At 43.2% G+C, this 144,179-nt stretch overlaps 1 protein-coding gene across 16 annotated transcripts; it reads left to right on the top strand.

Annotated features, from left to right (window-relative positions):
• Window positions 1-50,542: 50,542 nt before the first annotated feature.
• On the top strand, window positions 50,543-134,650 carry chrm2a (cholinergic receptor, muscarinic 2a). Of its 16 annotated transcripts, XM_041215385.1 has the most exons (7): window positions 50,543-52,041; window positions 53,051-53,232; window positions 54,463-54,604; window positions 56,900-56,979; window positions 65,627-65,719; window positions 67,775-67,909; window positions 132,797-134,650. In XM_041215385.1, exon 7 carries the CDS (start codon window positions 132,830-132,832, stop codon window positions 134,249-134,251), a length of 1,422 nt encoding a protein of 473 aa, XP_041071319.1. In that variant the 5' UTR covers window positions 50,543-52,041; window positions 53,051-53,232; window positions 54,463-54,604; window positions 56,900-56,979; window positions 65,627-65,719; window positions 67,775-67,909; window positions 132,797-132,829; the 3' UTR covers window positions 134,252-134,650. The 16 variants fall into 16 exon arrangements, 14 of the variants coding, with proteins under 14 accessions (XP_041071319.1, XP_041071317.1, XP_041071316.1 ...); XM_041215383.1 differs by lacking the exon at window positions 56,900-56,979 and having other exon boundaries at window positions 50,543-52,024; XM_041215382.1 differs by lacking the exon at window positions 56,900-56,979.
• Window positions 134,651-144,179: the final 9,529 nt, after the last annotated feature.

Below are 144,179 nucleotides of genomic sequence, written 5' to 3'. Positions count from 1 at the left end.
TTAAAGTTTTCACTTCCATGCAGGCAGAAGAGGGAACCTCCATGTTTTGGCACCCTCCCGCTCACCTTCTTGCAAGCCTAAGCAGCACCCACCTCTCCTGACAGGGTGCTGCACTAGCCTCACTGCAGGCTCTCTGGTTGGGTCTCCTGCATGGGAGTCTGCCCCATCTCCTATTAAAATGGCAAGAGCACAGGCAGCCAATTAGAAGGCCACCTCCTGGAAGGTTGTGTTGGTGGGTATGCTGAGGGCATGGACCAGCTTGGAAACCCACATATGGAATTGACACTAGGGTCCTAATACCCAAAGGAAAATCCAGCCCCAGGAATGGCACTCCTGGTATTCCAGCTGACCTATCAGGAGTGAAATTAGGCAACAATTCTAGACACGAGGGTGGTAGAAGTTTGTAGAAGTATAAGAGGTTCACATTCCGGTTTCCTTCTTATGGATGGTTCTTGACTTAAGGAATTTATAAAGGACAAAATTACTCAGAGGGCTTAGCTCAACCACAAACTTGTTGCTTATTAAAAACACCTAATGCCCTAATACAAAGAGCTCTAAACTAGTGTAATTGACGCTGCACAACCTTTAATTGGTTAGTCCAATTTAAATTCCTCCTGATTTAACATACGAACATACAAATTAAGAACAGGACTAGGCCACTTGGCCCCTAGATCCTGCTCTGCCATTCAATAAGATCATAGTTGGTCTGAATGTAACCTCAACCCCATATTCCTGCCTACCCCCAATAACCTTTCACCCCCTTGTTAATCAAGAATCTATCTAGCTCAGCCTTAAAAATATCCAAAGACTCTGTTTCCACTGCCTTTTGAGGAAGAGAGTTCCAAAGACTCACAACCCTCAGAGAAAAAATTTCCCCTCATCTGTCTTAAATGAGCGACCCCATATTTTAAATAGTGACCCCGAGTTCTAGATTCTCCCACAAGAGGAAACATCCTCTCCACATCCACCCTGTCAAAACCCCTCAGGATCTTAAAGGTTTCAATTTAGTCACCTCTCACTCTTCTAAATTCAGTGAATATAAGTCTAACCTGCCCAACCTTTCCTCATAAGACAACCCACCAATTCCTGGTATTAGTCTAGTAAACCTTCTCTGAATTGCTTCTAATGTATTTACATATTTCTTTAAATAAGGAGGCCCGTACTGTACACAATACTCCAGATGTGGTCTCACCAATGCTCTATACAGCTGAAGCTTAACATTCCTACTTTTGTAATCAATGCCTCTCACAATAAATGATAACATTTTATTAGCTTTCCTAATTACTTGCCGTACCTGCATACTAACCTTTTGAGATTCATGTACTAGGATACCCATAACCCTCTGAATCGCAGAGCTCTGCAATCTCTTACCATTTAGATAATAAGCTTCTTTTTATTGTTCCTGCCAAAATGAATGACTTCACATTTGTCCACATCTCTCCATTTGCCAGATCTTTGCCCACTCACTTAACCTATTTATGTCACCTTGTAGTCTCCTTACGTCCTCTTCATAATTTACTTTCCTGCCTATCTTTGTGTCATCAGCAAATTTAACAAACCATTCCTTCGGTCCCTTCATCCAGGTCATTTATATAAATCTTAAAAACTGAGGCCCCAGCACTGATCCCTGTGGCACACCGCTCATCACATCCTACCAACCAGAAAAAGACCTATTTATGTCTCTCTCTGCTTCCTGTTAGCTAGCCAATCTTCTACTCATGCCAATATGTTAACCCCCCTCTCCGCCCCCCACACACCATAAGCTTTTATTTTCGGCAATAACCTTTGATGTGGCACTTTATCAAATGCCTTCTGGAAATCTAAGTACAGTACATCCATCAGTTCCCCTTTATCTGCAGCATATGTGACCCTTCAAAGAACCCCAATAAATTGGTTAAACATGATTTTCTTTTAACAAAACCATGTTCACTCTGCCTGATTGTGTTGAATTTTTCTAAGTGCCATGCTATAACATTATTAATAATCACTTCTAACATTTTCCCTATGACAGTTGTTAGGCTAACTGGCCTATAGTTTCTTGCTTTCTGTCTCCCTGCCTTTTTGAGTAAAGGAGTTACATGTGCTATTTTCCAATCAAAATGGAACCTTCCCCAAATCTAGGGAATTTAAAAAAATTAAAACCAGTGTGTCAACTATTTCACTAGCCACTTCTTTCAAGATTTTAGGGTGAAGTCCATCCAGACCTGGGGTTTTGTCAGCCTGCAGTCCCAACAATTTGCTCAATACCACTTCCCTGCTGATTGTAATTTTCCCAAATTCTTCCCTCTCTTCCATTTCCTGATTTACAGCTATTTCCGGGATTTTACTTATGTTCTCTGTAGTGAAGACTCAAGCAAAATACCTATTTAATTCATCTGCTACCTCCCTACTTTCCATTATCAATTCCCCAGACACAGTCTCCACCAGACCAATGCTCACCTTGTTAACTCTTTCCTTATTTAAAAATCTATACAAACTTTTACTATCCATCTTTATGTTACTAGCTAGTTTTCTCTCATACCCTAATTTTTCCTTCCTTATTAATCTTTTTGTCATTCTTTGCTGTTCTTTATATTCTTTCCAGTCTTGTGACCTTTGTGTAATTATATGTTTTTTCTTTAAGTTTGATACCATCTTTAACTTTTTTAGCTAGCCATGATGGTGGGACCTCCCCTTGGAATTTTTCTTTCTCATTGGAATGTATCTATTCTTTGTATTCTGAAATACCCCTTTAAATGCCTGCCACTGAACTTCTATTGACAGATCCCTTAACTTCATTTGCCAGTTCACTTGAGCTAGCTCTGCTTTCATGCCCTCATAATTGCCCTTATTTAAGTTTAAAATACTAGGCTTGGATGCACTCATTTCTTCCTCAAAATGAATATAAAATTTAATCATATTATGATCACTGCTACCTAGGGGTGCCTTCACTAGGTCATCATTACACAATATCAGGTCCAGTATAGCCTGCTCTCTGGTTGGCTCCAGAACATGCTGTTCTAAGAAACTATCCCAAAAACATTTAATGAATTCCTCATCTACACTACCTTTGCCCATCTGATATTTCCAGTCTATGTAGATTAAAATCCCCCATGATTATTGCTATACCTTTCTGGCAAGCTCCCATTATCTCTTCTTATACACTCTGTGCTACTATGTAGTTACAATTAGGGGGCCTGTACATCATTCCCACAAGTCACTTCTTGCCTTTATCATTCCTCAGCTCAACCCAAACTGTTTCTACATCCTGGTTTCCTGCACTTAGGTCATCCTGCTCCAATGTGCTAATACCATCATTAATTAACAGAGCCACCCCTTCACCTTTTCCTAACTTGCCAACTTTCCTAAATGTCACATACTCTTCAATATTCAGGTCCCAATCTATGTCATCCTGTAGCCATGTCTCTGTAATCTTTATAAGATCGTACTTATTTATTTCTATTTGCACTATCAGTTAATCTGTTTTGGCTATAATATGCCAAAATTCCCTGGATTCTGGAAACGTTCCAGTGGATTGCAAAAATGCTAATATAATATAATATATTATTCAAAAAGTGGGGGAGGCAGAAAGTAGGAAACTGTAGACTAGTTAGTTTAACGTCTGTCATTGGGAAATTTTTGGAGTCCATTATTAAGGAAGTAGTAATGGGGCATTTGAAAAGTCAAAATGCAATCCATCAGAGTCAGCATGGTTTTATGAAGAGTAAATCATGTTTGACTAATTTGCTAGAGTTCTTTGAAGATGTAACAAGCAAAGTGGATAATGGGGATCCTGTAGATGTAGTATATCTGGATTTCCAGAAGGCCTTTGATGAGGTGCCTCACAAAAGATTAATACACAAGATAAGATCACATGGAGTTAGGGGTAATATATTAGCTTAGATAGAAGATTGGCTAACCAACAGAAAGCAGAGAGTCAGGATAAATGGGTCTTTTTCTGGATGGCAAGCTGTAACTATTGGGGTGCCACAGGGTTCGGTCCTTGGGCCCCAAATATTTACAATCTATATTAATGACTTGGATTCAGGGATAGAAGGTATTATAGCTAAATTTTCAGATGACACCAAAATAGGTGGGAAAGTAGGTTGCAATGAAGAAATAAGAAATTTACAAATGGATATGGTTAGGTTAGGTGAATGGGCCAAAATTAACGTGGATAAGTGTGAGGTAATCCATTTTGGTGGGAAGAATAAAAACGTGACTTTATTATTTAAATGGAGAGAAACTTCAGAATGCTTCAGTGCAGAGGGATTTGGGTGTCCTTGTGCATGAATCGCTGAAAGCTAGCATGCAGGTACAGCAGGTAATAAGGAAGGTAAATGGAATTTGGGCATTTATTGCTAAAGGAATAGAGTATAAAAATAGGGAAGTGTTGTTGCAACTGTACAAGGCATTGGTAAGACCGCACCTGGAGCACTGTGCACAGTTTTGGTCCCCTTACTTGAGGAAGGATGTAGTTGCATTGGAGGTGGTTCAGAGGGGGTTCACTAGATTGATTCCAGAGATGCGGGTCTTGTCTTATGTGGAGAGATTGAGCAGTTTAGGCCTATACTTGCTAGAGTATAAAAGGATCAGAGGAGATCTAATTGAGGTATATAAGATGCTAAAAAGGATAGACAAAGTAGACGTGGAACAGATGTTTCCTCTTGTGGGGCATTCTAGAATGAGAGGCCATAGTTTTAGGCGAAGGGGTGGTAGATTTAAATCAGAGATGAGGAAGAATTACTTTTCTCAAAGGGTCGTGAATCTGTGGAATTAACTACCTCAGAGTGCAGTGGATGCCGGGACGCTGAATAAATTTAAGGTGGAGATAGACAGATTTTTAATTAGTAATGGGTTGAAAGGTTATGGGGAGAGGGAGGGAAATTGGAGTTGAGGCCAAAATGAGATCAGCCATGATCGTATTGAATGGCGGGGCAGGCTCAAGGGGCTGAATTGCCGCCTCCTGCTCCTTGTTCTTATGTTCTTATGTTTTATTTCGAATGCTACATGCATTTAGAGGCAGAGCCTTTAGTTTTGTCCTTTTATTATTTTTGTAGCATCTAACCATATCTGATAATTTACTCTTAGATTTGTACTCTTTGCCTTTGTGTCACAGTCTGTTATCATTTCCCATATTAATACCAGTCTCTCTTGCCTTGTCTCTACTCTTTGGTTTACCACATCTTCCCAAGTTTGATCCCTTGCCCCCACTATTCAGTTTAAAACCCTCTCTACTTCCCTAGTTAGGCAGCTCACAAGGACACCAGCCCAAGCATGGTTCAGGTGAATACTGTCCCTATGGTACAGATCCCACTTTCCCCAATACTGGTACCAGTACCCTACAAACCGGAACCCACTTCTCACACCAGTCTATGAGCCATGCATTCATTTCTCTAATTTTAATGGTCCTATGCTAATTTGCACATGGCTCAGGTAATAATCCAGGAATTATTACCTTTGAGGTTCTGCTTCTTAATTTAGTGCCTAGCTCGTCATACTGACTATGCAGAACCTCCTTCCTCACCCTGCCTATGTCGTTGGTGCCTACATAGACCCCAACCACTGGATCCTCCCCCTCTCACTGCAAGTTCCTTTCCAGTCCTGAGCAGATGTCCAAAACCCTAGCACTGGGCAGGCAATAAAGCCACCTGGATTCTCACTCTTTGCTACTTCTCTGAACTGCTTCTAATGTATTTATATCCCTCTTTAATTAAGGAGACCAATACTGTGTACAATACTCCAGATGTGGTCTCACCAGTGACCTGTACAACTGAAGCATAACTTCCCTACTTTTATATTCAATGGCCTTCACAATAAATTATAACATTCGATTAGCTTTCCTAATTATTTGCTGTACCTGCATATTAGCTTTTTGTGATTCATGCACTAGGACACCCAAATCCCTCAGAATCTCAGAGCTCTGCAATCTCTCACAATTTAGATAATATGCTTCTTTTTAATTCATCCTTCCAAAATGGACAATTTCACATTTTCCCACGTTATACTCCATTTGCCAGATCTTTTGTCACCCAACCTATCTATATCCCTTTGTTGACTCTTTATGTCCCCATCACGATTCACTTTCCTACCTATCTTTGCGTCATCAGCAAACTTAGCAACCATACCATCTGTCCCCTCATCCAAGTCATTTGCATAAATTGTAAATAGTTGAGGCACCAACACTGATCCCTGTGGCACACCATTCGTTACATCCTACCAACCAGAAAAAGACCCATTTATGTATACTCTCCGTTTCCTGTTAGCTAGCCAATCTTCTATCCATGCCAATATGTTGGCCCTTACACCATGAGATTTTACTTTGTGCAATAACCTTTGATATTGGCACTTCATCAAATGCCTTCTGGAAATCTAAGTATAGTATATCCACTGATTCCCCTTTATCCACAGCATGTGACTCCATCAAAGAACTCCAATAAATTGGTTAAATATGATTCCCCTTTAACAAAACCATGTTCACTTTGCCCGATTGCCTTGAATTTTTCTAAGTGCCCTGCCATAACATCTTTAATAATAGCTTCTAACATTTTCTCTACTGGCCTGTAGTTTCCTACTTTCTGCATAAAGGAGTTACATTCGCTATTATGTAATCTAATGGATCCTTCCCCAGCTAGGGAATTTTGGAAATTTAAAACCAACGCATCAACTCACTAGTCACTTATTTTAAGACCCTAGGATGAAGTCCTTCAGGACCCAAGGATTTGTCAGCCTACAACTCCAACAATTTGCTCAGTACCACTTAGCTTGTGATTGTAATTTTCCTGAGTTCCTCTCTGCCTTCCATTTCTTGATTTACAACTATTTGTAGGTTGTTACTTGTATCCTCTAAAGTGAAGACTGATGCAAATACCTGTTCACTTCATCTTTCACCTCCATATTTTTCATTACTAATTCCCCAGACTCACTTTCTATAGGACCAACACTCACTTTGTTAACTCTTTTCTTATTTAAATATCTATAGAAACTCTTACTATCTGTCTTTACATTTCTAGCTAGCTTTCTGTCATGCTCTAATTTTTGCCCCCTTATTAATCCTTTTGTCATTCTTTGCTGTTTTTTTTATATTCTGTCCAATCTTCTGACCTGCCATCCGTCTTTGCACAATTACATGCTTTTTCTTTAAGTTTGATACTGTCTTTAACTTTTTTAGTTGACCATGGATGGTGGGTCCTCCTCTTGGAATTTTTCTTTCTGATGAGAATGTATCTATTCTGTGTATTCTGAAACATGTCTTTATGTTTGTCACTGTACCTTTATTGACCTATCCCTTAACCACATTTGCCAGTTCACTTTAGCTAGCTCTGCTTTCATGCTCTCATATTTGGCTTTATTTAAGTTGAAATACTAGTCTTGAACCCACTTTTCTCTCCCTTGAACTGAATGTAAAATTCAATTAAATTATGATTGCTGCTACCTAGGGGTGCCTTCACTATGAGGTTATCAATTAACCTTATGTTTTTGCACAATACCAGGTCTAGTTCAGCCTGCTATCTGGTTGGCTCCAGAACATGCTTTTGTAAGAAACTCCTGAAAACATTCTATGAATTCCTCATATATGCTATCTTTGCCTATCTGATTTTTTCAATCTATATGTAGATTAAAATCCCCCATGATTACTAACAATATCTAAGCTGAAGGAGTTAATCATAAAACTGGTCAAATAATTGGTTCCACTTTGTGGACATTTGACTATAAATTCAACATAGGCAATCATAATGAGGCCATACATGGAATGTTGGAACTCTTTGTTTGCAAAGGGACACTCATGTACTAGAGGCTGGTGAATGGCTAGGATGATATTTGGTCTTGATGTTAATTCTATGAAAATGGGTGGACTTGAGTGAGTTAAAATCTCCTCTATAGGCCTAGAGAGACCAAGGTTGGTTTTACCTTAACAGACCCTATGGAGAGGGAAGTTTGGGAGTAGATCAGAAACCTTTTTGATTCAATAGTGAGCTTTGCTAAGACTCTTTATCTCAGTTATTGCATTAGCATCCTGCTTCTGCCTGTTTCCGGGTTTCTTGACCATTCAGTGGCAGGGGGATGATGCACCAAATGGCTGACATGTACATTGGATTTCTGAGGCTTCAACAACCACAGGAATGGAAAGAAATCTGGGAAGACTGTGTTTGGGATCTCTATGTCCCTCAACTCTGCTCTGTGGAATGGCAAGTGGCTGAGGAGAGGGCAGCTGGTGCTGCTCCTGGTACTGTTAGTGTTGCTGCTTCTCTTGTTCCTCATCAGAGGTGTAAGGTAGAGCTGCATAGGCTGTCCCCATGCTGCAGTGAAGGCCTACAGCAGGCAAGATGGGGTAAAAGTGAGTGAAGTCTAAGAAGTTGGAAATTTCCTATTAAGCTGTGAAAACACACACTCAGAAATGCTATGAGCACCAGCCTGTCACCGGTGATGGCTGCAGTATTCAGTTTCACTGTTTGAAGGCTTCCCAGCCTGTCATTTTCAGGGAAGAATCACTCCCCAATCACTATGCACTCACTTGATTGACTCTGGGGACTTCCCCACAGCTGGGAAAATCTGTGAACTGGCTATTAAAGTCAGAATTCTTGATTAAATTAAATTTGGGGGAGGCAGTGGCATGGTGATAATGTCACCAAACCAGTAATCCAGAAGCCCAGGCTAAAAGCAAAATACTGCGGATGCTGGAAATCTGAAACAAAAACAAAAAAGCTGGAAAAACTCAGCAGGTCCGACAGCATCTGCGGAGAGGAATACAGTTAACTTTTTGAGTCCGTATGACTCTTCATCAGAACGTTTTGATGAAGAGTCGTATGGACTCGAAACGTTAACTGCATTCCTCTCTGCAGAAGCTGTCAGACCTGCTAAATTTTTCCAGAAGCCCAGGCTATTGTTCTGGGGAAATGGGTTTGAATCCCAGCATAGCAGCTGGTGGAATTTAAATTCAGCTAACAAATTTGGAATTAAAAAGCTAGTCTCGGTAATAGTGACCATGAAACCATTCTTGATTGTCGTAAAGACCCATCTAGTTCACTAATGCCCTTTGGTGAAGCAAATCTGCTGCCCTTACCTGGTCTGGCCTACATGTCACTCCAGACACACAGCAATGTGGTTGACTGTTTAATATCCTCTGAAATGGCCTAGCAAGCCACCTTGTTGTATCAAACTGCTACAAAGCCAATAAAAAGGAATGAAACCAGACAGATCACCTGGCATCGACTTAGACACCAGAAATGAAAACAGCAAACCCAGACCGATCGACCCTGCAAAGTCCTCCTTACTAACATCTGGGGGCTTGTGTGAAAATTGGGAGAGCTGTTCCATGGATTAGTCTAACAACAGCCTGACATAGTCATACTCATGGAATCATACCTTACAGAAAATATCCCAGATACCACCATCACCATCCCTGGTTATGTTCTGTCCCATTGACAGGACAGACCCAGCAAAGGTGGTGGCACAGTGGTATACAATAGGGAGGCAGTTGCCCTGGGAGTTCTTAGCATCAACTCTGGACCCCATGAAGTCACATAGCATCAGGTCAAACATGGGCAAGGACAACTCCTGCTGATTGCACCCCACTCCCTCCCTCAGCTGATGAATCAGCACTCCTCTATGTTGAACACCACTTGGAGGAAGCACTGAGAGTGGCAAGGGCACAGAATGTACTCTGGGTGGGAGACTTCAATGTCTATCACCAAGAGTGGCTCGGTAGCATCACTACTGCCGAACTGGCTGAGACCTAAATGACATAGCTGCTAGACAGGGTCTGTGGCAGGTGGTGAAGGAACCAACAAGAGGGAAAAAGATATTTGACCTCATCCTCATCAACCTACCTGCCGCAGGTGCATCTGTCCATGGCAGTAGTGGTAGGAGTGACCACCACATAGTCCTTGTTGAAATTAAGTCCTGTCTTCACATTGAGGATCCATCGTGTTGTGTGACATTAACACTATGCAAAATGGGGTAGATTGCAAATGGATCTAGCAACTCAAAACTGGGCATCATGCTGAGGACCATCAGCAGCAGCAGAATTGTATGCAACCACAATATGTAAACCTCATAGCCTAGCATACACCCCACTCTACTAATACCATCAAGCCCCGGGGGATCAACCCTGGTTCAATGAAGAGTGCAGGAGGGCATGCCAGGAGCAGTACCAGGCATACCTAAAAATGAGGTGTCAACCTGGTAAAGCTACAACAAAGGACTACTTGCGTGCCAAACAGCATAAGCAGCATGCGATAGACAGAGCTAAGTGATCCCACAACTGACAGATCAGATTTAAGCTCTGCATTCCTGCCACATCCACTTGTGAATTGACAATTAGACTAACAGGACCAACAAATATCCCCTTCCACAACAATGGAGGAGCCCAGCACAGCAGTGGAAAAGATAAGGCTGATCCATTTGCAACGATCTTCAGCCAGAAGTGCCAAGTGTGTGATCTATCTCGGCCTCTTCCGGAGGTCCCCAACATCACAGATGCCAGTGCTCAGCCAATCTGATTCACTCCACATAATATCAAGAAACAGCTGAAGGCACTGGATACTGCAAATGCTATGGGCCCTGACTATATTCCAGCAATAGTACTGAAGACTCCAGAACTACCTGCCCCCTTAGCCAAGCTGTTCCAGTACAGCTACAATACTGGCATTTACACAGCAATGTGGAAAACTGCCCAGATATGTCCTGTACACAAAATGCAGGACAAATCCAACCATGTCAATTACCACCCCATCAGTCTACTCTTGATGATCAGTAAAGTGATGGAAGGGGTCATCAACAGTGCTATCGAGTGGCACTTACTTAGCAATAACCTGCTCACTGATGTTCAGTTTGGGTTCCGTCAGGGTCACTCAGCTTCTGACCTCATTACAGCCTTGGTTCAAACATGGACAGAACAGCTGAACTCAAGTGGTGAGCTGAGAGTGACTGCCCTTGACATCAAGGCTGCATTTGACAGACTGTGTCTTTAAGCAGCCCTAGCAAAACTGGAGTCAAGGGAATCGGGGGAAAACTCTCTGCTGGTTGGAGTCATACCTAGCACAAGGGGAGATGGTTGTGGTTGTTGGAGGTCAATCATCTCAGTCCTAGGACATCGCTACAGGAGTTCCTCAGGGTAGTGTCCCCGGCCAACCATCTTCAGCAGCTTCATCAATGATCTTCCCTCCATCACAAGGTCAGAAGTGGGGATGTTTGCTGATGATTGCACAATGTTCAGCACCATTCACGACTCTTCATATACTGAAGCAGTCCATGCCCATATGCAGCAAGACTTGGACAATATTTAGGCTTGGGCTGACAAGTGGCAAGTAACATTCACGCCACACAAGTGTCAGGCAATGACCATTTCCAACAAGAATGAACCTAACCAACACTCCTTGACATTCAGTGGCATTACCATTGCTAAATCCCCCACTATCAACAACCTGGGGGTTACAATTGACCAGAAACTGTACTGAACTAGCCATATAAACACTGTGGCTACAAAAGCAGGTCAGAGGCTAGGAATTCTATGGCAAGTAACTCACCTCCTGACTCCCCAAAGCCTGTCCACCATCTACAAGGCACAAGTCAGGAGTGTGATGGAATACTCCCCACTTGCCTGGATGTGTGCATCTCCAACAACACTCAAGAAGCTTGACACCATGCAGCACAAAGCAGTCCACTTGATTGGCACTACATCCACCATCTTATACATTCACTCCCTCTGCCATCGGCGCATAGTAGCAGCAGTGTGTACCATCTATAAGATGCACTGCAGTAACTCAACAAGGCTCCTTAAACAGCCCCATCCAAACCACTACTATCTAGAAGGACAAGGGCAGCAGATAGATGGGAACACCACCACTTAGAAGTTCCCCTCCAAGTCACTCACCATCCTGACTTGGAAATATATCACCGTTCCTTCACTGTCGCTGGGTCAAAATCCTGGAACTCCTTTCCTAACAGCACCGTGGGTATACCTACACCACATAGACTGCAGCAGTTCAAGAAGGCAGCTCACCACCACCTTCTCAAGGGTAATTAGGGATGGAGAATAAATGCTGGCCCAGCCAGTGAAGCCCCTGAATGAATAAAAAAAGTCCTGAGTTAATTGAGTATTTAAATATTGAAAAACTACTTGCCCAACAGCTCCAAGGGGGGAGGGGATGGGGGTTACCCTCAGCTCCAAACAGTCGGGTCAAACCCAGAAATAGGCACATACAGTGTTCCCTTACCCGCCGCCATGTTCGGGGCTTTAAACCCTCACCTCCTCCCACCCCCATCTCCCGCCCTGCCCCCAAACCCTCTCTCAACTGAACCCGACTTCCCTTTGCCCAAAGATTCCAGAATTAAACATTCCCTCACTGGTGTAGGAAAGATGATCCAAGCGTGTGAACAGGAAATAGGAAGACACTAAATCATTTAAAAGCATCAAGTAACGCGACAGTTTAGAGGAAATAACGATGGAACTGCAGATTTATGCATATAGATAATACACTCACAACAAAACATGAGCTGTTGAAACCAAGGTGGGCAACATGAGAATAGAAATGATATTTTTGTGCTGTGATATATCATGTGGGGTTTTACCCTGAATGTCTCCTTGGACTCATGCCCCATGTTTAATGGAGACGATGTTGAGATGTATCTGGAGATGCAGCCTCTCAAGGACTGAGCTTGCTGCTAACAGAAGTGTTCAATTAAATGTTTACAGGGAGCAGAATATTGCAATGACATCATCACATTTTCTAAATGATGTCTGGAATCTACTTTGTTCCCATTCATTGCCTTCCCTTCCCTATTTGAGCTTTCCCGCAGTGTTTGTGTGCTGTGTCTCATTCTGCCCTTAATTCATGGATTCACTTATTTCCTTTCTTCATATTGTCAATGTTCTCCTTCTCCTTCTGCTGAACGCAAAGATGGATGCCCTGGGTCACAGCTGGCGAGTTACGATTGTTGTTACAGTTACTCGGAGGTTCCTGTCAACAATCTGCGGAGAACAGCCCGGGTCTTCCTCACTGGGAAATCACAATATAATATTCATTACTTTCAGCGGGCTTTGGGCGAGAGATTGGAGGGCAAATGCGAGTAGTCTGCTTCTCAGTGCGATAGAAGCACAAACATAAATCTCATTAAATATATTGTTCAGCTGTTGGAGCCCTCTCTGGAACAGAACGTGTCGGAGCATGTCTGACCGGGCTTCTCTGCCTTTAACAAGACCCTGTGCAGTCCATCACTGAGAGAGTGCTGCAGTTGAACAAACAAGACAGGAGCCAAATGAAGTCAAGGGAAGGATGAGACATTGGCAAGCAAATAGATTTTTCCAAACTCCCAGTACTTTTATTTCCTTATCTCAGTTAACATTTCAACTGGAAAGAATGCCAGCAGGCCTTGAGCACGATTCGGGAAATATTGGTATGAACTGCTTTTACAAGTTGTCTCACGCAGCAAGTAATCTAGGTAACATGATGAAAATTGCAAACAGCTGGTATAGGAATACCGTCCTCACCTCACTGTGTATGGGAATATCCTTCTCACCTCACTGTGTATTGTGTATATGAATAGCCTCCTCACCTCACTGTGTATAGGAAAACCCACCTCACCTCACTGTGTATAGGAATATCCCCCTCACCTGACCGTGTATAGGAATACCCTCCTCACCTCACTGTGTATAGGAATACCCTCCTCACCTCACTATGTATAGGAATACCCTCCTCACCTCACTGTGTATAGGAATACCTTCCTCACCTCAAAGTGAATTGTGTTTAGGAAAACCCTCCGCACATCAATGTGTATTGACTATAGGAATACCCTCCTCACCTCACTGTGTATTGTATTTAGGAATTCCCATCTTCACCTCACAATGTATTGTGTACAGGAATATCCTCCTCACCTCACTGTGCATTGTGTATAACAATACCCTCCTCAGGTCATTGTTTATAGGAATAATCTCATCACTTCACTGTGCATTGTGTACAGGACTACTCTCCTCACCTCACTGTGTATTGTGTATAAAAATACCCTCCTCACCTCACAGTGTATTGTGTATAGGAATACCCTCCTTACCTCACTGTGTATAGGAATACCCTCCTCACCTCACTGTGTATAGGAATACCCTCCTCACCTCACTGTGTATAGGAATACCCTCCTCTCCTCACTGTGTATAGGAATACCCTCCTCTCCTCACTGTGTATAGGAATACCCTCCTCACCTCACTGTGTATAGGAATACAGTCCTCAACTCAATGTGTACAGGAATACCCTCCTCACCTCACTGTGTATTGGTGTTTAGGAATACCATCTTCACCTCACAATGTATTGTGTATAGAAATACCCTCCTCTCTCAAAGTGTATTGTGTATAGAATACCATCCTCATCTCATTGTGTATAGGAATAACCTCATCACATCACAGTGTATTGTGTATAGGAATACCCTCCTCACCTCACTGTGCATTGTGTATAGCAATTCCCCACCCCCCCACCTCACTATGCATCGTGTACAGGAATACTCTCCTCACCTCACTGTATTGTGTTTAGGAATACCCTCCTCACCTCACTGTGTATTGTGTATAGGAATACCCTCCTCACCTCAATGTGTATAGGAATATGGTCCTCAACTCAATGTGTACAGGAACACACTCCTCACCTTACTGTGTATTGTGTTCGGGAATACCCTCCTCACCGCACTGTGTATTGACTATAGGAATACCCTCCTCACCTCCCTGTGTATAGGAATACCCTCCTCCCCTCACTGTGAATTGTGTATCGGAATACCGTCCTCACCACACTGTGTATAGGAATACCTTCCACACCTCACTGTGTATAGCTATACACCCTTCACCTCACTGTGCATTGTGCATAGGAATAGCCTCCTCACCTCACGGTGTATAGGAATAGCCTCCTCACCTCATGGTTTATAGGAATAGCCTCCTCACCTCACTGTGTATAGGAATACCCTCCTCACCTCACTCTGTATTGTGTTTAGCAATACCCTCCTCACCTTGCTCTGTATAGGAATACCAAACTCATCTCACTGTTATAGGAATAACCTCCTCGCTTCACTGTATATAGAAATGACCTCCTCATCTCACTGTGTATATGAATACGCTCCTGACCTCACTGAGTATTGTGTATAGGAATGCACTCCTCACCTCACTGTGTATTGTGTATAGGAATAAACAACTCACCTCACTGTATATAAGAATGGTCTCTTCACCTCACTGTGTATTGTGAATAGGAATACCCTAGTCACAATGTGTATTGTGTATAGGGATACCCTCCTCACCTCACGGTGTATTCTGTATAGGAATATCATCCTCAACTCACTGTGTATAGGAATACACTCCTCAACACACTGTGTATTGTGTATAGGAATACTCTCTCCACCTCACTGTGTATTGTGTATAGGAATACCGTCCTCACCTCACTGTGTAAAGGAATACCCTTCACACCTCACTGTGTATTGTGTTTAGGAATACCCTCCTCACCCCACTCAACATTGTGTATAGGAATAGTGTCCTCACCTCACTGTGTATAGGAATATACTCCACACATCACTGTGTATTGTGTATAGGAATGCCCTCTTCACCTTACTGTTTATTATGTATAGGACTACCCTCCTCACTTCACTCCACTTTGTGTATAGGAATACCATCCTCACCTCACTGCGTATAGCAATACTCTCCACACCTCACTGTGTACAGAAATACCCTCCTCACCTTGCTGTATAGAGGAATACCCTCCTCACCTGACTGTGTATAGGAATACACTCCACACCTCACTGTGTATTGTGTATAGCAATACTCTCCATACCTCAAAGTGTACAGGAATACCTGCCTCGCCTCACTGTGTACAGAAATACCCTCCTCACCTTGCTGTATAGAGGAATACCCTCCTCACCTGACTGTGTATAGGAATACACTCCACACCTCACTGTGTATTGTGTATAGCAATGCTCTCCATACCTCAAAGTGTACAGGAATACAGTCCTCACCTCAATGTGTACAGGAATACGCTCTTCACCTCACTGTGTATTGTGTTTAGGAATATCCACCTCACCACACTGTGTAAAGGAAAACCCTCCGCACCTCACTGTGTATTGACTATAGGAATACCCTCCTCATCTCACTGTATATTGTGTTTTGGAATTCCCATCTTCACCTCACAATGTATTGTTTACAGGAATATCCTCCTCACCTCACTGTGCATTGTGTATAAATATACCCTCCTCAGCACATTGTGTATCGGAATAACCTCATCACATCACTTTGTATTGTGTAAAGGAATACCATCCACACCCCACTGTGCATTGGAATACACACCTCACATCTCTGTTTATTGTTTATAAGAATACCGTCCTCACCTCAATGTGCATTGTGTACGGGAATACTCTCCTCACCTCACTGTGTATTGTGTTTAGGAATACCCTCATCACATCACTGTGTATTGTGTATAGGAATATCCTCATCACATCACTGTGTCTTGTGTTTAGGAATACCCTCATCACATCACTGTGTATTGTGTATAGGAATATCCTCATCACATCACTGTGTATTGTGTATAGGAATACCCTCATCACATCACTGTGCATAGGAATACACACCTCACATCACTTTGTATTGTGTATAGGAATACGCTCCTCACCTCACTGTATTGTGTTTAGGAATACCTTCCTCACCTTACCGTGTATTGTGATAGAAATACCCTCCGCACCTCACTGTGTATTGGATATAGGAATACCCTCCTCACCTCACTGTTTACAGGAATACCCTCCTCGCCTCAATGTGTATAGGAATACGGTCCTCAACACAATTTGTACAGGAACACCCTCCTCACCTCACTGTGTATTGTGTTCAGGAATACCCACCTCACCACACTGTGTAAGGAATACCCTGCTCACCTCACTGTGTATCGACTATAGGAATACTCTCCTCACCTCACTGTGTATAGGAATACCGTCCTCACCTCACTCTGTATAGCAATACATGGTGTATAGGAGTACCCTCCTCACCTCACTGTGTAATGGAATACCGTCCTTTCCTCACTGAATATAGGAATATCCTCCTCACCACACTGTGTATTGGAATACCCTCCTCACCTCACTCTGTATAGGAATAACCTCCTCACCTCGCTGTGTATAGGAATACCCTCCTCACCTCGCTGTGTATAGGAATACAGTCCTCAATTCAATATGTACAGGAATACCCTCCTCACCTCACTGTTTGTGTTTAGGAATATCCACCTCATCACACTGTGTAAAGGAATATCCTCCTCACCTCACAATGTATTGTGTACAGGAATACACTCCTCACCTCACAATGTATTGTGTATAGAAATACCCTCCTCCCTCAAAGTGTATTGTGTATAGGAATACCTTCCTCACCTCATTGTGTATAGGAATAACCTCATCACATCACTGTGTATAGGAATACCCTCCTCACCTCACTGTCTATTGTGTATAGGAATACCCTCCTCACCACACTGTGCATTGTGTACAGGAATACCCTCCTCACCTCACTGTGTATGGGAATAGCCACCTCACCTCACTGTGTATAGGAATAACTTCCACACCTCACTCTGTATTGTGTATAGGAATACCCAGCTCACCACTCTGTGTATAGGAATACCCTCCTCACCTCACTGTGTATTGTGTATAGGAATACCCTCCTCACCTCACTGTGTATACGAATATCTTCCTCAACTCACTGTGCATTGTCTATAGGAATACCCTCCTCACCTCACTGTGTATTGAATATACTAATATCCTCCTCACCTCACTGTGTTTGGGAATACGCTCCTCACCTCACTGTGTATAGGAATACCCTCCTCACCTCACTTTCTATAGGAATACCCTCCTCACCACACTGTGCATAGGAATACCCTTCTCACCTCACTACATATTCTGTACAGGAATACCCTACTCACCTCACTGTGTATATGAATACCCTCCTCACCTCCCTGTGTATATGAATACCCTCCTCACTGTGCGTTGTGTATAGGAATACCCTCCACACCCCATGGTGTATAGGAATACACTCCTCGCCATACAATGTATAGGAATACACTTCTCACCTCACTGTGCATTGTGTATAGGAATACCCTCCTCATCTCACTGTGTATAGGAATACACCCATTACCTCACGGTTCATAGGAATACTCTCCACACCTCACTTCGTGTTGTGTATAGGAATACCCTCCACACCTCAGTGTGTATACAAATATCCTCCTCACCTCACTTTGCATTGTCTATAGAAATACCCTCCTCACCTCACTGTGTATTGAATATACTAATATCCTCCTCACCTCACTGTGTATAGGAATACCCTCCTCACCTCACTGTGTATAGGAATACCCTCCTCACCTCACTATGTATAGGAATACACGCCTCACCTCACTATGTATAGGAATACACTCCTCACCTCACTATGTATAGGAATACTCTCCTAACCTCACTGTGCATTGTGTATAGGTATACAGTCCTCACCTCATTGTGTATAGGAATACTCTCCTGACCTCACTGTGTACAGGAAAAACCCCTTACCTCACTGTGTATTGTGTTTAGGAATAGCCTCCTCATCTCACTGTGTATAGTAATACCCTCCAAACCTCAGTGTATAGGAAAAACCCCTCACCTCACTGTGTATTGTGTGTAGGAATACCCTACTCACCTCATTGCGTATTGAATATACTAATACCATCCTCACCTCACTGTGTATAGGAATACCCTCCTCACCTCACTGTGTATAGGAATACCCTCCTCACCTCACTGTGTATTGGAATACCCTCCTCACCTCACAGTGTATAGGAATACCTTCCTCACCTCACTGTGCATTGTGTATAAGAATACACTCCTCACCTCACGGTGCATAGGAATAGCCACCTCACCTCACGGTGTATTTTGTTTAGGAATACCCTCCTCACCTCGATGTATATAGGAATACCAACCTCAACTCACTGTGTATAGGAATACATTGCTCACCTCACTCTGTATTGTGTATAGGAATACCCTCCTCACCTCACTGTGTAATGGAATACACTCCTCACCTCACTGTCTATTTTTTACAAGAATACCCTCCGCACCTCACTGTATATTGTGTTCAAGAATACCCACCCCAGCACACTATATTTATGAATAACCTCTTCACCTCACTGTGTATAGCAATACCCTCCTCACTTCACTGTGTATAGGAATATATTTGTCACCTCACTGTGAATTGTGTTTAGGAATACTCTCCGATCCTCACTGTGTATTGACTAAAGGAATACCCTCCTCACCTCACTCTGTATTGTGTACAGGAGTAAACTGCTCACCTCACTGTGTATAGGTTTACCCTCCTCACCTCACAATGTATTATGTATAGAAATACCATCCTCATCTCACAGTGTATAAGAACACCCTTCTCACTTCCCTGTGTATAGGAATACCCTCCTCACCTTACTGAGTATTGTGTATAGGAATACCCTCCTCACCTCACTGAGTATTGTGTATAGCAATACTCCCCTGACATCACTGTGCATTGTGTATAGGAATAACCTCCACAGTTCACAGTGCATAAGAATACCCTCCTCACCTCGCCGTGTATAGGTATATCCTCCTCACCTCACAGTGTATAGAAATACCTTCCTCACCTCACTGTGTATTGTGTATAGGAATACCCTCCACACCCTACTGTGTATAGGAATACCCTCATCACCTCACTGTGTATTGAATATACTAATACCGTCCTCACCTCACTGTGTATAGGAATACCCTCCTCACCTCACTGTGTATCGGAATACCTTCCTCACCTCACTGTGCATTGTGTATAAGAATACACTCCTCACCTCACGGTGCATAGGAATAGCCACCTCACCTCACGGTGTATTTTGTTTAGGAATACCCTCCTCACCTCGATGTATATAGGAATACCAACCTCAACTCACTGTGTATAGGAATACATTGCTCACCTCACTCTGTATTGTGTATAGGAATACCCCCCTCACCTCACTGTGTAATGGAATACACTCCTCACCTCACTGTCTATTTTTTACAAGAATACCCTCCGCACCTCACTGTATATTGTGTTCAAGAATACCCACCCCAGCACACTATATTTATGAATAACCTCTTCACCTCACTGTGTATAGCAATACCCTCCTCACTTCACTGTGTATAGGAATATATTTGTCACCTCACTGTGAATTGTGTTTAGGAATACTCTCCGATCCTCACTGTGTATTGACTAAAGGAATACCCTCCTTACCTCACTCTGTATTGTGTACAGGAGTAAACTGCTCACCTCACTGTGTATAGGTTTACCCTCCTCACCTCACAATGTATTATGTATAGAAATACCATCCTCACCTCACAGTGTATAAGAACACCCTTCTCACTTCCCTGTGTATAGGAATACCCTCCTCACCTTACTGAGTATTGTGTATAGGAATACCCTCCTCACCTCACTGAGTATTGTGTATAGCAATACTCCCCTGACATCACTGTGCGTTGTGTATAGGAATAACCTCCACAGTTCACAGTGCATAAGAATACCCTCCTCACCTCGCCGTGTATAGGTATATCCTCCTCACCTCACAGTGTATAGAAATACCTTCCTCACCTCACTGTGTATTGTGTATAGGAATACCCTCCACACCTTACTGTGTATAGGAATACCCTCATCACCTCACTGTGTATTGAATATACTAATACCATCCTCACCTCACTGTGTATAGGAATACCCTCCTCACCTCACTGTGTATAGGAATACCCTCCGCACCTCACTGTGTATTGTGTATAGGAAAACCCTCCTCACCTCACTGTGTATAGGAATACACACCTCACCTCACTGTGCATTGTGTATAAGAATACACTCCTCACCTCACGGTGCATAGGAATAGCCACCTCACCTCACGGTGTATTGTGTTTAGGAATACCCTCCTCACCTCGATGTGTATAGGAATACCAACCTCAACTCACTGTGTATAGGAATACATTGCTCACCTCACTCTGTATTGTATATAGGAATACCCTCCTCACCTCACTGTGTATTGTGTTCAAGAATACCTACCTCAGCACACTATATTTATGAATAACCTCTTCACCTCACTGTGTATAGCAATACCCTCCTCACTTCACTGTGTATAGGAATATATTTGTCACCTCACCTTACTGAGTATTGTGTTTAGGAATACTCTCCGCACCTCACTGTGTATTGACTAAAGGAATACCCTCCTCACCTCATTCTGTATTGTGTACAGGAGTAAACTGCTCACCTCACTGTGTATAAGAACACCCTTCTCACTTCCCTGTGTATAGGAATACCCTCCTCCCATCACTGTGTGTGGGAATACCCTCCTCACCTTACTGAGTATTGTGTATAGGAATACCCTCCTCACCTCACTGAGTATTGTGTATAGGAATACCATCCTCACCTCACTGTGTATTGTGTATAGGAATACACTCCACACCTCACTGAGTATTGTGTATAGGAATACCCTCCTCACCTCACTGAGTATTGTGTATAGGAATACCATCCTCACCTCAGTGTGTATAAGAATACGCTTCTCACCTCCCTGTGTATAGCAATACTCCCCTGACATCACTGTGCATTGTGTATAGGAATAACCTCCACAGATCACAGTGCATAAGAATACCCTCCTCACCTCGCTGTGTATAGGTATACCCTCCTCACCTCACTGTGTATCGGAATACCCTCCTCACCTCACAGTGTATGGAAATACCTTCCTCACCTCACTGTGTATTGTGTATAGGAATACCCTCCACACCTTACTGTGTATTGAATATACTAATACCGTCCTCACCTCACTGTGTATAGGAATACTCTCCTCACCTCACTGTGTATAGGAATACCCTCCACACCTTACTGTGTATAGGAATACCCTCCTCACCTCACTGTGTATTGAATATACTAATACCGTCCTCACCTCACTGTGTATAGGAATACCCTCCTCACCTCACTGTGTATAGGAATACCCTCCGCGCCTCACTGTGTATTGTGTATAGGACTAACCTCCTCCCCTCACACTGTATTGTGTATAATAATACCTTTCTCACCTCACTGTATATTGTATATAGGAATACCATCCTCACCTCACCGTGTATAGGAATACCCTTCACATCTAACTGTGTACTGTGTATAGCAATGCTCTCCACACCTCCAAAGTGCACAGGAATACCCTCATCACCTCACTTTGTATAGGAAAACCCTCCTCACCTCACTGTGTATAGGATTATAGTCCTCACCTCAATGTATACAGGAATATCGTCCTCACCTCACTGTGTATTGTGTTGAGGAAAACCCTCTGCACCTCACTATGTATTGACTGTAGGAATACCCTCCTTACCTCACTGTTTATAAGAATACCTTCCTCACCTCCCTCTGTATTGTGCTTAGGATTCCCATCTTCACCTCACAATGTATTGTGTAGAGGAATAACATCCTCCCCTCACAATGTATTGAGTATAGAAATACCCTCCTCCATCGAAGGGTATTGTGTTTGGGAATACCCTCCTCACCTCACTGTGTATTCTGTATAGGAATAAGCTCCTCACCTCACTGTGTAATGTGTTTAGGAAAGCCCTCCATACCTCACTGTGTATAGGAATACCATCCTCACCTCACTGTGTATATGAATACCCTCCTCACCCCACTGTGTATAGGAATACCCTCCTCACCTCACTGTGTACAGCAATTCACCCCTCACCTCACTGTGCATTGTGTATACGAATACCGTCCTCACCTCACTGTGTATAGGAATACCCTCCTCACCACACTGTGTATAGGAATACACTCCTCACCTCACTGTGTACAGCAATTCACCCCTCACCTCACTGTGCATTGTGTATAAGAATACACTCCTCACTTCACAGTGCATAGGAATAGCCACCTCACCTCACGGTGTATTTTGTTTAGGAATACCCTCCTCACCTCGATGTGTATAGGAATACCAACCTCAACTCACTGTGTATAGGAATACATTGCTCACCACACTCTGTATTGTGTATAGGAAAACCCTCCTCACCTCACTGTGTAATGGAATACACTCCTCACCTCACTGTGTATTGTTTACAAGAATACCCTCCGCACCTCACTGTGTATTGTGTTCAGGATACCCACCTCAGCACACTATATTTATGAATAACCTCTTCACCTCACTGTGTATAGCAATACCCTCCTCACTTCACTGTGTATAGGAATATATTTGTCACCTCACTGTGAATTGTGTTTAGGAATACTCTCCACACCTCACTGTGTATTGACTAAAGGAATACCCTCCTCACCTCACTCTGTATTGTGTACAGGAGTAAACTGCTCACCTCACTGTGTATAGGTTTACCCTCCTCACCTCACAATGTATTGTGTATAGAAATACCATCCTCACCTCACTGTGTATAAGAACACCCTTCTCACTTCCCTGTGTATAGGAATACGCTCCTCCCATCACTGTGTGTGGGAATACCCTCCTCACCTTACTGAGTATTGTGTATAGGAATACCCTCCTCATCTCACTGAGTATTGTGTATAGGAATACCCTCCTCACCTCACTGAGTATTGTGCATAGGAATACCATCCTCACCTCATTGTGTATAGCAATACTCCCCTCACATCACTGTGCATTGTGTATAGCAATACTCCCCTGACATCACTGTGCATTGTGTATAGGAATAACCTCCACAGTTCACAGTGCATAAGAATACCCTCCTCACCTCGCTGTGTATAGGTATACCCTCCTCACCTCACTGTGTATCGGAATATCCTCCTCAACTCACAATGTATAGAAATACCTTCCTCACCTCACTGTGTATTGTGTATAGGAATACCCTCCACACCTTACTGTGTATAGGAATACCCTCATCACCTCACTGTGTATTGAATATACTAATACCGTCCTCACCTCACTGTGTATAGGAATACCCTCCTCACCTCACATGTGTATTGAATATACTAATACCGTCGTCACCTCACTGTGTATAGGAATACCCTCCTCATCTCACATGTGTATTGAATATACTAATACCGTCGTCACCTCACTGTGTATAGGAATACCCTCCTCATCTCACTGTGTATAGGAATACCCTCCTCACCTCACTGTGTATAGGAATACCCTCCTCACCTCACTGTGTATTGAATATACTAATACCGTCCTCACCTCACTGTGTATAGGAATACCCTCCTCACCTCAGTGTGTATTGTGTATAGGTATAATCTCCCCACCTCACTGTGTATTGCGTTTGGATTACAGTACTCAGCTCACTGTGTATAGGAATACCCTTTACACCTCACTGTGTATTGTGTTTAGTAATACCCTCCTCACCTCACTGTGTATTGTGTATAGGACTAACCTCCTCACCTCACACTGTATTGTGTATAGGAATACCCTTCTCACCTCACTTTGTATTGTGTATAGGAATACCATCCTCACCTCACTGTTCATAGGAATAACATCCTCACCTTACTGTGTATAGGATTACCCTTCACACCCAACTGTGTATTGTGTATAGCAATGCTCTCCACACCTCCAAAGTGTACAGGATACCCTCATCACCTCACTGTGTATAGGAAAACCCTCACCTCACTGTGTATTGTGTTTAGGAAAACCCTCCGTACCTCACTATGTATTGACTGTAGGAATACCCTCCTCACCTCACTGTTTATAAGCATACCTTCCTCACCTCCCTCTGTATTATGTTTAGGAATTCCCACCTTCACCTCACAATGTATTGCGTAGAGGAATAACATCCTCCCCTCACAACGTATTGTGTATAGAAATACCCTCCTCCCTCAAAGTGTATTCTGTTTGGGATTCCCTCCTCACCTCATTGTGTATAGGAATAACCTCATCATATCACTGTGTATTGGGTAAAGGAATACCCTTCTCACCTCACTTTACAGATGAATGCACACCTCACCTCACTGTGTATTGTGTATGGGAATACCCTCCGCACCTCACTGTGTATTGTATCTAGGAATACCCTCCTCACCTCATTGTATATAGGAATACCCTCCTCACCTCACTGTGTATAGGAATACCCTCCTCACCTCACTGTGTATAGCAATACACCCCTCAACTCACTGTACATTGTGCATAAGAATACCCTCCTCACCTCACGGTGCATAGGAATAGCCTCCTCACCTCACGGTATTTAGGAATAGCCTCCTTACCTCACTGTGTATAGGAAAACCCTCCTTACCTCACTGTACATTCTGCATAAGAATACCCTCCTCACCTCACGGTGCATAGGAATAGCCTCCTCACCTCACGGTGTTTAGGAATAGCCTCCTTACCTCACTGTGTATAGGAAAACCCTCCTTACCTCACTGTGTATTGTGTTTAGGATTACCCTCCTCACCTCGATGTGTATAGGAATACCAACCTCACCTCACTGTGTATAGGAATACCTTCCTCATCTCACTGTGTATAGCAATACTGTCCTCACCTCACTGTGTATAGGAATACCCTCCTCACCTCACTGTGTATAGGAATACCCTCCTCACCTCACTGTGTATAGCAATACACCCCTCAACTCACTGTACATTGTGCATAAGAATACCCTCCTCACCTCACGGTGCATAGGAATAGCCTCCTCACCTCACGGTGTTTAGGAATAGCCTCCTTACCTCACTGTGTATAGGAAAACCCTCCTTACCTCACTGTGTATTGTGTTTAGGATTACCCTCCTCACCTCGATGTGTATAGGAATACCAACCTCACCTCACTGTGTATAGGAATACCTTCCTCATCTCACTGTGTATAGCAATACTGTCCTCACCTCACTGTGTAAAGGAATACACCCCTCACCTCACTGTGCATTGTGTATAAGAATACACTCCTCACCTCACGGTGCTTAGGAATAGGCACCTCACCTCACGGTGTATTGTGTTTAGGAATACCCTCCTCACCTCGATGTGTATAGGAGTACCAACCTCAACTCACTGTGTATAGGAATACATTCCTCACCTCACTCTGTATTTTGTATAGGAATACCCTCCTCACCTCACTGTGTAATGGAATACACTCCTCACCTCACTGTCTATTGTTTACAAGAATACCCTCCACATCTCACTGTGTATTGTGTTCAGGAATACCCACCTCAGCACACTATGTTTATGAATAACCTCTTCACCTCACTGTGTATAGCAATACCCTCCTCACTTCACTGTGTATAGGAATATGTTTGTCACCTCACTGTGAATTGTGTTTAGGAATACTCTCCGCACCTCACTGTGTATTGACTAAAGGAATACCCTCTTCACATCTCTCTGTATTGTGTACAGGAGTACCCTGCTCACCTCACTGTGTATAGGTTTACCCTCCACACCTCACAATGTATTGTGTATAGAAATACCATCCTCACCTCACTGTATATGAGAACACCCTTCTCACTTCCCTGTGTATAGGAATACCCTCCTCCCATCACTGTGTGTGGGAATACCCTCCACACCTTACTGAGTATTGTGTATAGGAATACCCTCCTCACCTCAATGTGTATTCCATATAGGAATTCCCTCCTCTCCTCACTGTGTATAGGAATACCATCCTCACCTCACTGTGTATAAGAATACGTTTCTCACCTCCCTGTGTATAGCAATACTCCCCTCACATCACTGTGAATTGTGTATAGGAACAACCTCCACAGTTCACAGTGCATAAGAATACCCTCCTCACCTCGCTGTGTATAGGTATACACTCCTCACCTCACTGTGTATCGGAATACCCTCCTCACCTCACAGTGTATAGGAATACCTTCCTCACCTCACTGTGTATCGGATTACGCTCCTCACCCTATAGTGCATTGGAATACACTCCTCACCTCACTGTGTATTGGAATATACTCCTCACCTCACTGTGTATAGGAATACCCTCCTCACCTCACTGTGCATAGGAATACCCTCCTCACCTCACTGTGTATAGGAATACCCTCCTCTCCTCACTGTGCATACCAATACCCTCCTCACCTCACTGTGTATAGGAATACCCTCCTCACCTCACTGTGTATAGGAATACCCTCCTCTCCTCACTGTGCATACCAATACCCTCCTCACCTCACTGTGTATAGGAATATCCTCCACACCTCACTGTGCATACCAATACCCTCCTCACCTCACTGTGCATACGAATACGCTCCACACCTCACTGTGTGTTGTGGATAGAAAGAGACTACTCACATCACTGTATAGGAATACATTCCTCACATCTCACCTCACTGTGTATAGGTAAACTGTCCTCACCTCACAGTGAAGAGGAATAACTCCACCCCTCACCGTGTATAGGAATACCCCCCTCACCTCACTGTGTCTTATGTATAGGAATAGCCTCCACACCTCAGTGTATAGGTATACACTCCTCTTCCCTCACCTCACTGTGTATAGAAAAACCCTCCTGACCTCACAGAGTATAGGAATATCCTCCTCACATCACTGTGTATTGTGTTTAGGAAGACACTACTCACCTCACGGTGCATAACAATACACTCTTCACTTGACTGTGCATTGTGTATAGGAATACCGTCCTCACCTCACTGTGTATAGGAACACACACCTCACTGTATATTGTGTATATGAATAACCTCCTCAACTCACTGTGTATAGGAATACCCTCCTCACTTCATTGTGTCTTATGTACAGGAATATCCTCCTCACCAAACTCTGTATAGGAATATCCTATTCACCCCACTGTGTATAGGAATACACTCCTCACCTCACTGTGTATAGGAATACATTCCTCACCTCACTGTGTATTGTGTAAAGGAATACACTCCTCCCCTCACTGTGTCTTGTCTTTTGGATATCCTCCTCACCTCACTGTGTATAGGAATACCGTCCTCATCCAGTAGGTTATAGGAACGCTTTCCACACCTCACAGTGTATTGTATGTATTAATACCCTCCTCATTTCACTGTGCATTGTGAATAGCAATACCCTCCTCACCCTATAGTGTATAGGAATACATTCCTCACCTCACTGTTCATTGTGTATAGGAATACCCTCCCCAACTCTCACCTCACTGTGTATAGGAATACCTTCCTCACCTCAATGTGTATACGAATACCCTCCTCACATCACTGTGTATAGGAATATCCTCCTCACCTCACTGTGTATAGAAATACCCTCCTCACCTCATTGTGTATTGTGCATAGGAATAGCCTCCGGAACTCAATGTATAGAATTACACCTCTCACCTTTCACCTAACTTTTGTATAGGAAAACCCTCTTCACCTCACTGTGCATAGGAATACACTCCTCACCGCACTGTGTATTGTGTTTAGGAAGACCCTCCTCACCTCACGGTGCATAGGGATACACTCCTCACTTGAGTGTGTATTGTGTCTCTCAATACTCTCCAGAAGTCACTGTGCATTGTGTATAGGAAGACACTCCTCACTTCACTGTGTAAAGGAATTCCTTCTCACCTCACTATAGGCATAAGCCGCCTCACCTCACTGTGTATTGTGTAAGGGAATACCCTCCACACCTCACTGTGTATAGAAATACCCTCCTCACCTCACTGTGTATTGTGTATACGAATACCCTCCTCAAGTCACTGTGTACAGGAACACACTCCTCACTTCACTGTGTCTTGTGTACAGGAATACCCTCCTCACCCACTCTGTATAGGAATACCCTACTCACCACGCTGTGTGTAGGAATACCCTACTCACACCGCTGTGTATAGGAATACCCTACTCACCCCACTGTGTATAGGAATACACTCCTCACCTCATTGTGTATAGGAACACCCTCCCCAACTCTAAACTCACTTTGTATTTGAATACCTTCCTCACATCACTGTGTGTAGGAACAACCTCCTCAACTCACTTTGTATAGCAATACCCTACTCACCTTACTGTGTATTGTGTATAGGAATACATTCCTCAACTCACTGTGTATAGGAATACCCTCCTCACCTCACTGTGCATACGAATACGCTCCTCACCTCACTGTGTGTCGTATTTAGGAATATGCTCCTCGCCTTACTGTGTATTGTGAATAGAAATAGACTCCTCACACCACTGTGTAGGAATAGATTCCTCACATCTCACCTCACTGTGTATAGGTAAACTGTCCTCACCTCACAGTGAAGAGGAATAACCACCCCTCACTGTGTATAGGAATACCCGCCTCACCTCACTGTGTCTTATGTATAGGAATAGCCTCCACACCTCAGTGTATAGGTATACACTCCTCTTCCCTCACCTCACTGTGTATAGAAAAACCCTTCTGACCTCACAGAGTATAGGAATATCCTCCTCACATCACTGTGTATTGTGTTTAGGAAGACGCTACTCACCTCACGGTGCATAACAATACACTCTTCACTTGACTGTGTATTGTGTATAGGAATACCCTCCTCACTTGACTGTGCATTGTGTATAGGAATACCGTCCTCACCTCACTGTGTATAGGAACACACACCTCACTGTATATTGTGTATATGAATAACCTCCTCAACTCACTGTGTATAGGACTACTCTCCTCACTTCATTGTGTCTTATGTACAGGAATATCCTCCTCACCAAACTCTGTATAGGAATACCCTCCTCACCACACTGTGTATAGGAATACACTCCTCACCTCACTGTGGATTGTGTATAGGAATACACTCCTCCCCTCACTGTGTCTTGTCTTTTGGATACCCTCCTCACCTCACTGTGTATAGGAATACCGTCCTCACCCAATAGGTTATAGGAACGCTTTCCACACCTCACTGTGTATTGTATGTATTAATACGCTCCTCATTTCACTGTGCCTTGTAAATAGGAATACCCTCCTCACCCTATAGTGTATAGGAATACACTCCTCAACTCACTGTTCATTGTGTATAGGAATACCCTCCCCAACTATCACCTCACTGTGTATAGGAATACCTTCCTCACCTCAATGTGTATACGAATACCCTCCTCACATCACTGTGTATAGGAATATCCTCCTCACCTCACTGTGTATAGAAATACCCTCCTCACTTCACCGTGTATTGTGAATAGGAATAGCCTCAGGAACTCAATGTATAGAATTACACCTCTCACCTTTCACCGCACTTTTGTATAGGAAAACCCTCTTCACCTCAATGTGTATAGGAATACACTCCTCACCGCACTGTGTATTGTGTTTAGGAAGACCCTCCTCACCTCACGGTGCATAGGGATACACTCCTCACTTGATTGTGTATTGTGTCTCGCATTACTCTCCAGAAGTCACTGTGCATTGTGTATAGGAAGACACTCCTCACTTCACTGTGTAAAGGAATTCCTTCTCACCTCACTGTGTATAGGCATAAGCCACCTCACCTCACTGTGTATTGTGTAAGGGAATACCCTCCACACCTCACTGTGTATAGAAATACCCTCCTCACCTCACTGTGTATGTTGTATACGAATATCCTCCTCAAGTCACTGTGTACAGGAACACACTCCTCACTTCACTGTGTCTTGTGTACAGGAATACCCTCCTCACTCCGCTCTGTATAGGAATACCCTACTCACCCCGCTGTGTGTAGGAATACCCTACTCACACCGCTGTGTATAGGAATACCCTACTCACCCCACTGTGTATAGGAATACATTCCTCACCTCACTGTGTATTGTGTATAGGAATACACTCCTCACCTCACTGTTCATTGTGTACAGGAATACCCTCCTCACCTCATTGTGTATAGGAACACCATCCCCAACTCTCACCTCACTTTGTAGTTGAATACCTTCCTCACATCACTGTGTGTAGGAATAACCTCCTCAACTCACTTTGTATAGCAATACCCTACTCACCTTACTGTGTATTGTGTATAGGAATACATTCCTCAACTCACTGCGTATAGGAATACACTCCTCAACTCTCACCTCACTGTGTTGACAAATACTCTCCTCACCTCACTGTGTATTGGAAAACCATCCTACCTCACTTTGTATAGGCATACCCTCCTCACCTTACTGTGTATTATGGACAGGAATATCCTCTTCACCTCACTGTGTATAGGGACACACTCCTCAACTCTCACCACACTGTATATTGGAATACCGTCCTCACCTCACTGTGTGTAGGAATACTTTCCTCACCTCACTGTGTATAGGAATACCCACCTCACCTCACTGTGCATAGGATTACCCTCCTCACCTCACTGTGTATAGGAATATCCACCTCACTGTGCATAGGAATACCCTCCTCACCTCACTGTGTATAGGAATACCCACCTCACCTCACTGTGCATAGGATTACCCTCCTCACCTCACTGTGCATAGGATTACCCTCCTCACCTCACTGTGTATACGAATACCCTCCTCACCTCACTGTGCATAGGATTACCCTCCTCACCTCACTGTGTATAGGAATACCGTCCTCACCTCACTGTGTGTAGGAATACCCTCCTCACCTCGCTGTGTATAGGAATACCCTCCTCACCTCACTGTGTATAGGAATACCCTCCTCACCCTATAGTGCATTGGAATACCCTCCTCAACTCACTGTGTATAGGAATACCGTCCTCACCTCACTGTGTATAGGAATACCCTCCTCACCCTATAGTGCATTGGAATACACTCCTCACCTCACTGTGTATAGGAATACCCTCCACACCTCACTGTGTATAGGAATACCCTCCTCTCCTCACTGTGCATACGAATACGCTCCTCACCTCACTGTGTATAAGAATACCCTCCTCACCCTATAGTGCATTGGAATACACTCCTCACCTCACTGTGTATAGGAATACCCTCCACACCTCACTGTGTATAGGAATACCCTCCTCACCTCACTGTGCATACCAATACGCTCCTCACCTCACTGTGTGTCGTGTTTAGGAATACGGTCTTCGCCTTACTGTGTATTGTGGATAGAAAGAGACTCCTCACACCACTGTGTAGGAATAGATTCCTCACATCTCACCTCACTGTGTATAGGTAAACGGTCCTCACCTCACAGTGAAGAGGAATAACTCCACCCCTCACTGTGTATGGGAATACCCGACTCACCTCATGGTGTCTTATGTATAGGAATAGCCTCCACACCTCAGTGTATAGGTATACACTCCTCTTCCCTCACCTCACTGTGTATAGAAAAACCCTCCTGACCTCACAGAGTACAGGAATAGCCACCTCACATCACTGTGTATTGTGTTTAGGAAGACACTACTCACCTCACGGTGCATAACAATACACTCTTCACTTGACTGTGCATTGTGTATAGGAATACCCTCCTCACCTCACTGTGTATAGGAACACACACCTCACTGTATATTGTGTATATGAATAACCTCCTCAACTCACTGTGTATAGAAATACCCTCCTCACTTCATTGTGTCTTATGTACAGGAATACCCTCCTCACCCCACTGTGTATAGGAATACACTCCTTGCCTCACTGTGTATTGTGTATAGGAATACGCTCCTCACCTCACTGTGTCTTGTCTTTAGGGATACCCTCCTCACCTCACTGTGTATAGGAATACCCTCCTCACCCAATAGGTTATAGGAATGCTTTCCACACCTCACTGTGTATTGTATGTATTAATACCCTCCTCATTTCACTGGGCTTTGTGAATAGGAATACCCTCCTCACCCTATAGTGTATAGGAATACACTCCTCACCTCACTGTTCATTGTGTATAGGAATACCATTCCCAACTCTCACCTCACTGTGTATAGGAATACCTTCCTCACCTCAATGTGTATACGAATACCCTCCTCACATCACTGTGTATAGGAATATCCTCCTCACCTCACTGTGTATAGAAATACCCTCCTCACCTCATTGTGTATTGTGCATAGGAATAGCCTCCGGAACTCAATGTATAGAATTACACCTCTCACCTTTCACCTAACTTTTGTATAGGAAAACCCTCTTCACCTCACTGTGCATAGGAATACACTCCTCACCGCACTGTGTAAAGGAATACCTTCTCACCTCACTGTGTATAGGTATACTCTTCTCACCTCTCTGTGTATTGTGTAAGGGAATACCCACCACACTGCACTGTGTATAGAAATACCCTCCTCACTTCACTGTGTATAGGAACACACACCTCACTGTATATTGTGTATATGAATAACCTCCTCAACTCACTGTGTATAGGAATACCCTCCTCTTCATTGTGTCTTATGTACAGGAATACCCTCCTCACCAAACTCTGTATAGGAATACCCTCCCCACCCCACTTTGTATAGGAATACACTCCTCATCTCACTGTGTCTTGTCTTTAGGGATACCCTCCTCACCTCACTGTGTATAGGAATACCCTCCTCATCCAATAGGTTATAGGAACACTTTCCACACCTCACTGTGTATTGTATGTATTAATACCCTCCTCATTTCACTGTGCATTGTGTATAGGAATACCCTCCTCACCCTATAGTGTATAGGAATACACTCCTCACCTCACTGTTCGTTGTGTATAGGAATACCCTCCTCACCCAATAGGTTATAGGAACACTTTCCACACCTCACTGTGTATTGTATGTATTAATACCCTCCTCATTTCACTCTGCATTGTGAATAGGAATACCCTCCTCACCCTATAGTGTATAGGAATACACTCCTCACCTCACTGTTCATTGTGTATAGGAATACCCTCCCCAACTCTCACCTCACTGTGTATAGGAATACACTCCTCACCTCAATGTGTATACGAATACGCTCCTCACCTCACTGCTCATTGTGTATAGGAATACCCTCCCCAACTCTCACCTCACTGTGCATACGAATACATTCCTCACCTCACTGTCCGTTGTCTTTAGGAATACACTCCTTGCCTTACTGTATATTGTGGATAGAAAGAGCCTCTTCACATCACTGTACAGGAATACATTCCTCACATCTCACCTCACTGTATAGGAAAACCCTCCTCACCTCACAGTGAAAAGGAATAACTCCTCCCCTCACTGTGTCTAGGAATATCCTCCTCACCTCACAGAGTATAGGATTACCCTCCTCACATCAATGTGTATTGTGTATAGGAATAGACTATTCACCTCACTGTTCATTGTGTATACTAATACCCTCCTCACCTCACTGTTTTTAGGAAAACACTCCTCACCTCACAGTGAAGAGGAATAACTTCTCCCCTCACTGTGTAGAGGTATACCCTCCTCACCTCACAGAGTATAGGAATACCATCCTCACATCACTGTGTATTGTGTACAGGAATACCCTTCTCACCTCACTGTGTATAGCAATACCTCCTCACCTCACTGTGTTTCGGAATACCCTCCTCACCTCTCTGTGTATAGGAATAGCCTCCTCACCCTATAGTGTATAGGAATACACTCCTCACCTCACTGTGTATAGGAATACCCTCCTCAACTCACTGTGTGTAGGAATACCCTCTTCACATGACTGTATTATGTATAGGAATACCCTCCACAACTCACTGTGTATTGGAATACACTTCTCAACTTTCACCTCACTGTGTTTACAAATACTCTCCTCATCTCACTGTGTATTGCAAACCCACCTCACCTCACTGTGAATAGGAATACCCTTCTAACCTCACTGTGTAATGTGTTTAGGAATACAGTCCTCACATCACTGTGCATTGTGTATAGGAATACACTCCTCGCCTTACTGTGTTTTGTGAATAGAAATAGACTCCTCACCTCACTGTGTATACGAATACCCTCCTCACCACACTGTTCATTGTGTATAGGAACACCCTGCTCACCTCACTGTGTATAGGAATACCCACCTCACCTCACTGTGTATTGCGTATAGGAACACGCTCCTCATCTCACTGTGTAAGGGAATACTCTGCTCACGTCACTGTGTATAGGAATACACTCACCTCACTGTGTGTAGGAGTACACTCCTCACCTCATTGTGTATAGGAATACCTTCCTCACCTCACTGTGTATAAAAATACCCTCCTCACCTCACTGTGTATAGGAACACCCTCCTCAACTCTTACCTCACTGTTTATGGGAATGCCTTCCTCACCTCACTGTGTATAGGAACACCCTCCTCACCTCACTGTGTATACGATTAGCCTCCTCACATCACTGTATATAGGAATACACTCCTCACCTCACTGTGTATAGGAATACACTCCTCACCTCACTGTGTATAGGAATACCTTCCACACCTCACTGTGTATAGGAATACCTTCCACACCTCACTATGTATAGGAACATCCTCCTCAACTCTCACCTCGCTTTGTATAGGAATACCCTCCTCACCTCACTGTGTGTAGGAATACCCTCTTCACTTAACTGTGTATTGTGTATAGGAATGCCCTCCTCAACTCACTGTGTATAGGAATACCCTCCTCACCTCACTGTGTGTAGGAATACCCTCTTCACCTGACTGTGTACTGTGTATAGGAATACCCTCCTCAACTCACTGTGTGTAGGAATACACTCCTCACCTCACTGTGTGTAGGAATACCCTCTTCACCTGACTGTGTACTGTGTATAGGAATACCCTCCTCACCTCACTGTGTATAGGCATACTCTTCTCACCTCACTGTGTATTGTGTAAGGGAATACCCACCACACTGCACTGTGTATAGAAATACCCTCCTCACTTCACTGTGTATAGGAACACACACCTCACTGTATATTGTGTATATGAATAACCTCCTCAACTCACTGTGTATAGGAACACACACCTCACTGTGTCTTGTCTTTAGGGATACCCTCCTCACCTCACTGTGTATAGGAATACCCTCCTCACCCAGTAGGTTATAGGAACACTTTCCACACCTCACTGTGTATTGTATGTATTAATACCCTCCTCATTTCACTGTGCATTGTGAATAGGAATACCCTCCTTACCCTATAGTGTACAGGAATACACTCCTCACCTCAATGTGTATATGAATACCCTCCTCACATCACTTTATATTGTGTATAGGAATACCCTGCTCACCCCACTATGTAAAGGAATACCCTCCTCACCTCACTGTGTATAGGAATACCCTCCTCACCTCACTTGTATAAGACAACACTCCTCGCCACACTGTGTATATGAATAACCTCCTCACCTCACCGTGCATTGTGCACGGGAATACCCTCCTTACCACAATCTGTATAGGAATTCCCTCCTCAACTCAATGTGTATAGGAATACCTTCCTCAACTCACTGTGTATAGGAAAACCCTCCTCACCTCACTCTGCATTGTGTATATGAATAACCTCCTCACCTCACTGTGTATAGGAATACCCTCCTCACTTCACAGTATATAGGAATACTTTCCTTACCTCACGGTGCATCCGAATACATTCCTCACCTCGCTGTGCATTGTGTTTAGGAATACACTCCTTGCCTTACTGTGTATTGTGGATAGAAATAGCCTCCTCACCTCACTGTTTAGGAATACATTCCTCACATCTAACCTCATTGTGTATAGGAAAACCCTCCTCACCTCACAGTGAAGAGGAATAACTCCTCCCCTCACTGTGTATAGGTATACCCACCTCACCTCACTGTGCATTGTGTATAGGAATAGCCTCCTCACCTCACTGTGTATTGTGTATAGGAATAGCCTCCTCACCTCACTGTGTATTGTGTATAGGAATAGCCTCCTCACCTCACTGTATAGGTATACACTCCTCTCCTCTCACCTCACTGTGTATAGGAAAACCCACCTGATCTCTCAGAGTATAGGAATACCCTCCTCACATCTCTGTGTATTGTGTATAGGAATACCCTCCTCACCTCACTGTGTATAGGAATACCTTCTCACCTCACTGTGTCTCAGCTTACACTCCTCACCTCACTGTGTATTGTGCAGGGGAATACCCTCAATACCACACTGTGTATAGGAATACCCGCCTCACCTCACTGTGTATTGTGTACACGAATACCTTCCTCAACTCACTGTGTATAGGAAAACCCTCCTCACCTCACTGTGCATTGTGTATATGAATAACCACCTCACCTCACTGTGTATAGGAATACCCTCCTCACTTCACAGTCGAGAGGAATACTTTCCTTACCTCACTGTGTATATGAATACCCTCCTCACATCACTGTGTATTGTGTAGAGAAATACTCTCCTCACCTCACACTGTTTTGTGTATAGGAAAACCCGCCTCATCTCAATGTGTACAGGAATATCCTCCTCACCTCACTGTGTATTGTGTATAGGAAAACCCTCTTTACCTCATTGTGTATAGGAACACCACCCTCGCCTCACTGCGCATTGTGTATAGGATTTTCCTCCTCACCTCAGAGTGTATAGGAATTGCCTCCTCAACTCAATGTGTATAGGAATACCCTCCTCAAGTCACTGTGTATAGGAATATCCTCCTCACCTCACTGCCTATAGGAATACCCTACTCACCTCACTATGTATAGGAATAAGCCCTGACCTCACTGGGCAAGGTGTATAGGAATACCCTCCTCACCTGACCGCGCATAGGATACCCTCCTCAACTCACTGTATATAGGAATACCCTCCTTACCTCGCTGTGTATTTTCTTTTGAAATACAATCCTCAGCTCACTGTGTATTGTGTATAGGTATACCCTCCACACCTTACTATATAGTGTGCGTAGGATACCCTCCTCACCTCACGGTGTATTGTGCATAGGCATACCCTCCTCACTTCACTGTGTATAGGAATACATTCCTCGCCTCACTGTGTATTGTGTATATGAATACCCCCTCACCTCACTGTGCATTGTGCACGGGAATACTCTCCTCACCACAACCTGTATAGAAATTCCCTTCTCAACTCACTGTGTATTAGAATGCACTCCTCAACTCTCACCTCACAGTGTTCAGAAATACTCTCCTCACCTCACTGTGTATAGGAATAACCTCTTCACCTCACTGTTCATTGTGTATAAGAATACCCTCCTCACCTCACTGTGTATAGGAATACACTCCTTGACTCACTGTGTATTGGAAAACCCTCCTCACCTCACTGTGATTGTGTATATGAATAACCTCCTCACCTCACTGTGTATAGGATTACCCTCCTCACTTCACAGTATATAGGAATACTTTCTTTACCCCACTGTGTATAAGAATACCCTCCTCATCTCACTGTGTATAGGAATACCCTCCTCACTTCACAGTATATAGGAATACTTTCTTTACCCCACTGTGTATAAGAATACCCTCCTCACATCACTGTGTATAGGAATTGCCTCCTCAACTCAATATGTATAGGAATACCCTCCTCACCTCACTGTGTATAAGAATACCCTCATCACCTCACTGTGTAAAGGAATACCTTCCTCACCTCACTGTGCATTGTGTATACCTATTCGCTCCTCACCTCAGTGTGTATAGGAATTGCCTCCTCAACTCAATGTGTATAGGAATAGCCTCCTCACCTCACTGCCTATAGGAATACCCTCCTCACCTCACTGCCTATAGGAATACCCTACTCACCTCACTTTGTATAGGAATACGCTACTCATCTCACTATGTATAGGAATACCCCCCGACCTCACTGGACAAATTGTATAGGAATACCCTCCTCACCTTCTGCACATTGGATATCCTCCTCACCTCACTGTGCATAGGAATAGCTTCCTAACCTCAATGTGCATTGTGTATAGGAATACCCTCCTCACCTCACTGTGTATAGGAATACCCTCCTCACCTCACTGTGTACATTAATACCCTCCTCAACTCACTGTGTTTAGGAATACCCTCCTCACCTCACTGTGTCTTGTAGTAGGAATACCCTCCTCACCCCACTGTGTATAGGAATACCCTCCTCCTCCCACTGTATATTGGAATACCCACCTCAACTCACTGCGTATTGTGTATTGGAGTCCACTCCTCACGTCACTATGTATGGTTATAATTTCCTCACCTCACTGTCCTTTGTGTATAGGTATACCCTCCTCACCTAACAGTGTATAGGAATACCCTCCTCACCTCACTGTGTATAGGAATACCTTCCTCACGTCACTATGTATTGTCTATAGTAATACCTTTCAACCCTCACTGTGTATAGAATTAACCTCCTCACCTCACTGTATTGTGTATAGTAATACCTTTCTCACCTCTCTGTGTATAGGATTACCTTCCTCACCTCACTGTGTATTGTATTTGGGAATACCCTCCTCACCTCACTGTGTATAGGAATACACTCCTTGACTCACTGTGTATTGGAAAACCCTCCTCACCTCACTGTGCATTGTGTATATGAATAACCTCCTCACCTCACTGTGTATAGGATTACCCTCCTCACTTCACAGTATATAGGAATACTTTCTTTACCCCACTGTGTATAAGAATACCCTCCTCATCTCACTGTATATAGGAAGACCCTCCTCACCTCACTGTGTATAGGAATACCCTCCTCACGTCACTGCGTATAGCAATACCCTCCTCAGCTCACTGAGTATATGAATACTCTCCTCACCTCACTGTGTATTCTGTATAGACATACCCTCCTCACCTCACTCTGTATAGGGGTACCCCCCTCATCTAACTGTGTATAGGCATAGCCTCCTCACCTCACTGTGTATAGGGGTACCCCCCTCACCTCACTGGGTATTTTGTTTAGGAATACCCTCCTCACATGACTTTATATTGAGTTTAGGAATACGCTCCTCACCTCACTCAGTATTGTGTATAGGAACACCCTCCTCAGCTCGCTGTGCATAGGAATACCCTGCTCATCTCACTGTATATGGGAAGACCCTCCTCACCTCACTGCCTATAGGAATACCCTACTCACCTCACTTTGTATAGGAATACACTACTCATCTCACTATGTATAGGAATACACCCCTGACCTCACTGGACAAATTGTATAGGAATACTCTCCTCACCTGACTTCACATTGGATATCCTCCTCACCTCACTGTGCATAGGAATAGCTTCCTAACCTCAATGTGCATTGTGTATAGGAATACCCTCCTCACCTCACTGTGTATAGTAGTACCCTCCTCAATTCACCGTGTTTAGGAATACCCTCCTCACCTCACTGTGTCTTGTAGTAGGAATACCCTCCTCACCCCACTGTGTATAGGAATACCCTTCTCATCCCACTGTGTATCGGAACACCCACCTCAACTCACTGTGTATTGTGCATTGGAATCCGCTCCTCACGTCACTATGTATAGTTATAATTTCCTCACCTCACTGTGTATTGTGTATATGTATACCCTCCTCACCTCACTGTTTATTGGAATACCTTCCTCACGTCACTATGTATTGTCTATAGTAATACCTTTCTCACCTCACTGTGTATGGAATTAACCTCCTCACATCACTGTGTATTGTGTATAGTAATACACTCCTCACCTCTCTGTTTATAGGATTACCTTCCTCACCTCACTGTGTATTGTATTTGGGAATACCCTCCTCACTCCTTATATCACTGTGTATAGGAATAATCTCCTCAGCTCACTGTGTATTGTGTATAGTAATACACTCCTCACCTCTCTGTGTATAGGATTACCTTCCTCACCTCACTGTGTATTGTATTTGGGAATACCCTCCTCACCTCACTGTGTATAGGAATAACCTCCTCATCTCACTGTGCATAGGAATACCCTCCTCACCTCACTGTGTATAGGAATAACCTCCTCATCTCACTGTGCATAGGAATACCCTCCTCATCTCATTGTCTATAGGAATACCTTCCTCACGTCACTATGTATTGTCTATAGTAATACCTTTCTCACATCGCTGTGTAGAGGATTAACCTCCTCACCTCACTGTGTATTGTTTATAAGTAATACACTCCTCACCTCACTGTGTATAGGAATTATTTCCTCACGTCACGGTGCATTGTCTATAGTAATACCTTTCTGACCTCACTGTGTATAGGATTAACCTCCTCACCTCACTGTGTATTGTCTTTGGGAATACCTTCCTCACCTCACTGTGTATAGGAATACCTTCCTCACCTCACTGTGTGTTGTGTATAGGAATGTCCTCCTCACCTCACTGTGTATTGTTTATAAGTAATACACTCCTCACCTCACTGTGCATAGGAATTATTTCCTCACGTCACGGTGCATTGTCTATAGTAATACCTTTGACCTCACTGTGTATAGGATTAACCTCCTCACCTCACTGTGTATTGTCTTTGGGAATACCTTCCTCACCTCACTGTGTATAGGAATACCTTCCTCACCTCACTGTGTGTTGTGTATAGGAATGTCCTCCTCACCTCACTGTGTATAGGAATACCCTCTTCACCTCACTGTGTATAGGAATGCCCTCCTCACCTCACTGTGTATAGGAATACCCTCCTCAACTCATTGTGTATAGCAATAACCTCCTAACATCACTGTGTATTGTGTTTAGGAATACCCTCCTCACTCCTTATATCACTGTGTATAGGAATAATCTCCTCAGCTCACTGTGTATTGTGTATAAGAATACCCTCCTCCACTCACTGTGTATTGTGTATAGGAATACCCTCTGCACCTCACTGTGTATAGGAAGACTCTCCTCATCTCACTGTGTATCATAATACCCTCCTCACCTTACTATGTATTGAAATACCCCCCTCACCTCACTGTGCGTCGTGTATAGGAATACCCTCCTACCTCACTGTGTAAAGGAATACCCTCCTCACTTCACTGTGTGTTGGAATACCCTCCTCACCTCACTGTGTATAGGATTACTTTCCTCGCCTCATTGTGTATTGAATGTAGGAATACCCTCCTCACCTCCCTGTGTATAGGAATACACTCATCATCCCATTGTTTATAGGAATACCTTACTCACCTCACTGTGTATTGTGTACAGGAATACGCTCCTCACCTCACTGTGTATAGGAATAACCTCAGCACCTCACTGTGTATAGGAATACCCTCCTCACCTCAATGTGTATTTTGCTTAGGATCACGCTCCTTATATGACTGTGTATAGGAATACCCTCCACACCTCACTTTGTATTGGAATATCCTCATCACCTCACTGTGTCTAGTGTATAGTTATACCCTCCTCAACTCACTGTGTATTGTGGATTGGAATATCCTCCTCACCTCACTGTGTATAGGAAGACCCTCCTCACCTCACTGTGTATTGAAATACACCCCTCACATCACTGTGCATCATGTATAGGAGTACCCTCCTCACCTCACTGTGTATTGGAATTCCCTCCCCACCTCACTATGTATAGGAATACCTTCCTCACCTCACTGTGCATTGTGTATATGAATAGGCTCCTCACCTCACTCTGTATAAGTATACCCTCCTCACGTCACTGTGTATTGTGCATAAGATTACCCTCCTCACCTCACTGTGCATAGGAATACCCTTCTGACCTCAATGTGTATTTTGTTTAGGAATACCCGCCTCACTTCACTGTGTATAGGAATACCCTCCTCATCTCACTGTGTATAGGAATACCCTCCTCACCTCAATCTGTATTTTGTATAGGAATACCCTCCTCACCTCACTGTGCACAGGAATACTTTCCTCACTTCAATGTGCATTGTGTATAGGAATACCCTCCTCACCTCACTGTGTGTAGTAATACCCTCCACAGCTCACTGAGTATATGAATACTCTCCTCACCTCACTGTGTATTGTGTATAGACATACCCTCCTCACCTCACTGTGTATAGGGGTACCACTCTCACCTCACTGGGTATTTTGTTTAGGAATACCCTCCTCACATGACTTTATATTGAGTTTAGGAATACGCTCCTTACCTCAGTCAGTATTGTGTACAGAAATACCCTCCTCACCTCACTGTGCATAGGAATACCCTCCTCATCTCACTATATATGGGAAGACCCTCCTCACCTCACTGTGTATTCGAATACACCCCTCACCTCACTATGCCTTGTGTATAGGAATACCCTCCTCACCTCACTGTGTATAGGAATAGGTTGTTCACCTCACTGTGTATAGGAGTACCCCCCTCAACCCGCTGTGTTTTGTGTATAGGAATACCCTCCTCACCTCACCGTGTATTGTGTTTAGGTATACCCTTCTCACCTCACTGTGTATTGTGTTTAGGAATACCCTCCTCACCTCACTGTGTATTGGAATAGCCTCCTCAGCTCACTGTGTATTTTGTTTAGGAATACCCAGCTCACCTCACTGTGTATAGAAATACCCTCCTCACCTCACTGTGTATAGGAATATAGGAATACCCTCCTCACCTCACTGTGTATAGGAATACCCTTCTGACCTCAATGTGTATTGCATTTAGAAATACCCTCCTCACCTCACTGTGTATAGGGATACCTTCCTAACTTGACTGTGTATAGGAATACTCTCCTCACCTCACTGTTTGTCGGAATACCCTCGTCAACTCATTGTGTATAGGAATACCCTGCTCTCCTTACTGTGTATTGCATATAGGAATACCCTCCTCACCTAACTGTGTATAGGAATACCCTCCTCACCTCACTATCTATAGGAACACCTTCCTCACCTCACTGTCTATTGTGTATAGGAATACCCTCCTCACTTCCCTTTTTGTAGGAATATCCTACTCACCTCACTCTGTATTGTGTTTAGGAATACCTTGCTCGACTCACTGTGTTTAGGAATACCCTCCTCACTTCACTGTAAATAGGAATATGCTCCTCACCTCACTGTGCAATGGAATACCTTCCTCACCTCAATGTGCATTGTGTATAGGAATACCCTCCTCACCTCACTGTGTATAAGAATTTGTTCCTCGCCTCGCTCTGTATAGGAGTACCCGCCCACCTCACCTCACTGTGTTTAGGAATACCCTCCTCACCTGACTGTATATTGAGTCGAGGAAATCCCTCCTCACCTCACTTTGTATTGTGTATAGGAATATGCTCCTCAGCTCACTGTGTATTGCATTTAGGAATACCCTCCTCACTTCACTGAGCATAGGAATACCCTCCTCACCTTGTTGTGTATAGGAATACCCTCCTCAACTCACTTTGTATTGTATATAGGAATACCCGCCTCACCTTGTGTATAGGAATACCCTCCTCACCCCACTGATGTATAGGAATATCCTCAACTCACTTTGTATTGTGTATAGGAATACCCGCCTCACCTCACTGTGTATTGTGTATAGGAATAGCCTCCTCACCTCACTGTGTATTGTGTATAGGAATGCCTCCCTCACCTCACTGTGTATAGGAATATCTTCCTCAACTCACTGTGTATTGTGCATAGGAATGCCCCCCTCACCTCACTGTGTATAGGAATATCCTCCACATCTCATTGAATAAAGGACGACCCTCCGCACCTCACTGTGTATTGAAATACCTCTCTCACCTAACTATGCATTGCATATAGGAATACCCTCCTCACCCCTCTGTGTATTGGAATACCCTCCTCACCTCACTGTGTGTAGGGATATCCTCCTCACCTCACTGTGCATTGTGAATAGGAATACCCGCCTCAACTCACTGTGTATAGGAATACCCTCCTCACCTCACTGTGTGTAGTAATACCCTCCTCAGCTCACTGAGTATATGAATACTCTCCTCACCTCACTGTGTTTATCTATAACTTCCTCACCTCACTGCGTATTGTGTATAGGAATACCCTCCTCACCTCAATATGTATAGGAATACCCTCCTCACCTCACTGTGTATAGGAATACCCTCCTCACCTCAATATGTATAGGAATACCCTCCTCACCTCATTGTGTATAGGAATACCCTCCTCACCTCAATATGTATAGGAATACCCTCCTCACCTCAATATGTATAGGAATACCCTCCTCACCTCAATATGTATAGGAATACCCTCCTCACCTCAATATGTATAGGAATACCCTCCTCACCTCATTGTGTATAGGAATACCCTCCTCACCTCAATATGTATAGGAATACCCTCCTCACCTCAATATGTATAGGAATACCCTCCTCACCTCACTGTGTATAGGAATACCCTCCTCACCTCATTGTGCATAGGAATACCCTCCTCACCTCACTTTGTATTGGAATACCCTCCTCACCTCATTGTGGTATAGGAATACCCTCCTCACCTCAATATGTATAGGAATACCCTCCTCACCTCATTGTGTATAGGAATACCCTCCTCACCTCATTGTTTATAGGAATACCCTCCTCACCTCAATATGTATAGGAATACCCTCCTCACCTCACTGTGTATAGGAATACCCTACTCACCTCATTGTGTATAGGAATACCCTCCTCACCTCATTGTGTATAGGAATACCCTCCTCACCTCATTGTGTATAGGAATACCCTCCTCACCTCACTGTGTATTGGAATACCCTCCTCACCTCATTGTGGTATAGGAATACCCTCCTCACCTCAATATGTATAGGAATACCCTCCTCACCTCATTGTGTATAGGAATACCCTCCTCACCTCATTGTGTATAGGAATACCCTCCTCACCTCAATATGTATAGGCATACCCTCCTCACCTCATTGTGTATAGGAATACCCTCCTCACCTCATTGTGTATAGGAATACCCTCCTCACCTCACTGTGTATTGGAATACCCTCCTCACCTCACTGTGTATAGGAATACCCTCCTCACCTCATTGTGTATTGGAATACCCTCTTCACCTCACTGTGTATTGGAATACCCTCTTCACCTCACTGTGTATAGGGATACCCTCCTCACCTCACTGAGTATTCTGTTTAGTAGCACCCTCCTCACCTCACTGTGTATAAGAATATCCTCCACATCTCACTGTATAAAGGACGACCCTCCTCACTTCACTGTGTATTGTGTATAGGAATACCCTCCTCACCTCACTGTGTATAGGCGTACCCACCTCACCTCACTGTGTATAGGAATACCCTCCTCACCTCACTGTGTATAGGCGTACCCACCTCACCTCACTGGGTATTTTGTTTAGGAAGACCCTCCTCACCTGACTTTTTATTGAGTTTAGGAATATGCTCCTCCCCTCACTCAGTATTGTGTATAGGAATCCCTCCTCAGCTCACTGTGTATAAGAAGACCCTCCTCACCTCACTATGTATAGGAATACCCTCCTCCCCTCCCTGTGTATTCGAATACCCCCCTCATCTCACTATGCCTTGTGTATAGGAATACTTTCCTCACCTCAATGTGCATTGTGTATAGGAATACCCTCCTCACCTCACTGTGTATAGGAATACACTCCTCACCTCACTGTGTGTAGTAATACCCTCCTCAGCTCACTGAGTATATGAATACTCTCCTCACTTCACAGTGTATTGTGTATAGTCATACCCTCCTCACCTCACTGTGTACAGGCATACCCCCCTCACCTCACTGGGTATTTTGTTTAGAAATACCCTCCTCACCTGACTTTATATTGAGTTTAGGAATACGCTCCTCACCTCACTCAGTATTGTGTATAGGATACCCTCCTCACCTCAATGTGTATAGGAACCCTCCTCACCTCACTGTGTATTGGAATACCCTCCTCAGCTCACTGTGTATTGTGTTGAGGAATACCCTCCTAACCTCACAGTGTATAGGGATCCCCTCCTCACCTCACTGTGTATAGGAATACCCTCCTCACCTCACTGTTTGTCGGAATAGCCTCTTCACCTCACTGTATCTCGGAATACACTTCTGACCTCAATGTGTATGGTGTTTAGGAATACCCTCCTTACCTCATGGTGTATAGAATACCCTCCTCACTTCACTGTGCATAGGAATACCCTCCTCACTTCACTGTGTGTCGCAATAGCCTCCTCACCTCAATGTGTATAGGAATACCCTCCTCACCTCAGGGTCTATAGGAATAACTTCCTCACCTCACTGTCTATTGTGTATAGGAATACCCTCCTCTCCTCCCTTTGTCTTGGAATAGCCTCCTCACCTCACTGTGTATTGTGTTTAGGAACACCCTCCTCTACTCACTGTGTTTAGGAATACCCTCCTCAATTCACTGTGTATAGGAATACCCTCCTCACCTCACTGTGTGTCGGAATAGCCTCGTCACCTCACTGTGTATACGAATACCCTCCTCGCCTCACTGTGTATTGCGTATAGGAATACCTTCCTCACCTCATTGTGTATAGGAATACCCTCCTCACCTAACTGTGTATATCAAAACCCTCCTCACCTCACTGTCTATAGGAATACCTTCCTCACCTCACTGTCTATTGTGTATAGGAATACCCTCCACACCACCCTGTGTATAGGAATACCCTCCTCACCTCACTGTGTATTGTGTTTAGGAATACCCTCCTCGACTCAGTATGTTTTGGAATACGCTCCTCACCTCAATGTGCATTGTATATAGGAATACCCTCCTCACCCACTGTGTATAAGAATTTGTTCCCCTCCTCACTCTGTATAGGAGTACCCCATCCCCCCTCACCTCACTGTGTATTGTGTATAGGAATACCTTCCTCACCTCACTGTGCAATGGAATACCTTCCTCACTTCACTGTGTATAGGAATACCTTCCTCATCTCAATGTGCATTGTGTATAGGAATACCCTCCACACCTTACTGTGTATAAGAATTTGTTCCTCTCCTCACTCTGCATAGTATTTCCACCCCCCCCCCACCAACCCCCCTCACCTCACTGTGTATTGTGTTTAGGAATACCCTCCTCACCTCACTGTGTATAGGGATACCCTCCTAACCTCACTGTGTATAGGAATACCCTACTCACCTCATTGTGTATAGGAATACCCTCCTCACCTCACTGTGTATAGGAATACCCTCCTCATCTCACTGTGTATAGGAATACCCTCCTCACCTCACTGTGTATAGAAATACCCTCCTCACCTCACTCTGTATAGGAATACCCTACTCACCTCACTGTGTATAGGAATACCCTCCTCACCTCACTGTGTATAGGAATACCCTCCTCACCTCACTGTGTATAGGAATACCCTTCTCACCTCACTGTGTATAGGAATACCCTCCTCACCTCACTGTGTATAGGGATACCCTCTCACCTCACTGTGTATAGGAATACCCTTCTCACCTCACTCTGTATAGGAATACCCTCCTCACCTCACTGTGTATTGTGTATAGGAATACCCTCCTCACCTAACTGTGTATCGGAATACCCTCCTCACCTCACTGTGTATAGGAATGCCTTCCTCACCTCATTGTGTATTGTGTCTCGCAAACCCTCCTCACCTCACTGTCTATAGTAATACCTTACTCACCTCACTGTCTATTGTGTATAGGAATACCCTCCACACCACCCTGTGTATAGGAATACACTCCTCACCTCACTGTGTATTGTGTTTAGGAATACCTTCCTCGACTCACTACGTTTAGGAATACCCTCCTCACTTCACTGTATATAGGAATATGCTCCTCACCTCACTGTACAATGGAATACCTTCCTCACCTCAATGTGCATTGTGTATAGGAATACCCTCCTCACCTCACTGTATATAAGAATTTGTTCCCCTCCTCACTCTGTATAGGAGTACACCATCCCCCCTCACCTCACTGTGTATTGTGTTTAGGAATACCCTCCTCACCTGACTGTATATTGAGTCGAGGAAATCCTTCCTCACCTCACTTTGTATTGTGTATAGGAATACGCTCCTCAGCTCACTGCGTATTGTGTTTAGGAATACCCTCCTCACCTCACTGTGTTTTATACATAGGAACACCCTCCTCACTTCACTGATGTATAGGAATATCCTCCTTAGCTCACTTTGTATTGTGTATAGGAATACCCTCCTCACCTCACTGTGTATAGCAACACCCTCCTGACCTCACTGTGTATTGTGTATAGGAAAACCCTCCTGACCTCACTGTGTAATGTGTATAGGAATGCCCGCCTCACCTCACTGTGTATAGGAATACCCTCCTCACCTCACTGTGTATAGGAACACCCTTCTGACCTCACTGTGTATTGTGTTTAGGATTACTCTCCTCACCTCACTGTGTATTGTGTTTAGGAATATCCTTCTCGCCTCCATGTTTATAGGAATACCCTCCTCGCCTCACTGTCTTTTGTGCATAGGTATACCCTCCTCACCTCACTGTGTAGTGTGTATAGGAATACCGTCCTCACCTCACTGTGTATACGAATACCCTCCTCACCTCACTGTGTATTCTGTCAGAGCTGACTGCCCTTCTCATTTTTCTTAGTCGGATCAGTGTCAGCTCGCGGAGTTCACAGAATCATTTAGTTTTCTCATTGCAATCAAATGCCGGTATAGATAGCTTTTATGTTTGAATTTCTCTTCTGAGTCGTTCTCGTTATGAATAAGTTAGCTGTAGGTGTGCATAATAAATTGAAGGGCACGTGATGCTCTTTAAATGCCCGCCTGCTTATCTCCAGAACGTTCAAGCTCTCACCAACACACTGGTATCTTTGACAAGCAGTTGGTCCCAAATACTGTACTAATTTCCAATCAGTAGCTCTGCATGCTCTCCGCCCACACCACGCTAAAAAAAGAGGCCGAGCGAGACTAGTGCCAATAGGATTGTTCTTTTTAACCTGACAAAAGAAATTAATTTTCTCAATTCGATACGGCCAGTGTGGCCATACAGGTGCCCCCGGGTTATTGGGATTTGCACACACAATTATATATGCACAAACACAACAATTACAAAAAATCTTGTATCAAACTTGTTTATTTATAAGATTAATAAAATTATTTTATTAATCCTCCTGCTTCCAGAGTTTTCAGGCCAGTGTGTGTGTGTGTGTGTGTAGAAAAGTGTGGCCGAACTGGGAATTTGCAGTGAAGATTCGGGCAGTGAGTGCTGAGTGGACATTTGGACTTCGACTGCGAAAACTCCCCTTACATCGCTTATTAGTTGATAACATTTCCACCTCGGTCGCAGAAAAGAGGTTAAACACTTCTGATGCATTTGTAGTAATTAGCTAACATGAGTACTATCTTAGTTTACTACTTTTAATCATTTTCGCATTGTAAATTATTCAGGGGTTGACCTGTAATGGGGCGTCAGGAATGTAAACAATGGGGGAGATCGGGATTTAAATCGGGATTAGGTCTGGTTGATTTATTGCAATTTTTACAGGCCATTATAAGATTTATTTGCTCTTGCCCTCGAACGCTGCATTGTATTGAGAATATAGCTGAGACTATTCTCAGGTGTCGTCAGATAAGCACAGTGACACTGCCCTTTCACAAGACCTGAGCAGAAGAATGTTTATTTCTCACTGGGAAGTCAGGTGCAGTTTACCCAACTGGTCGATGAAACGGACATTTCATACACATGTAAACAAGCAGTGTTATCTGCAGTTCACATGTAAACAAGCAGTGTTATCTGCAGTTCACATGTAAACAAGCAGTATTGTCTGCAGTTCACGTGTAAACAAGCAGTGTTGTCTGTAGTTCACATGTAAACAAGCAGTGTTGTCTGCAGTTCACATGTAAACAAGCAGTGTTGTCTGCAGTTCACATGTAAATTGAGTATCGTCTTTATCTCCCAGCCCAGCTGTAAAGCGGCTAGGTCCCAGCTTACAAAGAATAACAACCCAAGACGTGGCTTCTGGCTACATTTTGCACTTACCCAGAATAAATGAGCAGCAATGAAAATTTCCTCAGAGCCCACCAAAAAGAAAACCCAGAGACAATCCGTTTGTACCGCACCCTTTACAGGAATAACTCAATGTTACTCCCACTTACTGTGTCAGATCAAATGGGTCTGATGAAATCCGTTAGACGGGTTAAAACATAGTCAATTCTGAAAAGCAAATTCAACCTGTAACCCAGCCCCCAAGGATTCGGATTGTTTCTGGAGCTTTGCAGGGCTAGGTTAAATAAAATGAACAAGCGTATCAATGAGTGAAACTGTTTATTCTTCATTGAGTGAGCAGTCACAAGATATTTTGACGCGAATGAAAATGGTTCTTGTCACAGGAATCGTTCATAGGAGCATAGGGACATAAGTGCTGATTTTTTTAACTAAACACTTCTAATGTTTAGGTTGACAGTTTCGCCGCTCCATAGAAATATCCCGGTCGTTATGATTGCAACCAGTCAGCACTCGCTGATGTGGATCCTGCGCCACCCTCCGCCCGTAATTTGCTTTTCTGTGTTAAAGTCCCGAAGATTTTAATTCCTCCGGTTAACACTGAGTTATCATTTAAGCACAACGAACAAGTCATACCTGATTTTTGTAACAACCTGTGATCGCTACCTCTCGCTACTTAAATAAGATTTGCCTTCAACTCTATTGGAATTAGATCAGTGTGAAAGATTCATCAGTGCAGGTATACATTTTAAACCTCATTTCTAACAATCACAAAGTAATTGATTTTTTTCAAGGAATCTCTCACAGAAACCTCTCAATTCTTTTATAGTCATTTTCAACTATCGATTAGCAGTGGAACCAGGTACCGCTGAAACGCTTGCTGCATAATTTCTATTCATTGTTATTCGCGCCTAAGATGAAGGCCTTTCTTTCATTTAGACCACTTGAGAGGGTGTTAATAAAACACATAAATATCGCTTAATGTGTCTATAAAAAGCTAGGACGGTGTGATGCCTGTGCTGTGCATTGCTTTATGAATTTGTGCCCTGTTGAATCTGAATGTGCATCAGTGATTACAATGCTGCAGTTTGCTTTGTGGAACTGAAATACCAAAAGATTTTAAAGACATCAATGTATCTTTGGCCATGTTCTCGGGGTTGCTCCTTTTTCTCTGAATTTAGTAATCTGCACTCTCTAAGGGCTGCAGCGACATCCTGGTGCTGCCTACAATACTGACCAAGCCCAAAGTGCCTTCGAATGAACCAGCAGTCGCCTGTGGTGTGCTGTGTGTTTTCCACAGGTGTAAAGTTAATGATGTGCCCAGTGAATAGAACAGCATCCTGTGTATTCAGCATTGATCTCCGACAGCAGGATTGGAAACCAGGCAACAATAGTAGCCTTGATGTTTGGGCAGGAGAGGAGCAAACTAGCGATCGTGGCCATCTCCGCAAGTGGAGGCCGCTGACGCTGAGAAATTTCAATTCAAAACTCCGAGACTTCGAAAGACTTTCAGAGAAAAGGGAAGCTTCAATTATTAAAACATGATTGGCGTTCGTCTGGACACGACCCCCTCCCCCCAAAAAACTTGGTCAAGAAACAAATAATTGTTTAATTCCAACACGTGCCGAGGCGAAGAAGTCCATCCCACTAATATTCCCCCCGCCCCCCCATAGTGCTGACCAACATCTGGGAAGTGTGGCACCGCCTTAGGAAGGACTTGGATGATATTGGGATCATAACTGTGGTCTCGAAAGACCGAGCATCATGGGCGAGAATGGCTAACACTGTTTGGCAGCTGCGACACGGTAACAAGTAGTCCAAGGTAGACCGATTGATGCTGGTACAGTGCTGGGGCTGTCCGGACTGACTGGCCAGTCGGTTTGAAATTAGGAAGGCGAAGCAATGGAGGGTGTGGAGGTCAGGGCGCTGGCAAACTGTGGCACAGAAAACTGGGCAAAACCGCTTTGTTTACACAAGAAACAAGCGCGTAACTGGGGGCGAGGCGGAGGGGGGGGGGGGGGAGGTGGGTGTTGAAAATGTTTTAAAGAAATACTGACATCAAGCCCCAGACAACTCTGCGCTACATTATGTTGCCTGGGCATTGACCAGCAGCATTTGAAGGATTTCCACTATACTTTCGCCGCACCTCCGGCGAAGTTATGGCGGAGCTGCCGAGGAAATTTCCGGGCGATGGCCATGTTGAATCTGGCAGTAAAATGGGCGAGTAAAGAGAGTTGGAGCTCTAAGCTGTCCCTGGTGTGGATAAAGTATCGGCGGAGACATGGCGTTATGGTTCTACCCTTCAGGCCTGAAGCGTGAGGGCGTCCAGCTTCTCTTAATCCATCAGGTTTGAGTGGGAAACCGCTGGTGGACTTGCTACGCGCAATAAAACGTCTGCCAGTGGCCATTACCGATGTGCCGGACTTGTTATTGTGGATTGAAGTCACAGTAGTTCGGGTGTTGTTGCTTCGAACAGGTGGAATTTACTACGGGTCGCTCCTGCCTTCTTTAAAAAGCAGCCTCACTTACAAAGCCAAATTTACTTTAAATGTAGAAGGTTAACGACCATCTGCTGTTGTTCCAATTAGGAATTTGAAAATCTCCAGAGCAAAACCCTAGCTGAAATATTGGGGGGAGGGGGAGGGGGTTGGCGGGGGGGGGGGGAGGGGGGTGGGGGGGGAGGGGGTTGGGGAGTACCTTGGCACAGTCACTTCCCTCTGGAGACAGTGCTGGAGAGTGTGTGAACACTGTCACAGACAGGGAGACCAGCACTGGAGCAGAGTCTACGCGGGCGAGGATTGACATGAGGTAACCAAGCTTTTGATTTGCAGAATCTATGATTGGGGATTTTATTCGCTGCCTGCTGCAATCAACATCTGACGGTGCACACGATTTTTGAACAAAAGAGCAAACTGTGGCAAATCAGATGTGAAACATTTCTGCCAAACAGTGCAAAGCACCTCACCAGGGCGAGAGGCACTTTGTCATTAACTCTGAGCTTGCTCTTTGAAAGGTATGGATTTTATGTTAAGTCTATAGGATAGCGCAGCTCCAGGGTTGTACATTCCATTCAATTCACCTCCATCCTTCATGTCCAGCATTGGTGTGGGCGGTGATAAATGTTCGATATTACATTTTATGTTGTATCGATCCCATCCGCGAGGGTTAGGTCTCTTTCTTGCAGCGCATGTCCAGCTCTCCAAAGAGTTGTCAGCGATCCCTAACATGCTATCTGTAGAAAGCGAATGGTCGCGATTTTAATAATTGCCTGAACCTAAGCAGTTGGCAACCGTTTGACTAGAAATAGATCCAAATGCTCAGGATAATAGAAGCTTCCGCGGAAGCCCGACTGTTCGCGGTGCTCTCATTATCTGAATTCTAACTAGCAGCGTGTCCCTTGGAGCCGATCAGATAGCTGTTCAATGGAGTAGCTTGTTGGATTTCGGGTGATTAACTGCCTATTATTGCAACATAAGTTGTTGCGAGTTCCGCTCTGAACATAATAAACTCGTGCTGAGTTAAGGTACTTGGATAAACTCGGGTACCCAAATGCCTTTTGTTACCCTTGGCCGCTTATGATCTTAGCAAAGGAATCTTATTGATGTCAAGCTTCAAAAAGTAATTGGAAAAGCAGTTGGACTTGAAGTCTGCAGTAATGTGAAAATTGCTGATAAGAGGTCGGTCCAGGAGATGTTGCAATGTTGCACCAAATCAGATGCAACTGTTTATTTTATTGGCGGCCTCGAACGCACGTCACAGTCACAGTTGCTCCGCCATATAAAGAGGTTGTATTGCTTTTTCGAGAAGCTGTCAAAACAGTTCATTCGGTGCAGTTCTGCACAATCAAAGCTCTTCCTCAAGCTAGGGCCCGGGCTATTAACTATGATGGATATCTTGAAGCTCTGAGTCCTTTACAATGCCGTGCCTAGAAATGTTCCAATAATTGTACCATGTTAGCCGTCTGGATTTTTCAGGGAATCGGTTTTTTGGCGCAGTGCTCTTTTCTATCTCCCTTGTTTTCTTCCATCGGGGGGAGAGAGAAGGTCCAAGCTACATTCTTGCTTTGTGCTGCTCGTTGACTTCCTATCCATTGCCCCGAGGCACCTCCAGTTGGCTGGACACCTTCTGTTGAGACTTTCATTGTTCCCAAAGCGCTTGCAGCTATGTGACAAGCAGCTGGCAGCAGCTGCCTACTTTCAGCTTATCTGACGTTTCGAAATTGTCTGTCAATTGCCTCGACCAGAGAGCCTGCTGGAAGGAATAAGAAGGAAGGACACTGGCACTTTCCGTTGACTCCGGGCCAGTCTAAGTGTCAGTGTCAAAGGCGGCCTGAGTCCTGGACGTGCAGACATCACGGTTTGAATGTTGAGGCGGTCGGATTTCAGGTAAAGAGCTAAGTAAACCCAATTCGCCAATATTTGGCTTCTATCTAAATGTGTTCGTAGGTTTTAATTCTCAAGTACGTTTATGAACATTATGAACGTTTCCAAATGATGAGTTACAGGGCTATAGGCTCGTTTCCTGCCTGTGTCTCGCCCTATACTGCTGAGTACACACGGCAAGATTACAAAGCAACATCCTGTTTAGTCTTTCTGTAACAACAGTCGGGATTAATAAAGTGGTTTATTAAGGATTTAAGATTCTATTGTTCAACTCCCAGTGAATCACTGTTGCTAATGGGAATGCGCAGTGGTACCGACAGCATCTATAATGATAGAAGTGATAAAAATTATGTATTAATGATTATGTGAGAGGACATTAGTCGGTTGAATTAAACTGGTTTAATTGGATTATTGCTCGGACACTGAGACTCAATAATTACAACTGTTCGAATTACATCGATTGGAAAGTAAGTTCGAGATGACCTCGAACTGATGGTAAAAGAGTTTGAAGGGCGGCTTTCCACATCTTGGCCAAGTCCAAGCGTATTGGCAAACTGGCGTACCTCAGCTTTACAGTTCACCGCAGCTGCCGATAGGCATTGCCTAATCACTAACAAGAAATCACCGACAGTATCCAGGCTTCAGAAACAGCTGGGCCGAGGGTTTGCAGTTGGACATTGCAATGTCCTTAAATGACATACAGGTCACGCGGTGTCAAACATTAGGTGGGTGGGAGGGCGGACTTGTGTATGGCGCTTTCGTTCAATTACGGTATCTCTCCGCGCAATCACCAACTCTTGACTGAGTTAACAGTTCCTTTGGAGCTGATTGAGGGCAGAACATGATTTATCTGGTGCGGAAGGTCGTTAAAACTACAGCGACAAGCTTCTCAAACACTTGCTAGCAAATACTGTACCCACTTAGGTTGAACTGGTGCTAACGTTCTCCCTCTGTCACATCACTTCTGGCTAATCCTAAGCGATTGCGCCTGTCTTTGTTCCTTACGAAAGCTACACAGTTGAACTGGACTGGAATCAGCGATTGTGGAAGGCCAGTCCCGCTCTAACACAAGGGAACGCGTGCACCGTAATGACAACACTATTCCCATGTATTTTCTACACAGCGATATTTTATTTGCAAACACGGATTCCTGGGCAGCCTCTAAGACTACAATGGGTCAAAGTATTACGTGGCTACTACGCTGCTAAACACTGGATACCATATCACCCTGAACCAAATAACCCGCTGTGAAACTTTAGTGCGAAACTTTGAATGTTAGAGAAGGATGCATATTGCGATTTTTAATCTTGTATCTGCTACCCAATTCCATAAATGTTAAACAGTCAATTTCTATATTGACACCAGCTCCCTTGGCTGGGTAGGGTAGGGCAGGGTAGGTAGTGATCGAGGGGGGAAAGTGTAAGGACGCGGAGGTTTCGGACATTTTGCTTTCTGCCCGGGGAGGCGGCCCAGGGTTGGGATATTGTCCTGAGTTATCCGGGCTTCCTGCCGCTCACGCTTGACTTACCCTTTATGTGCGATACAGAGCGGTACATCAATGATGCATAAATCCTGAGTGAGAAACCCCCGAGGCGCAGCACCGGGAAACCACACCTGTGATGACAGATATTGTGACGTCGATTTGCTCTTGTCCCCTTTCCTGGGTTTCCCCAACCCTGATGGAATCAGTTGTGGAGGAGGAAGCAGAGTAACAGCATCCACGTTACACGTTCCGCCCTGGTTAGTCCGGTCCGACTCCCCCCTGTCTCACCCGGTCCTACAGTACAAAGTGGGGGTGGGGGGTGGGTCAGCCTTTCTCTCAAGGCGCTGCAACAAAGCACCGTGTTAAACCCCACAATCTCACAGATTTATAAGGACCAAGATTTGGAGGGTGAAAAAGCTGATAGCAAAAGAGTCCGGGTGATTTTAATGAAGACTGGAATCCATAGGACCATAGGAAAGTTGCAGCACAGAAAGAGGCCATTCAGACCATCGTGTCTGCGCCGGCTGGAAAAAATTCCGGCCTCGGTTTGTCGTGTAGGCAATGGTTAATGTTTCTTATACATGCCCAAGCTCACAAATGTGGTGAGAAAAGATGCTTAAATTGGATTTTTTTTTAATGGAAGGGTGCTGAGATGGTGCTTTTGTCAGCAGATTGTGGCGGGCCCCTTGTTCCTTAAGCATCTTCCTCCACGTGGTGTTTAAAGAACTGGCTGTGTGAATATTTATGTTTCCTGATGTGTTGAGTTATTCCGTGAAAAGTACAGTGGAAAGCAGGTTTCCCGGTTCCACTTGCAGATGGAGAATCCCAGCCGCTGGGGTAGACAGCGTGTCAAACTGAACTTTTAATGCGGCTCAGTCCCGAATGACGCCTTCAGGTCTATATATTTGCTCTCTAACGATTATAAAATGCTTTTATTACAATTTTACTGCACATGGGATCCATTAGGGAAAGCTTGGGCTGGTGACGTGCCTTGTTTTCTAATGTCTATCGACTGTTTTCCGCTCCCACACACTAGTGCTTGTGACAAATCTCCTTTATTATCGGAAAAACCAATTCGAACAAAACATAACTTCCCTCTCATTTTAAAGCACCCGTCATTTCGTCCAAGTGAACCTTTCACTCTTTCTGGTCACGCTTTATCCCCAAGGGTCTAATACACCCCCTTCCCTTCTGGTAATTAGGCGGCTCACCTTGGTTACTGACCTTGAGATTGAAAGATGTTTCGAATTATAAAGAGAGAAGGAGCGGGCGTTTTGATTAGCGGGCATTATGAAACGCCTGTATGATCCTGTGGTACCGTCCTGTCTGTGCAGAGGGCCCCGTTGGCACTTCAGACGGATGTGCAGGACATTAACCTGTAGAGGGAGATAAGGAGCATCCGCCTCCAATCCGCGCCCCCCACCCCCGAGTGGGGCAGAAGCAGACTGTGTCCGTCTTCAGGCGGCTCGGGTTGAATTTAAAACCCTCGGCTCCGTGGAATTGTGGCGCTTCCCAGGGATGCTGGTGAGAGGGCAAACAGGGCTGGGGGATGAGGAAATATACCAGTGAGACCCGGGCGAGGAGACAGTGGAAGGTGAGGTAGGAATGAGAGGTATGTAAAGGTTGGACTGTGTCAGTGGGGAGTGAGGGGTCAAAGAGGTGTGTGCAGAGTAGGGTAGGAGTGAGGGGATGTGTGAAAACTAAGGTTGGAAAACTGACAGGTGAAAGATGAGGTAGGGCTTAGGGGGTTTGTTGAGAGTGCGGGGGGCTGGGGGGTGGTGGTAGTTCAGAGCGAGGGAAGGGGTTTGCAGTATGGGATGGTGGGAAAGAAGTAGGAGTTGTAAGAGTAATTTTGAAGATAACCATGTATCATTATCCCTTTTGTCATTTCATCCCTCCTGCTTTCCAGCCATGACAGATTCCCCCTACCCACTCTCACAATCCCCTTCTCTCCCTCTGTATTTACTTAAAACGTGTCACATCTCTAACTTCCCCCAACCCTGATGAAAGAGCATTGTTGACCTGAATTGTTAATCCTGTTTGTCATTCCACATGCTTCCCGGCCTGCTGAGTATTCTGAGCAATTTCTGTTTTGACTTCACATTTCCAGCATCAACAGTATTTTGCTTTTGTAGGAGTAGGAGGACATTGTGCTTTAGTTTAGGAGTGAGAGAAATGTGGTTGGTGGCGATAGTGTAGGAGTGAGCGGGATATTGGGTGTTGTGTGGTAGGGTAAGAGTGAGAAGGCATTGTGCTTTAGTTTAGGAGTGAGAGAAATGTGGTTGGTGGGGGTAGTGTAGGAGTGAGAGGAGGGTGGGGGTAGTGTATGATTGAGTGGTATGTGGGATGTTGTGTGCGAGTGAGGGGTTTGGGAGATCCTGTTGGAGTGAGAGGGGTGTGGGGGGTAGTGTAGGAGTGAGAGGGGTGTGGGGGGTAGTGTAGGAGTGAGAGGGGTGTGTGGGGGTAGGTTAGGAGTGAGAGGGCATTGTGCTTTAGTGTAGGAGTGAGAGAAATGTGTTGGGGGGCTAGTATAGAAGTGAGAGGAGGGTGGGGAGTGGTGTAGGTGTGAGAGGGGTGTCTAGGGGTAGTGTAGGAGTGAGGGGTGTGGTGGTAGTGGTTGCATGAAAGAGCATTGTGTTTTAGCATAGGAGTGAGAGGAATGTGGGGGGTAGTGTAGGAGTCAGAGTGGTGTGTGCGGTAGTTTAGGAGTGAGAGGGGTGTGGGGGCTAATGAAGGAGTGAGAGGGGTATGGGGCATAGGGTAGGATTGAGGGGGTGTAGGGGTAGTCTAGGAGTGAGGGGGCATGAGGTGTAGTGGCAGAGTGAGAGGGCATTGTGCTTTAGTGTAGGAGTGAGAGGAGCGTGGGTGTAGTGTGGGAGCGAGAGGAGTGTGGGAGGTAATGTAGGAGTGAGGGGGCGTGGAGTGTAGTGTGGGAGTGAGAGGGATGTTGGGGGTAACGTGGGAGTGAGAGGGGTGTGGGGGGTAGTGTGGGAGTGAGAGCGGTGTGGTGGGTAGTGTGGGAGTGAGAGGGGTGTGGTGGGTAGTGTGGGAGTGAGAGGGGTGTAGGGGATAGTGCAGCAGTGAGCTGGGTGTGGGGGTAATATAGGAGCAGAGGCCTAATTGGGCTAGTGTAGGAATGAGAGAGGTATGGTTGGTATTGGAGGAGCAAGAAGGCATTGTGCTATGGTGTAGGACTGAGAGAAATGTGGTGGGGGTAGTGTAGGAGTGAGAGGCGTGTGGGTGTAGTGTGGGAGTGAGAGGGGTGTGGGGGGTAATGTAGGAGTGAGGGGGTGTGGAGTGTAGTGTGGGAGTGAGAGGGATGTGGGGGGTAGTGTGGGAGTGAGAGGGGTGTGGGGGATAGTGCAGGAGTGAGCTGGGTGTGGGGGTAATGTAGGAGCAGAGGCCTGTGGGGGCTAGTGTAGGAATGAGAGAGGTATGGTTGGTAGTGGAGGAGCAAGAAGACATTGTGCTATAGTGTAGGACTGAGAGAAATGTGGTGGGGGAGTAGTGTAGGAATGAGAGGGATGTGAGAGGCAGTGTAGGAGTGAGAGGGGAGGGGTGGATAGTGTAGGAGTGAGAGGGAGGTGTGGGGGTTAGTGTAGCAGTAAGGGGTGCAGGGTGTAGTTTGGGAGTGAGAGGGGTGTTGGGGCTAGTGCAGAGTGAGGGATGTGGTGGATAGTGGGGGAGTGAGAGGGGTATGTGGGATAGTGTAAGAGTGTGAGGGGCATGGAGTGTAGTATAAGAATGATAAGGATGTGGGGGTAATGTAGGAGTGAGAGGGATGTGTGGAGGGTAGTGCACAAGTGAGAGGGATGTGTGGGGGGTAGTGTAGGGGTGAAAGGGATGTGGGGATTAGTATAGGAGTGAGAGGGCATAGGGTAGTTTAGGAGTGAGGGAGTGTAGTGTGGGAGTGAGAGGGGTTTGTGCGGTCATGTAGGAGTGAGAGGGGTGAGGGTGGTAGTGTAGGAGTGAGGAGGTTTGGCAGGTAGTGAGGAGTGAGGTGCATATGGGGGATAGTTTAGGAGTGAGAGGGCATTGCTTTAGTTAGGAGTGAGAGAAATGTTGTTGGGAGGTATTGTAGGTGTGAGAGTGATGTGGGTGGTAGTGTAGGAGTGAAAGGGTGTGGAGGGTTGTTTAGGAGTGAGGGGGGCGTGTGGTGTAATGTGAGCGTGAGAGGTGTGTGGGGTGTAGATTAGGAGTTAGAGAGATGTGGAGTGTTGTGTCGGAGGGAGAGGACCATGGGGGGTAGTTTATGAGTGAGAGGGCATTGTGCTTTAGTGTAGGAGTGAGAGAAATGTGGTGGGGGGTTAATATAGGTGTGAGAGAGGTGTTGGGGGTAATGTAGGAGTGGGAGGCGTGTTGGGGGTAATGTAGAAGTTAGAGGGGTGTGGGTGGTAGTGAATGAGTGAGAGGGGAGTGGGGGATAGTGTAGGAGAGGGGTACGGGTGTTAGTGTAGGAGTGAGACGTGTTTTGCGGGTAGTGTAGAGGTTAGAGGGGTGTTCGTGGTAGTGAATGAGTGAGATGGGAGTGGGGCAATGTAGGAGAGGTGTGTGGTGAATAGTGTAGGAGTGAGAGGGGTGTGTTGTAGTGTGGGAGAAAGAGGTGTGTAGTGTGGGAGTGAGAGAAGTGTAGGGGTAGTGTAGGAATGAGGGGGGTAGGGGGTAGTATAGGAGTGAGAGAGGTGTGGGGTGCAGTGTAGGACTGAGAGGGGCTTGGGGGATCCTGTGAGAGGGGTCTGGGGGTTAGTGTAGGGGCAAGAGGGGAGTGGAGAGTAGTGTAGAAGTGAAAGGGGCATTGGGTTAGTGTAGGAGTGAGAGGGGTGTTGGTGTAGTGTAGGAGTGAGAGGAACATGTGTGTAGTGTAGTAGTGAGAGGGGTCTGGCAGTTAGTGTAGTAGCGAGAGGGGAGTGGGGAGTAATGTAGCAGTGAGAGAGGTGTGGAGTGTACTGTAGCAATGAGAGGGGTATGGGGTTAGTGTAGGCGTGAAAGGGGGTGTGGGGAGTACTGTAGGAGTGGGAGAGGTGTCAGTGTAATGTGAGAGTGGGAGGGGTTTGGGGGATCTTGTAGGAGTGAGAGGGGAGTGGGGAGTAGTGTAGCAGTGAGAGGGGTGTGGGGTGCAGTGTAGCAGTGAGGGGGGTATGGGTGTAGTGTAGGAGTGAGGGGGGTATGGGTGTAATGTAGGAGTGAGAGGGGTGTGGGAGTAGTGTAGGAGTGAGGGGAGTGTGGGGATTAGTGTAGGAGTGAGTGGGGTTTGCAGTTAGTGTGGGGTGAGAGTGGTGTGGGTGTAGTGTAGGGGTGAGGGAGGTGTGTGGATTAGTATAGGAATGAGAGCGGCGTGGGTGTAGTGTAGGAGTGAGGGGGTGTGGGTATAGTGTAGGAGTGAGAGGGGTATGGGGGTAGTGTAGAAGTGAGAGGGGTGTGGGGGTTAGTGTAGGAGTGAGAGGGGTTTGGGTGTAATGTAGAAGTGAGTGGGGTATGTGGTTAGTGTGGGAGTGAGAGGGGTGTAGTGTAGGAGTGTGGGGGTATGGGAGTTAGTGTGGGACTGAGAGCGTTGTAGGTGTAGTGTAGGAGTGAGAGAGGTGTGGAGGTAGTGTAAGAATGAGAGGGGTGTGGGGGCAGTGTAGGAGTGAGAGGGATTTGTGGTTAATGTAGGAGCAAGAGTTGTGTGGGTGTAGTGTAGGAGTGATAGGGGTATGTGGTTAGTGTGGGAGTGAGAGGAGTGTTTGTGTAGTTTAGGAGTGAGAGGGGTTTGGGGGCTAGTGTCGGGGTGAGAGGTGTATGTGGGTAATTTAGAAGTGAGAAGGGTGTGGGTGATAGTGTAGGAGTGAGAGGGGTATATGGTTAGCATGGGAGTGAGAGGAGTGTGGGTGTAGTGTAGGAGTGAGGGGGTGTGGGGGTAGTGTAGGAGTGAGAGGGATATGGGTTTAGTGGAGGAATGAGAGGGGTATTAGGTTAGTGTAGGAGTGAGAGGTGTGGATGTAGTGCAGGAGTGGGAGGGGTTTGGGGTTAGTGTAGGAGGTTTCTTTATTCAATCACAGGATGTGGGCTTTGCTGGCTGGGCCAGCATTTATTGCCCATCCCTAACTGCCCTTCAGAAAGTGGTAGTGAACTGCCTTCTTGAACCACTTCAGTCCATGTGGTGTAGGTACATCCACAGTGCTGTTAGGGAGGGAGTTCCAAGATTTTGACCCAGCAACAGTGAAGGAATGGTGATAAAAGCAAAAAGCTGCGGATGCTGGAAATCCAAAACAAAAATACCTGGAAAAATTCAGCAGGTCTGACAGCATCTGTGGAGAGAAACACTAACGTTTCAAGTCCTTATGATTCTTCAACAGAACTGTATGGCAATATATTTCCAAGTCAGGATGGTGAGTAACTTGGAGGAGAACTTCCAGGTGATGGTATTCCCATCTACCTGCTGGCCTTGTCCTTCTAGGTGGTAGTGATCATGGGTTTGGAAGGTGCTGTCTGAGGAGCCTTGGTGAATTCCTACAGTGCATCTTGTAGATAGTACAGGCTGCTGCTACTCTGTGTCGATGGTGGAGGGAGTGAATTTTTGTGGATGAGCCAATCAAGTGGACTGCTTTATCCTGGATGGTGTCCAGCTTCTTCAGTGTTGTAGGAGCTGCACTCATCCAGGCAAGTGGGGAGCATTCCATCACACACCTGACTTGTGCCTTTTAGCTGGTGGACAGGCTTTGGGGAGTCAGGTGAGTTACTCGTCGCATGATTCCTAGCCTCTGAATTGCTCTTGTAGCCACAGTATTTATATGGCTTGTCCACTTCAGTTTCTGGTTCATGGTAACCCCCAGGATATTGATAGTGGGGGATTCTGTGATGGAAATGCCATTGAACTTCATGGGGCAGTGGTTAGATTCTCTCTTGTTGGAGATGGTCATTGCCTGCCACTTGTATGGTGTGAATGTTACTTGCCACTTGTCAGCCCAAGCCTGGATATTGTCCAGGTGTTGCTGAATTTGGACATGGAGTGCTTCAGTATCTGAGGAGTCGTGAATGGTGCTGAGCATTGTGCAATCATCAGCGAACATCCCCACTTCTGACCTTATGATGGAAGGAAGGTCATTGATGAAACAACTAAAGATGGTTGGCCCGAGGACACCACCCTGAGGAACTCCAGCAGGGATGTCCTGGAACTGAAGTGATTGACCTCCAACAACGACAATCACCTTCCTTTGTGCTGGGTATGACCCCAACCAGCCGAAAGTTTTCCCCCGATTCCCATTGACCCCAGTTTTGCTAGGGCTCCTTGATGTCACACTTGGTCAAATGCTGCCTTGATGTCAAGGGCAGTCATACTGACCTCAGCTTGGGAGTTCATCTCTTTTGTCCATGTTTGAACCAAGGCTGTAATGAGGTCAGGAGCTGAGTGGCCCTATCAGATCCCAAATTGGGCATCATTGAGCAGATTATTGCTAAGCAAGTGCCACTTGATAGCACTGTTGATGACGCCTTCCTTCACCTTACAGATGAGCGAGAGTAGACTGATGGGGCAGTAACTGGCCGGGTTAGATTTGTCCTGCTTTTTGTGTACAGGACATACCTGAGCAATTTTCCACATAACTGGGTAGATGCCAGTGTTGTAGCTGTACTGGAACAGCTTGGCTAGGGGTGTGGCAAGTTCTGGAGCACAAGTCTTCAATACTATTGCTGGAATATTGTCAGGGCCAATAGCATTTGCATTATCCAGTGCCTTCAGCCATTTCTTGATTTCACATGGAGTGAATCAAATTGGCTGAAGACTGGCATCTGTGATGCTGGGGAGCTCCAGAGGAGGCTGAGATGGATCATCCACTTGGCACTTCTGGCTGAAGATTCTTGCGAATGCTTCAGCCTTGTCTTTTGCGTTGGGCTCCCCCATCATTGAGGATGGGGATATTTGTGGACCCTCCTCCTCCAGTGAGTTGTCTAATTGTCCACCACCAGTTACGACTGGATGTGGCAGGACTGCAGAGCTTAGATCTGACCTGTTGGTTGTGGGATCACTTAGCTCTCTCTATCACTTGCTGCTTATGCTGTGTTGTAACTTCACCAGGCTGACACCTCATTTTTAGGTATGCCTTGTGCTGCTCCTGGCATACCCCTCTTCATTGAATCAGTGTTGATCCCCTGGCATGATGGTAATAGTAGAGAGGAGGATATGCTAGGCCATGAGGTTACGGGTTGTGTTTGAGTACAGTTCTGCTGCTGCTGATGGCTCACAATGCCACATAGATGCCCAGTCTTGAGTTGCTAGACTTGTTCGAAATCTATCCCATTTAGTGGTAGTGCCACACAACACAATGGAAGGTATCCTCAGTGTGAAGGTGGGACTTTTTCTCCACAATGACTGTGTTGTTGTCACTCCTACCAATACTGTCATGCACAGTTGTATCTGCAGCAGGCAGGTTGGTGTGGATGAGGTCAAGTATGTTTTTCCCTTTTGTTGGTTCCCTCACCACCTGCTGCAGGCCCAGTCTAGCAGCTATATATATTAGGACTCAGCCAGTTCAGTGGTACTACCGAGCCACTCTTGGTGATGAGCATTGAAGTCCCCCACCCAGAGTACATTCTGCACCCTTGCCACCCTCAGTGCTTCCTCCAAAGTGATATTCAACATGGAGGAGTATTGATTCATCAGCTGAGGGAGGGCAGTATGTGATAATCAGCAGGAGGTTTCCTTGCCCATGTTTGACCTGATGCCATGAGACTGCATGGAGTCCAGAGTCGATGTCTCAGGGCAATTCTCTCCCGACTGTATACCACTGTGCCACCACCTTTGCTGGGCCTACCCTGCCAGTGGGACTGGACATACCCAGGGATGTTGGTGGTGGATAAAAACAAAAAACTGCGGATGCTGGAAATCCAAAACAAAAACAGAATTACCTGGAAAAACTCAGCAGGTCTGGCAGCATCGGCGGAGAAGAAAAGAGTTGATGTTTCGAGTCCTCATGACCCTTGAGGACTTGAAACATCAACTCTTTTCTTCTCCGCCGATGCTGCCAGACCTGCTGAGTTTTTCCAGGTAATCCTGTTTTTATGTTGATGGTGGAGTCTGGGACATTACCTGTAAGATATGATTCCATGAGGATGACTATGTCAGGTTGTTGCTTGTCTAGTCTGTGTGAAAGTTCTCCCAATGTTGGCAGTAGCCCCCAGACGTTAGTAAGGAGAAATTTGCAGGATTGATAGGGTTGCAATTGCCATTGTCATTTCCAGTGCCTAGGTTGATGCCGGGTGGTCCATCTGGTTTCATTCAGAGTGAGAGGGGTGTGGGGATGGTGTGTGTGTGTGTGTGTTTGTGTGTGTGTGTGTGTGTGGGGGGGGGGGGTGGTGTTGGGGGGTAGTGTAGGAGTGAGAGGGGTGTGGGGGGTAGTGTAGGAGTGAGAGGGTGGGTATGGTGTGTTGTGCTCCTCCTAAAGGTATATGCCTATGACTGGAGATGAAGAGCTGTTAGAAAAGTTGGTGCAATTAAACCAATGAAAGCAATGAAGTGCAGTGAAAGATTTTAGCCAATGCATTCTCACTGCTCTTGACTTCTACAGCGATCTGCATATCGCACCGCTTCTCGATTTGTTATAACTGCAGAGGAAAGATCTTGAATTTGGAATGAAGTGGCCTGAGACCATCCGGAGCAGGTAATCACACAATGTTATCCAAAGTACACAGGGAGCCCCTTGAATCGTCACCAGTGTATTTAAATGTTTCACTGCGATTTGGACTTTGCGTGACGGTGTGTAACTTGTGGTCGCGAGTCTGCAGCCTGGTTGACAGCGCTCCCGATGTTTAACTCCCCTTTACTTCAATGGGAAGGAAAATCGGTGATGGTGTTAGAGTGACTGATTCAATATCGCCTACAGTTAAAGCGATCCTCTCACCTCTGCATTCTCAAGACATTTATAATTTACCGTTGGCAGCAACGTCGCTAAACACAAAAACATGTAATAGGTAGTAGAGCTTCCTCTAGTTCAGACTGCAGCCTGGCAGTATGAACAGCATTCTGTACTATAGCTAAGCAATTTCGACTATATGCAAGCACTCTATACATGGAACCGATCAAGAGGTTTGTTCAGGGCTGTGAGATGACAGTATTAAAAGTATATTTTTACAGGACTTCTGCACTAGACGGGGTATGCCGCAGAATCCTGAAGAAGACGAGTGAGAGAAAATATAGATCTGTGCAATATTTTTAGAAGTCTCTTAAATAGGGACTTGATAGTTGAATCAGAATGAAGCTTATCCGAAATGGACCCGATAGCTAGATCTAAATAAGTTGAACGTTTCAGTGACGAATTTTGGAATTCCGAGTTTAACTTCACCTATAGAGCACGCAGGCCATAGGAGGCACCCAGCGGGTTTAGAAGCAATAGCGCAAGCTACACCCGACCTCTGACAGGGGAACTAAACTGATGGACCGGATTTATCGAATGATATAATTTACTCGGATTTTCATTAAGCATACGTCCTGTTTTATCTGGAGTTGCGTATACTGCTGGTGCAAGATTTCAGACAGTTTATTGCTCAATGTAAGGATATAAGCTGAGTCAGTGCCGTTTATACTATGGCTTTTAGGATAGGGATTGTTTACTTGGCGCTGTTTATGCCATTGATTTAAAAATGTTTGGTTAGCCGGTGTCTTGAGGGACCGAGATCTGCCACTAAGCTTAAGAATCTCCAACCCAGATAGTTATAGTTGCCTGGTGGGGGTAAATAAATATATATATATATATATGCTCTCCCCATGGAGGTCACTGGGCAAAATATCTCAATAATATCCTTAGCTGGTTTTTAAAAAATACTGAAACTGAACTCTTGACCGCTTCACTTTAAAGCGACATCCTAATATATTCAATTTACATCAATTGGCAGTTCATTTATATTATGGTATTGGAGTATTGGACTCTGACTTTCTTTACAGCAGATGCACGTTGTTCAAAATGATAGTCTTCCTTCATCCTTTTTGTTCTGCCCCTTCTGATTGACGAACACGAAGTTCGATCATTTTGCCGTAAAGAAATTCGGACTCCAATGCCATAATATAAACAGATTGCCATTTGAAATAAATTGTCCCTAGCATATATTAGGATATCGTTTGAAGGTGAAACAGTGTAGAGCTCAGATTTTGCATTTTTTAAAAAGTCGAGCTCAAGGTTATTATTGGGGAGATATTTTGCCTGGTGAGTCACACCAATAATTTGATTTGAATAGTTCCTTTGAACTATGATCAGATTAATCCAAGCACATATTATGCCTGCTTGTAACATGCGCTTGTGTTTTGCGACTAGTGGTGCAGGACCAAGCAGTAAAGACGCTGTGGGGCGTGGGCAGCCAAGAAATTCGTAATTCAGACAGAATGAAAAGAAATTTCCATCAAAGCACATTTTACATGACAAAAGATTTACCGAGTAAGATGACCCCCCAGTTAACTTACTTGACTGTCTACAGAGGACATTGGAACCGTACGTTCGGCCTACATGTGTGAATAGCTGCCTGACATTTTCAAGAAACTGCCTCAGCACGTATTATCTGTTCTAAGTTATGATGCATATATATGCTAAAATGTGATTGTTAGTGAGCTGGTGCAGGATATATCACCGACTGTTAAGTTTCCGTATTAGTTTACCAGTACCATCGTTATTGTGCTAATGTATGAAAGACAGAAAACTTACTCTTTGTCATTTTCTTGGTATCAGGTTTTCAATCAAAATGCAATACTTGAAATATGCAATAAATACAGAAGATGCGGGAAACAAACAGCAGACCCATCAAAATATTTAAAGGAAACTATTATTTCAGGCGCAGCTATTTCTCCGAACAATTGGGATGAGGTATACACCCCAAACATTAACCTTTTTTCCCTTTACAGATTTTGAGGAACCATGTGTGTCTTTGTAGTATTTTCTACTTCAATTCCGTATTGCCAACATTTTAACTATGGCAGTACAGGCCGACTGGCCTGTTGGAGTGTACAGTTTTATCAGCTTGCAACTATCAAGAATTGCTTTGTATACATCAACAATGCTTAAAATTCCCTTGTGTTAATTGTCTTTAGATGCAATTATCCACCTATCAGTGTGTATAGTTGTGTCGGAATGAATGGTTTTGCATGTTTATAAACTCCCTTTGTATTAGTACATGACAGCTATATACGTGCAATCTGTTAGTTACGTACCCGCCCCCCCCCCCCCCCCCCCCCCCCGCCCCCAAGTTACTGTTGTACCAACGTGCAAGTTCAATGATTTGGAATTATCTGTCGGAATTTTTCTTCTGGGTATTTAGCAGAGGTTATAATTCATTTAAAATTGAACGTAGAATGCTGAACATGTTGATATGGCATTCCACGTATTGAATGAAGGTATTATGGGTTAGTATCTGCAGTAAGATAATGGACAGTACAATGTCATACAATAACAATGAAATGTTGGTTGTGTCTAGACTTAACTTGGTCACTCTCGCCACTAACACGGTCAGAGGAAGGTCAGACTAAAGTGTGCAGCTTTATTATATCACGGCTCAATTTCAAGTCCGGCTTCGTTAACGAGCTATCATTGACATTTGGATGTGTATCGAAGTGCATCTTGCTGTATCCATGTGTTAACCATGTTAATGTTTCTGTTTGTACTAATTGGTGGATGGGATGTCAAATGTGAAATTGTGTGATTTGTAGGATCATAGCAGTTTCCAAGTCAGTCGCGTTATGATTCTTTATGAAGACCACCCAAGAGAGAACTTTATGTGGGTTGCTGGTTGAGTCAGAGATTCTATGTAAAGGCCTTGAATAGGGACAGATTAATGGTTCACTCAGTAATTTCCTAAAGCCACGCCTATGTGCACTAATATGGGGACTGTACAACCATTTATCTTTGTTATATTAAAGCGTGTGACACCTTTTAGCCTTAGGCTCTGTTTGATTGTAAAGAATATCTAACAAAACAAAGTAGCTAACACAGAAGATGAATCGTGTCAGCATTGAGAATCACTGCCGCCTTCTCTCCCTGCATCCAGTTTTCTCAAAACGTCTGATATTTAGAGCATTTCTTTCTTATTTGATCACTAAACGATGGGCAACAATACAAGAGTTAATTTCAGAGCTTTCCCAATTGGCCACAGTCTATATGTGCGGGATCCATGGCTGGTTAGTGCTAAATAGGGTTACCCCTTTCAGTCATGCATCAGCTCCAGTGTTAATCATGCAATGAAAAAGTAATAATCTCAAAACTGTTATGGATGACTTGCATGTTGCTCAGCATCTATATTGTGCCGATAGCTCCTTGCACGCTACGGGACCCCAAAGCCCTAGAAATGAGCTCAGGAATCAGTTGGTCGCAAGAGCTTGGATCCGGATTTTGGGTTTAAGAATTTCTGTAGTTCCGGACCACAAAATTGGGCCTGGGAGTGAGAGATAACTATTACGTAGCGCTCGGTTCCATGCCCTTAAGTCGCTTGTTCCTCGGATTGAGAGGAAGATACTTAACATGCTCTGCCGACGCTGGAGAACCAGTGCAATCGGATGACATTAATAAACTGCGGCGATGGGGCTTTGAGCACCTTGGCTCCTGCCACGATTAATCTGCCTTCGCGCAGTGCGATGGATCATTTTGCAGCCCTGAAATTCAACTGTCTGAAAGGTAATTTCGTTTTGAAAAGGTAAGAGTTGCTCGGTCTTTTAAAAAAATTCTGTCATTTCTTATAAGAACCAGGGCATTTGTTATATTTGAGGCCATTTCTAACATATCAATTTCGGCGCAGAAGTTCCAGTTATTCTCAGAGTATTTATAAAGACTTTGCTTTTTTGATAAGGGGCATCCCATATCCCCACGTCTCCGCTCAGTGTTAACAACTCGAACCGGTGCAAGCATCAACCTGTCAGGAAGAGGGAAACTGTTACTTTGGGCATCCTCAGTCTAGAAAGTCCCTGACCACAAAGAGAAAACAACAATACTTGCAACCAAATGGAAAAGGATTAGCCCTGAATACAGTTGGCACCGAAATCAACTGGATAGGTGCTAATAGATATGACCTGCTCCCGTTTAAACACTTTCCAGCGATCAAGGAAAGACATTTTATCAAAAATTGTAACCTGGCCCAATAACCTCAAATGGATAGGTTGCTTTTTATATTAACCGCTCAAAGTAGCTCCATGACATCTAAGAATGGAACATTAAAAAGTCTCAGGTTACAGTAGTCAGGCCAGCTATATTACCCATGCTACAACAATGAATCCTCCAAACAATTTTAATTTTGAAGTAGCTGTAAATTTACTCTTAAGTTCTTTCCCATTTTGCTTCAAGTTTTCAACTCTTTCCTTTGACATCTCCAGTCTGGACAATTCTAATGATCTCCTGGCCAACCTTCCAGTCTCCACTCTCCATGAACTTCAACTTCCTTCCAACCCTGTGCTCCCTGAGGTACTGTCACTCAGTCTCCCAACATTTCAAATTTAAACTCCGATCCTGGTATTTAAATTGTTTCATGTCCTTGCTCCATTCTATCGCTATAAGCTTCTCCAGCCATACGATCTCACTCTAAACTCTCCATTCCTCTGGAATAGAATGAATATCTGCTAGTTTTATCATTTTGATTATTAGAAATAGCAACTTCATTTTATGGTTACAGTGAAATGCAATAGTAGCCTTGGTAGGAAGAACCTGATAGCAAATTAAAGAAGGCTATTTAGGAGGTAACTAAATGAACATTAGTATAGATTTGTCTCATCATTAGAATATGATTTCTGCTTTTTGCACATGAAAAATTGCTGATGATACTAAGTTAAGTCAACCAAAATTGAGACTTTGGCCTTTAAGTTGCTATTCACTCATTTGCCATTGTGACCGCAAAAGTGCATATGCTGTGAATAGGCTGTCTCTATAATCATGACACTCAACTAATACCATGAAGAAAATGCTATCTTATGATCCCCTCAGACCCTAGGTTTTTTTTGTTTTGAAATATCAAAAGAACAGTTATCACTTTCAAGTTCATGATAATATTTTGTTTTAAAATGTCAAAAGAAGATTAGTTTCCACTGTCACATCCATGATGACAGCAGTCAAATTGCATCCAGCTGTTATCATTTATCCTCAACAAAGACAGTTCTCTAAAATGGTAGAACGAATGAGTCAGATGTTTTTATATTTTCTGGTTTTGGCTCTTCATTTCTTTACTGTATATCTGCAGGTCATTCATAAAATACTTGTGTGAAACATAATTCATATTTATGGCATATTTGTTGTTATTCCCATAAGGTAACTATATATACTGTAGTTAGTTTATATAAATCAAAGATTATTTAAAATGTGGCTGCTTCATTGTAAATAATGAGGCATCCCAACAGTTCTATAAATCACTGCAGTCTGTGAATAATGGAAAGGCTATATCAGACTCACCACTAAGAAATTATACAGCAGTGTAAGAAATCTTAATTAACTATTATTATGTGGATTAGTTATCCCGTCTAGGTGTGAAAAAACTGGCAGAGCAGTATCAAGCTTTATTCATTTTGCATTAGCCCTTTCTGGATGGACAATTATAACAGGTCAAAAGTTGACATAGTCACATTTTATAATGGCACTAAACTGGCTGAAAGAAAGTATTTTGGAGTTGAATTTAAGTGAAGGTCAGCTTTAAAAAAAAACTTATCTATTTCAATGTCAAAGACCTAAGTAAATACAAGATAAAATAATAAAAAAATACAAGAGTATGGAAAAAATGAACATAGGATGAAGAGAAGCAAAACATTTAAATGCTTTATTTTTATTTTTGAATTGTTCAAAATGTTTGCTTTTGTTTGGCATGAAAATTGTAAATCTAGTCTTGGTATATAAGTACCCCAAAATTTAAATGAACTGGCCCAGGAGCTTAAAGTTCTCCAGCTCTGCTTGCAGTGTAAGGGTCAGCTGTGCTACATGGATGTCTCAATCAAAATGGTGCCTAGGCTCACTTCAGTCAAGCCACTCCCCTAATAATAATAAGCACTGTATAGCACTGTAAGCACTAATAAGTCTTAGTGAAGTGGTCTATTATGTTTGTACATTATTGCATAGCACAAACTTTGGATATAATTAGGGCAGAAATTGTATTAAACTTGAAATGACCAAACTACTCTAAGCAATTAAATAAAAAATAAGAAGAAAAAAATGTCAAATCAAGAATAAACATAGAAAATGTTGGAAATTGACAGCAGGTTCATCAACATCTGTAAAAAGAAAAGCCAGGTGTTTAACACTTGTATGTTTTATTCATTCATGAGATGTAGCATTGCTGACCAGACCAGCTTTTATTGCCCATCTCTAATTGCCCTTGAGAGGATGCTGGTGATCTGTCTTCTTGAACTGCTGCAGACTGTGTGACAAAGGTACTCCCACAGTGCTGTTAGGTAAGGAGTTCTAAGGTTTTGGCCCAGCAATGATGAAGAAACAGCAATACATTTCTAAAGCATGATAGCTTGTGGCTTGGAGAAAAACATGCAGCATGTGATGTTCCCATGCTTCTGCTACTCTTGATCTTCTAAATGGTAGTGGTCATGGGTTTGGAAGATGCTGTCTAACGAGACTTGGTGAGTTGCTGCAGTGCATCTTGTAGATGGTACACACTACTGCCACTGTGCATCCATGGTGGAGGGAGTGGACATCTAAGGTGGTGGATGGGGTGCCAATCAAGCAGCCGCTTTGTCCTGAATGGTGTCAAGCTTCTTGAGTGTTGTTCGAGCTGCACTCATCCAGACAAACGGAGAGTATTCCATCACATTCCTGACTTGTGCCTTTTAGATAGTGGAAAGGCTTTGGGGAGTCAAGAAGTGAGGCACTCATTGTAAAATACCTCTCACTTGCTGTTGTGGCCATAGTATTTATGTGTTTGGTCCAGTTAATTTTCTTGTCAACAGTAACCTCCAAAATATTGATGGTGGGAGTTTGGTGACAGTAATTACTTTCATTGTCAAGGGGAGATGATTAGATTCTCTCTTGTTGGAGGTGGTGATTGCCTGGCACTTCTTTGTCACAAATGTTAATTGTTACTTATCAGCCCAAGCCTGAATGTTGTCCAGGTTTTGCTGCATTTAGGCATGGACTGCTTCATTATCTTCAGTTGCAAATGGAACAAGTATCATTAGCAAGTATCCCTACTTCTGACATTTTGATGACAGGAAGGTTATTGATGAAGCAGCTGAAGATGGTGCCGCCTAGGACACTACTCTGAGCAACTCCTGCTGTGATGTCCTGGGATTGACACAATTGGCCTCTAAGATGGAACTCTAGTCAGTGGAGAGTTTTTCTTCTGACCCCATTTATTTCAATTTTATGAAGGCTCCTTGATGTCACACTCAAAGCTGTCTTGATGGCTCACCTCACCTCTAGAATTCAGCTCTTATGACCATGTTTGAACCAAGGCTGTAATGAAGCCTAGAGTCAAGTGGTCCTGGCTGAACTCAAATGAGTATAGGTGAGAATTTGTTGGTGAGTCAGCGTTGCTTGACAGCATTGTCAATGAAACCTTCCATCAATTTGATGATGACTGAGAGTAGACTGATGCGGAGATAATAAGTTACATAGGATTTGTCCTGATCTTTGTGAACAGGAAATACTTGGACAATTGTCCACTTTGTCAGGTAGATTTCAGTGTTGTAGCTGGACTAGAACAGCTTGGCTAGGTGCATGCCTTGCTCTGGAGCACAAATCTTCAGCACTAAAGCTGAGATGTTGTCAGCTCCCATAGCTTTTGCTGTATCCAGTGCCTGCAACCATTTCTTGATATCATGTGGAGTCAATCAAACTGGGTAAAGACTGACTTCTGTGATGCTGGCAATCTCAGGAGGAGGCCGAGATGGATCGCCCACTCAGCACTTCTGACTGAAGATGGCTGCAAATGCTTTAGCCTTATTTTTTGCACTCATATGCTGGGCTCTGTCATTATTGAGCATGGAGATGTTATGGAGATTCCTTCTCCCCTTAGCTGTTTAGTTGCCCACCATTATCCACAACTGAATGTGTCAAGACTGTGGAGTCTTGATTGAGCTGTTGGTTGCGGGATCACTTAGCTCTGTCTATACCATGCTGCTTCCACTGTTTAGCATGGATGCAGACTCGTGTTGTGGTTTCCCCAGGTTGGTGCCTCCTTCTTAGGTATGACTGGCACTGCCCTTGGCATGCTTTTCCAAGCTCCTCATTGAACTTTTACACTCCACTTGATGGTAATAGCAGACTGAGGGATATGCTGGGCCATGTGGTTACAAATTGATGGTGCATAGCGCCTTGTGGATGCCCAGTTTTGAGTTTTTAGATCTGTTCTGAATCATTTAGCACAGTGGTAGTGCCACACAACACAATGGAAGAGTGTCCTCAATGTGAAGATGGGTTTTTGTTTCCACAAGGACTGTACAGTGGTCACTCCTATAAACACTGTCAGGGACAGGTTCCCCTGTGACAGGTAGATTGGTTAAGTAGATTTTTCCCTTGTGTAGGTTTTCTCACCACAGGCCAGGCTTGCAGTCATGTCCAGACAACTGCTGTCTTAAACATAAAAGCTCACACACGGGATAACATGATAGCTCTACAACTTCGAGATTACTTCTGATAAAAACTTATTTTTTCATGCATAGCAATGCCTTAGTGGTTAAATGCATAAACCATTGAGGTAGTAAACCATACAGATTAGGAAAGAACTAGGTCTACCTATAATCTGAGTTGAATTAGCTAATTTTCATACAGTGGAAGAAATATCACGATTAGTCTTAGAGCTTTTGGGGAAAAGTTAGGTAGAATTTCTGCTCCTGTTATTTTCCAGTCACTTCTGTTGGAAAGTACATGTGTGAGAATTTGTAGAAGGTTGAGTTTAACTGAAGCCTTCCAAGGTTGAATGACTTACATTCACAAGAATGATTACTTGGGTGAGATCGCAAAGGGTTGTTGATGCCATTCAATCATAATGCAGTGTGAGTCACTGATTCAGGCAAGGAGAGGAGAAAGGGGCAGAAAATTCTTTTGAAACCTTTTTTGTCCAATACTAATAGAATTTTATGACATGTTATTTCTGTTATTTATCTTATCTTCTGTGGAGATTATTTTTTATTTGCTCTATTACTGGGTGATATATTGCAGCCTATTAGGTTTTTCCTTGTGCCAAACTACTTGTCAGTGCTCTGACTATATTGTTTAATTAGATTACAGTTGTGATGATGACAACTCTTTGTTCTAAATAGTACATTTGTAGGCTCTTATATCAGAGTACAGTATCTTTTAATATACCTAGAGGATTTGCAAAGAGTCTTCATAGACATAGATCTCACCATATAGACACTAATTTACTTTTCTAACTGCTGCCAGAAAACTTAGTGTAGATTGAAAAAGCAAAACATAGTGGATGCCAGAAAGCGGAAATAAAAACAGTGCTGGAAATACTCAGCAGGTCTGGCAGCATCTATGGAGAGAGAAACAGAGTTAACATTCTGATGAAAGGACAATAACCTGAAAAGGTAACCCTGTTTTTCTCTCTTCACAGATGCTGCCTGATCTATTGTTTATTTCTACTGTTTAGATTGCATTGCTTGGAAGACAGCATCAGTGTGACAGATGAATGTGGGGTTGAAGCCTAACTCGTTGATATCAGGACATTGTCCTATAAATCAGGGGAGTCATCCATTAGGATAGCAGTGATTGTCTCTGTCATTATTTAAAGAAATAAAGTTGAATCCACCTTCCTCATTGTCTCAATTTCCATGAAAGAATTTTTAGGTCAGCGGGCGAGTGTGACTGGCGGGCCTGGGATCGGCCAGAGAATGGACCACCGACCGCGATCGGCCCCCCAATTAATGGTCAGCCAGAATGAACCGCGTGCTAAGGAGCTCAGCATTGCCAGGGTGAGGTGGGAAGAGGGCGGATGCTGACGTCAACACTGGGCAGGCCAGTGCTGAGAAAGATCCCTGAAGGCAGAGAGCTGCCTCAGGGACCTGAAGACTTGAAAAGCATGAAATAAAGTTTTTAAAATCAGGACAAAAATGTGCAAGCATCACAATCAGTCACCTGAACATATACATGATAAAAGTGCAGTCCATAGGTTTTAATTTTTCTTACATTTAATAACGAAAACCTCATCCCGCCCTTGGATGAGGTTTCATGAAAGATGCAAAGTCTGCCTGGCCGATTCGCCCGTCTGCCAACCGTATAGTTGGACAGACCACAAAAAATTGGAGACAATTGCAACTTTAATTACCTTAATTGGCCTCTTTATTGTCAGTGTGCGAGCTTCTGACTTTTGTGCGCACCCGCTGACCGAATTATCGCCTGAGCGCGGGATGATGTCGAGACACTCGCCCACCGTCATCTTGCGCGATTTCACGTCTGATCAGGTCGGGCATGCGCCCTCATGCTAAGCTAAAAACTCTGCCCCATATGTACGCTGACCACGCCCAGTTCTATCTCACCATCATCTCTCTCAATCCCTCCACTGTCTCTAAATGATCAATCCTTGCCCCCACATCCAATACTCAATCAACAGTTATTTCCTCCAACGAAATATTTGGAGGGTCAAAGACATTGTCTTCAGTCCCTGCTATGAACTCTGTTCCCTAGCTACCAACTCCATCCCTCTCCCTGGCAACTTCCTGAGGCTGAACCGGACTGTTTACAACTTTAGTGTCATATTTGATACCGAGATGAGCTTCTGACCCCATATCCGGGCCATCATTAAAACCATCTATTTCCACCTCCATAACATTACTGGACTGCACTCCTGCCACAGCACATCTGCTGCTGAAACCCTCATCCATGCCTTTGTTAACTCTAGATTTGACTATACCAATGCAATCCTTGCTGGCTTACTGCATTCTACCATCTGTAAACTTGACTTAATCCAAAACTCCAAACCAAACGACCACAGTTTCCGCCTGCTCCTATATAGGAGCACAAGTGAATTCTCAGTTAATGCCCATCACTTGAGTACAATTAAATGCTTAATTAATATATAATTAACGATCTGTCCTAATATCTACTTATGTGGCTCTGTTTCATATTTAGTTTCTAATGCTCCTGTAAAGTGCCTTAGGATTTTTAAAATGTTATTGAATGTTCTAGATAAATAAAAATCATTTTACTAATTCCAACATCTCAAAAAAATATGATTCTAAGCATCTCACTGCCTTTCTGTTTATAAAAGGAGACTATATTCTGGTGACATAAAAGAACCCTTAACAATGCAGTGGACAATTTTCCTAAATTATTGCTTTTGCAAAGTAATGAATGCTATGCCACCATTACTCTGTTTCAATAACATACATTAAATATACTTCAAAAATATGCTTCTAACTGGACCAGTGTCAATTTTTTCATTGAATGTATTTAATGTTCTTTAAACCTCTCTAAACTTTCTGAGGTGTTATGGCACAGTCGATAGTAAATGCTGAGCTGCCCAAATCCCAAAGGGGAACTGTTTTGCAATTAAAATAAATTTTGAGATGCGTGCCTTGAATTCAGTAGTAATAGGACCATCGAGGCTTATAGGTTTCTTACAAAACTAACTTAAACCTTTATTAATAGAAGGAATGGTTTTAAGCACATACATAGATTTACAAATTACTATGATGATAACTTTTAAATCCTCTACTTAATCTAATACCCAGTTGCACTTTCATTAAGGCAACAGTAAGACACATAGATTTTATAAGACCCAGACAAAGACAAGATACCCTGAACAATCCAATTCAAAGTGAGTTTTCTTAACTTCAGTTCTTTGTAGACAGCAGCTTGAGGCTTTGATGCTGGAAGCTTTTTCCACACTTGTTTTAGATCTTAGAATGTCTTCCCTTGCACACAGCCTTCTCTCCTTTATACATATTTTCCCTTTTGAATGCAAATTCTCATTGTTTCGTCATGTCTTTGGACTTTTACCTCTCTAATAATAAAATCTATCATAGTACGAATTTCACCAGTAATCTTTGGGGAAAATAAACACATTGTTTCTTAACTTCTCCTGGCTAGGTGAAACATTTCACCCCTCCTTTGAAATCAACCTAGTGGTCTATTTAAAAATGCAAATGTTCCCTTTACACCTATGTTTACCTACTTAACATTTCAAACCTAGCTTAGCTTCTGTTACATCAAAGCCTTCAGATCAGCTGCCTTTAATTCACACACACACACACACACACGCACACACACAAACATAGACACAGACCCCACTATTACTCTACAATAAATTCCAATAACATTATGAAAATTATTATATCTTCCTGACAGAGTCAATTAAGCCTATTTGCGGGCATGAGAATCACAAACTTTGTGCTGCCTGCCCATCAACATGGTTCTAAGTGTGGAGTGCAGATTGCAACGTGGTGCTGACTGGCTGTGTGCTCAGCAGGGGTTTGGGTGTGCATGTGGCTAGCACAATGTCCAACAAGCCTGCACCTTTTGAAGGCATTCTACCCCTCTTAAAGGCGAGGTACACTCAGACTGCAGCAACTCGTGGCAGTCTCAAAAAAGCTAGAAAAAGTAGAAGGAACAAGATTAGTAGTAGAACAATAGGCCAGAGAGAAAGCCCCCAGGTACTCTGATATGGTGCTGGAGGCCTTAGTCCAGGAGGTTAAAAAGAAGAGAGAGGACACATTTCCACAAGGGCGTCCAGCATGCCCTCAGGTCATACTGTGTGAAGTGAATGTGAGCAGGGTGCCGGGGAAGTGAATTTCTGGAACCTGTCCCTGAGGATTTGGCTGCAGTGCCAGAGAAAAGCTCATTGGCCTCAAGTGAGTGGTCAAGCTCAGTGAATGCATCTTCAAATGGCATCTCTTACCCACTGCACTATCAACTTCTCACGCTGCTCAATGCACCACACTCCGTCACTCATCCATCAGCAATCAGAATGCAAGCCTAACGTTCAAATGCTCCAACTCAGCCTCAGACACTTATCAATGTTTGTAGCCTTACATCTACACCTCGCACCTTCTACATACCACCACCTATTCAGTTATGGTAGGCACATCACCCAAACACATTGCAACACACTAACTGACATCCTCTCTTGCAGGACAAGGTTGCACATAACTGCAGGAATTAGCAGAGAACTGGTCAGGGATAGGCATGCCTGCATCTCTTGAGATCTCTGGAGGAGATGGTGCTCTACATCTTCACTTTCACCCTGATATCTGGCATGAGATGACGTGATCATGGACCTCTTGCTTTCAACCCTGACCTCCTTTCCTCATCACAAATTTTCCCTCCTGCCTTTTTGCTTTCAGATAGTCAAGATTTTCTGCCTGACCAACCTCACCATGAAAGACACAAGGGTCTCTTGTGCAGTTGAACAAATGCATAAAAGACAGAATTAACAGGTCTTGCAGGGTCCAAAATGGAAATTTATGCACCAAATCATAATGATGTCACAGTTGCCCACTCTGCATGCTCCTAATGCATAGGAACATAGGAAATAGGAGCAGGAGTGGGTCTTTTGGCCCCTCGAGCCTGCTCCACCATTTAACTAGATCATGGCTGATCTTCCATCTCAACACCATTTTCCCGCATTATCCCCATATCCCTTGACATGTTTTAATATCTAGAAACTATCGATCTCTGTCTTGAACATATTCAATGACTGAGCCTCCAAGGCCTTCTGGGATCGAGAATTTCAAAGATTCACCACCTTTTGAGTGAAGAAATTCCTGCTCTTCTCAATCCTAAGTGGCCTACCTTTTATTCTGAGACTGCATCCCCTGGATCAAAACCCTCCCAGCCAAGGGAAGCATCCTTCCTGCATCTACCCCGTCAAACCCTGAATAAATTTGTATGCTTCAATGAGATTACTTCTCATTCTTCTAAACTCTAGAGAATATATGCCAAGTTTCCTCAATCCCTCCTCAAAAGACAATCCCACCATGCCAGGGATCGGTCTGGTGAATCTTTGTTGCACTCCTTCTATGGCAAGTATATTCTTTCTTAGGTAAGGGAAACAAAACTGTGCTTAATACTCCAGGTGTGGTCTCACGAAGGCTCTATATAATTGCAGCGAGACATCTTTACTCCTGTACTCACCTCCCTTTGCAATAAAGACCAATACATCATTTGCCTTCCTGACTGCTTGTTGCATTTGCATATTAACTTTCAGTGACTTATGAACAAGGACACCCGTTCTTTTGAATATCAACATTTGCCAATCTCTCACCATTTAAGAAATGCTCTGCATTTCTGTTTTTCCTACCAAAGTGGATAACTTCATATTTCTCCACATTATATTCCATCTGCCGGGTTCTTACGCACTCACGTACCCTGTCTAAATCCCATTTGAGCCTCTTTTCATCCTCCTCAAAACTCACATTCCCATTTAGGTTTGTGCCATCAGCAAACTAAACTTGGAAAGTTACATGACACACTCTCACTAGTGCCCTTTTCAGCATGGTACCAGCAGTAGTATCGAGCCAAATTTTGTGGCCCCTGCTTTCAGGTTGTTTTGTGCTGTTGATTCATAACTGCTAGAAGTGGGTTTGAGAATAATACATTCATTCAATATTTGGATTGCTATTGCTTTTTAAGATATGAGATCTTCAAATGTTCCAGGCTAGATTGAAACGCTAGTTTCCAAAGTGAATGGATAGTAGACCCAGTCAGATCCCAGTTGAAAAGAAGAAACTTCCATCCTTCATGTTTAATTTTGATTTTAGTCCACATTCTAGAGCTAACTGGTCAATGGTACTCCCTATCAAACAGTCTTTAAGAATTCACTATTATTGAGAAAACAAAATTATGTGCACAATTAGATGTGCCATGAAATTCAAATACTAATTATTAAGTAATATTCCTTGGATAAACTTAGACAATTATGTTTATAGGGACAGATAACATAGCATTTTTACTATTGCCCTATTTCTACAGATATTAGTCATCCAAGACATAATTCCAAACCTAGGAAACAAACTTGCCACTGTTTTCTTTCGTGAATTTTGTACCCAACCTAATAAGAAATGGAAAATTATCTATTTTGAACACCCAGTGTCAGCATGAAATACTCCAAGGTCAGGTATACAAAGGTTGGATGCCAGCTATAGCCTCTTCTACTTTGTTACATTCATGTTCTTCATCCTCAGCACCACTGCATGAGTATGACATGTTTCTTTTATCTGCTTCAGACATCTTCTGGTTTAAGTGAGATTGCTGATGTTGTGCTGAGATTTGGTGCAATTTTATTATGAATGTGCATTCTTACTAGGTGGAGCTATCCAAATAAACTCCATAGATGATCTTTACAACCACCAGACAGGAGATTTTCACATCATTAATCTGTACTGGATCTGAAACTAGATCGTGGAAGTGAACAACCAGTATCTGACAAAGGCACCACCCAATCTCCCCCCAAATTATTTTGCCCCCAAAAAGCAAATAAATGTGCAGCTGACCTCTCAGCGTCAATAACATTCCAGTGTTTATATTTGGACTGAAAGTCATTTCACTCATGACATAACCTATGGATTCAATTTCTCACTTCATCAGAATGTGTAGAGCAGGGCTCAGCACCTACCTGTTCTGCATGAATATTGAAAAAGTCATTACACTCTTATAATACCGCATTCAATGTTTAAATTACATCACAAATCACTTATATTATGAGCTAGGTGTTCACAATGGACTGCGGTTTCTGCCAATCTCTAATCACAATAATAAGCTAATTTCAAGCAAAGAATATTTTTCATGAATAAGAAAAGTCACAATATTCCTGCGGAATGAAAAGACTGATTCAATGTCTCAATGACAGCTGCCACTTGACCTATAACAAACTTTTAATCCAAAATCAAAGTTTAGAAGAAATTGCTGTTTTGATTATTTCACTAGCCGAGTAGAAAGAAATACTTAATTGACGTCCATCTGGATCATTGTTTTCAGTTTATATAAATACCTAATATTTCCCCTCAAATCAGATGGAGAATTTCCTCTACTTTTCTCTTGTCCACTTTTCAGGCTTACTTTTTCCCTTTAGCATTTTAAATCAAACAACTGATGTTAATGATCAGATTTTAATAAGTATTCTGACTTACTTTACTGTACATAAAGTCAGCGAGGTGACCTGTAAGGAACAGCCAAACTCCCAATTTCATTTTTCAATGCTGGAAATGGCATTCATCACCTAGAAAGATGGATGAGAACCAATATATTGGAATTAAAAATGGTATACAAATGAGCATTACATATGATTAAGTAACTAATTAAAGTTGCTTCCTGCCCAATAGAGACTATCTTCCTTACTGCCTAACATTGCAATATAGATAGGAGAGAACTCTATAAACATTTCAAACTGTATTTATGAGTTAATCATCTGCTCAGTCTTTATGTAAAGGTCTGTGTGTCTTTCCCACCATCTCACTAACCTTAACTCCTGCTCTCATGAAGTGATACTAAAGGCATTGGAAGCACTCTGGTGCTCCATTCAAATGATCAATCTTTGTATTACAGGTTAGATAGATAGATTGCTGTAGTTAGTTAACTATCAAAATCGAGCCTTTGTGTTGCTCTGGTGTTGAGGAACAAGAATTCTAGGTGATTTTGTTACTTTTCTTCATGCAAGATTGTGAGAATTTATTCAAATAACCTGACTCACTTTCTAGGTTAATTCATTGTACTGCAGTTGTGTTCAGTACCCAAGGAACAACAGGACTATGTTATCAGTCCATAAGAGGGCTGGTAGGACAAGGAAAGGATCTTATATGGACTTTCAGAAGACATTTGATAAAGCTCCTCATAAAAATAAACTGTTGCCTAAAGGTGAAGCCCATGGAATTGAAGGTAAGTTAGTGACCTGGTTAGGAAATTAGTTGAGTGGCAGGACACAGACTTCAGAGGTAATAGGTAGGTACTCTAATAGGCAGGATGTGACAAGTGGTGCCCACAAGGTGCTGCACTGGGGCTTCCACTATTCAACATATTTATTAACAATGACTAGATGATTGAATGGAAAGCCGCATGCCCAAATTCGCTGATGACACATAGATAGACAGCACTGTAAGCTGTGTAAATGGAAGCATAACATTGCAAAGTGACATTGACAAGTTAAGTGAATGGGCAAAATTACAACAAATAGGTCTCAACGTAAGCATATATTGGGAGGTGGTGGCATTGTGGTATTGTTACTGGACTAGTAATCCAGAGACCCGGGGTAATGCCCTGTGGACCTGGGTTTGAATTCTACCATGGCAGATGGTGGAATTTGAATTCAATAAAAGACCTGGAATTAAAAGTCTAACGAGACCATGATGCCATTGTTGATTGCCATTAAAAACCCATCTGGTTCACTAATGTCCTTTAGGGAAGGAAATCTGCCACCCTTACCTGGTCTGGGCTACATGTGACTCCAGACCCACAGCAATGCAGTTGTCTTTTAACTGTCCCTGAAATGGCTTAGCAAGCCACTCAGTTGTATCCAACCACCAGAAAGTGTAAAAGGAATAAAACCAGGTGGATCACCCAGCATTGGCTTAGGCACCGGAAACAACAACGGCAAACTCAGCCCTATGGACCCTGCAAAGCCCTCCTCACTAACATCTGGGGGCGAGTGCCAAAATTGGCGGAGCTGTCTCACCGACTAGTCAAGCAACAGCCTGACATGGTCATCCTCATGGAATCATATCTTAGAGATAATGTCCCAGACTGCACCATCACCATCCTTGGGTATGTCCCGCCCACTGGCAGGACAGACACAGGAGTGCCACAGTGGTATATAGTCAGGAGGGAGTTGCCCTGAGGTTCCTCAACATCGACTCCAGACCCTATGAAGTCTCATGGTATCAGGTCAAACAAGGGCAAGGAAACCTCCCACTGATTAGTATGTACTGCTCACATCCACCAACCACCCCCCAACCTCAACTGTTAAATCAGTACTCCTCTATATTAAACACCACTTGGAGGAAGCACTGGGGGTGGCAAGACTGCAGAACGTAATCTGAGTGGGGACTTCAATGTCCACCACCAAGAGTGGTGATTCCTAAAGCACATAGCTGCTAAACCGGGTCTGTGGCAAGTGGTGAGGGAAAAACATACTTGACCTCATCCTCACCAACCTGCCTGCAACAGATGCATCTGTCCATGACAGTATCAGTAGGAGTGGCCACCATACAGTCCATGTGGAGACAAAGTCCCGTCTTCACGTTGAGGATGACCTCCATCATCTTGTGCGGCACTACCACTGTCTAGGTGGGACTGATTTCAAACAGATCTAGCAACTCAAGACTGGGCATCCATGAGGTGCTGTGAGCCATCAGCAGCAGCAGAATTGTACTCTAACACAATCTGTAACCTCATGGTCTGAAATATCCCCCACTCTATCATTACCATCAAGCCAGGGAATCAACCCTGGTTCAAGCGGCATTTGCTTAGCAATAACCTGCTCACGACGCTCAGTTTGGGTTCTGCCGGGGCCACTCAGCTCCTGACCTCATTACAACCTTGGTTCAAACATGGACAAGAAGACCTGAACTCCAGAGGTGAGGTGAGGTTGACTGTCCTTGACACCATGGCAGCATTTGACTGAGTGTGGCATCAAGGGGCCCTGGAAAAACTTTAGTGAATGGGAATCAGGGGAAAAGCTCTCCGCTAGTTGGAATCATATCTAACACGAAGAAAGATGGTTGTGGTTGTTGGGGGTCAATCATCTCAGTTCCAGGACATCACTGTAGGAGTTCCGCAGTGTAGTGTCCTAGGCCCAACCATGTTAGCTGCTTCATCAATCATAAGGTCAGAAGTGGGGATGTTTGCTGATGATTGCACAATGTTCAGCACCATTTGCGACTCCTCAGATACTGAAGCAGTCCATGTCCAAATGCAGCAAGACCTGGACAATATCCAGGCTTGGGCTATTAAGTGGCAAGTAACATTTGCACCACACAAGTGTCAGGCAAAGACCATCTCCAACAAGCTAGAGCCTAACCATTGCCCCTTGACAATCAATAATACTACCATAACAAAAACCCTTAATTTGCACATTCCTTAGATAATATCACCACCTCCAACACCTCTTTGATCTTTTGTCCATGCCATCTTTTGGTTATCTCCACCTATCACTGGCCCTCTATCCAGCTCTACTGTCCACCCCCCCTCCCACCCCTTAAACCAGCTTATATTTCACCTCTCTTCTACTTTTGCTTAGTTCTGTTGAAGAGTCATATGGACTCGAAACATTAACTGTGTTCCTCTCTGCACATGCTGCCAGACCTGCTGAGTTTTTCCAGGTGTTTTTATTTTTGTTTTAGATCTAGCATCTGCAGTTTTTTGCTTTTATAATAACACTACCATTGCTGAATCCCCCACTGTAAACATCCTGGGGGTTACTATTGACCAGAAACTGAACTGGACTAGCTATATAAATACTGTGGCTGCAAGAGCATGTTAGAGGCTGGAAATCCTGTGGCAAGTCACTCACCTCCTGACTCCCAAAAGCCTGCCCTCGATCTACAAGGTACAAGTCAGGAGTGTGAAGGTACTCGCTCCAACAACGCTCAAAAAGCTTGAAACCATCCAAGAGAAAGCAGCCCACTTGGTTGGCACCCCATCCACAAACATTCACTCCCTCCACCACTGACGCACAGTAGCAGCAGTGTGTACCATTTACAAAATGCACTGCAGGAGCTCACCAAGCCTCCTTGGACAGCACCTTCCAAACCCATGACTGCTACCATCTAGGAGGACAAGGGCAGCAGACACATGGGTACACTACCACCTGGAAGTTCCCCTCCAAGCCACTCACCATCCTGTCTGGGAAATATAATACCATTCCTTCACTACTGTTGGGTCAAAAAAGGTGTTCCCTCTTAACAGCACTTTGGGTATATCTCCACCACATGGACTGAAGCGGTTCAAGAAGGCAGCTTGCCACCATCTTCTCAAGGAAAATGAGGGATGTGTAATAAATGCTGACCAAACCAGCCACACCCACATTCGATAAATGAATAAAAAACATCATCCACTTTTCACCTAAAAAGGATAAATAGTTGCTAAATGGTGAAGAACTAGAAACAGTGGTGGTCCAAAGGGACTTGGGAAACAGACATGGAAAATAATCAAACAGGACAGTGAAATGCTGGCATTTATATCTAAAGAACTAGAATACAAGGAGTTAAAAGTCATGCTTCAACTATACAAAGCCCTGGTTAGAGCTGCCTTGAACTACTTTAGAAAATACATAATGGCCTTGGAGGGAGTGCAATGTAGATTTATTAGAATTTAGCTGGTGTTAAATTATGAGGAGAGATTGCACAAACTAGGACTATATTCCCTGGAATATAGAAGGTTTGGGGTGATTTGATCAAAATTTTTAAGCTATTACAAGGAACAGCCTAGGGTGGATAGACAGACACTACCACTGTTGTTTAGGAAGCGTAGGACTAGGAATTATTATCTAAAAAATAGAAGCAGACCTTTCAGGAATGTAATTAGAAAACACTTCTACACACAAATGGTGGTAAAAGTTTGGAACTCTCTTCCACAAATCTTAAGTGATACTAGATTTTGTACTCCAAAGATATTAAAGGATTTTGGGCAATGGCAGGTACAAGGTATTAGGTCACAGATTAGCCATGACCCCATTGAATGGAGGGATTATTTGAGGGACTAAATAGACTACTCATGTTCCTATATTTGTGAGGTGTTAATATTAAAACTAAAAAAAATGTTAGAAAGATCTTCACTTAAGAATTGATAATTTGTTAGGCACGTTGAGAACACTGAAAATTTATCAGGTGCTCTGCTGAGTGAGTTGGAGTATTAAAGAAATGATCTTCAATTGGCTAGATTGTCTTTTCTTATCTATGACTTTTTAATGCTCTCTCATTGTTTATTCAGTGTCTCATCCGAGATCAACTAACTAAGTACAAACTAGGCATTGAATTGGACACAGTCCTGATTTGTGCAGCTTAGTTTCATAAAGACAGCTGCAATTACTCCCGAGTCCTCAGGGGAGCCTTGTGCCTCTATGTCAAGGAGGAAGAATGACTTGGGCAACTGAGTCATTCAGCCGATCAGAAAAATATTGCAGAAAGGAGTGCAACTGCAAGTGAAGAAGAAGTATCATCTGGTGTGAGTGTCTGTGCCCTAGGGAGCCTTTGACCAATGACTGAGTGAATGCACATGGAGTGTCTTGTGTTTGCCTCAGTATGAGTTTGTTAACATGAGGTCTTATATCAAATTTATTGTGGATGTATTAATGAGAATCCGGCAGTAATTTTGATGTAGATTTCTTCATTGGGCACCTGTATCAGTCTCAGTATGAATGTTTGGGGAGCTCAGCTTCTGAAAAAGATTACCTTTCATGTTCAATTTGCATTTTTCATCTTTTACCATCAACCAATATTCAACTTTACATTCATCAGCAGAGGTCATCTCCCTCATTTCTGCTCATCATGACAGTAAATGTTAACGATTGCATCCACTATCAGGCTGGTGCCTTCATTTACCATAACAGGTAATTTACATTATATCATATTGAAATATATTGGATTCATGCTGGGTAGTCTGTCATTGCATTTTCATGCATAGCTGTCTAAAATGCCTGAATGGCTGAAGAATGTCTCCTCGAGTTTCTTTATAAAACATGCTGTGGTGACCTTTACTTGCATCATTAATTCCTGACCCAGCTTGACTGGATCTCTGATTAGCAAAGTACACATTCAACACACGAGCCATTTCTTGTACTTAACATTCCACCTACTTCTCACAAAACTGAAATATTTCTTTGAATCCATTTTCTTATCAAGAGTATGTATTTATAGTTTCTCCCTGTTCCAAGTATTCATTTTAGTGATTCTCAATTGACCTTTTATATTTCCTACTTATCAGTACTTTTTCATCCTGTGTCCTTTAAAATATTTGAGTTATGTTTTCAGGCTGTTTCTGCCATTCTTGTACAGCCAATATGGCTTTGTTGTCCAATGTTTTGTTCTCACGTTTTCTCATGGAAACTTACTCTTATCCTTGAAAGTAGTCTCAAATGGAATTGTTTTCTCTATTTTTGTTTACTTTCTAGGCTTTCAACCCACATCGAACGCTAATGTGAAACATCTTGCACAGCCCCAGATATTCTTGTTGCATTATTCTACATTTAATTGTTATTTTTGGTTCAAGCCTTTATTACATTATCAAATCATATTTTCTGAGAATTTGAATGCTCCATTGTTTCCAGGATGCTGATTGTGTGTGTCTGAGAAAGGCTGTAGATTATCTTCAATGTCTTCAAGGCATAGTGAATGATAATGAGTTCACAAGATAGTTATGGAGAGGGAAGATTATCTGGTTCATGCATCCATAAATTCCTGCAAGTCCTCCCATTTCAGCATCCAATAGTTTTTTTAAAAATGTCAAAGTTGTCATCTCTAAACTTAGGAGTTTATTTTATAAATTGATCACTTTGAATGAGGAAGAAATTTTCCTGATATTAGTATTAATTTTACATTTTACTCCCTATAATATATGGGGGTAATTTTGCAAAGGCAAATCAGATAATGTTGCATAATGGGCTACCATTCTGAAAATGCCTTTTATCGGCCCATGCACAAAGTGAAAATTATCTCCCATGTCTCCTTGTCCTACTTTCTCAATTTAAATTAAAATAATATCCCCTACTTTGTTCCTGTAACTATACTGTTTACCTCTTTAAGTTCACCTCTTAGATGCCTTACTTCCAGGCTGAAAAGGACAAGGAGCAGTTTTTGTCTCTGATACTTAGCAGGAAGCAAAGTGCATGAACCTCTAAGATAGAATAATTTCTAATCATTCAAATCAAAATACTGTGGAGGGTGGAAATCTGAAACAAATGAAACTGAAAATGTTAGTAATACTAAGTAGGTCAGGTGGCAACTTTGGAGAGAGAAACAGAAATAATGGTCAGAATTTTAGCAGCACACTTTGTGTTCCACTGCCAGCACCAAAGTTGGGATATGAGCTGGCACAGGCAAATGGTGGGACAGGGGAAGGGACTTTACTGGCATTGGCCAATTAAGAGGCAGTCTCTGGGTCCAGTGTCCAATTAAGGATGGCACCTGCCTCTAGGAGTTGCCAGTTCAATCAGAGGGCTGGCAGCTCTGCAGCTTCAGTACCATGACCAATAGAGTTGGCTGCAACTGAGGCTTCAGGGGTAAGGGGAGGGCACTTCCATGTTGAGGGACCCTCTAAGTGCCGGTATGAAATTTTTTGATGTGCCAGGTACAGGCATTCAGGCCCTGGTGATCGGATGGCCTTGGCGTACCTGAAAGTCAGCCCGCACAGCAGGGAAGCCTTTGCAACACAGTGGAGTCCCGTTGTAACTCTTTTGAGTACAAACATGTTTCCATCTGTTTCAGATGAAGTTACATTGTTTCATAGTTTGCCATTGTGAGATTTGAACTCTTGATAATCTTTTAAATCTTTTAAATCAAACATGTTTCCATCTGTTTCAGATGAAGTTACATTGTTTCATAGTTTGCCATTGTGAGATTTGAACTCTTGATCTTGGGGTTATAAACCCAGTACCATAACCACTTGGCCATTTAGGCCAAGCTTTGCATTTAAATTCCACCAACTGCATGTGGGATTTGAACCCATGTCTCCAAATAACAGGCTTCTGTGTTACTAATCTAGTGATATTGCCACTACACCACCATCTTTCCTCTAAAAGTTACATTGTTTCATAGTTTGCCATTGTGAGATTTGAACTCTTGATGAGATTTGAACTCTTGATTTTAGGGTTACAAACCCAGTACCATAACCACTTGGCTATTTAGGCCAAGTGGGGAGTCCCGTTGTAGTGGTAAAATGGCTGTCAATAGGCCAATTAATTGGATAATTGAGTGCCTACTTCTGGTCAGCAGGTGGCCAAGTGCCACCATTCTCATCTTTTGAAATATTCTGCACTGTTGGGAAGACATCAGACTTTCTTCCCAATGCCTTCCACTACCATTTTATCAGCCCTCCCACCTCCCACACTTCCTCCAATGGCTGATAAAATCCCAGCCAATGTTTCAGGTTGATAAGCTTTCATCAGACATTATAGAATCACTTCCCTGTCACAACAGCAATGTCCTTTTTTAAAATGTGGGAGTTTTCAATCACTCCCTTTAGAGGAAGGCCATTAGTTTAAAATGTAAGTTGTCAAGTCCCATTGCGACTTTTGAGCGATCACTCCACTGAACACTGAGGTGTTTCAGCATAATTGTTAGATTTTAAGCTCACCAATTTGCTGATTTTTTTAAATTTAAGCACAATTAGTTGATGGTATCAATTATCTAATCAGTCAATCAGTCAGATTGACCACAAATAGTATGGAGGGTATGTTGAGTTAAATCAAAGCTTAAAATGGAATATAACACAGTAGTTATACAGCAAAAACATATGACTGTGACAAATAATAAGCACTGGCCCAGGTCAGGCAGGATGGTTAGTATGTGTGAACAGTTCTTTCTCTTTCTTTGTCTTTTCTTCTCAGTGCCTCACATCTTCTTGACTTCTCAAGCTACCCAAGAGTGTTGGACTGAAGTCAGCATGTATTCACCTTTGCCAGATTTTCTCCACCACCTACTCCAATCGCTTCCTTTAAAAACCTATCCTTTATATCATTTTATCAGAGTTGGACCTTAGTGTTATATTGGCAAGCCATTGTTCCCCTTAACACAAAGTGCCTAATGGCATGTTGAATTCTTTGTCTAAAGCCCACCCTTATGTTATCCATCTTCCATGAAGTGGTAGAATTATTGCATATACTTTCTGTCCTTAGTCAACCAGGCCCTTACATCACCTGCCCTTCAGTTCTGTTGAAGGGTCATGAGGACTCGAAATGTCAACTCTTTCCTTCTCCGCCGATGCTGCCAGACCTGCTGAGTTTTTCCAGGTAATTCTGTTTTTGTTTTGGATTTCCAGCATCCGCAGTTTTTTGTTTTTATCACCTTCCCTTATCTCATTCTATGCTGTAACCCATGGTCAGTCTCATAACTCTCTTAAATACAATCCTCGACCTTCAAACTAACTTTTAGGGGCCTAATTGTATGTATTTGCCTGTTATTGTTTACACTGAGAGCTGTTCATAAGGCTAGTTGATAAACTGTTCACAATGCCTGTCCAGTCTAATTGCTGAAATTCCTTATCAAGCTATTGAACCATGGTGTGATTCACTAAGGTCTTCCATTCTATTCAACTTTCTATTCTAATTAACTTTCACCTTTCAGGAGCATATTAATTAGGTGAGGTTAACTGAAGATGCTAACACAGCTTTCAAGTATTTTTACTTGTTTTAAATATTTTTATCTAGTTGCTTTACCTTTATTGCAGAGAGCTCCTCTAACCATAACTCATTTCCGGGGATCTGTCATCACCTAAGAGTAAACATTCCATTAGCTTTGTTTCTAGAGTAACAAAATTTTAAGCAAATTCCAGTAAAAGAAAAATTACAGCACTAGCCTATTCCTTTGCCTATTTCAAGCTGACTATTAAATATATGATTATTCTAAGCATATTTCTAACATCTAACATAATTAGCCTTTTTGCGCTTTCCTTTTATGACCTGAAAATGCATAATGTGGAAATAGAATCACTCCAACCCATTAGTGTTTTTGTTATCAGTCTGTAATGTCACAGCAATAATGCTTTCTTTACTGCCAGATATCCTAGGGTGGCTGCTATCACTGTTAATAACTTAAATGACAAAGATCATCTTTTAGACCATCCATCCTGTCACTTTATTTTTGTTTAACATTGTATTAAATTCTTTTCTCAAAAACTCGACCATTATGAAATCTAATTTGGCAATGGGACTGACTGCTCAAGCAATGTGGGCTGAAGGGCAGAAACATTTCCTGAGGTGAGCTGTTCACTTAGAGAAAGGGTTTTTAGATCCCACACAAGAAATAAGTGGATCAATACTCCATGCTACCCTCATATTTTAATTTCTAACATTTTTGGCTGATGTAGCCTTTACTACAGGATTGAAGGGTATTGAGCCCAGTCCCAATTGATTGATAGTTCATACACAGGATTACAAGTTTGCTTTATGCTGGAGACCCATCGAAGTGTACTAATGTGAAAATGAATAGTGTGAACCGTCAACAAAGAATATGGGATACATTTTTATGTGCCAATTTCCATCAGGTGGGAGGTGGGTACTGCGAGCTCTAACTTGCATAATGGAATTGTTGGAAGGCCTGACCAGTTTGCAACTTAATGTCCATGCCACATGGAGTGCCAATTTCTCTGCTGGTATTTTAAGAGTGAATAATGGTCCAATTTCTGGAGGGTCCTTCTTCTTCATCCGTGTGACTAGAATGGCCAAATCATCTGATGTATCTAGAAAAAGGGGAAAAGAAGGATAAATAGTAACAGCACACCACCAGGATACCATGGTGAGCATGATTGTGTGACTGAGAATACTAAGTAGGAAGAGAAGAGGAAGGAATGTCCAAACAGCCTGATGTGCCTTGCCTTCAGCCTAGCAATGCTGAGTGTGCTTTGCTGATAATGTTAATGGAGGAACCATCCATTAATGACAATGTCTGTAGAATGTCAGGACCTTCTTTTGTTCTAGTATGTGGACATCCTTTTGTGTACTAGCTTCTCTTCCAAACAGAATGAAAGTGCTTTAATAAGTGCTCTTTTAAGACTTTTCAAGATGGAAAATGTTGTGTGCATGATGACAGGAAGAAGCAGCAGCATTGGCCAAGAAGGTGAAGGGGTTGTAAGGATTTTAGTAGTTTGTGCATGTTAATGGAAACAGAAAGGGAATGCAGTGAGGGATTCCCTACTAAATTGAGGAGAGCCATGGTAGGTGGGGAAGGGAACAATTGATAGTGCTGCGACTAAAGTAATGTCATACAGGGGAATGCAGAGTACGAGGGATTTAAAAGGGATTCTTACTTTGGCAGCCCTGGTCAGTTCATTAATTTTTTTTCCTGCACCTCATACAGGCTGTGGAGACAATACTGATAATACAGATGTTTTCCATCAGCTCTTGAAAATTTACTTTGGCACCTGTTAGCTTTCCAATGTCAAGAGGCTCTCCTTGATGGTTACTTGTTCTACCAATGTCTCTGTTGCAGTATCAGAATCATGTTGCCTGCTGCTTCACAAACTTGATAGTTACAGTCCCTCACAATAAAAAGCAGTTCCCCTTTAAGGTGCATTAAGTAATGGCTGCTTTGCTGGATTTGTATGTTTCTAAGAAATGAGTTGCCTATTTAGGAGTGCATCTTGTGAGTGCATAAAATTTTAGACCACAGTCTTCAACTCCATAGCCTAATCTGTCCTAAAGTCACACAGTTCAAAATATCTTTTATTTCCTTTAATCCTGGAATAAGTTTACAGTTAAACATATAGCAATTGTTGAGTGCAGTTTCCACAAGGATTAATCCATTTGCTAAAAAAAAGAGATGTTGCTGAAGCTTTTCATCCTGCACTCATCAGAATAAATGCAAGAATGCCAAATTTTAAAGGGGAAAACAATTTATACTGCATGAGTAAAGGATGCTAATTGGTTGGAAAGACAACTCTGATTGGTTGAGGCATTGCCATGAAAAATGCACCAGGGAACTTTTGTCCCCCATGACCTAAGGCCACCACTTTTGGATCTGAAAATTGTCCAGTCGATCTAAAATTATCCTGGAAGGCTAAGGTATCTCAAAAATTTGAGTAACAGGTGAAGCTAGCCATTTCACGCTGCTACTATGCAGTAGCAAAATGAGTGGTATTTTCCAATAACAGGATGCTGACATAAAGCTAAAAAGATGTTCTGCTTACCACACAAATGAGTAATGTGGTATAAGAATTTCAGTTCCAGTGCGATGCCACCCACATAGGCAGATATCCCAACATTTGGCAGATTGTATCAAACAGCATGTCCATTTGGCTGTCTGAAATAAGCAGAGTACTGACCATATTCAACCAGCCTATGCTTGCAAATCTCAGAACAACATGTCTAACATTTGATGTCCTCTCACAATTGGACAGCACTTGCTAAACAATCCCAAGTATGTTAAGAATTATGCTAGCAATCAATTTAAAATTACCACTCGGGCTCACTTACCCTTGCTAGAAGCTACATATAAAAATATGCAGGGACCTGTCCTCTGCAGGATAAAGGAACATGTCCAGGCATTGTGCCTTTTTTTGAATTAAACAAAAGCATGGGGAACAATAGTTCCCCGGTGCATTATGCATGGCAACGCCTCAACCAACCAGTGTGAATTTGCCAACCATCAGCACTCTTTTCTCATGCATTATAAATTCTTGCTCCATTTGAAATTTTTATATTCATTCATGGGATGTGGGTGTCACTGGCTAGACCAGCATTTATTGCCCATTCCTAATTGCCCTTGAGAAGGTGTTGGTGAGCTGCCTTCTTGAACCGCTGCAGTCCATGTGGTGTAGGTACACCCACAGTGCTGTTAGGAAGGGAGTTCCAGGATTTTGACCCAGTAACCGTGAATATATTTCCAAGTCAGGATGGCGAGTGGCTTGGAGGAAACTTCCAGGTGGTGGTGTTCCCATGTATCTGCTAGCCTTGTCCTTCTAGATGGTAGAGGTTGTGGATTTGGAAGGTGCTGTCGAAGGAGCCTTGGCATCATTGCACCTGTCCTGATGAGTGCAAGATGAAAAGCTTCAACAGCATGTCTCTTTTTTCAACAATGCTCAAGTTCTGCACAACCAAGTGACTATTAATCTATCTTGTGGGAATTGGACGTTTTATGTGAAAAATGCAGAACTCCGGCAAAAACGTGGGCCTCATCCTGCAAATCATAGTCTGGAGAAAAACCTTCAGAAAACAACCAGCTAATTTTGAAGATTCATGATTAATTAAAATCTAGTCACTTTTATTCTCCATTTGATTGAACAGCCCTACACAGAAAATCAACACAGACATAGGAAGCTATTTAATTTAAAAAGATACAGTAGTATAGTGATTATATTACTGCACTAGCAATTCAGAGACGGGAGCTCAAATCTCAACACAGCAGCTGGGGATTTTAAATTCAGTTTATTAAATCATTCCTGGAATAAAAAGCTAGTATCAGTAGTGGGGAACTTGAATCTAAAAGATTGTTGGAGAACCCATCTGGTTCACTAGTATCTGTTTGGAAACCATTTTAATCCATTCTGATTTATATCTGACACCAGACCCACAATAATTCAGTTTACCCTTAAATACCGTCTGAAGTGGCCTAACAAGCCACTCAGTTGTATCAAACAACTACAAGAAACAAAAATAAGAATAAGACAAGATGGAAAACCTGGAATTGACCTCGGAAAAAAACCATAAAAATGCTCACCCAGTCCTTGCAACCCTGCAAAGTATTCCTCCCTCGGGATTTGAGCCAAAATTGGGAGTGCTATCCCGCAGGCTAGTCAAGCAATAGTCTGGCACAATTATACTCTCCGAATCATACATTTCAACTCATGTCCCAAACTCCTCCTTCACCATTCCTGGATATATGCTGTCTCACCAGCAGGACAGATGCATCAGTTTTGGTGGCACAGTGGTATGTAGTCAGGAGGAGGACCACCTGGGAGTCCTCAGAGCACAGAATGTACTCTACTGGAGTCCATCAAAAGAGTGGCTTGGTAGTACCACGACTGACTGAGCTGACCAAGAACTGAAGAATATAACTGCTGGACTGGGCCTATGGCAGGTGGTGGGAAAACCAATAAAAGGAAAAAACCAAATTCATCAGTCTACCTGTCGCACATGCAACTGTTCATGACAGTATTGGTAGGAGTGACAGCTGCAATTCCTTGTGGAGGCAATGTCATGTGTTCGTGCTGAGAAGACACTTCAGTATGCTATGTGGCATTACCACCTTGCTAAATGGAATAGATTCAGAACAGAACTAGCAGCTCAGAACTGGACATCCACGAGGGGCTGTGGGCCATTAGCAGCAGCAGATTGTATTCACTCACAATCTGTAACCTCATGGCTTGGCATATCCCCCACTCTATCATTACCATCAAACCAAGAGACTGACCCCGGTTGACTGAGGAAAGCATGCCAGGAGCAGCACTAGGCATACCTAAAAATGAAGTGCAAACCTGGTGCAGTTACTACACAGGACGACATGTATGATAAATAGCAGAGCAGCATGTTTTATACAGCTAAACCATTCCACAACCATTGAGTCAGCTCAAAGCTCTGCAGTCCTGCCATATACCATTGTGAATGGTAGTAGCCAATTAAACAGCTAATGGAATGAGTGGGCTCCATGAATACCCCCATCCTCAAAGATGGAGCGAGGGTTGGGGTTGTGGGGTGGGGGCAGTATGTTAGTGCAAAAGACAAGGCTGAAACATTTGTAACCATCTTCAGTCAGGAGAGCCAAGTGGGTGATCCAACTCAGCCTCCTTCTGATGGCCCCACTATTACAGATGCCAGTATTCATTCAAATTCGATTCATTCTACTTGGATATCCGGAAACAGCTGAGTGCACTGGATACAGTAACAGCTATGGGCCATGACAACATCAGTGCTGTAATATTGAAGACTGGTAATCCAGACCTAGCCTTGCCCTTAGCAAAGCTACTACACTGGCAGCTACCGCACAAAGTGAAAATTGCTCAGTCCACAAAATGCAGGACAAGCTCAAACCAGAAAGTACCACCCCGTTAATCTGCTCTCAGTCATCAACAATACATTTTATATGTTTCAATGGTCAAGTATGCTGAATTATTTCAAGGAGAACATTTAACTATAATGTATCATACTAGACTGAAATAAAATGCACCTAATACATTTGTCATTTGATAGGTAACACCTCTCTTAATCAGTCCATCAATCAGGAACAGATTGTGGCTTCTTGCATTGTCTTCTCTAATTCTTCTGAATCTTCTGTATGTGCAGCACTGACCTGAAACATTCCTTAGCTTTGCTTGCTTCATTTGACGTGAAGGAACAGTGATATATTTCCAAGCCAGGGTGGTGAGTGGCTTGGAGAGGAACTTCCAGATGCTGGTGTTCCCATATATCAGCTGCCCTTGTCCTTCTGGATGGCTATTAATTAAACCTTTCACCTTGATGTGAAATCGAAAATAATTTGTTCCCTGGTTCATTCCTCAGCATACCGATCTAGAAAACTATCTTGCATACATTCTATGAATTCATCCATCACATTATTACTGCAAATTTGGTTTGTCCAATCTACATGACGATTAAAGTTCTCCATGATTATTTTATTGCTCCAATACACGCACCCCTAATTTCCTGATTTGCATTCTGTCCTACATTACTATGCTTGTTAGGGGCCCTATGAATAACTACAGGAATGTTTTCTGCCCTTTGCTTTTTGTTAGCTTCACGCAGACTGATTGTTTCATCCTGCTGATGATCTATGTTATATTAGAAATGGAGTGGTCTCAAGTAATGAAGCAGTAGGTGCCACTGTAAATCTAACTGTAGTTGGGTTGGACATAACATTACACACAGGGATATCAACCATTAGGCTTTGAGGCAAGAAAAACACGCTGTCAGGAAGTCAGGAACTGTCAAAGCAAGAAACCTCCCATTATAATGTCACCTGTTCACAGCACCTCATTAGCTGTATTTCCCTCTTCTGAAGACTTGATGTTCCATGCCTCACTCATCCTACCCCTATTTATTTGAATTTCCCTTCCTCAACCTTCCTGTCTTCAGTCCCTCCTTTCTACCTCCTTTCTTCCTCCTTCTTCATCATCTCTTTTTCCTCATTTAATAAATATTTGAAAAATAAACGTTTGCTGGTCTATAGGAAAAGGGAAAGAGGGAAGGACTACTTGGATATTTTGTTTAAAGAGCCAACACAGGCATGATGGATCAAACGGCCCCCTTCTATGCTGTATCATTCTATGAATCCTACCCTTTCCCTTTTTCTCCACCTTTCCTCCCCTCTTCTCTTATCCACTGTTTTCTCCTTCCTTTCTCTCCCTCTCCTCCTTGATAGTCAACTGCACAATAAATATCCCTCTATTTTGGCCCAAGAACATGCCTCAGAAGCATGCTCTGTACTGCACTAGTGTGATAGTTCCACTCCCCACAAACATCACCCTTATAGTCCTTCAAATTTATTCTAGTTTTGGATTCTTACTCTCGTCAAACTGAAATATATTTCATGCACGTTCTTTACAACGAGCAGAAAGAATATGTTTTCATCCCATTACTTTGGGTTGGTTTTAAATCTATCTGCATCACCTGGGACTTTACACAATAATTTGTTTGAAAGTTCATCTCAACTTTTCTGGGCTATCCATATGGAATAACTTGCATTATAATGTTAAGAAAAATTATTGTAGCTCTTCTAACCTCTGTTGAAATATTGCAGATGATATTATTCCAATAAAATACAATCATGGCACTCGCTCTTTGTCAATTATGCTGCATGATGAGGTCGTTGACCTTTAAGACTGTGTTTACATGAACAGCATAGTTATGTGACAAAAATGACAGCCATTGGTGCCTCTGTGGTGAAACAAATCAATTATAATTCATGGGCTGGTTGATTAATTATAATTCACAACAAATCCTCTGAGAAATTAATGAGTCAGCACTATTCATTAATTATGCAATTAGAACAATCGGGCAGACACCACTGGAGAAATCAAAGAGCAGAAAGTGGACATAGATCTGGAATCCTGTGTCAGCATCTATTACAGGTTTAAACAGCAGCCGATACAGGAATGAATCAATTGTATGTTTAGGCTGGCATGTTGTATTTAGTTCAGATTAAGCATTTCTACCAAGATTCCGAAGCTTAGCGTTTTTATTCGAGTGAAATCCTGAAGTGCTGGGAGTATGATGGAGACTAATTTTCATGCTGGTGCCTTCAGTTGGACATACCGCTCATTCAATTCATGCCCTGAGTTAAAATTGGGGCTAGTATAGCTTTGAATCAAATTTTCAGGTACACTCAGAATTGAGAATTAAACATAACATCCAGGATTAAATTTATTAAAGTAATTTGAATCTGATTCAAATCTATTCAAAGGATTCGCAAGTGCCACGACTAAACATGTACAGTATGTTACTGGCAGTGTGACATTATACCTTTAAATTACAAGTGCCTAATTTTTTAAAAATAAATTTGCATTTACCTTTGACAAAATTTCAATTTGGTTTGTGAGGCCTAAAAGTTTTAATATGTCTTTTTGTTGAAAAAAAAACAAAAAGGAAGGTCCAAGGATTAATCACTACCTTCTCAGCCTGGGAGTTGGAAGACATCTTATTATGTTACGGATTAAGAAAAAGGATTAAAAAAGGGAGGGAATAAAGTGGTGATAGCTAAATTCCATGAAGGGTTCTCTAATATAATAATCATGCATTCTCATTACTTGGGCATGGAAATATCTCCAAGGAGAGGAACAATCATCCAATAGCAAAGATAAGAAATAAATTAGCCTCTGCATCCAGATGATAGCAAAATATATAGTGTTAGGGAGCACTGCATGATCACTACCTCTCAGTGTGTCCCAGTTGATTATTCCCCTTCATTGGTTGACTCAGTTTGGGTCAATAAGGTCTTCAAACTATCTTTTTGTGCAAATAAGCTCCATTTTTGCATTTATAAAATGCATACACACAGGCATGTATTCAAATAAGTATAAATACACAGAGATAAAAAACATCAACATTTTATATGTACATGCATTGAGACATACTCTCAAAGATGAATTTTCCATTTTCCTCCTGTCTTCTGTTCTTTGCCAAAATCCACGATATGCTAATTTATTGCTTCATATCTTCATCTGGATTTGACTCACCTTACATAAAAATGTCAAATTCTAATTACTAAATGAATCTTGAAGCAGTCTAAATTTTCACACTTCCTTGGTAAAGAAATAAAACACAAACATCAACAAATTCCTAGCCCACACTTTACTGCAAAATAGAACATAATATAAAGAGCACTGGCCCACATATATTGTGAATATTGTTCGCAAGCATACAAGATACTGTTGATTAATCCTTCATGTTGTGCAATACATCAGTGCTATGCAACGTTTTCCATTAACGGTCAGTGAACTACAGCAAGAGGGTTGGACTACACTATGTGAGTTGGGTCTCGAATTTAAAATAATTCAATTACTGTTCTATTCTTACCCTATGCCTCTGTTAACTTACCTTCAACCAAATTTCTTCAAACAATTTCTGAAATCATCCAGTGCTTTCTCTAAAATCCAGTTGTTTTCTGGGTATTTCCTTTGTTTAATCAGCCTATCCCTGAGGATCTGGCTTATTTCATTCAGTTATTTCTGTTTCCATGGTCATAACCCTAACTGTGCAGTTTCTCTAATTGCTACTTCCATATGGTAGCCCAGTTGTCAGATGTCTCTCAAAATTTCTTTATATTATTTTTCCTTTGATGGACTGTTTATTTTTTAATAGTTATTTTTGAAATACTGCAAAGGCATTGATGAAACATGTAACAATACGGAGTTACTACAGGAGCAGATGCAGTAACATAATCATATCAAAGGGTTTTTTTTGCCTTTCTCATGAGATTATGTGGCTGTGGAGGAGTGGGATATATTTGGTTATCCTGAGGTGTGGGGCAGGTTTGAGGAGCTGGACAATCTTTTCCTGTCAGTCAATTGTACGTTTGCAGTTATCGTTAAAATAATAATGCACATAATGCCTTGATTCATTGAATACCATCACATATTTGAACCAATACTAGGACATTAACATTTTCTGCTAAATAAATTTGGAAGACTAAAATTACCCTTTTGCTTCCATTTACATAAGCAGTACTGTACACTGCAAAACTCTCTTGGCACTTTTCCATGGAAAATAAGAGGATCACAGGAGAGCAATTACTTTAACATGGCTAGCCATTTAGAGAGGTGAAAGAGAAAACAATGATTGACAGAAATCAAATGGAATTGCATTGAAACAGCATCTCTTAGGATGCTCGAGGAGCCTTGTTATGGAAAGGGGAGAGATGGTGGGATGACTCCCCCTTTTTTTCACCTTTTGACTGACCGCAACAATATGTATTTTGGAGGAGAAGTGTTTTAGCCCCTTGAAGGCTGAGTCTTTTAAGAACAGACACAAGACAGACATTCTCATATGTTTAAATAAAAAGAAAGAATAAAAATGTATTTTCTCAATTCCCAAAATACAAATAACACCTACACACTCATTCATGCAGGACACACACATAGAAGGAAAAGTGCCTACAAAAGATGTAGGAAGCACTTAGATTATTTAGAGAATAAAAAAGCCATTTCTAATATCAGGCCTCGAGATGGTAGTTGGAAATGTTGCAAGCCTCAGGATTCTCTCTTGGTTCACTAAAGACAATGGCGGTTGGAAATTCCCACAATGAACTCACAGTAGCTTGCTGCAAGAAACAGCAGATTTCTGGCTTGTCCAGTTGAAGTTGTGGTCAAGCCCCTGTAGCAAAGATATAATTTTGCAGCTAAAACAAATTAGCCAAACTTTTCTGCCTGTGGGTGAGTTTCTAGACAGGGTTCTTCCATTTGCTGGGCAAGATGGCTTCCCTCTGCAGTCCTGTCCAAGCTTGCCTGCTCATAGAAACATAGATAAAGAGAAGCAAGAGTAGGTAATTCAGCCCTTCGAGCCTGCTCTGCCATTCAATATAGTCATGGCTGACCCTCTATTTCAATGCCATACTCCTGCTCTCTCCCCATACTTGCTCTGGTCTGTCTTTATGAATTAGTAAAGTGTTTCCTATTACGAACCAGTTTCTGTCATGTGATTACAGTATCAATTTTCCCATTATGCACACAAATATTTTGGGCTAAGCAATTGTCACACAATGAGGGAATGAATGTGGGCCATTTGCACTTTCTTGTGACAAAGTGGTTTCCCTCAAACCCATCTTTGTGGGATTTCAATTTGCAGATACCAAATCTGGGTGAATCTCAGGGCAGCATTTTCCCCCCGTCGGAGGGGTTGTGCGGGAGTGGGCAAGGATAGTCAGGTTCCCGATCAGCACCCCCAGTCGGGGACGTGCCACCATTTTACATTGGCCCGCCCAGCGTGACATCCGCCCGGAAGAGCTGTATGCTTCCTGTGTGGGTGGGGGGGGGGGTGGGTGAGGGGGGAGATTCCCTGAGCTGGGAGCGCGCTCTTTCGTGCATGCGTGCGAGCGAGTGCACAGATCTCCCTCAGGCAAAGTGCTGCCTCAGGGAGCTTGGCTCAAGTGTGAAAACTTTATTAAAGACAGAAAAAAATTCCTGACATGTCCCCTCATGTGACAGTGTCACATGAACTGGGATATGTTCATTACTTTTACTTAAAAATTATCCGAACATTATAAATCCCTCATGAATCCTCTTCCAGCCCGTGGATGAGGTTTCATACTTTTTCAGAAGACCGCCTGGGCTCTTTGCCTGCCCACCAACCATAATGTTGGACGGGTAGGCCCATTAATTAGGTAAATTACTTTTTTAAAGGCCTTAAGTGGCTGCTGACAGATCGGCGGGTGTGCAGCTGACTTGGCTGCGTGCTCGCCAAACTGAGAACCTAAATGACACGGGGTGACATCGGGACACACACCCACCATCACCCCGCATCACTTTACATGTCGGCAAGGGGGCCCCGCCCCCGCTTGCCGACCAGAAATTGCTGCCCTCAGTTTCTATAAACATATAGATAATAGTAACTGTTACTCCACAAGTGACCTGTTGAATTCTGATGTATCTTCAATGGAATATCCCCAAAAGCTTGTTTACATTTTAATGACTTCCCAGAGACATCAGACATGAAATAGTCCCTGTCTTTACAGAAACCACAAAAGAAGGTCACCTGCCCCCTGGACTCCATCTTGTTAAGATAGATTATCCATGTTCCATGCTGCCTTTTAAAAGTAAAATGTCCATCTTCTTCATAAGTTCACAGGTGTATGACAGCAGGCGCAAAAGATTGGAGAACTGCAAATAAAGAAGCAACATAAGTTGACCACTATTGCCACAGAATCGACAACATTTACATCTCAAGAATAAACCTAATTATAAGACAATGAGAATAAATTTCTTAATGGCTTCACCAGTTCAACTGAAGTAACTTTGGCAGAAACCCAATTTACATATGGAAAATCCCTGATGAAATTTACCCTGAATGATATGTGAAAATAAGGAGCGGCTCTCCAATTTAAAGTTAGTCTGCCCAACATGCCAGTCTTGATCTTTTCCTTTGTTCTTTACTGTCTCATAATTTTCTCTGTTTGTCGTGTTTCTTCTTCCATGCTATTTTATTCCATTCTCCATGCAGTTTCATGATCTTGTTTTTTAATCTTTGTTTTGTGAAGTCATAATCCCTTTGCCATGCTGCCCATAAGTTGATTTGTGATCTTGTTCCAGGATCTAGTACCTCACTCAATATTAGCTCATAATCTCCTTCTTTCCATGCTGTCTCATTATCTCAATCCTTTCCGTGGCATCTTTGATGTTTTTGTTGCCTTCTCTTTCATGGTATTGTTTTTATTCCATACTTGCTTAGGCACTTTTGCCTCTGAGTCAGAAGGCTTCGGGTTCAAGTTCCATTCTAGATTTAGGGTGCACCTCAAGAGCTCACGTCCTGTACAATGTGAGAACTCCAAGACGCTTCCCGTGTCCTGCATAACCAATTGTGCAGGAAGTGTCATCAATTGCAGCAGCTTGAACCCCAGTTTTCAGAACTTAAGCAGCAACTGGCATAACTGTAGTGTATCCATGAGGTTGAGAGCATTATGGATAGCACGTTTAGTATTGTAATATGCCTTTAAGGGATATCAGCATGACAGCACTAGAAGGGAAATGTGTCATGTGATCCGGCCTTAGCTTTGCTCTGAAGTCTTCAACTATTCTATAGCTATGTATAACTGTTCTCACGCACTTGGTCTGCACAACATATTTACCCGATCCCTTATGAGTGATTGGTGTCTTGCGTCTTGTACAGTAAATAAGGGATATTATATCATTATAATAACAGGACATGGTGATCAGTTGTGGTAAGACAGGTGGCAGAAAGATTAATTACGGGTATGACATGGTGAACAGCCTTTGATCATACTGCATGGCAAGAGAAGACCTCAGTATTTTGGTGAGACTACAACAATGTTGCAGAGTTGGAGAGTGTTGAAAATGCAATGTTGTGACTGCAGTGAAAAGCTTTAAAGTCACAGTGCCAAGCTAGTGCTCAAGTAAAGAGCTGGTAAGCAGACCGATTCCTCATGATGAGATTGCAGCATTTAGCCTGTCAGTTCCCTGAGTGGGACAGTGCGTCAAGAGGATCAGCGTCAGGTTAGCTCAGTTGGGAAAGGTGAGTGACCAGGGTACGGGTTGGATTGATAGCAAGCAAGGGAGAGTCAAACAAAAAACCCCCAAAAAGTCATAAAAATCAGGCCAGAGAAGGTTGCGATTATAACAGGTAGCTTGGACTTGCTGAACAATAAACTGAATAAAAATTAAAGACGCCATTACTAGGTGGTGTGTTCCTGCCACAACTCATCTTCATGAGCCGAGCTTTGGAAAAGCACATATAAGTGACTACAGAGACACTCAGCCCAGATACTATAGGAGGAGGAAAGTCAAAGGGATGCTGTCAGAATGTCCACAAAATTCCCCAGTTTGAATTGGGATGCAGTTGACTTACTATCTGAATTCAAAATGTTTCAACACCGTGCAAAGCTATGATTTCTACATTCAGGTGTGTCTGAACCAGAAAAGCAAGTCAAAAAAAATTGCCAAGCAATTAGGAATGAAGGTCTACACAGGCTGAGCACGTCAGGATTAACAGAAGAAGAGCTAAAGGGTCCCAAAAAGAAATGGGGCAGGATTTTATGTCCCGTGGGCGGGCGTGCACTTGACCCAGTCAGGTGTAAAATGGTGCTTAATGACATCGGGCAAGTGTCCCGACATCATCGCTCACTCGCGCGATATTTCGCTTGGCGGGGGCACGCGGGTGCTGGAGCTGTGCCTGCTATTATTTAACAAGCCACCTCAGGCCTTTAACAGTCTAACTGAGGGCGATTTTTTTGTTCCCTGTGCGATTTTGAGCTTGTTGCACGGGCAAAATGGGCAGGTGGCTAACCAACATTTTCAAAAGCCCCATCCAAGGGTGGGGTAAAAAGGGTCAGCAGCATTGCCAGTGTCAGTAGAGAGGAGTTCTAGAGATAGTTTGCTGCTTGTGATTTATTGGTACTTGGCAGCTTCATCTCTGCTCAGGGCTTCATTCTTAGCATTTCCAGACTTCATTTCAGGACTCCTTGGTATCTGCAAAGTCCCCAAAGGATTCAGACCATGTGGACCTTTCCAGGTATCAGACAGCCTTCCCTTACCCTGGTAATGGAGATTGTGGCCTCCGCTGGTGGCACCTCCTCTGAGGAGGAAGAGAGGGGCAGAAGGGAGAGGAGACCACGTGTCCCAATGCAGCTTCCGGGGAGGGACCTGTGGGAAGAGAAGCTCAGGCACGAGGGGTGCATGGCTAGCAGGATGTCTAAGCGGAAGGGGCTGCAGAAGGCACCACTATCCTGCTGCCAGGGTTTACAGGTAGCAATGCAGCTACCTCAATATGTCTCAGGTGCAATGCAGAAGGAGGCTCCCCATCTCAAGGGAGACAGTGACCTCCATTTGTCAGATGATTGGGTCTGAGATCAGCTCCGACTGTGTGGGTGGACACCCCATGTCAGTGGCTCTGAAGGCCACAGTAACCCTCAACTTCCATGCCTTCGGCTCTTTCGAGGGCTCAATGGGGGATCTGTGTGGAGCCTACTAATTAGCTGTCCACATTTGCATCAAGCTGGTGATAGAAGGTCTTTTCAGGCGGTTACTGAACTTTATTCTTTACAATAAGGATGAGGCCAGCCAGGCTGAGCGAGCCACAAAGTTTGCAGTGATTACTGGGTTCTCCTGTGTCCAGGGTGCCATAGGCTGCACACACGTGGCCATCAAGGCACCAGCAGGTGAGCCCAGTGCCTTCGTCAACAGGAAGGGATTCCACTCCATGAACTTGCAGATAGTGTGTGATCACAGGATGCTGATTCTGCAAGTCTGTGCAAGGTACCCTGGCAGCTCCCATGACGCTTACATCATGAGACACTCCCAGGTGCTGAGGCTCTTTAGTGCTGCAGCCCAACAAGGGCTATCCGTTGAAGAGGTGGCTCATGATGCCTCTCCACCACTGAAGAACAGAGGCAGAGGAGTGTTACAATATGAGCCATGCCTCACCAGAGCGATGATAGAGAGGACCATAGGTCTTCTGAAGATGCGTTTCTGATGCCTGGACCATTCTTGGGGGAGCACTGTAATACCCCCCAGAGCCGGTGTCACTGATAGTGGTTGCTCTCCACAATTTGGCACTGGCAAGGGGGGACCCACTGGAGGAAGTGGATCTTGACACAGATTTTGAGTCCAGTGGTGAGTCAGAAGAGGAGCACGATGAGGAGAAACCTGAGGGCATGGAGGCAGACCACGGTAACCTCCAGAGAGGCTGAGACATCAGGGACGCCTTAATCCTATGCTCCTTCAGCTAGGCTACCAATGATCAGCTTCAATCTCATGCCAGGGCTGCTGCCTCCATCCCAGATGTCTGAAAGGACCCTTTCATTTGAACACAAAGAACACTTGGTGCCTGTGCAGTAAGGTTCAGAGCCACATTACATACTGGCAGAACCTGCACCAATAAAATAAAAAGGTGAAGCATACTCAGGCCATGACGACAAAAACAAAATTTATCTCATTTTGACAATTCCAAACTATTTTCATAAACTTCTCTGGTCTTCATTCCCAGACCAGGTTAGATAAAGTAAACATAAATAAACATCAAATCACCCGTTACTTGTCCATCTTGTCCTCATGGCCCCTTTAACTTACGCTTGTGAGTACTATGTCTTGGTGCCTCTCTCTCTCTCCCCCCCCCCCCCCCACCCTGCTGGCACTGGCTTTAGCAACAGCCTGCTGACTCTCCTGTCCTGTGGGCCTTCATGACTTTGGTGATTGTCCTCTTGCCCGTGCAGCCTGTGCTGGCCCTGCCTGGACTGTCCCCAGTCATCGCAGCCTCATCAGATGCCATGGTCACTGGCAGAGGGGTGGAGGAACTGCTGCCCTCATGCAGAACGCCCTGAGAGGAGCCCACAAAGATGACAAGTAGCTCATGCACCAACGTGAGGTCGCTCTGGACCTCCCCGCTCACCATGAATGGGCCGGTACCTAGCTGGGATACTGGGTGCCTCATATATCTCCCACACCGGCACTGACCACCTGAGCTCAGTGCATTTGTGAGGGCTTGCAGGTCCAAACGCAACCCCAGGAACCCCTCATTCTCTTCCTGGAGCTGCCTCTCCATGAGAGTCACCAATCTCTCAATGGAGGAGGCAGTGCGCTCAGCCATGAGGGTCAACGCACTGCTGATGCTCCACATGGACTTCACTGGAACGGAGATCATGGCACGCAGACCCTTATGGATCTCCATCAGATCCTCCCGCACATCTCACTGGACATCCAGCACCTTACCTAATGGATGACTCTAGAGGCTCATCATCAGCCTTCAACTGAGCATTGTCCTGCTCCCCAGCAGTCCTCCAACTGGTATTTGCGCTGGTACCTGGTTCAAAGAGCGGGTGCAATGGAAGATTTGTGGTCCTCCGGTGTCAGGGTGGCCCTTCAGTGTCCACAGAGTGAACGCTGCTGATAAATCTAAAAGGGAGAGCAAGGTTGAGTGCGGCTGGACACGACAGGCAGGAGGGCAGGTCGGGTGGGCACTGGCCTCCCGCCTTTCCGACAAGTGCTTCGCCGTCCTCCTGGAGGAGGAGGCTGCCAGAAGGGATACCCTTCTCTCCAGAGATAGGAGGGGGAGGCCACCATACCTCACCAAGAGGGCATGTGAGGAGGTGGCAGCAATGGTGAGTAGCCATGATGTGGTGCGGCGCACATTGGTGCAGTGCTGGAAGAGCTTCAGTGACCTCCTGTGCTCAGGAAAGGTGAGGACCATGTTGGTATTAGTCAGTGTACAGAAGAAGTAAGGTCGCGCCGTTCCCCCATGGACCTCAGGGGTGCTAGAGTCTGAGTGCCAAATGTCAATGACGCCGCATATGCCAAGTCAGCACAAAGCACCTTTGATTCCACATGAAGTTCCTACCCACCCTTGGTCCAAAACTGCATTCAGCCTTTCTCATATCCATGGAACTGAATTCATCTTCATTGCTACTTTACTAAGTACCCAGTTATTGCACAATACGTCAAGCACAACTATCACACACTCTCTAAGTGCTATTTTCAGTGTATTTGGTATGCCTAGAGAGATCATTATGGGTAACGGTCCGCAATTTATTGGTAATCCATTTCAGGATATGTGTGAGAAGTGGAATATTGATAACATTATTTCTTCTCTTGATTACCCTCAATCTAACGGCCTAGCTGAATGAATAATTCACACATTGAAATCCCTAATTCTCAAATGTAGACAGACCAAGCAAGATCTACACATTTGAATGTTACATCTGAGAGCAAAACCTTTAAATACAACAATTCCATCACTGGCAGAGCTTATGTTTGGCAGACCAGTGCATACCAATTTATCTACTCTTACCGTTTCTACTCTTTCAGAAACTAGAGAGCAATTTTTAAGACTAAAAGAGATTACCAATGTGCACAATAAAAATGCAGGTATAGAATTGCCAAGTTTACAGTTGGAACAATAGGTTTGCATCCAGGATCTCACAGAAGATATACGATAACCAGCCAAGGTAACAAGGGTTTATTCAGAACCAAGGCCCTATGAAGTCATTACGCACAAAAGTGCAACGTTGAGGTGTAATTGAGGACAAATCAGGTCCATTCCAACTCCTCAATCACTGTGCAGTCCTATTAAATCTAGGACAAGATTCCAAATGTAACCAGGAACAACATCCAAGGATAATAATCCCACAGAAGGAAGGAATTAAAGTAACCTCCATTCGAGGTTACCATTACAAAGTCTGAGCGTACCAGCAGACTACTTTTATACATTAGTGACTCATAGATTCAACGGTTCTATGTACTTTTGTAATGGTAACTAAACAAGAACATGTATTGTAACTAGTTATGCTTCTTAGGAAGGGGGGAAGCACCTTTAAAAAGAAAGAGAGATGTAGTAATATGCCTTTAAAGGATATCAACATGATGTCACTTGACCGGAAATGTGTCATGTGATCCAGTCTTAGTTTCGCTTTTGCTTTGAGCAGAGCACATACACAACTCTAATGTCTTTAAGCTTTTAAGCTTTATACCTATGTCATGTGGCACCACCACCTTGCTAAATGGGTTAGATTTCGATCAGATCTAGCAACCCAAGACTGGGCAACAATGAGGTGCTGTGGGCCATCAGCAGCAGCAGAATTGTACTCAATCTGTAACCTCATGGCCCGGAATATTCCCCCATTCTACCATTACACCAAGCCAGGGGATCAACCCTGGTTCAATGAAGAGTGCAGAAGGGCATGCCAGGAGCAGCACCAGGCAACCAAGAATGAGATGTCAACCTGGTCAAGCTATAACACAGGACTACTTGCATACCAAACAGCATAAGCAGCAAGTGACAGAGAGAGCTAAGCGATTCCACAACCAACAGGTTAGATCCAAGCTCTGCAATCCTGCCACATCCAGCCGTCAATGGTGGTGGACAATTAAAAAACTCACTAGAGGACAAGAGTCCATAAATATCCCCATCCTCAATGCTAGAGGAGCCCAGCACATCAGTGCAAAAGATAAAGCTAAAGCATTAGCAGCAATCTTCAGTCAGATGTGCCAAGTGCTAATCCACCTCTGCCTCCTCCGGAGGTCCCAGCATCACAGATGCCAGTCTTTAGCCAATTCGATTCACTGCACGTGGTATCAAGAAATGGCAGAAAGCACTGGATACTGCAAAGGCTATGGGCCCTGACAATTTTTGAGCAATAGTACAGAAGACTTGTGCTCCAGGGCATGCCACACCCCTATTCAAGCTGTTCCAGCACAGCTACACCACTGGCATCTACCTGGCTAGGTGGAAAATTGCCCAGATATGTCCTGTACACAAAAAGCAGGACAAATTCAACCCAGCCAATAACCAGTTCATCAGTCTACTCTAGAACATCAGTAAAGTGATGGAAGGGGTCATCAACAGTGCTGTCAAGTATCACTTGCTTAGCAATAACCTGTTCACTGACGCTCAGTTTGGGTATGCCAGGGTCACTCAGCTTCTGATGTTACAGCCTTGGTTCGAGCATGGACAGAAGAGCTGAACTCCAGAGGTGAGGTGAGAGTCATTGCTCTTGATGTCAAGATAGCATTTGACCAAGTGTGTCATCAAGGAGCCCTAGCAAAACCAGGGTCAATGGGAACCATGGGGAAAACTCTCCACTGGTTGGAGTCATACCTAGCACAAAGGGAGATGGTTTTGGTTGTTGGGGCCAAACATCTCTGCTCCAGGACATCACTGCAGAAGTTCCTCACTATAGTGCCCTCGGCTCAACCATCTTCAGCTGCTTCATCAACGACCTTCCTTCCTTCATAGGATCAGAAGTGGGGATGTTTGCTGATGATTGCACAATGTTCAGCACCATTCGTGGCTCCTCATATACTGAGGCAGTCCATGTCCAAATGCAGCAAGACCTGGACAACATTCAGACTTGGACTGACAAGTGGCAAGTAACATTTGTGCCACACAAGTTGCAGGCAATGACCATCTCCAACAAAAGAGAATCTAATCACCACCCCTTGACATTCAATGGCTTGACCATTGCTGAAGCCCCCACTATCAACATCATGAGGGCTACCATTGACCATAAACTGAACTGGACTAGCCATATAAATACTGTGGCTACAAGAGCAGGTGAAAGGCTAGGAATCCTGCAGTGAGTAACTCACCTCCTGACTACCCAAAGTCTGTCCACCATCTAGGCTTAGGTAAGGAGTGTGATGGAATGCTTTCCACTTGACTGGATGAGTGCAGATCCAACAATACTTGAGAAGCTTGACACCATCCTAGACAAAGCAGCCCACTTGATTAGCACCCCATCCACAAACATTCACTCCCTCCACCACTGATGCACAATGGCAGCAGTGTGTATCATCTACAAGATGCACTGCAGGAATTCACCAAGGATCCTTAGACAGCACCTTCTAAACCCATGACCACCACATCTAGAAGCACAAGGTCAGCAGACACATGGGGACACCACCACCTGGAAGTTCTCCTGCAAGCCACTCACTATTCTGACTTGGGAATATATTGCCGTTCCTTCACTGTCGTTGGGTCAAAATCTTGGAACTGGAATCCTGGAGCGACATAGGCAGAAAGAGAGATGTGGTCCTGCAGTCAGAGTTTAGGGATTTAGGCAGGAAATTAGCAAGCAGAACCTCAAATGTAGTAAACTCAAGTGAGTATAAATTAGCAGGATAAAGCAGATGAATGCACGGCTGGATAGCTTGTGTAGGAGGAAGGACTTTAGATTCTTCAAACATTGGGGCCAGCTCTGGGTAGAGGGCACCTGTACAGGCTGGATGGGTTACATCTAAACAGAGCTGGGACTGAGTTCCTTTTGGGATGATTTGCTAGTGCTATTGGGCAGTAGTTAAACTAACTTGCAGCGGTGTGGGAACCAGGAGGAATTATCGGAGAGAAATACCAAAGTGCACAGAATACTGGGAGTAATATATAGCACTGGAACAGTGAGTAGTAGGTTATTAGGTGAGGCCAGAGTAAGGGAGAAAGTAATAAAGTCTAAATCAAGGTTACTGTGCATGGCATAAAAAATGGTAGCTGAATAATAGGCTACCTCTAAAGAAGAGATGGTTCAGGAACAATAAAGGTATAACACCTGGAAAGAGAAAGGGAGGGTAAACAAATCCAGAGCTCCCTGCCAGGCAAAAGAGATAGACAGAAAGGTGAAGAAGAAAAAGTATGCTTATGAAATATGTCAGGTGGATAATACAATGGAAAACCAAGCTGAATATAGATGGTTTAGATGGGAAGTGAAAAAGCAAATAAGAGAAGCAAAGAGGGAGCATGAAAAGAGACTGGCAGCTAATATAAGAGGGAATTCCAAAGTCTTCTATCAGCATATAAATAGTAAAAGGGTGGTAAAAGGAGTAGGGCTGATTAGTGCCCAAAAAGGAGATTGATGTATGGAGGCTGGGGGGATAGCTGAGTTATTAAATGAACACTTAGCATTTGTCTTTTCCAAGGATGAAGATGCTACCAAGGCCACGACAAAAGATGAGGTAATTAACACCCTAGAACAATTTAAAATTGAAAAGGAGGAGGTATTAAAGTACTTGAAGTTGATTAGGGACTATGATTGGATGAGATACATCCAGGGAGATTGAGGGGCGTGTGCTTGGAAATTGCAGAGGCACTGGCCATAATTTTCCAGTCTTCCTTAGGCTCAGGGACTCAGAAGACTGGAGTTTTGAAAATATGGCGCCCTTTTTCAAAAAAGGGTGTAAAGAGAAGTCTAGCACCTGCAGCCCAGTTTGTTTAACCTCAGTGGTGGGGAGACTCCTAGAAACAATAACTCTGGATACAATTAGTAGTCACATGGACAAATGTGGATTAAAAAAAGTCAGCATGGATTTGTTAAGGGAAAATCATATTTAATTAACTTGCTGGAGTTTTTTAAAGAGGTAACAGAAAGGGTTATTGAGGCAATGTTATCGATGTCACAAAAACAAAAATAACTGGAAACACTCAGCAGGTCTGACAGCATCTGCGGAGAGGAATACAGTTAACGTTTCGAGTCCGTATGATTATGTTGTTGATGTGCTGTATGTGGATCCAAAAGGTATTTCATACAGTGCTGCACAACAGACCTGTGAGCAAAGTTATACCTATGGAATAAAAGGCAACATTGATATGAAATTGGCTGACTGACAGGAAACAGAGAGAAGTGGTTAATGGATATTTTTTGGGCTGGAGGAAGGTTTGTATTGGAGTTCCCCACTGGTCAGTGTTGTGACCCTTGCTCTTCATGATATATATGTTACTAACCCAGACCTTGGTTTGCAGGGCGCAATTTCAAAATTTGCAGGTGATGTGAAACTTGGAAGCATTGCAAACTGTGAGGAGGACAGTGTAGAACTTCAAAACAACATTGACAAGCTGCTGGAATGGGTGGATGAGTGGCAGATAAGTTCAATGCAGAGAAATGTGAGGTGATTCATTTTGGTAGGAAGAGCATGGAGAGACAATATAAAAAAGGGTTACAACTCTGAAGGAGATGCAGGAGCAGAGGGACCTGGATGTATATGTGCATAAGTCATTGAAGGCGGTAGGACAGGTTGAGAGTGTGGATAATAAAGCGAACAGCATCCTAGGGCAGAATCGTCCCAGATTTGCACTAAGTGTGGTAGCAGGCGGGAAAACGAATGTTCTCCCTACCAGCTGCAATGGTGGCTTTTCACGCTGTATCATCCCAATCCTGCCTCATTAATCATGCATTCCTGGGAAACACGCCATTTTGATGGTGGGTGGGCTCTCATTTGCCCGCCATGCCATCACCTCACTGTTTCATCATGTCAAGTGCGATAATTAAAGTGCAGCCGCACGCACACAGCTCAGTGCTTCCAGCCCAGGACCGCTGTATAGAAGACATGGCCTCAAAAGGCAAGAAGACTGCAGCCCCCTGATTCAGTGATGCATCCCTGGAATGCCTTTTGGATGCTTTGGAGGTCCATCGTGATGTCCCCTACCCCCACTCTGGCTGCAGGAGGTCCAGCAATCTCACCATTCTGGCTTGGTAGGCGATGGTAGTGGTGATTAGTGCCAATGCTGTACAGGAGAGATAGGACATCCTATGCAGAAAGAGGATGAATGATCTCATCCATGCCGCCAGGGTAAGGCAATCATCTCATCACTTAAACTCACATACTCACAAGGCCATCACACATTCAATGGCATCTCACTGCCAGCTTAAGGGATATCACCACCCATTTTCTCACACAAACCCTTACATTTCCATCTGGCCTCATGTCCTCTGGAGACTGAGTCCTCAGCCCTCACCATCTTGAGGCCACTTACACAGATCAACTTGTGCCCCCACACACACCCTGGGATACCCTCTTTCCCCAGTAGAGCACTCCCCCTGCAGCCTCTTCCCTTGCCTGAGGCCACTTCTCCCCCTTCCCAAGCAAGTCCTATCCTTGCAGCCATTGAAAAGCCACTCCTGCCTTATGGCTGGTCTGCTAAGTAGAGACCTGCCCATGAGCCCTCCTGAAAGTGATGTGGTGCTGTCTGTGAAGCCTGGCGCTGATGACTGCGAGTGCTACCTGAAGCCCCAGGTAGTCAAACAAACCTTGAAGTCCTGAGGGGAGTGCAGTTCACCAGGTGCACATCGCTTATGTACAGTAGTGAAACCAACATGCCCAGATTATCCAGCGTGGGAGTGATGATGCCAGTAAACAGGGTTTATAATGAGATGCTGAAGTATTGAAATTAGGTTCCAGACTTGGATGCTCCAGTGTGGGGGGATGATTCCGGTGGGCTGGACTTATAATGAGATGCAGATGTATTACAATAAAGTTTCTGCCGTCCGACGGCAGGAATTGTGGCCCGCTATTGAATGGCAGAGCTGACGATTGCAAACTGGTTTCACGACATCGGTCGGCCTCAGGTGGAGTATTGTGTCCTGTTCTGGGCGCCACACTTTAGGAAAGATGTGAAGGCATCAGAGATATTGCAGAAAAGATTCACAAGACATTCCAAGGATGAGGAATTTCAGTTATGAAGATAGATTGCAGAAGCTGGGACTGTTTCCCTTGGAGAATAGAAGGTGAGAGGAGAGGAGATTTGATAGAGGTATTTAAAATCATGAGGAATCTGGGCAGAGTAGATAGGGAGAAACTGTTCCGGCTCCTGATAGGAGCGAGGATGAGAGGGCACAGATTTAAAGTAATTGACAAAAGAAGGAAAAATGACGTGAGGAAAATTTTTTTTGCACAGCGAGTGATTAAAGTTTAGAATACACTGCCTGAAAGTTTGGTGGAGGCAGGTTCAATTGATGCAATCAAAAGGAAGTTAAACTGTTATCTTAAAAGGAAAAATGTGCATGGTTATGGAGAGAAGGTAGGGGAATGGTCCTAGGCGAATTGCTCATTCGGAGAACTGGTGCAAACATGATGTGACGAAAGGCCTCCTTCTGCGCTGTAACCATTCTGTGATACTGTGATTTGAGCACAAAAATCCAGGCTGATACTTCAGTACAGTACTGAGGGGGTGTTGCACTGTTAGAGGTGCCCTCTTTTGGATGAGATGTTAAGCTGATTCCGCCTGCCCTCTCAGGTTGATGCAAAAGATCCCATGGCACTATTTCTAGGAAGAGCATGTCCAGGTCAATAATTATTTCTCAATCAACATCACAAAAATAGATTATCATGTACGCAATTTGGCTGCTACATTTCCTACATTACGACAGTGACTACATTTCAAAAGTACTTCATTGGCTGTAAAGGACTTTAGGGCATCCTGTGGCCATGAAAGATGCTACATAAATGCAGGCCTTTTTTCCTTTTTCCTTGACCTTGCTCCTTCATCAATGCTAGCTCATGCTTTTATTACTGATTCCAAGCTGTCTCAACTGTTGTTTCTTTGTTGTCCTTTGTCCTCATATTTTTGTATCTGTTTCATGTTTTCTTGTCCACAATCATTTGAGGTTTATTCATTCCCTTTTGTGTTTGTTCCTTGTTTTGCTATATTTTTGATTCTCTCATTTTTTTCCTTTAAACTGGCTGCTGGCAATGTTTGTGCTGCAGCAGATGTTAAAACCATTGCAGTGTGAACTTCGTTTCTCTTGTAAAGACCCAGTCAGCATTTGGACAGCATAATTTATATTGTTTCCACACAAACACCACTGAAAGGTTTTGCTAACCACTTTTCAGCGAGGACTGAAGCTTCCAAAATCTTTCATGTTGACGCATACATGCAACACTTGACAAAATGTTGACCCGGGTACCAGAAACCTCTCCACCTGCCCTTCCCACATGCTTTCCTTCAGGATCAGACCAAGCTAATTAACACTCTTAGCAATGGATTTGAAAACTATGGAAGCAATGCATTTTCATTTATATTTTTCCCTGCTCCATTCACCTCAAAATTCTTCCACCCTGCAAGTTGCTGTAAGTGAGGGCAATGGGTCATTTGTGAAAAATGAGAGAAACAGTCAGTCTTCTTTAGCAATGAGATTTAAGGATAGAAAAACATTGAAAACGAAGCAAAAGGAAAAGCAGAGAAGAAGGGTGAAAGGTTGAATCAGGTATAGAACAAGAAATAAAGCAAGGGAAAGAAAGATTGGGTTAAGAGAGAAACAAGATAGAAAGGAATAGAAGAAATGTTGAAATTTTAAATTAAAAATCTAAAAAAGAGAAAACTGTAGAATCACCTGATATAGGTCTTTGACATCATGAAAAGTTTTGATGGACAAAACGTTCCACTTGCAAGAGATATCACAACTGCAGGTCAGCAATATGAGACAATAATTAAAGGATCCAAGAGTGAATTCATGATAACCTTCTTTATCCATGCAGTGGTTAGAATGTGGAACTTACTATCACATAGAGTCATTGAGGCGACAAGCATAGATGCATTTAACAGGAAACTAGATAAGTACATGAGGGAGAAAGGAATGGAGGGATATGCTGATGGGATTAGGTGAAGAAGGTTGGAGGGAGGCTCTTATGGCATGCAAATATCAACATCGACCTGTTGGGCCAAACAGCCTGTTCGAGTGCTGTATATAACATGGGCAAGATCTTTCCAGAAGGGAGGAGGTCTCAAAGTTGGTAAGTTTCTCAGGTGGCCAGCACACTCAGGTGGGAGGCAGGACTTCCCTGCAATATTGCCGAGATGAAGCAGTTAAGAGCAGGCAGACAAAGGGGCTGCTGATTTAGGAAGGCGGGCAGGCCTTCCACACTGTTGATCCAATCAGAAGACCAGCAGCTCTGCAGGCTTGGCGGTGCAAAGAGAGCTGGCCGCTGTAGAGGTTACAAGGGATATGGAAGGTCACCTCCATTCTGAGGTGCCCTCGCATGGGTGGCAGAGAGTTGTTTTTTTGCAAGAGCCAAGTTGGCAGTCTCTGGTGTTCAGAACGGTGGACTTTGCTGCTGGCAGACTCCTCCTTAGGCCATGGTTCTTGCTCCCCTCCCTGGCTAAAAAGTCGGGCGCGAGCCCACCTATAATCCTGACGGCTGCACTGCACCAATTTAACATTGGGAACAGCATTAAATGCTTTATGGAAAAACTTCGTCCCCTCTCTTGGCAGAAAGTCCTGCCTTAGAGAGCTGCTGGCAGCTCTGTTGTCCTAGCAGCTCCAGATCAGAGCAGTGGCCACTGCTAAGACTACAGGCAGTCCCGATGAAGTGGAGCCCTGTTGTAGGGTGGCCAAGTTGTACTATTAGTAGTAGAGTTGAAGTGCAGGCACTTCTTAAGTGGAAACATTAAGTTTATTTACAATACACTCAGCAGCTTCTATACGTGTGCTTTCAATTCCAACTCAATCTCCACACTGTTTGCTGAGGTAGCTGGTGTTACTCTCCCATTGGTTACTACAGATCATGAGATCTTTTCTAACAAGTATTATTCATAAAGGTACATTACGCACTAAATAAAACCATAATTACAACATTCCTCCCTTGTTAACTCGGCTATCTATATTATATTTACAAGTACATATTTTTCAAGACAACATAATATTTACACTAGGTAAGGAATTTACAAGTTTAGTCTTTCAGGTGCTTTCCTGGTACGTGTGGAAAGTCGCAGCTCCACAACTTCAGATTCTTTGTTAGGAATCTCCTTTTCCAAAATTGTCTGAACATCAGGTGCTTCAGTGAACACTTGCAGTTCTGTATCCTCAACTCTTACAGGAACATCAGACATGTCAGTCCTGGGTTGAGTATCCTCAACAGGAAAGACAGACCCAGTCATGGTCCCTGGTGGAACCATATCTTAATAACTTGTCTCTCTCTTTATTAATTAGTCCGCATATCTATGGATGATCAATCCTTCCACCTCTATGTTGTAAGATAGAGGTCCAGTTACCTCACTTATTTCACCTGGTAACCAGTTTGGTCCTTCCCTGAAGTTTTTCACATATACCGGCTCTCCCACATTAAATTTCCTCTCTCAACTATGCCAGTTGTGTCTAGTTTTCTGGCTTCCCTGACTCCTTTCCACCTTCCCCTCTAAATTCAGCATTATTAATCTCAATCTCGTCCTGAGGCGGCGTTTCAAAAATAACACTGCAGGTGTGACACCTGTTGTTGTGTGAGGGGTAGTCCTGTAATGAAAAAGAAAGCATGCTAGCTTGGTTGTCAAGGAATCACCAGTTAGGGCTTTTTCATGCCTGTCTTGAACGTTTGAGCCACTCTTTCGGAAAGTCAGTTTGAGGAAGGGTGGTACGATGCAGTTTTTACATGAGTAACATCATTGTGGCTGATAAACGGTTGAAACTCAGCACTCGTAAATCCTGTGCCGTTATTGGAAATGACTGCTTTTGGTGGTGCGTGAATGGCAAAATTCAGACGCAGTTTCTCAATCGTAGTGTCTGATGTTGGTGACTTCACCTCATATATGTCCAACCATTTTGAATGGGCATTGACAATGGGCAGAAACATTGTTCCCAGGAGAGGTCCAACGTGGTCAATGTGTAACCACACCCAGGGTCTACCTGGTCACTCCCATGGGTATAATGGAGCTGTCACTGGCAACTTTTGTAGTTGCTGACATTGCCCACGATGCTTTACCATGCTCTCTATTTCATCATCCATCCCTACCCACCATAGATAGCTGCATGCTATGGCCTTCATTCGGGAAATTCATGGATAAGCATTGTGCAGTTCAACTAAAAGCGGCTCCCTTCCTTTTGGAGGAACTATCACTCATGATCCCCACAATAAGATGCCATCCTGGCTAGTACTTTCACGTCTTCTGTTGAAGTACGGTTTCATTTAATCAGATACAGGTTTCTGCAACTGACCACGTGGCAATTGTTCTCATGCTTGTGGTAGGACTGGGTCCGGACTTGTCCAGTCTCTGATCTGTCGAGCACATACAGGTGAGGAATCTAAGAAATTTAACAGTAAAACAAGTTTCTATGGAACTGGGACGTCCTCATCATTTTCTTGTAAAGGCAAATGACTAAGGGCATTGGTGTTCATGATTTGATTGCCAGGCCTATGTACGAAAGTGTATTTGTATGCTGCCAGAATTAAGGAACATTTAGCATTTCCGTATCGTCTTTCAATGGGCCTTCTTTCTAGCACAGACTTTAATCTCGGTCTTCTTTTTGACTTCACTATTGGCTAGACTTCTCTCAGATGCAAGACAACTTGTCTGAGCTCAGTGGCTGAGTCTCCCAAAATTTCATTATTTGCCTGCTTCTTGGAAAATTCTGCAACTTTTGCTTCCACAGCTTCTTTGGCTTCATTTAGCTGATTCTTCAGCTCTTCCATTTCTTTTTTGTATTTGTTTGCTGCCTCCTGGAAAATTGATCATTGTTGTGTCTTCTCTGCCAACTCATTCTTCAGTTTCTTCAAAGAAGTGCTGAATTCTTTCTGTTTCTCTTCATAATTTTCTAAAGGTACAAACTTTGACTTGAGGGAATCTTGTAGTGTGTGTGTGTGAAGGTCTTTCAACAGATTTTCTTTTTCCCTGTGAAGGCTGATCACCTCGTCTCGAACTCTGGCATCAAGCTCTTTGAGATTCCTCTGCTGTTCTTCCAAGTTTTGGTTAAAGGCAGCATGCATTTCTTCAGGTTATTGAGTCTTTACACATCCTTTTACAAAACAGGAACACTTCCAGCTCAAAAACAGAAATACCTGGAAGAACTCAGCAGGTCTGGCAGCATCGGCGGAGAAGAACAAAGTTGACGTTTTGAGTCCTCATGACACTTTAACAGAACTAAGTAAAAATAGGAGATGGTTGAAATATAAGCTGGTTTAAGGTGGTGGTGGGGGGGCGTTGGTGGTGGTTGTAGGGACAAGCAAGCAGTGATAGGAGCAGATAACCAAAAGATGTCACAGACAAAAGAACAAAGAAGTGTTGAAGGTGGTGATATTATCTAAAAGAATGTGCTAATTAAGAATGGATAGCAGGACAAGCAAGGTACAGATGGCTCTAGTGGGGGTGGGGTGAAATAAGACTAAAAGGGCATAAAAGGTATAGATTTAAAAATAATGGATAAAGATGGGAAAAGAAAAATCTATATAAATTATTGGAAAAAACAAAAGGGAGGGGGAAGAAATGGAAAGGGGGTGGGGATGGAGGAGGGAGTTCAAGATCTAAAGTTGTTGAACTCAATATTCAGTTCGGAAGGCTGTAAAGTGTCTAGTCAGAAGATGAGGTGCTGTTCCTTCAGTTTGCGTTGAGCTTCACTGGAACAATGCAGCAGGCCAAGGACAGACATGTGGGCAAGAGAGCAGGGTGGAGTGTTAAAATGGCAAGCGACAGTGAGGTCTGGGTCATTCTTGCGGACAGACCAAAGGTGTTCTGCAAAGCGGTCGCCCAGTCTGTGTTTGGTCTTTCCAATGTAGAGGAAACCGCATTGGGAGCAACGAATGCAGTAGACTGAGTTGGGGGAAATGCAAGTGAAATGCTGCTTCACTTGAAAGGAGTGTTTTGGGCCCTTGGACGGTGAGGAGAGAGGAAGTGAAGGGGCAGGTGTTGCATATTTTGCGTATGCAAGGGGATGTGCGGTAGGTGGGGGTTGAGGAGTAGGGGGTGATGGAGGAGTGGACCAGGGTGTCACGGAGGGAACGATCCCTACAGAATGCCGCCAGGGGGCCAGCTTCCTTTTGGAATCTCAGTGGCCAACCAAGGTTGATTTTCCTTAGCCAATTTCGCCCTAGAAGGCTTGGTCCTCTGCCTCTCAATACCAACACTGGCATCTTTGCCGATTGGCTTCCATAATGGAGAGTTATTCTGCTTATGCCTTTTACTTGAATGTCTTCACTCATGTAAGTCTTTAGCTTGGCTACTGTTCATTCCAAGCTTAGTTGACAGTCGCCATTATTCAAATATCTGATGGTATGTTCCCCAATTATTGTAGTGGAAGCTCCTGTGTCTACTTCCATTTTAACAGGTTTGCCATTTACTTTCACTGTGACAAATATTGGTCTGTCTTTCCAACTGTCAGATTAAACAATGAGTAAATGTCAGAATTCATTATATGTCCATTTCTGTGACAATAGTAGCATTTGAATTTTTTAAACTGCCGACTGCTAATAGACTAGTTGTTTCCACCTCTATTAAAATTATTCTTTGATCTCACTGCTAAGTTATTTTTCTTTAATCTTAAGCTAGTTTCCTGCTTCTTGGCAGAGTCTCACTTTTTTGTGCCACATGTGGTCGAGCTTCCCCAGCCAATGTGGAGGTGCCATTTTGCATACCATATATTGCTTGTGAATCTTTTACAGCCCTTTCCATGGCCAGCACTATCTCTAGCTCCTTCTTGAAATCCAGATTCACTTTGGACAATAATCTTTTCTGAATAGTATCCTCTTTCACACCACACACTAACCGATCTCTAAGTATGCCGCTCAGAGTTGTACTGAACTCACAATGTTCCATTAGCTGCTTCAAATTTTCCACATAGCATGCAATTGGCTCTATTTCGAGAATTAAACCTAACCTCTGCATCTTGACTGAGGGCTTGGGTTGAAAGTGACCCTTCACAAGGTCCACAGATTGTTCGAAATTCTTTGAATCTGGGGCACTGGATGCCATCCAACTTTGAATCAAACTGTAGGTTTTTCTCCCACAAGTACTCAAGAGGATCATTCGCCTCTTCTCTTCCCCCCATAACGTTGTTTGCTTGAAAAAAAAAGTGAGGCGTTCTATATATCGAGACCAACCATCTGTGGCTGGTTAATAAGGATCAGTTCTCCCAAATTGTGGCATTTTGAGACAGGATAACTTCTTCAATTCTAACAGAGCTTGCTACTTACAATGACTGGGCGAGATACTGTGCAGATTTCTTTTTAACTTGATTTCTTCTGTTCAATCTTATTTTATCCTCGTTGCCAGTTTGTTATAGGGTGACCGAGTTGTACTATTAGTAGCAGAGTACAGACACTTCTTAAGTGGAAACATTAAGTTTATTTACAATATACTCAGCAGCTTCTATATGTGTGCTTTCAATTCCAACTCAATCTCTACACTGTCTGCTGAGGCAGCTCCTGCTACTCTCCTATTGGCTACTACAGATCATGTGATCTTTTCTAACAAGTATTATTCTTAAAGGTACATTACGCATGAAATAAAACCATAATTACTACAAGCCCAAACTCATTGAAAGTCTGGAATATCACTGGAGTCAGTGATCGTCAGGTTGAGGAGGGGGTGGGAGCCTGGTTTGAGAGACTAGCAGTGAAGGTAAAGGGGGAAGTATGACCTTAGGCATGGGGGTTCCTGCGATGGCCCCTGGGAACCCACAAAGGAAGTCCTCTCCCCCCATTTGCCCAAAAATTGCCCCCACAGCTAAAACTGTCAAGCTTCCCACATGGCATAGGCACACCCCCCCCCCAACAGGTAAAATACCAGCATGGCAAGATAAGGGCCTTAAGTGGTCTCAATTGGCTCAAAGATGGACAGGCCAACTGGTGTCTACCCTGAAGCACCTATCCCCCAATCCTAAAGTTTCAGACAGGTCGGCAGGTAAGTGGCAGAAAAGCACCCACTGTATTTTCCTAGCCCCCCTCCAACTTTTTTCCCACTGGCAGGGTACATAACACCCAGCCCGTGGAACGGCTCCAATAGCCCCTTTCCCCTGGAAGCTACAGGGAGGCTGCTTCTTGAAGCCAATAGCCTCCCACATAGCAAGGGCCAGTGCAGCTAGAAAAATGCCAGCAGCCTTTAATTGAGCCTTTAATTGTCTAAATTATCTGCCTACCTTCTGTTGGCAAGTAGCCAAGCTATTGCTGTTCCCACCACTGGGAAACTTTCCTGGGGGTGGGACTCAGTCCCAACGTGGCTTCCTGGCATTTTATCAGTTCCCTGCCTCCTCAGCCACCAGCCGGGAGCTGGTAAAATTCCACCTTATGCAGTACAATGCAAATCTCCAGGAAGAATTTACAACATGCAGGAATGAACTCAATATTTTAAGCTGTTCCCTTTTGGGCCAGAGAGTTTGTTTGCTTTGCATTAACAATTATCATGTTGTTAAAAAGGTGCTTATTACAAGCTCTAACTTTCTGTGATGAATTTAATTCGAGTTCAAGGTGAACATCCAGCACAAATATTGGGGTGGTTGAGGACGAGATGCTGCTTGTGTGAGACAAATGGAGGAGTGGTGTAAATTGATGGGCAAATTATGGCAATTTGCAACTCATGGTACATCTTTCTTTGATCTGAATTTGCTGACTGATTTGTAAATTAATAACAGCTTGGGCCATGAACTCGCCATTATTTTTCCAGCAATATTTGAGCTTATATGATTTGTTGGTCAATGTCCTAGTTGAGCTCCAGTACAATTCTCAGCTAAGGACAGTGGAATTGGTAAGGCCGCAAAAAGTAAATTGCTTCACTTTGTTTTTATTACTCGCCTCATTCCATTCTGTTTTCCACTCTTACTTTTAATTCCATATTCTTGCTCCTTCATCTTAGTCTCTTTCATTCTCTGTTCATTTACTCTCTCTCCTCTTTGACTTCCGCCTCTGTCCTTCTTCATTTCTGTTTCTCTTGTTCTCTTCCTCATTTTTGACTCTCCCCCCACCCCACTCACCTTCACTTCTTTTGCAGCCTCTCTGTTTTGTCCTTTGGCTTTCTTACCTCATTCTCTTTGCCTTTTCAACAGTTTTATTTTCACTCCACTTACTGCAGGCATTGCAGCTATCACGTAGAGAGCATGATGAGGAAGATGAAGGAGCTGGATAGTTCTCAAGTAACCAGGAAGGAGGATGTTAAATAAAGCATGGGAAACAGGAATTTATATTGAGTTCAGAGAGTGATACTTTCAACTAAGCATGGGGAATGGAACTTCCAAGAAGACATAATACTAAAGCAAAGTAAGAAATACATTTTGAGGTGGAAGTTGAACCTCACTGCACCCATTTTATTGTTGTGAAACCGGTCCAATGCGGGCTAACTTCAAGGAGCAATGCTCTGTGTCCAAAGTACATGTGAAAGGCTTCCGATATGGTATTGGATCTGGCTATTTTACATGTGTCCCTGGCAGCCTCCCAAGATAGGCATCAGGCAAATTTCATATATAAGTGTAAGAATCAGGCCTTCAGAAACCCCCAGCAGCTGATCTGACCTAAGCAGAAGCTGCTAACAAAAGTGAACTTTGTAAAATTTCAGAATGCAGTCCTGTGGAGCCAACAAGTGCAGGAATGCTGTCCAGATGTTACATTACCCTGATAGCTATCCTCAAATCCACAATGCCAATCTATATGTAAAACTGGCATATTTTTGTTTCATCTTGGGTTCGTGGTCTAGATGGGTTTTTTTTAGTGTTTATCTGTTACCATAAGGATGCTACCATAGGCTGTTATTTTTTAAAAAACATTCTTGTTTATTTACAGACCTATGTACATCTCAGTACTCTACATGAAGTTGTACTTTTGCTTCCCAGTCTGTTACTCATGTAACATTGCTTCATGGTTGCGACAGTAGGCATAAGGTGTTCCTGATGTTAACCCTTTACCCTACATCTCCCCCTATGTCTTTATCCCAAATATTTACATCCTCTTACATCTCCCCACAAAGCCTCAGGCTTCACAGGGTTAGACTCTGTGATGCCTTGAGCAATCTCCCTGATCTGATCCTGATTTCATTTCGAGGTTGAGGATGAACTGCACTCTCATTTTTTGATAGGAGTGTCTTCCACCTGGGCACTTGTAGAGTTTCTACTTGTTTCTGGTTCCTTGTCTCCATCCGGATCTAAATAGTATGTCCAAGGTTCCATTAATTTCCTTCCGAGTGATATCGAGGCTTTTCGGTTCCTTTTGATATCTCTCTGGTCCGTCTGAATTCTATAAGATCTCAGCTGTGGGGCTCTTTCTATTACTATACCTTCTTTCTGTTGATCTCATATCCATGCTCTCTCCTGGGCTGTAGCACTTTCAAGTCTCATGCTCTGTACCTGAATTTTAAATTATGAGCTTGACTGTCTTTTTGCTGCTCTTCACATTTTCTAACTTTCTCATGATCATCTGAGGCAATGTTAGGTTGTGTTTGTTGTAGAGCTGGGAGTTTTGTTTGCAGCCATCGTCCCATCAATAGTTTTGATGGAGAGAACCCATTTCTTAGCTGTGAAGTTCTGTAGTTAAGAAAGGCTGAGTTAATATCTTTGTCCTTTTTCATCAATTCCTTGATTGTTCAAGCTCCTTTTTCTGCTTCTCCATTCAACTGAGGATGTCTAGGTGAACTAGTAACATGCATGAAACCATATTCCGGCACAAAGTTGACTTTGGCTGGCGCCACAATGTCCAGGATGCCATGTGTGATGAAGCTTCTTCTTAGTAATGTAATGACTCCCTCCGCCATGAAGCTATACTGTCCACATGCTTCAAGCCATCTGTAGTGGTAGTCGATGACAGTGATGATAACTTGAGCTTTAAAATAAAATAATTCAATTCCCAGGTGCTGCCACAGCCTCAGAGGAAAAGTGAAGGGTGCCAGTGGTTCACTCTGCTGTTGGCTATTCACTGTACACTTAAGGCAAATTGTGATTAACTCTTCAATGAGGAGGCTGATACTAGGCCACCAGACTGACTGCTGGGCTCTTGCTTGACATTTCGTTATTCCCTAGTGACCTTGATGGAGTTTTTGGAGAATGTCAAGTTGAAATGTTTTGCAGATGACTAGGCTGTTGTTAAAAACTAAGAATTCATCAATGATTGTGAGATGTTTTCTCCGTTCGGAGTTTTTGGAGAATTATGAGGTTATTAGGAGTATAACCTGGCCATCCATTCTGGCAATACTCTTTTCTTCATCATCCTGTGATGCTTGCTTAAACTCTTATAATCTCTTTTCCGTGACTTGTAAGTAATGAGAAATGTATATGCTTCCACTTCCTCAATAGAATTAAAATCCTCCAGCCTGACTCTTTCCACTGGTATTCATGACAATACATCTGCTGTTGTCTGGTACTTCCCTTGAACATACTCGGTAACTGAATCATCTCTTATGAGTCTCAACCTAAAACGTTGAATTATAGGTGGCATTTGTTGTCATTTCCTTTAGGTTAAGAAGAATTACCAAAGTCTGTGATCAGTTTCAGTTTTAACTGTTAATCCCATGACATAATCAGAGAACTTCTCGCAGACCCATGTGGCTGCTAATTTTTTTTATTCGTTAATGGGATGTGCGCACATTTATTGCCCTTGAGTAGGTGGCGGTAAATTGCCTTCTTGAATTGCTGCAGTCCATGTGGTGTAGGTACACATACAGTGCTGTTAGGGAGGGAGTTCCAGGATTTTGATTCAGCAACAGCAAAGGAATAGCAATATAATTCCATGGTGAGTGACTTGGAGGGGCATTTTCAAGCATTGATGTTCCCATGTGTCTGCTACCCTTGTCCTTCTAGATGGTAATAGTTGTGGGTTTTGAAGGTTCTGCCTAAGGAGACTTGGTAAGTCCATGCAGTGCATCTTGCAGATGGTGCACATTGCTGCCACTGTTCGTCGGTGAAGGAGGGACTGAAAGTTTGTGGATAGGGTGTCAAGCAAGTGGGACGGCTTTGTCCTGGATGGTGTTGAGCTTCTTGAATGTTGTTGGAGCTGCACTCATCCAGGCAAGTGGAGAGTATTCCATCATACTCCTGACTTGTGCCTTGTAGATGGTTGACAGACTTTGAGGAATCAGGAGGTGAGTTACTGATTGCAAAATTCCTAGCCCCTGACTTGCTCTTCAAGTATTTATATGACTAGTGCAGTTCACTTTCTGGTCAATGGTACCCCCCAGGATGTTGATAGTGGGGATTCAGCAATGGTAATGCCATTGAATGTGAAAGGGCAATGATTAGATTCTCTCTTGTTGGAGATGATCATTGCCTGGTACTTGTGTGGCATGAATGTTACTTGTCAGGCCAAGACTGGATATTGTCCAGGTCATGCTGCATTTGGACATGGACTGCTTCAGTATCTGAGGAGTTGCAAATGGTGCTGGACATTGTGCAATCATCAGTGAACATCCCCACTTCTGACCTTATGATGGAAGGAAGGTGATTGATGAAGTAGCTGAAGATGGTTGGGCCAAGGACTCGACCCTGAGGAACTCCTGCAGTGATGCCCTGGAACTGAGATGATTGACCTCCAACCGCCTCAACCATCTTCCTCTGTGCAATGCGCCTGTTTCAGCTAAACTAAATAAGTGATAATTATTCACTGGTTCATTCCTCAGGGCAATGCCTTGACCAATGAGTGTCAAACTGCCTGGTTTAAAATTTCAAACAATGCTTGGCAGTTAACTTTCAGCCACTATTAACTGGTGTATTCTACATGACAATGCCTCTACCAATCAGAGCCCACTTGCCAACCAATCAGCAATCGCTTCTCATAGAGTATAAAGTTGTTGCTTCCCCTGACATTGGTATTCTTGTGATTGTCCTGATCAGTGCAAGGCAAAAAGCTTCGACAAAATGTATTTTTTTTAGCAATACTCAAGTTCTGCACTATCAAACAACTGTAAGCATAAAATTAATCTTTCAGGGCCAGTGAGGCTGTAATTATGCCTTGGTACAGCAAATCAGTCATTATGTAGTAATTATAAACTTGGTGTGCTGTTAAAAACCCAGTTATGCTCATTTAACAGGGTGTAGCTTTTTCCAGGGTTTTTACTACTGCAAAATCTGGGCCATTTCTCTTTAAATGGAAGTGACTGTTGGAATGGAATGTTTAATCTTGGTGTTAGTTCCAGCAGAGGAACAAGACTTTTTTTAAAATGGTGAGTGGGAAATGAACAACATGCCTCCTCTGGTGGAATCTGCAGAGCACATTGCTGGATGAGTAAGATCATTGATGAGGTTTTCCTGATTGGTTGCCCATGTTTAAATCTCTGTGCATGCTTAGCTTACAACAAACTACAGGTGTGCAGGACCCACTGGTTTGCTCTAAATACTGCAGAGCATTGTTTGTTGAAATGACATAACCTGTCAAATTATCATTTAAGTGTACCAGCAGCCATATGATTCTTAGTTGGTTGCATTTGGCAGTACCCAATCACACTAACGTAGCCTAAATGAAGCAACATGATAGATACAGTGAAACTTGGTTCTCTGGTGGGGGAATCGTGAACAAGGGGGGCACAATCTTGAAGTTATACCGTGGCCAATTAATATTGAAATCATGAAGCATATGCTTGGCACAAATGGTCGTTGATATCATAGAATGATACTACATAGAAGCATGCCGTTTGGCACAACATGCTTGTGACAGCTCTTATATCCAGTTGGACCCATTCCCCTGCTCTTTCTCCATAGCCTTGCAAATTTTCCCATTACAAGTCCAAAAGTCTGTATTAAAATACAATTCCCAGTCCTGTCTCGATTTGAATCCAAGCACTAAAGTTAAATAATTTAGTGTAACACGTTGCACCACCTTCTACACCCTGGAACTCTCTCCCCAAAAGGCCCTGGATGCTGGACGAATTGAAATCTTCAAACCTGAGATCGATGTATTTTTGGTAGCGGATAAAAGGAATTGAGGCACAGATCAGCAATGATCTAATTGAATAGTGGAAGAAGCTTGAGGGGCTCGAATGGCCTACTTCTGTTCGGTATGCTTGTCAGATCTGTCAGGGAATGATGTCTGTAATGGGGAGTGGCAGAGGAGCAGAGAGAAGGAAGGAAATCTGACAGCTACAGGAAATAATTTATGAAACATTTTAAAATAATCCAGTAAATAATGGGAAAAAGACAATTGTATTGGTTAAAGTACAAAGAAATAGGCTGGAATTTTTCAGCCCCCACCCCAGTGGTGGGTTAAAATCTCCGTTCACAACAGCAGGACCCGAAGATCAGATCCTGCTGGCGCGAGGGGCTGGAAAATTCCCACCATATGAACTAAAATTGAGAGTATGAAATATTCGGACTGAAGCACCTGTAACTGAAAGATTTACTGGTGAGTGGCAGTGATTGACATGCCACTTGTACAAGTGAGTTATTCATTCTTTGGAAATGATGGTGAAGGTCCCATGTTGATAAGGTCTCGAAAGACTGATCTGAAATGCTGAATCCAGGCAAAGTGTCACTTTCTCAGAGTGTTCTGTAAAAAAGTCATGATAGCTTTCAGGGAAATTTACATGACCTAATTCTCAGCAAGATTAGAAACCGGAGAAAAATAAGCAAAAATGCTGGTAATGCAGAGCAGACAGACAGCACTTGCAGAAAGAAACAATAGGATGATAATGTTTCATGTAAAATTCTCCTGTCATGTCATATCATGTGATAATCTGCCAAAAGTTACCATGTTTTTCCATGTCCTGTTCTGCAATATCCCAACAGTCTAGCCCTACTTATCCTGACCTGGCAAGTCTAGGTCTTCAGCTCAAACAGTGGGAATAATGGCCAACTACCTGTAGGGGTGGGGTGGGGGTTGTGGTGAGGCATGATGGTGGGGTGGAGGTGAGGCGTGGTGGTGCGGTGGGAAATACGGTGGTGGGTGGGGGCTGGGGGGAGGCACGAAGGTGCAGTGGGGGGGAAGTGTGGTGGTGTGGTGGGGGTGGGGGGGAAGCGTGGTGGTGGGGTGGGGTGGGGGGAGGCACGGTGGTGGGGTGGGGGTTGGGTGAAGCACAGTGGCGGGGTGGGGGTGTGGGGATGGGGGGGATGTGCTGTGGTTTGGTGGGGGTGCTGCAGGAAGTAAAAGCTTGACACAAATATTCTGAACTCTGAATCTACATAATTTAGATCAGAAATGGATGACTTAGTGATGCCATGGTACATTTAAAAGTCAGAGTTTAAAGAAAAAATAAACAATAAGATTATAACATATAAAAGGAGCAAATTCAGAAAAGCTGCACTCTCAGCTTGAAACCTCACTAGACAGGAGCATAGTTTAGCTATGCTGCTTCTCTAATTTGGCATGAGATTAGCTTCCCTGACTCCACAGTTCAAATGAAGGTGCCCCTTCCCAGGACTTACCATACGGTAAGGTCAGTAGATTGATATCCTTCTACATAAAATTAATTGCCTGCGGAAGTGTGACAGTTGCCAGCAGCTGTTAGCAGGGTCCTTAAGCCTCCCACTGGGAGTTCACCTGAAAAAGGACCATAACCAATTTTAACCCCTCAGTCTCTACTAGCAATGGTCTAAAGACCACTCCTTCTTATCCCTGAACGATAGGACCTGTGGTGGTTCCAAATCACTTGTATAATGTAGGGTTAGTAGTTCTGTTAGCCACCTGTAGACCATTGAAGAATTAATAATTGTAGGTATTTCCTCCTCATTTTGATGCCCCGTACCACAAAACATAAAACAGATTTTCTCTGAATGTTTTTGTTCATTTCATTTTTGAATTTATTTTCCTGTATGTACTTAATTGCAAACACACTCAAAACATATGGAAGCAATTACATTATTCTCTCCCCCTGCTGTGTCTCACTCTGGTGTGCATATTAGAAATACTGTTTCAACCTTATATTACATCATGTAATGCTTCTTTCTTTTATCTTTTACCCTCCGGTTTCCCCTCTTTCTCAGTCTTCATCATCTTCTCCATGCCACTATCTCCTTCCTCTCTGTCCTTTTCTTATACTCTCCTCCTCTTCTGTTTTCTCTCATTCTGTCTTACCTTCAAATGTGCCTCTCTCCATTATCTATCATTCCTTTCTTGACTTTATCTTCCTGTGTCTTGCCTTTCCAATGCCTTGAATTAAGCAGGCCATCTGTTTGAATACATATTGATACATATGTATGTATCATAGAAACATAGAAAATAAGAGCAGGAGTAGGCCATTCAGCCCTTCGAACCTGCTCCGCCATTCATCATGATCATGGCTGATCATCCAACTCAATAGCCTGCTCCTGCTTTCTCCCCATATCCTTTGATCCCTTTCACCCCAAGAGCTATATCTAACTCCTTCTTGAAAACATACAATGTTTTGGCGTCAACTACTTTCTGTGGTAGTGAATTCCACAGGCTCACCACTCTCTGGGTGAAGAAATTTCTCCTCATCTCAGTCCCAAATGGTCTACCTCGTATCCTAAGACTGTGACCCCTGGTCCTGGATTCCCCCACCATCGGGAACACCCTTCCTGCATCTACCCTGTCTAGTCCTGTTAGAATTTTATTGGTTTCTATGAGATCCCCCCTCATCCTTCTGAACTCCAGCAAATATAATCCTAACTGACTCAATCCCTCCTCATATGTCAGTCCCACCATCCCAGGAATCAGTCTGGTAAACCTTCGCTGCACTCCCTCTATAGCAAGAACATCCTTCCTCAGATAAGGAGACCAAAACTGCACACAATATTCCAGGTGTGGTCTCACCAAGGCCCTGTATAATTGCAGCAAGACATCCCTGCTCCTGTACTCGAATCCTCTCGCTATGAAAGCCATTTGCCTTCTTTACCGCCTGCTGCACCTACATGCTTACCTTCAGTGACTAGTGTACGAGGACACCCAGGTCTTGTTGCACATTCCCCTCTCTCAATTTATAGCCATTCAGATAATAATCTGCCTTCCTGTTTTTGCTACCAAAGGTTTGCTACCAAACCTCACATTTATCCACGTTATACTGCATCTGCCAAGCGTTTACCCACTCACTCAGCTTGTCCAAATCACACTGAAGCATCTCTACATCCTCCTCACAGCTCACCCTCCTCCCCAGCTTAGTGTCATCTGCAAATTTGGAGATGTTACATTTAGTTCCCTCATTTAAATCATTAATATATATTGTGAATAGCTGGGGTCCCAGCACTTATTCCTGCGGTACCATTCTAGTCACTGCCTGCTGTTCGGAAAAAGACCCGTTTATTCCTACTCTAGCATTCTTTCTTAGACATTTAATAGTCATAAGAGGAGCTATTTAAATATTCAATAAAAAAGGACATGGATCAGGTTTTCTTTCTCCAGCACCAGCTTCAGTGAAGACTATTAACATTTTAAATCTCGTGGTGGATTTCCTAGTTTGACTTTGAAACACCAGCATCAAGGAAATCATCCTTGTTTTTTGTATTTAGCACCTTTCGCATAAAACAAGCAAGCCATATAATTACAGAAATGAGATAATTAAAACTGGTGTTAGGCCTCCATTAATATGACCCCATAGTCACATCTGTTTTGAAATGCATGACATCGACATAAAGTGACTTAATCTCAGATTTTTCTCTCCCTCCCAGAGGTGAAGCTTCAAGCTTCTGCTTCACATCTGCCTCTGACTGAGGGCTTATTGGATAGGATGGCTGTTCTTTCTGTGAGAGAGCAATAACACTTGTGCATCTGTTCTTCTTGCAACACTTCCCTAGGTGATCTGGATTTTCATTGTTTACATGAGCTTGTGGTCTTGATACTTGAGCTTAAAGGAATCAAAAGAGTGAAGGTATTCTGCCCTTAACAGTTGAATATTTGAAGAGCACAAAAATGATTCACCTAAACATATTAGATCAATGAAACCAAAGCCCTGAGATATGTTTGCAATGTCACTCATCAACATCTTCATTCAGTTCGACACAAGTAATTAACTATTATTTCATAATTAATTGTATAGTAAGTGACCTATGAGATGATTCCTAATTAAAATGGGTGTCCCTCTTGGCAAAGGTTTTGAAGTTTATAAGAGCAGATGGCTTTGTCTGTTTTTGCTGGTAGAACTTCAATTAGCGATCAGTTGCCTTTTAACTTCAACACATCTAAAATCTGTTTTCTAATCATTTTTCTTTTCTTTTCTACATTTAGGCCTCATCAGTGCTAATTACACAGCAGAGTGAAATGATGGCAAACTCAACAGAGGCAAATGAATCTCTCAGCAACGTAACAGGCTTGTTTGACCCTGAAAGAGGGAGTTCTTACAAAATGGTTGAAGTGATCTTCATTGTGATTGTGGCAGGATCTTTAAGTTTGGTGACCATTATAGGAAACATTCTGGTCATGGTTTCTATCAAAGTAAACAGACATTTACAAACTATTAACAACTACTTTATTTTCAGCTTAGCCTGTGCTGATTTGATTATTGGTGTATTCTCTATGAATCTATATACCATTTATATTGTAATTGGCTACTGGCCAATGGGCCCAGTGGTGTGTGATTTGTGGCTTGCTCTAGATTATGTTGTCAGTAATGCCTCTGTCATGAATCTCCTTATCATCAGCTTTGACCGCTACTTCTGCGTGACAAAACCCCTTAGCTACCCTGTGAAGAGAACAACTAAGATGGCAGGGATGATGATCGCAGCTGCTTGGGTGCTGTCATTTATCCTGTGGGCTCCTGCCATTCTCTTCTGGCAGTTCATCGTAGGGGGGCGAACAGTTAGTGAGGGTGAGTGTTATGTACAGTTTTTCTCAAATCCAGCTGTTACTTTTGGCACTGCTATAGCTGCCTTCTATCTCCCTGTAATTATTATGACGATTTTGTACGTGCACATATCTCGTGCCAGTAAGAGTCGAATAAAGAAGAATAAGAAGGAACCTGAATCAAGCAAGGGCACTGTTTCTCCCAGTCTAGTGAAGGGCAGAATAATGAAACCAAATAATAATAACATATCAAATACTCCTGATCAGTTGCCGCACATCAAAATGCAAAATGGCAAAATAACTGGTGACATAACAATTGATAATTGTGGTCAAGGAGAGGAAAAGGAGCTTTCCAACGAGTCAACTTCCCTCAGTGTGGTCCCATCAAACCAGAAGGAGGAAGGGGCAATCCAAGAGAGCTCAAACATCTCTACTACACAAAGTCGTTTCAGGATGGACAACTCTAAACTCTCGTGTATAAAGATAGTTAGCAATTCTCAAAAAAGTGACTACTGTGGCACCACAGTAGAAATAGTACCAGGTAGCAGCAAGAATGGGAGTGACAGAGAGATCAGAGCAGCCCATAAGATCATTAAAATGACCAAGACCCCCGCTAAGAAGAAGAAGGCAGCTGTAACCCGAGAGAAGAAGGTGACTAGGACCATCCTGGCTATTCTCCTGGCATTTATCATCACCTGGACTCCATACAATGTCATGGTGCTCATTAACACCTTCTGTTCAATCTGTGTCCCCAACACAGTCTGGACTATTGGATACTGGCTCTGTTACATCAACAGTACCATCAACCCAGCCTGCTATGCACTGTGTAATACTACCTTCAAAAAAACCTTCAAGCATCTTCTCTTGTGTCAGTACAAGAACATTGGTGCAACAAGATAAAAACAGCTACAAGCACAACTTTATGAACATTTTATACATATTGATGATGGTGACTTTCATAATATACATCCAAAAATGTATGTAAGTAATATGTTAATTGTGTCAGATTATGGGTCAAGTAAACATCTATTATATGTAATATTGAAAGCACATTTAAATTATATCCAATGAATTTGTAATGTCTGTTATAAATGAAGGGTGTGCTGATTGTTAGAATGTATTTATGAGTGAACTGGAAGATGAATTTGCCCAAAATTTAAGCACCATAAAATATAGCATAAACATGTTTAATGCGGAATGTTCACTTTTACAACATTACTCAATATGAAAAATGTTAATGAGTTATATTATTGTAATATAACTTATCCAGTTTCTTCAAATCATACAATGTACATGGTGCTTCTACTGTGCGTACCCTCTGTTTCCATTTCGCAACAGTTCTGTTTGACTTGTTTAAATACTAACTCATTCATTATTTTGAAGAATGCATTCATAAGAAAGAGAAAAATTTCCATTTTAAACTGCAGACAGTTCTCCTGATCTTCTAATAATTCATATTCATGTGGTCCCACTGATAGCAATGTGCCAAATTGGTTCCTTTAACGATTCCCTGATCTTTATCAGTGTTTAACTCTACCCAAAATCAATAAGATCATAACAGCCTTGAGCTCCGTGTTCACTGAAAAAAATACTACCTTTTCGTAAATTGAGCTTGATTAGAATTCATAGAATCTTGGCAGGGCTCCACTGGTGGCACACAGCCTCATGTAAAGGAAATTAGTGAATTCTGTTAAATTAAGTCATTTTGTAAACTCCGTCAAAAAAATCCTAAGTGCATGTTTGTGAAATGTTATTGAGTCCCTCCAGCTATCAAACCTGTTCTTAGCCTCAATGTGTTTAGCTGAGTGAGTCAGTGGGCAGTGAGCAAGTGACCCTTACCCTCTAACATTAGGATTACTCCCTGGTCATAGTATAGGAGATGGACTTGCTATAAAGAAGGATGTAAAACAACAAAGTCATATAGCACCTGAAATGTAGGAAAACCTCACAGAGGAATAACCAGAAGCAAAAAAAAAGGCATAACCTGATCCCGAAAAGAAAAGTTATCAACCAAAGCGCAGATTTTCAACCCAGAGTTGAAAGTATATGTGGATAATATTTTTTGGGTGTTGGCTTTTAGTTTCTGGCATGCCATTGATATTCCAATGATATATAGTTTGGCTCAAGTTTAGTGCAAGTAAAAGTATTTCACTATAACTCTCCAGAGAAATGAATATGATTTAATGCATTTATAGTTAGGGACAGAAGAGTGCAATGAATTGCTCTGCAGGGATCTGTTTCCCCTCTGCCTTAATCTCTCCATCTAAGTAAGAATCTTAACAAAAACAAAATACTGCAGATGCCCGAAATCTGAAATAAGAACATAAAATTCTAGAAATACTCAGCAGGTTAGGCAGCAGCAGTGGAGAGAGAAGCAGAGTTAATGGGCAGAATTTTCCCACCCTGTTGGAGGCAGTCTCAAGGGTGAGCGGGGTTGGAAAGTTCCGGAAATTGACTTTAGGGTGTGATCCCGCCTTCTTCCAGCTTTCCCCAGGGTGGGATAGAAAGTGAGCAGGGAATACCCTTGCATCAGTCAGGCGGGTAATTAAGAAGTGTTTTAAGAAGTAAGGAAGCAATTAAGACCATTCTTAATGCTAGATCTTGGATTTCCCAGCCATGGAACCTATTTTCTGTCTGGTCAGCAGCTCACCAGGATCACCGAGGTGAGTGCACAGTGGGATGAGTTTCTTCAATGAAACTGACAAGCTGGAAAAGCTTTGATTATGCTGAAGAGCTCCAGACATGGCCATTGAGAGACTGCTGTTCAAAGCACTTATTCTCGAAGAGGACAGGTGACTGCCACTTCTTGGAGTGCAGTTTACCTGTCCAGCACTTCCTTGCTGCCAGCTTTCACCACAACATGGGAGCACTTTATGCAGCTGCACCTTCCACTTCTGCTGAGGATCAAGAGCGGAGGCCACACCACTGTCAACTGCACCAGGAGTAGCAGGAGCAACACCAGCAACAGAACCAAATGTTTTCTCCTCAGCTGTGTGCTGCTCCACAGGGCAGATAGACATCGAGATCCAGCTAGAAGGAGGCGAGACCCTAATGCAGGGTCTACAGGCAGAGAATCAGCTCCCTCAATATGTCTGAGCACCAGTGCCTCAGGAGGCTCTGGCCCTCACAGCACTGCTGCTGTCATCTACAGTCTCCTAGAAAAAGATTTCTTTCTCTGTGGACCAGGTAGGCACACATTGCCAGTGGTGGTCAAGGTGCTTGTCACTGGAGGGGCAAACGCCTCATGGTCTCTGCCTCTCATCAAGTTTTGTTCCCACTTCTGCTGCAAAGAGAGAAAGCAGGGACGTGTGAGTGCTCGTAATGGTTTGTGCGTAGACGAGGAAAGGACAATATTTGTGGAAAGTGTCTGTGAGGCATGGATGTGAGAGGGAAATAGGCTGAGGGTGAATGTGAGTATTGACTCTTCAGATGGTATAGTTGCAGAGAGAGGAATGAGTGGAGCTGCGCTGACCAGAGGAATGCTGTGCAGGAGAATGCTGGACAAGTTAGATTGTGGGGCTTGGTATCTAAAAGTGTTATGCTCTCACCTTTCCCACCCTCCTGAGGTGCTGGATCATCTTGGTGCACTGTCTCCAGGGTGGAGGGGCCATATTTCTGCTGTAGACTGCCTTGGTCACTTCCATTCACACCCGCTTGTTTGGCAAGACTGCCCTCTTCTTCCCATCCTTTGCAGACCTCACCTCATTCTAGGCCCACAGATCTTGCAGCAGGACATCCAGGTAAGAGATTAGTCTCCAGGCATTCCCAGGTCTCCCCTCCATTCCTGAGTTTGCTGCAGCCTAAGAAATCCAATGATGGTGAGCCCTGGTAACCCATGCTGTGATCCCTTTAATTAGAAATCCATCCTTAGACAGAATGGATGCATCATCCCTCACAACCTCCTTAGTTGTTCAGGGAATCTGGAGGCGAGATGACATTAAGCTTGTTCTGAAAAGAGCAAGGGCCAAGAGTGCAAATCAGTAAGTCAGATGCCTGACCCAAAATTGGTCCCATCATTCCAGCAAGGAATAAAGTTGGAAGATTCTGCTTAAGGTTGCAGCTCGATGACCTTTCATCAGACTTTTTCACCAAGGCTCCTTAGACAGCGCCTTCCAAACCCATGACCTCTACCACCTAGAAGGACAAGGGCAGCAAATATATGGGAACACCACCACTTAGAAGTTCCCCTCCAATCCACTCGCCATCCTGACTTGGAAATATATTGCTGTTCCTTCACTGTCAATGGGTTAAAATCCTGGAATCCCTTCCTAACAACACTGTGGGTGTATCTACGCCACATGGACTGCAGCGGTTCAAGAAGGCAGCTTATCACCACCTTCTCAAGGGCAGCTAGGGATGGGCAATAAAAATTCTGGCCTAGCCAGCAATGCCCACATCCTGTGAAAGAATAAAAAAAAGGTAATTGACGTAAAAAGTTCACTCTGTTTCTCTCCCCCAAATGTTGCCTGACCTAGGCATGAATTTCATTGCTTAAAAATACATTTTTCTATAAACTTTTAATGACGGCACCCATGTGACAATCATTGAGTCTGCTAAGTAAAGGGCAATCCCAAATAAACCATTCTCCTCCCACTGGAGATTCATCCCAAATGGATGATTTTTTGTCAGCTAACAGCTGCTGGGTTGTTAAGAGAACTGACTTGGCTTCTCCAAAGACTGTATGTGTATTTCAAGGTAACCTGATATGCTTACAATTGGATTATTAGCACTCCAACCAACGTGCAATCTGAATTGCTCTGTGTTGCTAACTTTCAGACATTACCAGATGAAGCACTTGATTCAGTGAAGGGAGAATTGCACCATTGGGATGACAGGGGTGGACAAAAGAGATGAAACATCTGACCTTGTTCACCTAGATTCACAACATTAGGCTTTGGTACCTGCTTTCCATCACACTATGTTTCCTGCCAGCCACAATTGGAAGAAAATTATTATCCTTTGCAGTTGCCACTGAAGGAAACATCTTTGGTAAACCTCAACAGATCTAGAGTATTAATTATCAAAAATGCCTGAACAGCTTATTTTAACAAGTGAGACCACAGCAAGAGATCCAATAGACGAAATCTTGTGGATGCGATCGGCGTCTCGGCCGTGGACTGGAAACCAGCGAAACCCCTATGTTGCCTCTTTTCGAGAAGGTACACCATACCAAGTGTCACTCAGGCACTTAATAGGCCAGTGGCGGGCCTTTCCCTGGGATCAAGGACACCAAGTGGAAGGCCCACTGAGACTTGCCAGCCAATCAGAGGCAAGGCTGTGGCTGCTGCCAGTACTAACCCACCCGAGACCTCGGATCGAGAAGGGATCTAGGCACAGGTGAGTGATGGCGGGTGGGGGGGTGTGGTTGTGGTGGGAGTGGAGGTGACAGGGGTGGGAAGCAAGGACGGGGGTGGCTTTCAGTGGGCCCTCCTCCCTTTCTAGATGCTGATCAGAAACTGAGTGCCTTAGAATAAGGGATCCCGCCACCAAACAGCCCCCACCCTCCCCCGCTGCCACCCACACCAGGAGCCCACAAGCAACCCCACAGGTGTTTGCTCATTGTGTTTCCCACATAGCAAGTCCCACGCCTTCCACTGGGTTAATACCAGTGGTTAAGAGCTTCAATTGGTGGTGCGCAGGAAAGACGTCCATAAGTCTTCTCACAATGGATTTATTTGGGGTGGAGGTAGGTCGGTGGCAGTGTCCCACCCTCCAATCTCCCACCCAATTAAAAGATCCCCTTGTCACCAAACTTGCCATATAAAAGGGCACAAGATTCCATCCAATGTGTTTCAGAAAAAAGGCTGTTGCAAGTTTAGTAAATGGATTCTAAAATGTGGCCTTGGTTTAAAAAAAAGCCACACACATAATGTCTTCTCCAATAAATTTTAGAATAGGAGAACTGTTCTGTGTTTCCAGATATTCAGTTGTATCTCTACTCAGATATTTTGTGTTAAAATTTGCAAGGGTATAGAGAAATTGGCATAAAACACTTACATGTCTCCAAGTAACCAATCGGGAGTGTCCAAACTAAAATAAAAGACCAAGAGCTTTGAACAGCTATGTTTATTCAAACTCTTCATCACCTTATGTTGATAAGTTCTGAAATAATTATCATTGATTTCAAAATGTAGAAGTCTATACTGAATTGTGGGCTACATGCTTCTCAATACAAATGATCAACACACTCTTTCTGTAATTATGGTGTACTTTATTTATTGATACTTCTATAAATATGAAATGAAAGATCGCCTGGCAGAGTGATCATTTTATTAAAACATCTGCCACATTGGAAACTTGTACAGGGTATTTCCATCAGGCCATAGAAAATGAATCATTAACAATATTTTAAGGTAGAAATACTATGGGACAATAGGGCTAATGAAAGGTGTTGCTCCATATATTCCACATTATTGATTTCTTTTAGTTGTCTATTCATTGTGATTAAATGACGTGAAACCGTGTTTGTGTTACAGGCATCTCATTTTAACACATTCTCAAAAGTATGCACGCCAACAGATTTCTATTAATGACCTTTTTATTTGTGTGCCCATTAACATCTTCAATATGTATGTGCAAAAAGTGCTAGAATGTCACAGTCTAGTGAAGTTTCCATTCTCTTATATACTTGAACAAATAGAAATGACTGCTTTGGATCGTAATCCATAAATGAGACAAGACTGTCTGATGAATAGTACTGTGATGTCAGCATTCTGATATTAAGATTACATTCCCTTGTCCTCCATGCCATCATTTATTCTTATTTAGAGCTCAATATTTGCATGAATTGTTGTATTTTCAAAAAGGGCTGCTCTGTGAACAATGAGCCATAAAGGCGAGGCCCAGATTGTTAGACACCAATGTGCCACCTTTCTAAGAGCTGGTGAACAGTAGTGGTGCAGTTATAAGCTTAGAGACCTCAAACCAGAGATTACACCAAACTCTAGTGATGGATCCATCAAGCAAAGGTGCTGTCCCTTACATGTTTGACTCTGACTTCAGTGGGGAGAGAATGGATCTGCTGGGAAATGTCAATAGAAATGTTACCATCAGTTCTGACAGTTGAAAAGAACTAAATAAGATGGGTGAAAGCACAGTGTGTTTACAGATCTACACTGAAACGTCAACCAAGTTAAACAGTCTCTTCCATGGTAAATTTTCATATTATTTATTATAATTAGTACTGACATTAGCAGTTTATTTCTTTTATTACTTGATTAAGTCAAAGACATGACATTTTGTTTCCCTTAGTTTGCATACACTGGCAAATCATTTATAGACACCGACTCTGTTGGAGCATACTTTTGTATTTCAATAAGTGATCTCATTAGATGTACATAGCACACCATTTCATTATGGAAATTTTTCATAAATGATGCATTAATGAATAATTGTTGGTGTGTTAAAATGGAACCATGGTGCCACAGTTATTGGAAAAAAAATCAGCTTTATTAATTAAGAATGATAATTGTGTGAAATAACATAAAGCATCCTAAATGTTTTATTACCAATGGGTGGCAGTCTTATGCACTAACTGATGCATCAATTGAGATCTGTATGTCAAATTTATATGTGTGTGTATATTGTATTTAGGTGTAGGAAGACAGCAAGAATATAAACATATATTTATATGGAAAAAAGACTGAATTATGTATATATGATGTATAGATATTTATGTAGAATAGTTTTAATTATTGCACTGCAGCAGTACAACAGTACATCAACTTGTGATGCTTGGAAGCTGTTGGATACAGGTTCAACATGAAATGCGATCCTGATTTCAGCCCTGCTGAAGAAGCTAATGGAGAGTGGCCACAGTGCCTCTAATGTACATATAGTGAGTTATCCCAAATTGGCATTGGCAATGATATGAGTAGATACTGCTTGCCATGTTCTCGTGTACATTTGTGGTGTGCAATTCAGTGAACAGAAAAGGGTAAAAGGAAGTCAATGCCTGTTATCCTCTAAAATACTTCTAGTTACTCTTCTTTTCATTATTTTACAATCAGCTTTTTTAGTGTTTTGCAAAAAATATCAGCTTTGTTTTATTTTTGTTTATTCCTGGGATGCAGGCATCGCTGGCAACTATTACCCATCCCTAATGGCCCTGAGAAAATTCGATGAATTGAGTGGATTTCTAGGCCATTTCAGAGGATAGTTAAGGGTCAAACATATTGGTCTGAGATGAAAGTCACATATAGGCTAGACCGGGCAAGAACCACAGGTTTCCTTCCCTAAAGGGCATCCTTGATCCAATGGGTTTGTAAGAGATTTGATAGCTTTGTGGTCACTAATACTGACATCCACTTTCTACTTCCAGATTATTTGAAAAATAAATCCACATTCCCAAACTATCATAATAAGATTTGAATTCATGTTCTCTCAAGCATTAGTCTATGGATAACTAGACCAGTAACATAACCATGACAGTAATGTACTAAAATTGTACAAATGTGCTGTGATGCGCTGAGTCTTTGTCTGCTTAGTTTTATGATGTTTGAGAGTAGATGTAAAGTAATTGATGTTTCTGTGAGAGATCCATGTGTGCATGTCATCATTTAGAAAACATAATAGTCAAGATTACTGGTTTGGAGTTTTCACAAACAAGTGATCAGAATTGTTGGGATAATTTTCATCTTTGCGAATTGGGTCGAGTGCATCATTTTAGGAACTGCCCGATTTTAATTTCTATTGGTCCAAACATAATTGAAAATTGGGAGTGAGCAGGAGTGAGTAATGCACTCCATCAGTTTACCACCCAAATGATGAAGATGAGGATTCCCCCTGTTGAGTAAAGTTACCAAACTACAGATAAAAAAAAATCAGAATCCCACATAATAACAAAGGAATTTAATCTATTTCAGTTCTGTAAACCAAAGGCCCACATTTGTAAAGGATGCCATTGCTGAAAATAATCCCCCCACAATCCTGGAATTTTTCAGTCCACATGCATCAATGGCCCGAATCTAGAATACTTTGACAGAGCAAGTCAGAGAGCAGACTACTTATAATTTATTGAATTTGATTATCAAGTGACACTGCTGGGTTGGGTTTGCATATGTTACTTGTTTAATTTTTCAATCGTTGCACAAACATGGACAGCTAGGTATCCTTTCATGTGCATGTGAAAACTTTATCTCCATTTCTGAAGAAGGTGGAGAAATGTTAACTTTCCTAGCTGCGGTTATAACTATTGTCTACATAAGAAGTCACTGCCCAATGAAAATAATTCATTTTTAGACATTTCAACATGATGAGGCACCACACAAATGCAAGTATTGTTATATTTTCAGTGCTTTGTAAATGAAATGCACTTATAATTATATTTTAATTGAAATCTAAGTCTGCGCTGGTTTTCAATGTTCCTTTTGGCATCTGTTTGATTATGTTAATAATAACTAATTGGAGGTGTTATTTATTACCGTATTCAATTAAAACATTAAACTGTGACTATTGACAGTTATTTGTTCATTAAAAAGTAGCATCTTAAATTTAAACCATCTAAAAGCTAGACTTGCTAAACAATATTAAGGACAGACTAAAGTCTGATGCATATTTAAAACTTTACCTAAAAAGCAAACAGTTCAACATGTATCAGAAGCTACTTTTTCCAGATGTGTGGTTTCACTTTTTATGATTAAAGGTGAACATCCAACAGCAATATTAATTTTTGTTATCTTTTCTCCAAGCATATTATGAGGTGAACCCTGATCATACTCTTTCCTCCCCAACATGAATGGACATAATTAATTTAAAGTTATCTCTAAAAGACTGGTGTTGCAGCACCTTTGGAATTATCCTATTTGCACTGTTGGGCTCCCTCTTGGTGGCGGAATCCTGCAGGGAGCCCTCCTGGCCTTGAAAATGAACCTTTACCCTGTGAAGTGTGTCCGGGTGGATTCAGAGGAGAAAATGGATATCTGTTCATGCTGAAATTCCATCCCAAAGAGAAAAGTCCTGGCCAGTGGCTTGATGTATCGTGCAGCTATTGGCAGATGTTGGTGATAACAGAGCCATTTCACAAGGACAATTGTTGCAGTGGCTGCTGCAATCAAACATAGCTAGCGTTCCAGGAGCACCGGAACATAATAATAAAACACATGTCTTGCCAACTGTAACTAACTGCTTACACTAGCCAAGGTGGCCTTTAATCCTTAAAGCCAAGCACTATCTGAGCAACACTGGATATCAGGAATGCTATGGTGGATAAGTTATTCCCTTCAATATGTCATTTCAATATTTGCACTGTCACTTCTTCAAAAAGTCCTGGAAATGCCAAGAAAGGCCAACAGCCAGCAAGCTCCCCACCTGATCTTCCACTCATGATCACTCCATTGACATCCAATATCAGGTAACAGTGGGACAGCAAATCCAGCACAAGTATTGTGTCTATTGTTACTTTGTGAATGCTTTCACTTCCCTCTCTGAGTCAGTTCAAAAGTTGTTGAATGTGTCCCGATTTCTGTTTATTAATTTATAACATCTTGTATTTATTTGTATTGAATTTTATCAAATATATTTTAAATTTGGTTTTTAGGGTTTGAATTTCAGTGAAAACTTACATCAGTGCTCCCCAAACTTTTTCCAACTCTGACCCCATATTAATGCTTGAAAATTAGTTTGACCCCCAAAGCGATTGCTTAAGTGGGGGAAAGAGTTGTTAAGAGGACAAGGTGAGGAGGGGGTTGGGAGGTGGGGTGTGGTGTCAGTGTTGTTGAGCATGGACAAATAGTTTGCCCATAATAGCTTTGACACTCTGATGGGGCCTCGGAGCTAAGAATCATGCACGCACGTATAATGGAGCCTCAGCGATGATCCCAGGACTGCC

Source organism: Carcharodon carcharias, chromosome 21 (genome assembly GCF_017639515.1).
Source record: "Carcharodon carcharias isolate sCarCar2 chromosome 21, sCarCar2.pri, whole genome shotgun sequence".
NCBI lineage: Eukaryota > Metazoa > Chordata > Chondrichthyes > Lamniformes > Lamnidae > Carcharodon > Carcharodon carcharias.
This window is presented reverse-complemented; position numbering and strand designations above follow the sequence as displayed.

What these genes read in the sequence shown, in the direction of transcription:
- chrm2a (XM_041215383.1), top strand. Translation starts at nt 132,830, where the DNA reads ATGATGGCAAACTCAACAGAGGCAAATGAATCTCTCAGCAACGTAACA.